Here is a 113,386-nt window from a genome sequence, read left to right as displayed (position 1 = left end):
CCTCCTTCCACATTATGAGAACCTGCTGTTAGACTCTGTGTACATGGAGGTATAAAGGGTGGTGGATTCTGGTGTCCCTGTGGAGCGAGAAAGAGTTCTGATAGTAGCATCACAGGCATTGGTTAGCAGTTGGAGAAAGTTTGGGGGGCCCTGATAAGAGCCCCTTAAAGGACAAACTTCTTAAGTATAAGACTAGCCCCAAAGGAGTGTCAGGGTGGGGAAGAAGAAAGGAAGGAGAAAGAACCCAGGACTGAAAATGCACAGCTTTGGGGTGTCCCCTCATACTCAGAAGATCCCATTCTCTTCATTTCTGGTGAGGAAGCTGAAGATTTCTATCACCGAGTTGGAAGAATTGACACCCCAGATTCTTATACACAGCTACTTCTTCCCATGGGGGAGGGGAGGGGTTCCTCTTGTTTCCTCAGAACAACAGGCAAACCTGGGTAGAGGAAAGGCTGTTCTCCTCAGGAGGTGAAGTAGAGAGGGTGGGGTGCGCTGGGCTGCCTAGAGGCAGAGGGATCCACGTGGGTGATGTGTGAAGGGGGTGCTGCTTGTCAGGTCTCCAAAAGTCAGCTCACCAGCATCCCAAACTTATCTTATTTTTTTTTTAAAGATTTATTTACTTATGCATACAGAATTGGGTATAGGCCAGAGGTGCAGGGGTGGTGAGAGGCTTCACCAGAGACTGAGTGGGGAGCAGAACAGGTGGATGGACGAAGCACACTGCTGAAGGGAGCAGCAGGCGGGTCAGGAGAGGTCTGCCGCGCCATGTGGTCACCTCAGGGACAGGCGGGGATCGAACTCATGCAGAAGTGGCTTTAGCTTTTTAATGCTGTGTTTTAACCTGCCGTGCCACCAGGAAAGGCGCCCAAACTTATCTTTTAACTTTCTGTCAGCATATGGTTGAAAATGGGTAAAGGGGGACAAGAGGGGAAGTTGAGGCAGAGAGCCTGGATCATTCCCCTGTAGCTCCTGCCCTGGCAAGAAACTGAAGCTGCAGTCCCATCTCTACTGCCCTGAGGAGGTCCCCAAAATAGCAGTTTCATGTTTCCCCCAAAAATAGCTTGGAGACAAATTCCTCCTCAAAGGGGGACCAAAACCACAGAAATAGGGAAGCTGGAAGCTAAAGGCCAGAAGAGAAGTTTGCAGCCAGCATGGGTAGGCTGCAGAGTAAGCAGGTCGGGCAGGGTGGGGGGGAACCCTGCACAATGAGCCCCGGAATTGAGAGGGACACTGGCCCCACTCACCTGAGAGTGAGAGGGGAGAGTGGGTGGGTCTTGGTCCCATGTGACAGGGTGAGCTGTGCAGAGTAGACTGCAGGGAACTTCAAGCCCCAGTGTCTCTGGAGTTAAGCCCAGAGAGGCTTAGTTACTTCCCCAGAGATGTTCAGCAAGGCTAACAGTGATAAAGGCAGACCTAGAACCCGGTTTCCTGGTTTCCAGTTTTCTGTAAACAGTTGCCTTCTGCCAAATGAATCAGAACCTGAGCTCTGAAGGTGAAGGATTTCTGCTTCTGGGGCTCAGTGCATAGTAGGCATTGACTAAGGACTTGGTAAACGAATGGAGGAGTCAACGGGCATTTCCTCTGCAGCGCTGTCCCGAGCCCACAACACCACGGTGTTCCAGGGCACGGCCGGCCAGTCCCTGCAGGTCTCCTGCCCCTATGACTCTTTGAAGCACTGGGGGCGACGCAAGGCCTGGTGCCGCCAGTTGAGCGAGGAGGGCCTGTGCCAGCGGGTGGTCAGCACCCACCACTCGTGGCTGCTATCCTTCCTCAAGAGGCGGAACGGAAGCACGGCCATCACGGATGATGCCCTGGGCGGCACCCTCACCGTTACGCTGCGGAACCTTCAGGCGCGGGACGCTGGCCTCTACCAGTGCCAGAGCCTGCGTGGGGGTGAGGCCGACACCCTCGGGAGAGTCCTGGTGGAGGTGCTGGCTGGTGAGTGGGCTGCCCGCCATGCCTCTGGCCTGACCCTGGGTGGGGACACAGCTTGATGTCATGCACAAACCACCCTCTGGGCTTTCCCACAATGTGGGCCTCATCCTCCCACGCAGGGTCGCCATGGATAGTTGTGCAGGCTGTCTACAGCACAAGGGGCCACTCTGCCCCCTGATTCCTCTCCAGACTGCATCCCTTGGGGGCCTTTCCTCTAATTTGCTTGAGACATGTGCAGGCCTGCTGTGGTCCTGCTGCCCCACACAGCTTTCTACACTGGCCAGTGGGTTACCCTGGGGTCCTCAAAGAGTAGGAAGAGGCCATCCAGTGGGCTTACCGACAAAAATTAAGCGATGACCTGTGCCGAAAAACAAGGCTAGGGAGGAATACTGCTGTCATCTGGGTGATGGGCCTCACCTCTCTGGGCCTCTACTTCCTCCTCTTTAATCGGGAGGTGTCTATTCTGCTGACCCTGCAAGGTTCCATTGAGGCACAGAGGAGAGAGTTAAAAGTGCTTTGGCGTAAGTGACAGCCTGAGTCCCAGCCTCCTACTGTTGAACTGACCTGGGGTCCTCATTCCAGGTTGACAGGGTGATACAGTGGCTCCTTCCCTCTCCGAGGCTTGCACTGGGCCTGCGCTTTGGGAGAGCCTCTGTTTGTGTTTTCAGAAACAGTGCCTGTGTCCCATAGGAGATGATGAGGGGTTAGAGAGCCCTGGTCTGAGCCTCCCCTTTCCTAATCCCTCCCTACTATGTGGTCCCTTAGAAATGGGAGTTCAGAGTTGAATGTCTAAGATGGTAGGGGGAGGGGGCGAGGTGACCCCCTGCCCTAGGCCCAACCCTCTGGTGGGAGGGCAGAGTGGGGCTGAGATAAGCATTTACCCTCATATGGGGGCTCGGGCTCAGCCGACCCCCAAGCGGGCGGCAGGTAATGCAGTCATAATAACAACCCACAGCTGTGTAAGCTGCTGCACAGCACACAGGACCTGCAAATACCTCCCCTGGCCTTCCCAGATCCTGCATCACCAGAGGGTGGGGATGGGCATTCGCCAGGCGCACTGGCTGAGAGGAGCACACCAGCATTCAGGGGATGCTTGTCCCTCCCCCTCCCTCTTGACAGGTGGGGAAGTCGGGGCTCAGAGAGGCTAAGGAAGGGCACACGCCGGACCAGAGCCCAGAGGACCTCACCCACCCAGAGGGGATGCCACCCTGGGAAGATGCCTGCAGGAGGAGGGAACTAGGCGCTCACAGCCCTGTCTTCCACAGACCCCCTCGATCACCAGGACCTCTGGGATCCCGAGGAGCCCGAGAGCTTCGAGGAGGTTCAGGTGGAGCACAGTGTCTCCAGGTGCGGAGCCAGGAGCCTGGACTTGGGGTGAAGGCGGGGGGCCCAGAACTGCAGATTTCCAGGCTGTCAGAGCATGAAAGGGCCTGGCTGTGCCTGGTTTACATTCCCCTTCCACCAGCCATGTGTGTTGGCCAGAGCGGCCAGTTGTTAAAAAGTTAAAATTCTCCATAGCAGTTTGTAAATAGCAGCTGCCCAAGGCTGTCAAATGGTCAGTCTCCCTCCCCTGCTCCCACACGGCCTCCCCCAGCCACCCTCCGACATCCCACCATCAGCAGCAATGGGGGTCTGGAGAAGGACAAAACGGGGAGCCCCAGATCCCTGGTCAATTGCTGTAGTATAAGCGTCGTTCATATAACATGGAGCTGACAGGTGCATGCACGCACGTGCACACCCCCACCCCCACACTATAGCGTCACATACGCCAGAAACATGCCTGCTGAGGGAAGGCCATGTGCTCAAATGCACTCAAGCCAAGAGTGTGGGTCTCCTGACCACAGACTCCCCACACCTCCCAAAGCCCACTCCACTGGGTGTGGAGCTCCCTAGAAGCTCCTGGTTTCCCCCTCTCCCTCCTTTAAGGGGAGGTTCCAATCTGGGGGCCACCTTCAGGCCTTTCCTTATTTCCCTAAGGAGCCTTTCAGAGAAGGAGACTCCTTTCCCTCCCACTTCCATCCTCCTCCTGGCCTGCATCTTCCTCAGCAAGCTTCTAGCTGCCGGCACGCTCTGGGCTGCAGCCTGGCACAGGAAGAAACAGGGGACACCCCAGGCCAGGGAGCTGGACTGTGGCCACGCCGCGGGGTACCAGCTCCAAACCCTGACTGGTGAGCTTGAAATGCACAGCGTGGTGGGGCGCTCTGGGCAGGGGGGCAAGGTGAGGCTGTGCCAACACTCTGTCTGTTGTAGGGCAGAGAGACACTTGAGAGAAGAGGATCCCCCACAGAAGGGAAGAGCCCAGAGAGGCCTGGGGGACCTGCCCAGCCTGCACGCTTCCCCTGACCACCGAGACTCCTGGTCTGCTTTGGCAAAGTCCTCAACTATAACCTGCCTCCAGGCCCCCGAAGTGGGACCTGGGAAAGGCATCGGTCAACTTGCACGCATTACATAGTAAACACTCTCAAGTAAATCCAAGACTTCGTGTTTCGCTGGACGGTTTTTTTTCCAGGTTGAGAGGGGTCCTTGGTTCTTGACTGTGGCCTAGAAACGATTCAAAGCCACACCCAGGCAAAGCTGATTTAGCAATAACACACGTGGGAGGGGCCTGGACAGGTAGTGTCCACAGGAGAACAACTATGCCGAGTGGTGAGGGGTGTTTGGCTTCTGTGGGGTGTGGAGTTGCTCACTGACTCCCTTCTTTGATGGGGATCACACTCTGCCCACCATCAGGAGCGGGGGTGGGGGCGGGCTGTGATCCTCCTACTATCAGGCAGGTGCTCCACAGGCTGCATTATCAGCACTGACAGGTGGTGGGGGGTGTCTGCCTTCCCCCACTAGGCACTTTGGCCTCTTTGGGCTTCATTGGCCCAGGCAAGAGTTTCCTGGCTCCCTGGGTATGTTGTAAAGTGATTCCTGCTGTCAGTTGTCTTAGGCACTGCTCTCCCTTCCCTAACTCCTAGCAGTCGGAGGCTTTGTGAAGGGCTTTTGCTGCTGGGGCCAGAGAGGGAATTTAGGTGCGGAAAACATCAAAAGTCTGGCTCCTCTGGGTCTGGGGCCCAGGCTGCCACATCCCGTATTTTCACAAGATCCAAACGTGCCAATCTTTTATTCTTCTCCCTTTCCTGGGCCTAATGACCAAGCCCCCTCCAGCTCTGGAATTCTCAATCACATCCTCCATTTCCTCTCGCCTCCTGCCCCTCAGCTCCCTACGATTACTCATACTTTCCAGCCCCAGCCCGTCCACCCCTCCACACCCCAGCTGACTCACCCATAGTCTCCTGGAGTTTGCTTTTGGCATATTATGCACCCTCCACCCCTGACCAAATAGCAAGGAGGTGTGTTAGAGAAGGTGGCAAACCAGAGCTGGGCATTGCTGCTTCTAGTTCCTCGTAGAAGAGAACTGAAGCTCAAGAGGGAAAGAATTTACTTGACATCCCAGGAGAGCATGGGTATCACACTCCTCTCAGTGTTCAATGTATCTTATCTTTAACTCATTTATCCAATCCAATCCAATTATTTATTTTTTTTTTTTTTAAGATTTATTTGGGCCCTCCCTGATGGCGCAGCGGGTTAAGACACAGCACTGAGAAGCTAAAGCCACTTACGCATGAGTTCGATTCCCGCCTCCCCCGGAGCTGACCACATGGCGAGGCAGACCTCTCCTGGCCCGCCCGCTGCTCCCCTCAGCAGTGGACTTCGTCAGTCTGCCTGTTCTGCTCCCCGCTCTGTCTCTGGTGAATCCTCTCACCATCCACGTCTCTGGCCTGTACCCCAGTTCCATATGAATAAATAAATCTTTAAAAAAAAGATTTATTTATACAGAACTCGGTTACAACCCAGAGGTGTAGGGATGGTGAGAAGATTCACCAGAGACAAAGTGGGAAGCAGAACAGGCAGACTGACGAAGTACGCTGCTGAGGGGAGCAGCGGGCGGGTCAGGACAGGTCTGCTGTGCCATGTGGGTCACCTCCGGGGCAGGCGGGATCGAACTTGCACTAAAGCGGCTGCTGCCAGCTTGCAGTGCTGCATCCTAACCCATTGTGCCACCAGGGAGGGCCCTAGCCAATTACTTTTTCAGCAGATATTTTCTGTTGCCATTGATTCCAGGCATTGGACACAGACCAGTGAACAAAAATTGTGTGCTCGGGCAGTCAGGTTCCAGCAGAAGGAGAGGGCCTGTTTGCTAGAAGGCAAAGGTGCTGAGGACCGGTTAATGGAGCAGGGTTGGTATTGGGAGCAGAGAAGCGACAGGTGGAGTTCTCCATGGGCTGGTCAGAAGGTAACACTAGGGAAACACCGGGAGGAGGCTGGGAAGTGAAGCCGAGGGCCTGGAGGGTTTGGGACAGAGGAGCAGCCAAGGCAGCTCAGGGCACTTTCTCCCGTCAGGCTACACACATCAGGCCAAGAGTGTCAGGAAGTGGCAGACTCGTCTCTGGGAGGGCTTCTGGGAAGAGGAATCTTGTAGCCATACCCTGAAGCTCTCTGTCCTGGGACCTGGAGAGGCAGGACCCCACAAAACTTGCTGGACGTGACCACTCGGGCTGCTTTGCCCCCTCAGCTGGGTATGGACACCTCAGGTTTTGTATCATTGGCGAGGGGCCCTGGATGTGGTCTGCGTTCCAGCCCCATGTCAGCACATCGCTCTTCCTGGGGCTGCGTCCTTCCCTGGCCGCCCTGACTCAGGAGCATGTGGAACTTCCCCTTGGTGACCCGGGCCTGTTGCCACCCGCCTGCTGACTGGAGTGCTCCTAGTGGCAACCAAACCATGCAGGAAGGAGGGCAGTCATGCCGACAGAGTGACGAAAACCAGCACTGATCTTTAGAGCTGGGCAATTTGACAAAGTGAAATACAAAACAGTGAGCGCTCTGAGGTTAAGAGTGAGGGGGGCTGAGAAAGGGACAAGGGGATAGAAGGGCTGGTGGAGGGTGGTGGAGGGATACAGTAGAGCATGTGTGCTGGGATGAAAGGAGGGCGAGTGACTGGCACTCAAGCTACACAGGTATCAGGTACGCTTGGCACGTTTCGTACAAGGATGAGGTTTGATTTTCTCCTCTCTCTTGACGTTGACTCAGGGGTAGATCATATTGATTTTTTTAAAAAGATTTATTTATTTGTGCATACAGAACTGGGGTACAGGCCAGAGGCTCAGGGGTGGTGAGAGGCCTCCCCAAAGACAGAGTGGGGAGCAGAACAGGCAGATGGATGAAGTCCACTGCTGAGGGGAGCAGCGGGCGGGTCAGGAGAGGTCTGCTGCTCCATGTGGTCACCTCCCTGGCCGGGGATGGAACTCGTGAAGTGGCTACGGCTAGCTTTCTAGTGCTGTGCTTTAACCCATTGTGCCATCAGGGAAGGCCCGATAGTATTGATTTTGAGTGGGTTGGTTTAGGAGAACAAACATTATGACATCATTACTTTCCGTTTTGAAACAAAATGCTCATCTCTCAAGCAGTAAAGCTTACACTCTGTAGACAGGCCCTCACACCAGGCCATACTGGGATCCTGGCTTCATTCAAATCTTTGTTATGTGGCAGTTGGTTAGAAGCTACTTTTTGCACCTCCAAGGCTCATGTCTACTCTGCCACAGAAGCAAGGAGACAGAAGCAGGGGGTGGGTGAAAAGCTGTGGCTGGCTCTGGTAACACAATTCAAAATCTTCTTGAAAGTTCTCCTCAGTATGGATGGTGGAACTAAACAGAAGTAGATGAATTTAAGAAATTTCCCAAAGAGGGAAAGTCAATAGGACTTGGAAATGGATTAGGCGTGAAGGGTGAGAGTGGGGTAGCCTACAGGAATGACGCTGAGGTTTCTGGTTTGGGTACCCAGGTAAACGGTGGTGTCGTGAGAGAATGGTGGAAGAACAAGGCGTGGGTGGGGCGGGGGAGACAAGGCTCAGCTGAGTCTAATTTCCACTTAGCTTTCGCCTCCTTGGGTGCCGATGTTGAGGGGCAGGTGGCAGGGGAGGGCCCCTGTGCCTGGCCCTGGGGCACTACTGGGACTCCTATGGGGTTTGGCCTTTTCTCTCGCCTGCTTTCCCATCTCAGAGTCATCTACTTCTGGGTGCAGGTCACCACTGGGAACCCCTGTTTGGGATACATTGGGCTGAAGACGGTCAGATAATTTGGTTTCAAATTTCAACTGTGCATCTTATTGAGGAATGTTTAGCACATTTCTTAACCCCTAGCTTTAGGAGGATTCATCTGTAAAAATGACAGTAACCCGGCCCTCCCTGGTGGAGCAGCGGGTTAAAGCACTGCACTGAGAAACTAAAGCCACTTCCACATGAGTTCGATCCCCGCCTGCCCCGGAGGTGACCACATGGCGTGGCAGACCTCTCCTGACCTGCCCGCTGCTCCCCTCAGCAGTGTACTTCGTCGATCTGCCTGTTCTGCTCCCCTCTCTGTCTCTGGTGAAGCCTCTCACCACCCCTGAGCCTCTGGCCTGTACCCCAGCTCTGTATGAACAAATAAATAAATCTTAAAAAAAAAAAAATGACAGTAACCCTACTTTGCTGGGGTTTTACAAGGTTGAGAGAAACACCATTAGTGAAAATCCCTGGCCAGGTGCCCGGCCCATAGCAGGTCCTCAAGAAATACTGGTGTCTCCCTCCTCTCTCACGGCCAGGAATCAGACACCTGCCTGGAGGCCAGGATCCTGCCTGGGCACCTCTGTGCTAGGTGCCCAACAAGAGACAGCCTCTCTTTTAGGCACCTGGTTGAATACTAATACTGAAGACAGGTCTCTCTTCAGGTAACGTTCCCAGGTAGTTTATCAAAGTGAAAAAAACACTCTTCCCTGTATCCAAGGAAACTTCCACTTCCGCCACCAGGGTGACTTGCCCACAGGTGTGCCTGAGACCTTCCTGTCCCTGTGCCACATCCCGGGAAAGCCCTCAGCTCCAGGCCAGCAGATACAGCTGTCAGGCTGTTCCCCTGCCCCTCCCAATGGGCCAGGCTCACATTTCCTCAGGCTCCTGCTCCTGGTTTCCATTTCCCACCTCCCTGCTCCCAGAAGGAAAGGTAGACAGAAAGAGACAGGGAAGGGGAGGAGAGAGGGGAGGTGAAGAAGGCTCCGTTTTCTGGATCTCCAGGGCTGGCATCCAGGTCAGAGCCCGTGCCCCGCCAGGCTGTGCTGGTCTCTGTGCCCTGGGGCGCCCCTTGTGTCCCAGGCCCGCAGGTTTGTGGCTCACAGTCTGTGTGGTCCCCAGTTCTGCTCGGAGCAGCACCAAACAGGGCCAGGTGTTTCCTGGGCAAGGAGCCGGGGTGTATCATGGGCAAGGGACCCCAAATTATGAAGTCTGGAGCTTATGGAGAGTCTGGAATACTGGACCTTCTTCCAATCTAGAGAAAGAGAACTTTGCTCTGAAATGGGGGGTGGTGGCAGGGTATGAGAAAATCCTGGAGCTGTTATAGGGCACCCCAAATCTGTTCCAGAACAGGGGGAGAGGGATACCCCTGAAACCTCAAAATCCTGCCTGCTCTAAGTGGGTTCTGCCATCCGCCACAAGAAGACAAAACATATAAAACTTTAATGAAAAGGGACTTTAATACAGTGAATATACAATATGGAACACAAAGAATATAATTTCTAAATCAAACACCTGAAGTGACCCATCCCCTTGTGGACAAGAGTCAACCCAAAAGGGATTGGCCCAAAGCAAGGCCTGAAAGCTGCCACAAGACTAAAGCACCTTCTGGCCGGGACCCATGGAAAAGGGTCAGAAATGGCCAGACAAATCTGGGAGGAAAAGAGCAAAGTCAAAATCAATATAAACACTGCCATAGTCACTTCCCTACAGGTATCTCACCCATGTCTGCCTTAACCAGTCCAGGGTCAGGAAACAAGCACGGTTTCTTCCTCACATGCTTGCTGCTCCATGTGGCTTCCTCAGGTCTCCTTCTGGCTCTCCATCCAGCTTCCTTCTCTTCTCTCTACTCCTTTTTCTCTGCTCAGCTCCACCCTCCTTCTGGGTGGGGCAGGGAACCTGGAACTTCCCTTTTTCCTAGGGACCACCCTGTTACAGAGCTGATACACCATTTCTAGTTTCCCAGGTAGGTTTGCTGTTCTGTTCCCGGGCACACGTTTGGTTAGTGCCTTTTGCTCAAAAGGTTCAGACCATGTGGAAACAGGCACATCCGCATGGAGAATTGTTCCGGAAAGATTTTTGATGAAGCAAAAATCGTACACTGTAAGTAAGAAATGCCTAGAGAATACGAGATTTGCAAGGAGAAATGTAAAAGACAATACTAGAAGAGATGGGAGAGCAAGATGGGTTATCTGCCTGAAATCAAAGAACATGGACAAAAAGAAAATGAGAGAGCAACGTAATGAAAATGACATGAATACTTAAAGCTCACTACCAGCTGATTAAGGAGTTCCAGGAAAACAGGGGAGCAGAGTGGGTAGAAAATGGAGTAGTGACAAGCAACGAAATAATACCATTCCCAGAAGTGAAGAGTGTGGGTTCCTGGCTCAGAGAACACCCAGCACAGTAAATAAAGACACAGAATTTAGTCAGAATGGCCTGGGGTCATAGGTGGGACATCTTCCCTCCCTCCCCCACAGCTCTGCACCCCCAGATGCAATAGCGGAAGACCCTGAAAGCATCTCCCCTCGGTCTCTGTTGCCTTCTACTTGCCACGATCTTCCTCTCCCTCCTCTGTAGCTGGACAGAGGCTGGACAGAGGCTCCGCTCCTCCTGCCCTTGGGCTTCTCAGCCTCCCTCCCACCCCCACCCCCATCTCAGAGCCAACCAGGATTTGGGAAAGCCCTAATCTCTAGCCTGGGGGGTGCCCAAATGTGCTGACCTCCCACCCCTGGGCAGTGACTGTGTGAAGCAGATGTTTCCTGCCCCAGGGGAGTGCTGTGGTGGTGCCCAGACAAGCCCCAGAACTGACTTCTCCTTGCCCAGCCATGGGTCCCCATCTGCTGCTGTCCTTGCTGCTCCAGGGCCTAGCAGGTAAGTCGGCAGCAGCTGCTCCCTGCACGCCACACGCTCCCCTCTGTCCTCCCTCGGGGGTGCAGGGCGGCACACTCACTCGTGGGAAGGCTGGAAGATGGAGCTCCCGTCCCAGTGGGGTGCCAGCAGCAGGTGGGCTGTGAGGTGTCCCCGCAGCAGCCCAACTAGTCCACCCTCAACTCCCCTAGGTCAGAGCTTGGCGGGCAGCCCCCCTGAGATGCTGCGGGCCCCCGTGGGGAGCTCCATTCTGGTGCAGTGCCACTACCGGCCCCAGGACGTCAAGGCTCACAAGGTGTGGTGCCGGTTCTCGCCCGAGGGGTGCCAGCCCTTGGTGTCCTCAGTGGTGGACCGTGGCGCCCCGGGGGGCAGGCGTGTGTTTCTCACCGACCTCGGGGACGGCCTGCTCCAGGTGGAGATGGTTTCCCTGCGGAAGGAGGATGCTGGGGAGTACTGGTGCATGGTGGAGGGAGCCGCCGGGCCCCAGACAGTGCACAGAGTTGCTCTAGAAGTAATTCCTGCAGGTGAGTTGTCCTGGGTGGCCAAGCCACACTCACCCTCCCTGCCCCTACCGGCTGCTCTTGGGTTCTTGGGGGTGCAGGGTCCCTGGAGGGGGGTGGGAGGAATAGGGCGAAGATATCCTCTTGACAGCTTTGCAGGGAACAGAAACCAAAGTGGTGGCGAGATCGGAGATAAATCAGTCCAGCAGTGACCCCCACCTCCACCCCTGCCCTCCTGTGCACAGGGGTTCCCCAACAGAAGGGCTCCTCCCACCCACCCTTGACCTCAGCCTTCTCCTTCTCCAGCGTTCTCACCATTCTTAAGGCTGTTTTCCTCACCCTTAGAGATGTTTGAAACAAAGTTTTAATTCAGACAGAACAACTAACATTAATTTTTTACATCGTGCAGTTTTTATTACTGTAAAGGGGTTCAATGGCTTAAACATCACTGACTTCATAACCTACTTAAGTTGTAAGTCTTCACTGGGCATCGACCATGGGCCTCACCTACGGGCAGGGGACACCCTTACGTGAGCTAGTCCAACCTCATGTAGTTCAACAACGTCCTGATTATGGAAGCCGGTAGCCCCAGCCCTGTCCTCAGCAGAGAAAGGGTTTTATTCTAAAGTTTCACTCTCACAGCTACCAGAAAATTATGTCTAAAAAAAATAATAGTAATGGCAGAGGCCACTGTTGCTTCTCCATAGCAATGTGGACATTGATTTCATTTTCAAGTCTTCCTTTCTCCCCAAATAATAAAATTCCAAAAGGCATTTTCCCTTGTCTTGTCTGTGAGTGATGAGAATAGACTAAGAGGTCATGAAAACCCCTCTCATCTGTGGGCCCAGTTAGTAGCTTCTATCAAGCTGCTGCCTGCCCACACCACACCCTGTCCTCTTCCTTCCTTGACATTCTAAGGTCCAGTAACTCAAGGTTTTAACATCCTAAATTTAGTCTGAGCAGCCTGATAAGCCCAAAGGGGCCTGGGGTGGGGGTGGGGGTGGGGCGGGAGATAAAGGGGAGGAAGTGAGGGTGGACCTGGGGGGTTGGTAGCTACTCACACCTGGTTAACACAGGGCTCATCAATCCCAGACCCCAGAATAAGCCCCCTGAGGAATAACCCAAGCTCTTTTTTGTGTTTCTCCCTCCCCTCTCCCATCCCTCACATCTCAACAGCCCCTTAGCTAGCCCGCCACGGGTGTGTGTTCATTCAGTATCTCCTTCTAACTCAGTTTCTGACCTGAGAGAGGAAGAGAGAGAGGAGGCGGAGGAGGAGACCTGGAGGGTTGGCAGTGCGGCTGAGGGCTCTTCTGCAGACCCCGTGGGCAGTGCCAGCCCCTCGGGGCCCGGCCAGCATGAGAAGAGGTACTGGCCACGTCTGTATTTGGGTGGCTGGGAGAGGGTGGTGGTGAAGGTACAGCGGTGTAGAACCTCAGACTAAACCAGAGGGAGACTTTATGATTCCTTGCGCCCTGGGGGACTCCTGATCAGGCAGGGACACATTCCTGTCTATTCCAGTTCAGCAATGGCCCCTTCCCACGGATCCCATGAATCTTCAGCCAGCATCCCCTGATAGTACAACCCCTTCGACCTCGTCCGAGCCTGCCCTCCGCTTTCCAAGCCACATCAACATCCACAGCTCACCCTGAACTGCACCCTTTCGCCACCACCTGGGTTCCTGCCCAGAAGCTCCCCTCTGGGTTATGGGCTAAGCTTGCTTCTCCCTTTGTGTCCCCCAGCATCCTCTTGATCTGGGGTGCTGTGGTCCTGCTGGGGCTGCTGCTGGCGGTGCTGGTGCTGTTTGCTGTGATGGCCAAAAGGAGAGGTTGGTAGCTGCTGGTCATCTGTTCTAGTACAGTCCCTCGTGTCCATGGCCCTCACCCATGTCAGCCGGTCTAGCAGAGGGAGATTTTACAGAGAGAGGGATTTTAATGCTCTCCCTTTGTTTGGACATTAGTAAGCCCAGCAGACTCTAGAGCTCCCATGTTTGAGAGGCAGGTGAGAGAGATTCAGTGGGAACCAGCCTGCGGAAAGACGGGAATTGGCAAGGGTGGGACTGTGAACTTTGTGGGCAGGTAATTGGCGGAGGTGAGGCCAGGCTTCAGGATCTAGGCTGAGTGCTGGAGCAGGTTGAAGGTAGCTGTGAAGGCACTAAGTGGGTGGAGGTTAGCGCAGACTGGATGGGTTCTGAGGGGACAGTTAAAGTTGAAAGGTTTGGTGGGGAGAGCAGGAAGCTGAGTTTGGACTTGGGAGGCTTCTGAGCAGAGAGCGGGTGGACTTCCAGCCGGCCCCGGGGGCAACTTCACTGCTGCCTTCTGTCCCACCAGGGAGCAGCCTTGGAGTCTGTGGCCGATTCCAGAGCAGCAGAGTCCCCGGCATGGTAAGAGACCTCAGCAGGCCCAGCCAAATCCCCCAGCTCCTCCACCTGCCACGCTCATCAGAATGTTCCAGAACCTGGAGTAGGGAAAGAGCTGGGGGGCCAAACCTCCTTCTAAATGCCGTGAACTTGGCACCAAAGCTCTCCCCCCTTCTCACTTGGCATCTCACTGTGTCAGGTTTGGGGAGAAAGTTGGGGCTTCCAAGTTTTCAGAGTGGTGCCCTCTTGTTCACCGGTCTCCTCTCAGGAGTTGAGACACAGATCTAAGGGAGCGGGAGCAGAGAGAGGTGCTCATGTTCTGATTTGCCTGACCTTGTTACAGGTGCCCTCCGCAGAGGCCCACTACATCCGTGACTCTGGCCTGGCTGTAGATTTGCCATCAGATGTGCCGTATGTGAGGCTTGACTCGCCACCTTCCTTCGACAACACCACCTACAGCAGCCTACCTCTTGGTCCCCCGTCAGGGACACCAGCCCCGACCTCATCCTCGTTGCCCCCTCTGCCTCCAAAGGTCCCAGTCTGCTCCAAGTCTGTGATATATGACACGGTCATCTTCCCTGGAGGGGCCAGTGGTGGAGGAGCCACCTGTGAGCCAGTCCAGGATCTGCCAAGTAGCCAGACTCCGCCCAGCTAAGTCGCTCACCAAACCGCACGGCCCAGGGACCATCTCCAGGGCCCTGGGCCTCAGCCAGTCAGCTCGGGCTCTGGAGCCTGAGGTTATCAGGGCAACTAGACTTTAGGATCTAGCTAATGCATTGACTTTTCTGACCTGGAAATGTGACACTTGGGTGTGATTGAAGTGAACCCCCCAGGCTGGCTCCAGTCATTGCACCAGTGGGATGAATAAACTTCTCCAACTTTCAATGATGATATATCACTCTTGATGGTGGAAGGGGAAGGTCAGGGCTCCACTTTTCACCCCATGGCCTGTGAACTGAGACTCTTGTCTGGAGTTTGTGCTGAACGGGCTCCTGCCCATCCCACCAGGGGGATATGTATCATACCCTGGCCAGACGGCTGCAAAGCAGTCTGATTCAAAGGGTACCGAAAGAGCTTCTTCAAAAGTATTTCTTAGATTTCTCAGGATATCTGATAGGCTCATTTGCTGAAGTCTAGAAGTCTCTTTTGTTTTCTGCTCTACACCTGTGAACAAGTGACATCTTACAGTGTGACAGCATAAGATGGGATGAGGGGGATAATATTAGTTAAAGGAGACTCAGGATGGTGTTTGAGAGACAGAGCAGAAAAGAAAGAGGTGTGAGGACAGAAATGTAAATAACATTAGGCCTATTCCTAGGCAGGAAAGAAAAACAAAAAGATTTTCAAGCACCAGGAGATACAACGACCTTTGCAGACATCAGTTTTACCGGTACTGGTTCTTTTTCAGTTGGGTAGCCACCCGGTAGGCAGCATGGCCCCTTCAGCCAGAGTCTAGAGACTGAAGGAGCACGGTGGAGAAGAGGCAAAGAGGGTGAGGTGGCAGGTGAATGTCAATGTCATGGCCAAGTACATGTGAAAGCCCAAGCGGGGGAGTGAGGGCTGAAGGTCTCTGCCAGGATTTCTTCTGAAACCGTTCAATGTAAAAATGAGTGCCCGTTAAGATGAGAGGCTTAAGTGGAGACATTGGGGAGTTCAGGAATCCCGTTTTCCTGTAACCGTGGAGAGCAAGGCATGAAGAGGTCTTCACCGTCTTGAGGGACTCCAAGCTTGGTTTGGGCTTCTCAGGAGGAGGGACGGGTCAGGGCTGTCCCTGGCCCCCAGCTGTGTAAGCTTAGTGGTGTTATTTTCAAGGAGCTCTAGCAGGATGTTCTGAGCTTCCCCTGATAAAATTCTCAGTTAAGCCTCTGACAAAACCTAAATTTACTTCTGTCACTTGGGAAGCAGTGGCTACCCACAAATCAACTAAGCCCTCCTTTTCCCTGGCCAAATGACCGGGGACTTGCCTAGGGAGGTGAGGTGGTGGCGGCGGGAGGGGCAGGAGCTGAGGGGCAGGGGAAGGCAGAATACAATCTAAAAAGAACCCCTCTGCAAAAACCTTACCCTGATCTGTATGTATTTTAGACTTTATAGAACTTGACAGAAGTCAAAGTATATTTAACAGGACAAAGGAAAATACTAAGGAAAGTAATTAGTCGATTGGTATAAAAGCAGGAAAGAGGAAGGGAAGTAAATGCCATCATTGTTGAAGGTAGTAAGTATTCGTAGTTACAAGGGTGAATTCTAAGATAAAAATATTGACTTAAGTTTTATCATAAGAAACTCATGAAAAAGAGAAAAAAAATCAATGTTTTTATAATTCTAAAAAGTAGTCAATGGCTTGCATCAAACCAAGGAGTGTATATTCAAAAAAATGACTGTCCCCACTTCTCATTTGAAAGAAAATTTCATAAAGCAATATTAAAAATCTTGTGGCATCACATTTATTAAGATAAAACTTTCATGACAATAACAGTATGAAGGAGAGGGAGGGAATAGGGCTTTATAGAAACAATGTCTTTTTTTTAAATGCATACAGAGGTGCAGGGGTGGTGAGAGGATTCACCAGAGACAGAGTGGGGAGCAGAACAGGCAGATTGATGAAGCACAGTGCTGAGGGGAGCAGCAGGCGAGACAGGAGAGGCCTGCTGCGCCATGTGGGTCACCCCCAGGGCCAGGATCAAACTTTCACTGAAGTAGCCGTGGCCAGTTTGCAGTGCTGCTTCCTAAGCTGTTGCACCACCAGGGAGGGCCTGCAGTGTCTTTTATATGTTGCTGAAATTAAGTTGATATTTGATCTGGACGATCTTAAATTAAAATGCTAATTATAATCCCTGAAGCAGCCACTTAGAAAATAAGCAAACAATTTACTGTAAAAGAAATGACAAGGGAATTGAAGTTAAATTTAAAAAGACCTATTAAATTTAACAAAAGACAGGGGAGGAAGAGGAGGTGGGGAGTCATGACAAATAGAAAACAAAATGGAAGACATAAATCCTATTTATCAGTAATTAAATTAAATGTAAATGGATTAAGTATGCCAATGGCAGAATGATTAAACACTATCTGGTCCAAGTATATGCTACCAACAGGAAATAAACTTCAGGTTAAAAAAAAACAAGTAGGTTGAAAGTAAAAGAATGGGAAAAAATCGTGCAAACAAGCGAATGATAGCTGGAGTAGCCACTCCCTGCAGTCATGTGGAGTCACACAACAGGGGTGCAAGGCAGGGGAACACCCAATGGGCCCTTTACACAATGCAGTTAGGTGTTAGCTTCGTTGTGTGAACACTGCTTTCAAGCAAGGTGATTATCTTGCCCTCAAAAGCCTGAAACCTAGCAGTGACTCAGCCTCTGTATGGATGAAATTCCTGTCAGACATCCGTGTCCAGAATAGGGAAGTGATATTCATATTGCTGTTTACTCTGCAAGCCATTCCCCTCTGAAATGAGCTTTTCTAGAAGTTTCAAAACTTTTCATCTGCCTTCTATCAGCACTCCTAAACCCACTACTTTCACATTACATAATGGATGATGATTCCGGAATTGTTTAAACTACCCCAAGTTAGGAGTAAATTCAGCATTCTCATCAGGCCCAGCCTGGATGCCTTTCAACAGTGCAAGCATCTCAGCATCCAGGTGCTGAGAGGGAACTTGGTCTTCAGCCCAGGTCGCTAGACGTTTCTCCAACATGAGTAGCTTTGGCTTCATTATACTGAGTAAAAGAAACCAAACAAAAAAGCCTTAACATGACTCTATTTATATGAAATGTCCAGAATAAGCATAGCTATAAACACAAAGTTGATTAGCAATTTCTAGGATTATGGGAAGAGGGGTCAGGGCTGACTGCAAGTGGGCACAGAGTTCCTTTTTGGGGGTGATAAAAATGTCCTAGAAGTGGATAGTATTAATGGGTATGATACAGGAAAAGCCACCGAATTGTACGCTTTTCTAAAGAGGTAAATTTTATATGAATTTAAAAAGTTACCAAAAGAAAGATAAAAAAAACTTAGCAGTGTGCCTTGTTATTGCCACTTGTGGGAAAGTAAATATATAACAATTGCTTGCATGTGCACAGAATCATTTCGCAAAGATACATCAGGAAGTGGTAATACAGATTAGCTCTGATTAGGAGGATAGGAGTGGAAAAGACTCAGAACATTTTTATTTCCTCTGAGTTTGGTGCCACATGAATATATTATTTCTCTTTCAATATAAAAATCAAATCAATCAAATTAATATGTCCTAGGTACTTTATATTCATCTTCACAATGACTTTCTTGTTTCACCAGTATTCTCATTTACAGAAAAGGAAACTGAAGCATAATGATAATTTATGTGCTGAAAGTAACACAGAAAGAAGCAGTTAGAATCTGAACCCAGACTCTCTGGCTCTAGAGTCCTAGCTTTGACCACTACTCTACATTGCCTGTCATAAATTTAAAGGAGGAGAGGATGACGACAGGGGAGGAGAGGAGGAGGAGAAAGGGAGGGGTGAGAGATGGGGAGTTGGAAGGGAGAGGGGGGTACAGGGAGGGGAAGAAGGGTAACAAGAGGTGGGGAAAAGGAGAAGAGAGGAAGGAAGAATATACAGAATGTCAAGATGATTTAAAGGGCAAATAAGGCTTCGCTTTCCCAAACATCTTGTCATTTGTACAAAATACTGAAGGCTGAGTACAGATGCTATCATTTCCCCCTGAAAGCTGTGTTGTGTAGTGGTTAAGAATGAACTGGAATCAAAGTTGAATAAGTATCCCAGTTCCACCGTTTTCTGGCTGTTTCTTGGGCTAAAATCTTTCTAAACTTCAGTTTCTTCACCGCTAACACAGGGATTTAAAAAAAGTACTTGCTTCACAGAATTGATGTGATTTAAAGAATGCATTTCAAACACTCTGTATAGTGCCTGGCACAGAGTAGGGAATAATAAATGCTAGCCTCGCAACTACAGACATATGCTAGATGGCTGAGCCATACAATTTAATGAGGAGATCATGCTCTGTGGAAGAGAAACCTTCAGGCAGATGAAGGTCACAAATGGCAACTCCATCCAGGAGAATAAAGAAGAGAGCTAGAGTCACACACACTGGTGATTTCATGCGCGAATACCCAAAGTGCAAAGGAGGAGTGGGTGTCTGCAGCTATGTACCTCTCAAAGGTTTCTTAGCATTACAGCATCTGTGCCAATGAGGGCAGACCAAAGCACACCACTGCCAGTCTTCATGAAACAAGTCAGCGTGTCACCAGGGCTGTCTTTTCCAACAGAACAGAATCCACCTTATAGAAGACAGACTCAGTTAATCTCAGAGGCTCCCTGGCCTCAAGTGTACCCCTGTTTCTGCTGGTATGCTGTGACCTTTAAAAATTAAAGAAGGTCTAAATTTCATGCTCCAGAAACATAAGTTTTTATTTTGGCAAAGATATAGGTAGTGGTGACTGTAAAAGGCGATATATTTAATATGTACACTATGTAGGATCTTTAAAAGGAGAACTTGTAGAGCATATTGAGAGAAGCATGGTCTGTTCAGATGATTTTGTTTTAACATACACATTCTTGAATTTCTTCATCATTATTTTCCTTGACATCAGCCACTCTGTCAAATCCTGAAAGCAAGAAAATAGAGAATTATAACAAACATAGAGACTGTCCTCAGCAGTTACAAATATAACTCATGGACCCGTAGGGGAAAGAGAGCTGTTGCATCTCTTAGGCATTTTCCCCTTTTCTTGCCCACCCCTTACCATTTCCCTTCAGAGACATTACACTGTGATTTCTAAGGCCCTCTTTCCCCCCTCAGTGCCCATCAAGGGAACAATCTCTCAATAGTTGTGTAAGTTGATACCATGGGGGAACTTTTCAACATGTAAGGGTTACTAAAGATACTAAAACAAGGTTACTACAGACACTAAAACAAAGGACTGAGAGAGGCTCTCACATTGTTCAAAAATAGCAGGGATTACTCTCTACCCATACCCAGTGGAGCACTTGTGAGAGAACATATCACCTCTGGAGTAAGGACTATCAAGTTCGTACAAACTTGACTGCTTGCATGTATGAGTCTGAGGCTGTCCTTTATGCCTCTCAGACAGGGTTCCTGGAAGGAAAGCTTACTCTGTATTCCTTTATTTTCTTCAAAGGAATTGCTTTCCTCCAGGAATTCTGCCTCTGTCCAGAACCTGGTCAAGTGGGCATCCAAAGATCTGATGATATTGGTCAAGAACGTGGAGTCTCTCTTTCCATATCTCATTACGGTGACTTTAAGCTCAGAGACCCACTGGTGATAAACAGGGCAGGTTACACATCGAGAGAAGAACTCCTTGAAGTACTGAAAAGAAAGGTCCATTATCTCAAGTGTTAGTACATTCTTTCCTCCACTAAAACTTATTCACAGACACCACTCAGCATGTACTTGACTGGGGGCACAGGGAGGCAAAGTATCACTGATGGTAAAATAGGCCCGGAAGGCAGACTTGAGATACAGAAGAAACGGAATGTTCAGAAGGCAGAGTGGTAGGAAGATATGTCAAATCATAGTCTGAGCCACAGTGGGTCTACTGGGAAGGGCTAAATGTTAACATTTTAATGGTATTGGGTAGTAGCTGTGCCAATACAGAAAAGCTAGAGTCTAGTCCTGAACTATATGCAAGGATATATGGAAGGGTACGTGATTTCCTAGGTATAGCCTAGGAAGTTAGGTGATAGTGAAAGGCCAGTGGGGTGACAGGCACCTTGAGAATCTGACTGCAAGTATCCAGGGGAACATGCCTGCAGACACCCTCTGGCATTTTCTGTAATATTAGCACATAGCATTCTAGGAATCGGACAAAGCCATGCGAACCAAACAGTGAGGCATTGGTTCTTTTCACCAGCTGGTGAGCCTTGGAGAAGTGGTGTTCAAACAGGTTCCACTGTGAGTCCTGGGCGAACCTGAAGGGAAAGAATCACAGCTCTTGGCATGTTCCCTCGCTTGCCAAGCATGGCTCTTTCAGAAAACTGGCACTTCTTTAAGGCTCCAAGACCTTCTGATGCTGAAAAGTAGCCATGGCTACTAACTCACATACAAGGAGACTTAAAAGAATCCAATGCTATTCAGCCTTGCATGGGTTATCTAGTTCTTATATGCATCCCTAAACTCAAGCCTCAATCTAAAGGTCCGTGCCTGGTAATCGACAAGAAGAACACTTCTGATAAGCATGGGAGGTGGATAGCCTCTATACATGGGTTAGAAGTGCAGCACAGTCCTGGCTGAGGGGTAAACAGTGATAGCTTAAGTGACCTCCTGGTGCCCTTAAGCTTCCACCCACTACTATATACCCTAGGTAAGACTCTGGTACCCCACATTACCACATGGCCAGAGAGGAGTGGATTCCCAGCATGACATTGCTCTGACAGGTTAGAACACAGCTATGCTCATAGTGTTGAATGAAACGCAGACACTCCCCAAAGGGCCGACACAGCAATCCTGTAGACAGAGAAGATAACTAGGCCAGTGTACATTGTCCACATAGGAGCTGGTATAGGTGTATGGTACAGGGGGGAAGAAAACACATGAATGGTAGACACCCCTGAGTCACAACATGGCTCCTAGTCTTTAAGGAGCCAGGAGCAGAGTCATATCAGAGGGACAGACTCATGAGTGTCTGGGTTCCAGATCGAGGACCCCATCTGAGGTCTGCACCCCTCAGGAGCACAGCAGCTCCCTGCATGAGATGTACCTTTTCCGTAGAGCAGCAGATCTAAGCAAGCGGAATAGAAGCAGGCCAGGCCAAGGACATCATGACCCTGGGAAATGAGCGCCCACTGACTCTCCAACACATGGACACACAGAGCAAATCTGCCAAGAGACAGAGCCACTGGGACCAACCAGGGAGTGGGGGGATGGTGCAGGAAGAGGAGAGGAGGGGACCTTACACTTTTAAAGCTGCCTAACACCCCCTAGATCTCTTCATCAATCTATTTATATAGAGAGCATCTGTGCTGGGATCAGACCTGTCTCTCAGCAAAGGCAGTAAGCAAATGCTTCTGAGACAGTTTCCAGGGTCTTGAGCTATTGTCATTCTCTATTTCCTGAGGAAAATGATAGCAAACAAACAGACCAAAAAATACCACCACCTCCATAATATGTAGCAGCCCTGACTCTGCATTAGCACTCTGACCCCTCAAACTTAGGACAACCTTTCCTGGAGTGGCTGGAGAAGAGACAGCCCAGAATGGAAGAAAATGGCAGCGCATCTCCCTTCGCATTCCAGGGGACTGGGGACACCAGACCCTCCCCTCTTAGGCAACAGAGACAAATCACAGAAAATGATCTTAATACTTCTTTCTCAGAAATGCAGATCTGAAGAGAACTGAGAGAACCAAATTCTCCAGAGCTGGTTTCTTGAGGTGTCTGCATATCTCATGAGCTTGAAAACCTGAGGAGGGTAAAAAGCATTAGTATGAGGTCTAGTGTGAACTGGCCTCTCTAAAAGCCTGGCCCAACAACTCCCAGCCCCATTACCTAGCTTGATGGAGAAGTCAAGGTGGCCAAGGCAGAGCTTGGTATAGGCCAAGGCCTGCATGAGCCGGGCTACGGCCAACAGTCCCTCCCTGGAGAACCAACACAGGCTGCTTTTCTGAATGGCCATCTTCTCACAGTGTAGCCACTCCTCCCTGTCACCCATGTTCTGGGAGCACTGGGAAAGCGCCACATAGGTAGAGACAAACTGCAGGGAAAGAAACACAGGGCAAGGATTGCGGCTGCACATTCATGCTGCATTCCATCTTGGCATCTCCTGTGAGAGCCCATTATGGTGCCTGTTGCCCACCCGTCAGGACTGCTTCCTGGTGTCCCTCCCACTACCTGCCATGCCAGCTGAGAAGATTCACTCCTTCCTATCCCTGCATTTCTAGTTTGATCACTCTCCCCACCTATTCATTAAATGAGCCCTCTCCTCTTTTTTTTCTGAATCCAGTTCCTTCCCCTTGAAATACTGGCTGAAATGTCTCTCTTTCGTGTAATCACTGATGAAGGCCTTTTGTCCCTTCAGAAGTGCTGTCTGGACCTCTGTTCTAACTATGTGCACTTGTCGGCTCTTCCTGAAACAGTCTTCACTACAGTTTCCAGGACACCAGGCTTTCTTGGTTTCTCACGTGGATGCCTCCCTGGTAGTGTCTCTATTTCTTCGCTAATTTTCCCTTGTGGTCCTTACTTGTTAACACTGGCGCTGCTAGGTCAATCACTGGACTTTTTCTCACTCCTGTGGTGGCCTCGAGCAGGTTCCTAACGTTGACTACCATACACACATTGAGAACTCCCACATTTCCATCCCAGACATCTCCTGAGTACAAGTCCCAGTCCCCACATTAAATACTGCCACCTGGATATCTAATGGTATCTTAAACTAGGTATCTGCAAAACTTGATTCCCAATCTTCCCCCAAATTTGTTCCTTCTGCAGACTTCCCCATGTCAGTTAAGAGCACCTCTATTTCTATAGAAGTCTGATTGCAAATTTTGGGTTCATCCTAGATTCTTCTCTTCCTCTCACTTGGATCCCCAAATGGATCCGTGAGTGCCTCTTGTGTGCACTCTGGGGACAGAAGACACTTTCCACTTCCTCTGCCACAACAATCCAAGCTAACTAGCTCTTGCCTATATTCATACTGTAGCCTCCTGGTTGGTCTCTCTGCTTCCTCTCTGTCCTCTTTAGCTTACTCTTTCAATATAGTAGTCAAAATGATCTTTTAAAAATTTAAGTAGGCCTTGTGACTCACCTTCTCAGGATTTACTGTGCTTTCCCCATCTTTTTGAAAGTCAAAACCCCAACTCTGGCCTGCATCTGCCATCCACCTCTTCCCAGTCTCTGACTCATCCCTGGAGCTTCCCCTCCCCTCCTTCACCACCAGTGACACAGGCTCTTCTGTTCCTCACAGAGGCTATGGTCTGTGTAGTGACTGTGCTCTCCATTCCTACACTCTTCTCCCTGGTAGCCATGAGGCTTTCTTTCTCACTGCTTCAGATGTTTCCCCAAATGTCACCTGCTCAGTGAGGCTTTCCCTGACTACCATTTAACTGTATTCCCCAGTTCTGAGAAGCCCTGTTCCTCAGCCTCACTTACTTCTCCACTGCACTTATCATCACCTAATATACTACACATGTCACTTATCTGTCATCCTTTGACCCGAGATCAGTACCTGGCATGGCATAGGTATTCATCAAGTATTTGTTGAACAAATGGAGAACAAAGATAGACAGACAGATAGGACCCTAAAATTAGGAAGATACATTCCCCTTCTTTTTTTCCCCCTAAGTCAGCTATTCTTATCCATTTAAAGATCACGGGCTTCTTTGAGAATCTGATGAAAGCTATGACCCTTTTCTACTTCCATCACTCCCCCAAAGCTCTTTTTAACAATATAGAAAATTCTTTATTCAGTACAGGGAGTTCACAGATAGCCAAGGAAATCTATCTATAAACTTCAAATTGAGAAATCCTGCTCAGACACATGATCCATGGTATCACGTGTTAACACGTTAAGTCTGTGGTATTGCAGAACCCAGCTACAAGCAGGAACTTGGCAGGGTCTCTCTCTCCCTGGCATTTCAGGTTTCTGAGTGGGGTCCAAAGGTAAAGCAAGGACTCATTTACCTGGACTTCATTTGCAAACTCCTGTGCTGAATTCTTCTGCATGAGAATAGCCAGGCCAGCAAACCTGCGACTGCTGGCTGTGGCCTCCAGGTTGTAGAGCTGACAGAGCAGGGAGAGGCAGTGCACGCGCTGCTGCAGGAATGCCAGCTTCTTCTTGCTGTGGTGAAGGGTGGGGTGTTAGCATTCCCTTATTGTCACAAGGCCCAGCACCTCCTCCCCATAAGAAACAGAAGTTTTCTCATTGGGGGCCAGGAAGGTTCCTAGGATCCCACTACTTCTAACATGAAAGACCTTTTTAATGCATCCCTCTTAACAGGAAAAGTTCAGAGAAGTTTTTTCTTCTTCTAAATGATCATTCTTTGAATTGCTAACGTTAATTGAATATATTTTGTATAAGTTATTAAAGCTTAACAACTAGATAGCCATTTAATATTACATATAGGAAACATTAAATTGCTACATCTATGTGTATCTATGTATATTCACATGTGTACATATACTCACAAACATACATATATGTATCTTTATTTGAAAGACAATACCATAGTCTAAATATGAAAGATGGCCTCATTCTGCCACCTTTAATTTACTGAGGGAGGTAGGAGAAATGGAGCTGTCTATCATATGCTTGAAAAGAGGAGTCTTAAGTCAATATAGGCAAAACTCTAGGTTGGCCCTCATTTAGGTCTTTGTGACCCTAGAGAAAGCAGGGTAACTTGGCAAGATTCTCACTTCTCACTAGGGCTGTTTGAAGGTTGGCTCGGGGAACAGAAATGCCAATATTTTTCCAGAAATGTTTGAAAAATGACACCAAACCAGGTCCGAGGGAAATTCCTTTTCAGTAGTCGGAGGGCCTGCCTGGCAAGTTTCTTGGCCAATGTGATCTGCCCCATGTTAAAACAGACCTGGAGATGAGAAAATGAGAACAGCAATCTAAATATGGAAAGAACATACAGACAAGGTTCTGGATATTTGGAAGGTATGCTAGGGGCACTGACATGCTAGAGCTGAACTGGAAGAGGATCTGGTCACATTAAGAAGTGCCCCCATTGTGAGCAAGAGAGGAGCTTACTCTACTTACTCTACAGGATTATGGAGAAAGCACTTGTCTGTCATATCCCACACACCTGTCAGTAAGTAGTACAGAAGCTGTGGTTTAGAAAGTGATGCTACTACACTCAGTTGGGATTGTCACTCAATGCTTTGATGCCACAGAAAGCATCAGAAGTATCACCAAATCCATTCTGTCCCCATAGAGTGTGTGGGGGAGGAGCTAGGGAACTACCTTGATTATCTTTACATTCTAAGACTAAATCTTCAAGGAAATGATAAAGTCTCTGGTGACCCCAGAACAGTCTTAGGAAGACTGCACAATAACTTGTTCTTATAAAGGGAAAGAAATAACTATTTAACTTTGCTTTAAAGACCTATAGGTTGAAATACAAATAATGCAATACTAAGAATTACTCTACTATTCCTTTTACCATTCAAAGGCATTGGGTCTGCTCGCCTAACCAAGTTAAGGTTTAGATTGAAGTTAGTTTTAATTGTTTTTTATTTTCAAGCTTAGCTATCTAACAGAGTATACCTCACAGTTTCATAGAGCCATTACTTATAAATTGATAAATAGTTATCCCAACATATTTTGCGGCTCTGCTGGATTAATGGTAATGAAACTGGGAGAAGTTATTGAGTGTCCTGAGTTATTCATAAACAATAAACTTACCTGTACATGTCTTTTGAAATAGTGTATCTCATGGCAAGCTTTTGCAAGTTTCTACTTTTTAGAAATATCTCATTCCCTGAAGAAGTTTGTTATGATATATATCTCAAGATATATATATATATATATAATTTAAATATGCAATATATAATGTACATTTATATACAACGCATATTTAAAAGCAAGGTGTAAATACAGAGCTCCTATTTATATATAAAAAAGAAAGGGGGAAACTATATATTTTCATGAATGTGGATTTCCTCTGGTATAGACTACCCAAAGATTCATAAGTAGGGAGGAGAGAGTGGCTGAGTGATGGGGTTGGATGGGATGGGCGGGGGGCAGGAGGGGCTCTTTCAACTATATGTTTTCTTCCAGCAATACTGATGTAGATCTGACACAAAACACTGTGTAAATTTAAGGTGTACAGGGCCTTCCCTGGTGGTGCAACGGGTTAGAGCACAGACTGTGAAGCTAGCTGTAGCCACTTCAGCATGAATTCGAACCCTGGCCAGGGAGGTGACCCACATGACGTGGCAGACTTCTTCTGTCTGTTCCCCTCAGCAGTGTACTTTGTCAATCTGGATGTTCTGCTCCCCACTCTGTCTCTGGTGAATCCTCTCACCGCCCCTGCATCTCTGGTCTGTATGCACAAATAAATAAATCTTTAAATAAAAAGGTTAAGGTGCCATGATTATTTATTGTGATACAACTGATATATATCATTGTGTATTAGGTGTACAGTGGTGATTTGATAAATGCACATATTATGAAATGACCAATGACCACCATATAAGTTATCGCCTGCACTCACCTCTGATCGAAGACAGCAGAAAGTGGCCTCCTCAAACTGACAGATCTTCACTTTGTGCTTTTTCAAAAATGAAAATCCTGAGCGTTGGCCTAGAAGACTGCTTGCCTTCCTCAAATAAAAGAAGGCCTCCAAACAGACAAGGGATGGAGAAACTGGGTTAGGCTCGAGTAAGGTTATGATGAGAGTCAAGACTGGAGTGAACCAGAGCTGACAGAGTAGGACCCGGGAGCTGAGCTAGAGGGCAGGTGTCCAGGCGGGGCCAGTAAGTTGCTCTTTCAGGACCATATTTCTCCTACTTTGTTTTCTCTGACAACCCTTGCCACCTATCTCTTACTTTCCTCCACTTTTCACTCAGGTTTACTTGCTAGAAAGCAATCTCCCACGTGAAAGAACGTGGCCAGGGGCTGAGTGCCAAGCTTGCTCACCATGTAATTATCTGAGAGGCCCAAGGAAGCAGCGGCTGCCTCCAGCAGGTAGTAAAATGCACAAGTGGTTTCTCCAATGAGCAGGCAGTGCTGGGCAAGAGGGGAGAGCACAAACTTCAGGACTTCCTCACAGTGACAGGGCTTCATTGTGCACATGTTTTCTTCAGGGCTGGTCTGATTCAGCTTCCTGTTCACTTGATCCAGAAACTCTTCCTCTGTTCTTTGTGGAGAGAAGACCAGAACTGAGAGAGGCACGAAGTGCTCACACTTGCCAGGGTGTCACTGGATCTCAGGAAGCTTTTCATTCATTGGTTTTCTATTGACCCTTCTCCCCCATTGCTCCAAAAGTTTTTGAAAGCCACGGACCTACCGAAACCCCTTAGGAGTTTTAAAATAAGGAAAGCTAATATCAGTGTCTTTCAAAATAAATGGGGAAAAGACCATAGTGTAAACTAACACTGTTAAGCATAAAGGTAGTACGAAGCAGTAGCAGTACATGTTCTCAGTTAGCGAATTTGAACTTGTCACAGCATATTTGATTGTTACTTTATACACTGCCATTATCTTTTCCTATACTTGGTCATTCAGGCAGACAAAAATTACCTCCTTTTACAGATGAGGAAATCGAGGCTCAGGAAGTTAAGTGACTTATATATGGCCTCACAGATGCTGCACGCCAAGACAGAGTTCAGCCCTCAGCTAGAGCAGGCACCATTAGTTCCAGAAAGGCCAGATCTCTCTGAGACAGAACGATGGAAAATGTGGGAACTAAGGATGACTTTGACTGATAGTGAACTTTCTGATAAGCAGAAATTACCAAAAGCCTCTTAGTGTTTTCCAAAGGGAGCACTGTAAGAGCAAATACCCATGGGTGAGTGTAAGTCATGTCTGATAAGAGGTTTTTGTGTGAAAGTTGTAGAAAGTCAGTTGGTTAAGTGGAATAGGAAACTTCAGAACGACTGGTGAACTCAAGGTAGGGACATTTAAATTTGATGGGACAGGCATTAGAAAGCCAGGCAGTACATGGCTAGGAAATGTAAACTCACTTTTATATAATCTGGGGTCAAAGATACTTGAGATGGCAAATTTACCGCTGAAAAAAACTGTTCTATATACAATGCATCTGAAGGCTGTTAAATAAAGCTTCCCTTTAACCACAAAGAATTTTCCTATTCAGAATTAAAAAAAAAAGTCATTCTAAATCTACGTTAACTTGAACTTTAAGCTGAGTGCAAGAGTCACTACTGCCTCCTTGGTCTGCAGTGGGGTGAGCGCCCAGCTTAACGGGCATCTGTGCCTCACTTTCTGGTCTCCTTCATGCCCACTGTCAGCATCTCTGTCTACCTGCAGTGTTCACTTGTGAGAGTATCCCGACTTCTGGGTGGTTGTGTCTGGAGCTGAAAACTATCTGTAGAGAGAAAAAGATGATTATCTGCATTATCCATGTGCATATTAACTGAGAATATTTTCACTTCTGGCTACTTTTCTTCCACAGCTTGCTTCTTAACCTAATTGCTTTCCCTGATCATAAAAATGTTTAGTTTAATTATTAACACACAAAATCAGTACCATAGAATGCAAATTCCTTAACAGCAACTCTTTATGACTCAAATACAGTCGACCCTTGAGCAACATGGTTTGAATTGTGTGGGCCTACCCATGAGGATTTTTTCCTATCTATCTGATTCAACCAGTTGCACATGTCAGTTACACGTGGCTTTTGAATGCACTGTGATAGGTGTCGGTGCGAGGGCATGGAAGTATGGGGTCTGCTGTTCTATGGACCAACAGTCAGAATTTCCCAAGATAGTTCCTAATTCACAGTTAAAAGAAAGAATAAAGAATGGGTTCATGTGGTTTGACAGCAATGTCCCCGAATATATCTGGTTGCGGTTTATGACTAGAAGAGAGTAAACCATGGAGTCCAAGACCTAGTGAAGAAAATCATGACTAGAAGATGCCACAGTCCACTCGAGTTGCAGTGGTCAGCAGGTGCTTTATTAGGCTGGTCTTAAGTAGACTACCCTTCAGATTTGACTCATTCTTTGCAAACACCTTTTCAGAGACCAGAAAGCAAGACAGAAATGTTGATGAAATGTTACCTCTTGGGGTTCAGAGGCATGAAAAGGATTGCAAGAGAACTGTTCTATGGAGGGCTTGTGTTAAGTAAAAAGGACTGGCTATCTGATCATTTAATGTCAGGTAAGGTACAGTTAGGTTAAGGTAACTAAGGAAACAGGAGTCTGGCAGCATGACTGCAATGTATGCCTCCCAGGGCACCCTCACATCAGAGTTTGTGTAAACAGCAACCTCTGAATTTGTGCCACACATGTTCTGCCTGGCCACACCCACAAGCCCTGGCTCTGAGAAGCCCCGTCAGGGCTTTGCTGTACTGGGAAGGTTCCTGGGTTCCTCTCCTATAGATAGATTAGTTGATATTGATGTCTCAAAAGCAAAAGGCCACAGGAAAAATATAAGTGCTAGCATAATTCCTTCCCACTACCAGATGAAGACACTTTTCTCTTTCCCCTCAGAAAGTACAAAACTGCAAATGCTTAAAGAGTTCATCAATTAATGTATTTCTCCAAGTTCGTGTCCCCCTTCATACAGTTATCAGTGTCACATCCAGAAGAGGAGTGATCATAGATTAGTTTCTTCCTTTATACCTTGTTCACCACCAACTCATCATCCTCATATTCCTCTCCCCTATCAACTGACTTCTCTCCTATTGAAGTGGAAAAAGCGAAGCTTTGTTTGGGTTTTGACAGACGTCTTTAAATACTGTAGAAGGCACAACTGTGAAAACTGGGTGAAGTTGCAAGATACACTTTACTTGATGAAAGAAGCGGCTTTCTAATAGCTGATGGAACATGAAATGAGACGTACTATACGTTAACCTAACTGAAAAAAATGAAAAGGTTAACTCTTATCTGGAATGTGGTAGCAGCATTACAGGGCTTGGGAAATATTTACCCACTAATCTAAGCTTCAAAAAGAAAACTCTGATTTACCCCTCAAGTCTCACTTCTGTAATCTCTAGTAAGGAAGAGTCACCTCCTGCTCACTCATGACTGGGAGAATAGCCCCTACCTTCCAGGTAGGCCTGCCCTATGCTGCCACTTTTATTACCTTTACCATGCCACAGTGGATTATGTTTTTAAAATAATGTCTGTGTCATCCCCAAAATGACTAATTTCAGGGATCAAGACTTACTTTGTATTTTTTTTGTTTTTTAAAGATTTATTTATTTATACATACAGAACTGGGGTACAGGCCAGAGGTGCAGGGTGGTGAGAGGATTCACCAGAGACAGAGTGGGGAGCAGAGCAGGCAGATCGACAAAGTACACTGCTGAGGGGAGCAGCGGTGGGGGAGGGGGTGCGGGGGGAGTCAGGAGAGGTCTGCCGTGCCATGTGGATTACCTCTGGGGCAGGCGGGAATTGAACTCATGCTGCAGTGCTTTAGCTTCTTAGTGCTGTGCTTTAACCGGCCCAGGGAGGGCCCTATTTTGTATTCTTAACACCTCTTTGCAGCATATGATATGTATATAAAGGGCCAATATACCTGTATTGAGCTAAATAATAAAAGCAGTAACTAAAACATATTGAGCACAAGTGGCCAGTACTATTCCATGCATATTATATATTCAAAACACATTTTACAACTCTGTGAAATTGGTACTGTTTTTTTTCTCGATCAGTTGAGGTTAAGTAATTTGCTCAAGACTGCCAAGGAAAACAAGTACACTCTCTAAAGTTCCTTTAACTTTGAATTACATTTTTCTTATTTCTGGCATTTCAGGGATAAATGGTTCTTTCCATCTATTTTCCTTCTCTAATATTACTTTATTTTTGTATGACATGCCCCAAATGGATGAATAAAGGGAAGTGCTACTCACTGTCCTCTTACTGTTGGGGGGGGGGGTGGAGTGCTACTCATTGTCCCCCGGGCTTACCTTGGGGAGATGGCAGTTGCAATTTGTCTGTGATCACTTGTGTTAGAATGGAACCATTGTCTTTGTAACTACAGAAATGGGAAGCCTTCCTTGAGCTGCGAGTAGGGCAGATGGCAAAACGGTGGAAGGGGACAAAGTCTCCCCCGTTACAGCTCCCACAGCGGCAGGCCAAATCTCGGAGAAAGCAGGCACACTCAAGGTGCAGGGCTATCTGTTGTGCTTTGGGCCACAGCTCCCAGGCAGCTTCCCGCAATAGAGGGACTCCAAATTCTAGCACATCAGCTTGAGGTAGGAATAGCTCTTCCTGTAGCCTGCGAGGGAAGTCAGCATCTGAAATAAAGAAAAATCTGAGTATCTCCTAAAGTCATCTTATGTAATCATACTGCACACTCCCAAGTGAATGCTTCCAGTTTGTAAGAAAACTTTTACAATTTTACTTAGTAATACTGTCCCCCCCTTTGTATAATTTTGCACCAATCTGAGTGATACTGATTATCTCTAGTAATGCTATGGGGAAGAAGTGATTAGTGGTACTGAAGTACACCTGATAGATTTCTTGGTCATTCCTCCCACACTGAACATTTTTATTAGAAATTATTATTATCATTAAATCATCGTAAATGTTCTGTTCAAATGTAAGGCCCAAACATATTTTAAAGAAAAAGGAAAATTATTTTTGGATTACATGTGCATTGGGTAATCCACTGTAGTTTTTATTCTTTAGCACATAAAATTGCAAGCTACTTAACTTGTTTTGTTCATGTATGTTCCAGTATCACATTTAACTTTTCTTGTGAATTTCCAAAATTAGAAATAGTTTATCTTATTTTCTTATTATTCTTAGAAGCCATTAAAGGATGATAGCAATATTTTGAACCAAAAATCAAAACACAAAAACTTAACATGTGAGCTTAACAAAGAATTAGAATTCTTGAAATTAAGACAATTCTGAAAAATACAAATGATTCATTCACTATATCCAAGGTTCCTTCATGATTAAAATAATCATTTCTTAGCAATATGCTTTAAGCAGGCCCTTTTATAGGGTACTGTTGCCCTTTCTGAACACAGATACCCTCAGGCAAGGTTATCTGTTCAGAGAACAGGAGCAGCTCTTCCTCACCTGGCATTCTCTTCTTCTCTTTGGTTTGTTCAATAATCTCAACAGAAGAAGGTACTAACACTGGCTCAGCAGGAAGCTCTTGGCTCTCGTTGAACCAGCAGAGTACTTGTATATCCACAAGAGCTCTTAGTACCTGAAGTAGTTTATTTTTCTCCCACCCAGGCAGGAGGTGCTGCAGCAGATCTATGTGAAAGAAGTGACCAATGATGGCAGCACATTTAACCAGCAACTGTTCCTCTGGGCTCAACTGATCTAGTTGGTTTACTGCTATTTCTGGAAAAAGAAATCATCAATGAACAAGCATTAGCATACAATCTCTTCCTTTAAAACAATTAAAAGGCTTACTTTTTGTCCACTTCTCCACTCAGCCAAACTCTTGAAAAAGCCTGGTTTATATGCATGTCTCATTTATCCTCACTCAGCACTCACTGTTCAGTCAAAAATAATCAGGTTTTCACCATATCATGGTACACATTCTTTCCAGGTCGCCAAACCTTTTGTTGGTAGACCTGAAGCCCAGCTCCAAATCACTCAACTATATTAACAGTTCTCATTTACATGATTAATAGGTACCCACGCCTTTCTCTTACTTTCAAGTAAACACGGAGACCAGGAACATGGCCCAAGATCTCTAATTGTCAAGATTTAATTAACTCCAGGCATTTTGTAAATTGTTCCATATTCTGACCCAGAAAGTTAAGTGGTTGGTATTGAACCAACATGTCACTAAATTCAAAATCATGGAGTAAGTCTAAACCTTTTTCTCCCCCCCCCCACAAACAACTAGTTACCCACTCCTCCTTCTAGATGTTCTTAAACATATTTCCTTCCTAACAATTTTAGAATAAATGGTAATTTTCATGTGAACTGCTGCTTTGCATATCCAATTTCCTCTCATTCTCTTCCCAGTAACATATTAAACTAGTGGTAAATTATATATGTAAAATACAAACAAAATCATGTCAATTTCTTTCTTAAATAATTTATCTTTCATAATTAATTTTGGCCTTTCATTTAGCCCAAAGTTTTGCTAACTGAGCTATTCATTGTAGCTTGTAAGTTAATAAATCTTTTTTCCCCTTTTCTGTGGATAAAATTTCGACTATTTTCCAGAATTCGGAAAAAATTAGAATGTTAATTGAGTTACCAGGTAACACTGTTTACATGAAGAATAAACACTGAAAATTAGATTAGGAAAACTGCGACTGAGCTACAAATAGCTACAAAAGCACTTTAGGCTTCCTGGGTATAGCAATTCTTGTAACTGGGTATGCCCCCTGTGGTGCCTGGAAGCTATACCTACAGAGGGCTGCAATAAGACAGAGCAGTTCCTCACTGGGATGTGGCGCTTCTAAGCGCCGACCCATCAGTGATCTCATTCCAACACGAGTAAACTATCCTTCAAGACTTTAGAAAACAGCAGTGAAGAATGTTGTGAGGATTCCCACCAGAGAAAACCACCTCTTGCCGTTCCGCTTGCATACTGCCTATATGCTTTGAAATTAGTAACGCTAAAGCCCAGTGTGTAATGCAGGTGTAGGGATGTGTGAACTGTCCAGATGGACCGAAACCCTCCAAAGTGAGTAGTTTATAATAGCTAACATTCACTGGCTATCAGGTGCCATGATTTATACTCCTGTCCCATGATTTAATACTCAACCCCACAGGAGCTATCATTATCTTTATTTGACTGATGAGAAGACTAAGCTTAAATGAGTTAACTTGTTTAAGGTTCTACAGCTAGCAGCAAGAGAAAGCCAATGCTACCTAGGATTTGCTGACTCCAGAGCCCTGGTTCTTAACTACTATGCTCTTCTGTTCTGCTTCTTCATATGCATGTCATACATCTTCTGCAGGATTATATTTGACTTGATCATCATAATATCCCTCAAGGGGCTTCATACAATAATACCCTGCTCGTCAAACACCTTGAATAGAACATTAAAACAACTTCATCTCTGAAAAGAACACCCTCTGTCCAGTGATGCCTACCCAATTCTGATAGCTTCATTCTTTATTTCAGCAGTCATTATAAACTTACTCTGTACTCTTTTAATAAACCTCCTGCTGTGTGCGTAATACTATCTGTTCACTGTACCATGGATTTTAAATCTCAGCAACATTAGCTCCCTTGACTATTGTTTCCTCCAGCAAGGGAGTATTCACAAAAAGAATCTCAGGACATAATTTTTATTAATGACTAGAAAATATTTCCAAATCACCAGTCAGGTCCAAAGAGAACGATGGGCTCACTTAAGTGAAACATTACTCAAGTAGCTCTTTAGGTAGTGCCAGAACTTATTTCTGGAAGGCAGATTTCTTCTTCAGAAGAAAGTGAAGCTATCATGATAATGAGACCTACACTCAGTCACCCATCAATTACTAATAGCAATGACATCTGTCATCCATTCACTTGAGGTCTTCAAGGGACTTACCTTTTAACAAGGGTGGGAGAAGCACTGTATCCAAATTCACATCATCCTTGACTGTGCAGACGTAAAGCTCCTGGTCTTCTTCAAAGCTGGCAGGAGAAATGCTATACATTGTAGATTTCATAGCACTGGCTGTAGGGAAAGAAGATTATGACTGAGGAATACACTATGCTTAATGACCGTACTTTTAAAGGCACAAAAATACAAGAATTTAGTTAAAAATCTAAAACAATGAAGATGAGTGAAGTGCATCATGTTTGAAGTATTTTACTCCAGCCATCCTGCCTGCTCTCTAATTTTCTCTTAGAAACTAGTATTTTCTGTACCATATAGTCTCAACCATTCTTACTTCTCCTGCTTACCCTGCAACAGCTTTCACTTTTATTATATTACAAGTTTGGGATACCTTCTTGAGTTTATATATATTTCCTTTCTCCCCTCCTCCTTTCTCCCATCCAGATTCACAGATCATCCCACTCTTCAGTGTAATTCCTGCTAGGTTGATCAGAAAGGAACGACAGCTTGACTGGCTTAATTAAGTTATCTGAGGCAGGTTTTTGCTGTTTTCACCATAGCTGCATATTATCTGTAGAGTGTGCTTAGCAGTGGACAGGCTCTTGTCTCCTAGAGGCCAGATGAAGAATGAACTCCAGTAGGCTGGGCCAAGGTAGAACCAGGGGAGGCTAAGCTTACCTGAGAGGGTCTCCCACTTGCTGTTCTCCTTCTCCTCCTTTTGGAAGTCATGAAAGAGCAGTATGTCCTTCGAGAGAAGGTCCTGGCATAGGACCTCACAGTAGAGGGGGTTCCCAAAGCACCTGCGGAGAAGGTATCTGTAGAGAAGTGAGTAGGGGAATGGCTGACCGATGGCACCCACTTGAAGAAAGCCAAGCATAAGGGTATTTCACACTGGGGGCTATTTCGTCTTTTGTTAACATCTGCTCTTGATATACAGAGAGAGGCAGCAGCATAGAATGTAAAATAAAAATTTCTGATTGGTTTTGAAAAGTATTTTCTTAACCAGATGCTTTTATTGTTGCTAAAAGGAACTAACATCCCCTTGTTGAGGCCTGGCAAAAACTGACCTGACACATATAATAGACACATTAAGCTGACTATCCAAGTCCTACTGTCTTGTGAAACCTGGGTAGAAACCTTTACTGGTTGACGAGGACACTGTCTACCCTTCAATATAGGCATGGGTCTGACCGTGGTTACTATGCCATCTTTCCCCCAACTCCAGTAAGGCCAGAGTCTTCTCACTTATGGCACTGGATCCTCCCTTAATGAAGTGCCCAGCTAGCCCTAGCCACTCACATCTGCAGTTCTTGGGGGATGCTCACCACCCCCAGTTCCCAACATGCCATTCTCAATAGCGAGGTAGCTGCCAACTTCGAAATGGGCACATGGGTAGTCTGAGGGCTCTTCAGGAAGTGTTGGGCCCAGCCATGCAAGGCAAAGGTAGGGGTCAATGTCATCACCATGATGATGGGTACAGTGGAGAGCAATGTTTCCAAAAATTTCCAGGAAGCTGCATCCATATACTGGGCTTCGTCAATGAGGAAAATCAGTGGTGTTTCCCTCACTGCCTAGAAATAACAGCAGAGAAACATGGACAACCTCTGATTAGAAATGGAGTTACCTGATTTTCAAATCTAGCAACAATTTAAATAAAATGTCAACACAAGCTAGTTTACCTCGCCTAAAGAAATGTACTGAGAGTTTCCTTGGATAAGAAAATACTCTGAAAAATGAGCAGCAAAACAACTTCCAAATCAAACTTGAAACTTCCTAAATATTTCATTTTGGCAAAGACTTCAAACTGTGTGGGAATTCATAATACTTTAAACCTGAATTCCCAAACCCGACTGTATATCAGAATCACCTGGGAGTGACTGCTTAAACTACCAGTTACCAAGTGGAGACGGCTCACAGGAGAATTGGTGGTGGGAAGCCCTTGGGGATTACAATTGAGGTGGAAAATGCACAAAATGAAGAATGATGTTAAAAAACAAAAAACAAAAAACTACCAGTTACCAGGCCCAACTTCCACAGATTTTTAAAAAATGTATGTACTTTCATCCACACTCCTAACATCTATTCTTCTCCCCACGGCTCCAGGCTACCACCCTAATGTGGTCTCTGTGTGACTCACTTTGTGCTGTACTTTTGTTTTGTCAAGTGAATTGTTTTTATGTAAATGCTACTATATTACAGATCTCATGATTTTTCTTATTCAGGACTGGTTTTAAGTTTACCCCATGCTGCTGTGTTTTCACCTATTTCCTTACTACTAATTCCTGTATTACTAATATAAACTCACCTATGAGTGTATGTCAACACCTCCTAGCAGCTACAAGCACACACTGCAATTAACAGCCTCTCAGGGAGACCCAGGAGTGGAAATGCTGGGTCTAGGAGACACATGCTATTACCATTTGAGTAATTACTTTCAGACTACTTGCCAGGATGGCTACATCAGTTTTTGTTAAAAACTTCTGATTCCATAATACTGGGTGGGGCCCTGAGTATCCATATTTTTGATAGATAGAAGGTAAAATAGTTATGCACCTGCATTTAGAAATCACAGTTTTAAATGAAATTTCTACCTTTTCTCTTTCATTGTGCTGTAGTATGGATTCAAGATTATAAATACAAAAAAATAGCAACAAATAGGTCAAGAAATGTCTAACTCAAGGAGTGATGTGTCTAGATTAAAATAAGCATAGTGCCCTCCCTGGGTTTAAGCACAGCACTAAGAAGCTAAAGCCACTTCAGCATGAGTTCGATCCCTACCCTAGAGCTGACCCACATGGCGCAGCAGACCTCTCCTGACCCGCCTGCTGCTCCCCTCAGCAGTGTACTTTGTCAGTCGGCCTGTTCTACTCCCCACTATGTCTCTGGTGAAGCCTCTCACCACCCCTGCACCTCTGACCTGTACCCCAGTTCTGTATGAATAAATAAATCTTTAAAAAAAAACACACACACACAAACCATTTCCACATATTAAGAGTTAATGGCATGCAGCAAAAGTACCCACCTCCTGAAGCATTTGGAAAAAACATGCTTTAACTTTCTTTTGTCTCATCAGGTCATCCATATGCGAAACTTTGAAGGATAAGGGAAACTGACCAGGAAAATAATTCATATATTAGCATTGAAAATGACAACCTATAGTTTTCAAAATGGAACAGAATATAATTCCATTTTGAATGACAAAATTTCTGTAGGTTGAGCAAAGGGTTACAATATGTAGCTGAGAGGATGAGAACCAAAGTCCCATTGATGGTTAGAGGGAGCTAGCTCCTTTCCACCCAATTCTGGTGAACACGTAAAAAGCCACGAGTTAGGAGTAAAGTGAAGGTCAGACTTAATAGAGTTCCAGTACCCCATTTGTGTCAAGTATACCAAAATGAATGTGTGCATGAGACTTGTTAGTACTGTGATATCTCCTAACATTGTTTCCTACGCCTGGCTGAGGCACATCAGCTACCATGGACCTGAGAGCCAAAAAGTGAATATATGTCTTGATTACTTTGGCAAGTGGCCAGAACCCCAGACAAAACCTGTCTGAGGAAAGGTTATGTTGAAAAATTGGAGAGATGTTAGTTTTCTCTATCTTCCATTAAATACAATGAATTGCAGGCTAAGTAGATTAGAAGTGATGAAGGAAGAATAAATGCAATTTCAGACCAGGAAATTCTTAGTCTACTATGCTATTGGGAAACACATATGCCCTATACCACTAGAAACTTTTGAGATTCAGATGTTGGTTCAAGTACATACTCCATGGCTAGGAAACACAAAGTTAGGCTTAAAGAACAAAATAGTTCAACCAGCTTGAGAACACAGAGATACAGCTGCTGAGGATGTTGGGCTAGGAGAGATCACCTTGATAGATTTTGTATTTTCACATTTACAGTGCAGTCTCTTACATTTATCTTCTTTAAAATTCCCTATATAAAGAACTATATATGTCAGTTAAATAACTATAAAGAACTACAATTATAATTTCACAGATGAAAAATTTCAGGCTCAGAAAAGCTAAGCGATTTTACCAGGACATAAAATTAGCAAGTGTGAGAGTCAATCCTAGAATCTACTCTCCTCATAAATGAGAAAGCCTGAGTTTTAGGATCAAAGGGATTTCAAATATCAGTATTTCCACTACTATTTAAAAGTCCTTAGGCCATAGTGAGATACATAGATACAGACAGACAGACAGATAGCCAGCCAGCCTGCCTAAGTGTATTAGAAGACAACTCTGGACTTAAGTGCCCATAAAAAAATATCATAATCCAATTCAGAGAACCACTGCCTTCATTACCTTCACAAAGAAGAGCTCATTAAACAGGCAGTGAAGCGGTTCTTCCACCATCCCTCGGAGCTGCTTGTGTAGGCACTCTTGGCGGGAATAGGCTGGGCATATATCAATTTCAAAGAAGATGGCCATGAGGGTCTGGATGGCATAGAAGCACTGCTTGGAATTATCCTCTTTCAACTTCAGTGGTATCACCCTGGTGAATGTTACCATAATCACTGGGAATCCTTGGCCTACAGAGAGATTACTCACTCCACCAACCCGAGGACACAGAATAATAATAATATAAATCTCACGAAGAAGAGAAAGGAGCCCCAAGAAAAGTAGCTGTTAACTCAAGAAGCAGGAGTTTTTACCTATACCCTTCTCTCTGGGCCAGGAAATTTATTTCAGCCAACAACTGACTTTTTCCACATCCTTTTCCACCTTCGTAGAGAACTGCTTGTCCTTTCTTCTGGTGCAAACATCCCTGCTGTGCCATTCGGAAAGCTTCTAGTTCTTTTTCTCGATCTGAAGTGACAAGGAGTACCTAGAACTGCTATACTTTTTTAGTAGATGCTATTTATTTGAATTAATTTGCAAAGACAAGTCTCCCCGCTCGCACCTCTGCTTTCCCCTCAAAAAAACTCCTTGGCAGAATCACATCCTTTGATGAAGCTTCTGGGCTACCCATAAACGTTTACTGGGCTTATGGGTTTGCTCCAAAGCACAAGTAATAATATTCAGAACAATTAGGTATCACATGAATGTGGAAGCTACTCAATGCTCTTTTTTTAAATAAAAATGTCCACAGTAACAACCCAGTCTTCAGGGTCAACCACAGCTACTAAATATGCCTGAATAATATATACAGAGAAAACAAACAGTGGGGGCTTTCAACAGTCTTGCTGCTATCATCACTACTTAAAAAAAAAGGAATTCCTTCTAAACATGATTTGACCACAAACATGGTCAGATCTCAACAGCTCAACTCTGACTTACAAAGATCCTTACTAAATGTTGGTACTTCTAGGTAAAGAGGTAGAATTCCACTTGGAATTTTAATACCTAACATGGAAAAAATGGCAAGTCCTCTTCAAAATTCATATAAATTCACTAAAAAGGCTATTTGTTATTTTAAAATATAAGCTTAGAAGAGTTAGTCTTGCATTTGTTTAAAAAGTTCACTTTAACCATCTATAGATGAAAACGAAAGTACAAAGTAAAACTCACCTAACAAAGGATGATTTTTGTTTCTTTCTCTGGCCAAGTGTCTCTTTCCAAACATTCTGGGGAACAAGAACAAAGAGAAACATGTCCATTAAATATGGTTGGAGAAAAAAAACAAGTTTAGGGGAGGGGTTATAGTAGTGAACAATGGCCAAGTTACAGAATAATACTGCCGTAAGTAATGTTGGAAAATTAGAAATAAGTTTCAGTGTAGTTAAGTTTAGTTAGTTTTGTTCACTACAAGAAATGATATAAAAACTGGGCATCAGACTACTTTGGGAGATGGTCTGGCCCTGCCAATAACTCAACTAGACCTGGACAAGTCTTTTGATTTAGATAAATCAATACAGATGTGTGTGTGTGCGTATATATGTATGTGTGTGTGTATGTATGTGTATATATAAGTATATATATATATCAGTATGCATGTATATATATGCAGAAATATATAAAAGTATATATATGAGTATATATATATCAGTATGCATATGTATATATGCAGATAGGTATGTTGGGATAGATACATAACATATAAATTTTGGAATTTGGATAAACAGATAACATATTGCTAAACAGAGGACAAATTGTCTTCATAAGCAAATATCTTCAGGTATCTAAAGAGGTAGAGTTCTGTATTAAAAGTTTTTAAAAACCTAAAAATTTTTGAGAGAAAGAAGGGTATAGGAATTTATTGTTCTGGGCTCAGGGGACTAAACTTTGAGCTACACAAAGAATACAGAACCTAGATTAGGAACCTATCATCACCACACACTTCCTGTTGACCAGCAGGAGGCCCACTAAACGAATATAGAAGAGCTAAAAATAAGAGCTAAAGGTCTCATCAAACCTTCCTCTGAAGTCACTTCCACAGTCTAGTACTAGAAGAACTTTTTATACAATCAAAACCGGATTATTCTGATGCCCTAATTCTGTAAAAGAGATGGGAATGAAGTCCACGGTGACACTCACATACATCGTCTATGGCCAAGGTACTCATACATCCTCCCTGGGTTAGAGATGTTCTTCATCATTTTCTCTGGGAGTTTCTTGAAGTTGTAAGCAGGCAACATGGATCTGAGATATGTTACTTCATCACAGGACACCAAGCCTGGATAAGCAGTTATCATTCTGGCCACAAGGCTCACTTTTGGGCCAATAACTGTGACAGGGAAACAGTAAAGAAAAGGATGCAGAATGTTTAGACCACTCCCCCTACACCCACACCCCCTAACTTACAGAACTAACAGTCCAATGTCCTTTTATACCTGTATATTCATGTCTTGCTACTGCCCCAACCACACCACAGAATACTGGTCCATTGGTGATACTGATGGAAACAAGCCTGGGGAAGAGAAAACAGTGGGCAAATAGTTAGAAGCCTCCAAATCAGGAACCATATTTCCTACTTGCTAGATCCAGAAGTCTAGGTTTAGGACTCAGAATAGAAAAGGCTATATAGGCTATTGTCAGTCAATATCATATACCATATGACATGTACAAGTTACTAAATATTAGAAAAAAAATGCTTCTCTTCTATCAGGATTCTCAGTTGAGAAGTTATTTTTAGTAAAAAGATTAAAAATATCTTATATTTGACAGAAACTTACATATGCTTTTTGAAATATTCTCAAGATAATTACCTACCCTGATCCTTTGAGGAATAATTGATAACAAACATATAAAGTGTGTAGGGCAAGAATTTTAACCCCATATGACAAAAGAAAAATAACCAAAGAAGTTAATTAACATTCCCAGAGCTACACAGCAAAATTTAGTAGTAGAGACAGGCTTTGACTCCTAGGTGCCATTTCCACTATAACATGCTGCATCAGCTAAAATCCCCAGGTGAAAAGTAGATATATAGATGTCAGCACAGGATTAATGGATCAAACAGAATAAAGGAATAACCAAAATGTCAGGCAGCTGATGGAAGCCTTCCTGAAGCAACTGTCTTAGGAATACATTTTTTCAGTGAATAATACTATTGTCTTCATTCATACAAGCATACATTCATTCACTCATTTGACAAACACTGAGAATTATGGAAAGTACTAAGTACTGGACTAGATGTTTAACATATTCTGACCTGGAGAAGCTCAATCTGGGGAGGTGGGTTGTAGGGATGAGGGAGGTGAAGAGACATATTCATAAGTTAGTGAGATAATATTACACATTAGAAATCAGAAGAGCAAATTAACAAAGAAAAGGGCACATGGACTGAATGGAAGAGCAAGGGAGAATAATAAAGTCTAATAAAGAAATAAGAAATAGGACCTCCCTGGTGGCATAGCGGGTTAAAGCACAGCACTAAGAAGCTAAAGCCATTTTTGCACGAGGTCAATCCCCGCCTGCCCCAGAGGTGATCCACATGGTGTGGTAGACCTCTCCTGACCGGCCTGCTGCTCCCCTCAGTCGGCCTGTTCTGCTCCTCTGTCACTGGTGAATCCTCTCACTGCCCCTGTACCTCTGGCCTGTACCCCAGTTCTATGTGCACAAATAAATCTTAAAAAAAAAAAAGTAAGAAATAACCACATGAGAAAAGTATTACTTTTCTTTATCACAGTCTTGTTAACTGATTTTTTCACATGTGTAAGTATAGTCACTAAACAAGCATACATTGAACCACAAGCCAGACACTATGCTAGCTGTGACAGGCATAAAGAAAAATACGATGCTACCCCCACCCCACAGTCAAATAAACAACTAACTGTAACACAATGAAATATAAGTGTAGGAATAAAAGGCTGTAATAGCTTTCATGAGAAATAGTTAATTTTCTTATACTTGAGTCTAAGGGATAACTTTTAACCAAATTAAGGAAGGAGTTTAGCAGGTAGAGAAAGTGGGAAAGGCATTTTAGAAAACATTATCAGTTATCAGATCTTCAGTCTTAATCTCAGACAGTGTTAACAACTGCCTGGTTCTTGTCTTGGGTGTTTTTTCTTTATTTCGTGGGCCAGTAGGTTAGCCAGAACATGGTAAGAGCCTCATCTACCCTTAGGGGAAAGCAAGAGAATTTTGATGGCTTAGCAGACAATAACACTAGGATTGTTGCTACTTTTATATTAAGAACAAATGGAAATTTTTAGATTTAACTTGAAACTATTTATGCCTCATTGTATCCTCTTTGTCCACCATGTATTCTACTATCTGTCACATGACATTTTCTGCTTGTTCTGTTATGTTTGCACTATTTACAGCCTTTTATTCTTGCACTTAAATTTCACTGTGTTACAGCTAATTGTTTATTTAACATCTTATTTTTCTTTATGCTGGTCACACCTAGCATGGCTTCTGGCTTGTGGTTCAATGAATGCTTGTTGAGTGACTATACTTATGCATGTGAGAAAATCAGTTATTAATAACAATGATAAAGAACAAATAATAATTTTATCACTTGGCTATTTCTTGTTTCTTTCTTTTTTTTTTTTTTTTTAAAGATTTATTTATTCATACAGAACTGGGATAAAGGCCAGAGATGCGGAGGGTGAGAGAATTCACCAGGGACAGAGTGGGGAGCAGAATAGGAAGATCGATGAAGTACACTGCTGAGTGGAGCAGCGGGTGGGACAGGAGAGGTCTGCCATGCCATGTGGATCTCCTCCGGGGCAGGCGGGGATCGAACTCAGGTGGAAGTGGCTTAAGCTTCTTAGTGCAGTGCTTTAACCCGCTGTGCCACCAGGGAGGGCCATATTTCTTGTTTCTTTATTGGACTTTATTATTCCCCCTTATTCTTCCTTACAGTCCATGTTCCTTCCTTTAAAAACATTTTTAATATATAATACAGTATTTCTAGTGATCTTAAGTGTAGTGATGAGATTCTGAGACTGTACTCCTTAGGTCTCAAAAATATCCTAAAGAAATAGTAACAGGTCAAAAAAAGCCTGATCAATCAATGGACTCAGGGAATCTTCTTCTGTGACTTGAAAACTGAAAGCACTGCTTAGTTTAAAAGAGAAACTTGCAAGAGGGCCCAAGGAAAACAGAGTATTGAAAAAAGAGAGACATGGCATGGTTTGGGGCTTAGGTGAGGCTGACTCGATGCAGAGAGACATGACCAAGAGTATCTGTTACTTTAGCCACAGAGGCACCTCTGGGTTTAGGTCTCTATGCTTTAATTATGGGTGAAGATAAGCTTCAGCAACTGGCTAGTACAGAATTTCCAAAAATATCTCCCCTAGAACATTCATTCTTCTGGATGTTTAGGGATCTTTCTGGAGAAAAATGTTATGTGGGCAAAAAAATTTGGAAAATGTTAAGTAAAAGAAAATATAAAAAATTACTGTAAAGCTATGCAGAATCTTTCATGTTAATATATGAGCCTCCAAGAAGGAAACATAGTTTGCATTACTTCTCAAACATATTTAGTCATGAAGATCTTTTTTCATGAACTATTAAAAAACTAATATTCTACAAAACACACTGTGATAAATTACTGAATTGTAATTACCTTTAAGGACAGAAAAATACCAATTTGAAACTAGCTATTTGTTTTACCAACATAACCTCTGGCTCTTGATTTTCTTAAGTTAAGGTCAGATTAGATGAACCCTAATAGCCCATCAGCTCTTAATACCTGCTCTGTTCTAAATTAAATAAGATTGAAAGGGCCAAATGATGGCCAAAGGGTCATGAGGGCATCCTTAATGATACTTGTAAGTTAGCCTCTGGGCCAAAGAAATGACTCTCTCATTCAGTAGTAAGGCCCACTGGCAGGATCTTTGATGACCACAGGTAAATGCAAAACCTCAAGAGCAGAACAGACCAGCACTGGAAGGATGGCTCAGCACACACACACTACAGATATAAGGCTGGGAAGGAGCTGTAGAGGATCTGCAAGACCCTGCCACGCCTGAGAGAAGTTCCAAAACACATCTGCCTTCAGCTAAGGGGCTAAGTAATTTCTTACCTGCAAAATAAGGAGTTGGATCAGATAATCTCAAAATTCCTTTTTAGTGCTAATATTTGATTAGTACGCCTCTACTATATCATATTAACAATGTATGTCATCCCAGTTGGGAAATATTTGTATTTAACAAGAGGCAGCTGTGTGTCATAAACAACATAGGTTTGAGGACAGAAAATGTGGATCTTATTGCCACTTCTGTCATATGCTAGTAACTTCTCTTCTGTGGTTCTAGTTTCCTCATATGTAGAAGAAGAATAAAAATGTTCACACTTGCAGCATTAAAGTAGTCTACAAATGCTAAAACACTAGGTAAATGTGTAGTATGATTTTATTCGCCTTTAGTAAGTATAGAAAGCAAACAAATCCATGACTCAGTATTAGCCTTAGAAATAACAGCTTTCCAAGTCCATTTACATACAGACTTTCCCCGTAGCTTTCTAGTGAAAGAAAAAAGTCCTTTGAAAAATTACAATCAACCTTGTCATCTCGCAACTAGTAAGAAAATAAATTTTTCTGTATTTTTATTAGGGTTAGATTTTTATAGAACGTGGGAAGGTGGGAACAGGGAAATGGAGGATATTTCATTATGAATTCCAGAAAAATCAATAGGCTTGATAAAGTAGAAAAAGAATGTTCCACTTCCTCTCTAGCTAACTTTTCGTCCCAAGCCTCCCCTCCCCATATACAAGCAACTTTTGTTCTGCGTCCCCTCCATACACAGAGACACTAATTGTAGAATATTAATTTAAACATTTGCTTATTCCTTTGCCATGTTTTTGAGTCCTGCTATCTTTATTGCTCCTTTCACTGTTTTACCCTACTGTATGGAAATTTAATTTTCCCACAGGAACTTGCTCTGTACCTCATGGTTTCTTTTAGATCTTATTTTCTGATTTCTCTTAGCATGCTCTAGAAGCCATCAATCCCTGCTACCTGTGACCACCTCCTACCCTGCCTGAGGAGAACCCTGGGACCTGAAAAACTCCTCTCTGCCCCACCTTCCTCCTCACTTGGTCTCAGCAAAATTCTCCCAGCAGAAACTGAAGATGCTGAAGGAACTCTCCAGGGCATGTGCACACTCATCAGGCTTCTTATCCCCAGGAAGACCGAAGACACAGAGGAACATGCAGCCCTGGGAAAGATAAAAAATAAAAGTTTTACCTGGGGTCAGAATATGGAATGCTTGCACTGAACCAATACCTCTGGATGAAGCCAGACACTTTCCTGATTTGTTTCCTGTTTGCAGGATTTTACACAATTCATGAGACAGACAGACTGGGTGATTTCAACATGGAGATTTTAAAAAAGAAAAAATAAAATCTTGATTTAACAAATGATTTATTCAAAGAACTATGATTTTAAACATAAGAAAAACTGGTGTCAAAAGTTTAACTTTTAGTGTATTCTGTGAACTCAGTCTCATCCCACATGTTCTTCACCTATGTCAAATATTACACACACTACTACTCTGTTTATGTGACCTTTTTATGTGAGAAAGACCAGATTACATTTACTTCACCAATAGAACAAACAATTATTCTTTAAGCTTTCAAAAAAAAAAAATGCTTAACAAGAATTGAATCAAGAAAGATACAATGAGTAGCCCGCACCTATTCAGCAAATTAACTAGAACATCCCATTCCTTAGCTATTATTAGTTGAACTTTCATGTTATATTGCTTGCTATAAAATATGTAGCAGGATAGCACTTAACCTTGTGTTATTTGGAAGATAAACAGGTCATGCCAGATTGTTATTTAGTTACATGTAATATTGATAGGTCAAGTTCCTTTGCACTTACTTTCTCAAACATAAAGATTCGGCTTAGTTGGCCACCCCCTTTCTCTATGGCTGTGGAGATGTACAAAGCGGCCTCCTGAATAAGATGACACAAATGCAGCACCCACGCTGTCTTGTGAAACTCTAGGTTGACCAGAACCATAGTCACGGTACGAAATTCAGATATATACTCCATAGGTTGGCCTTCATCAATCTACAAAGACACAGAGAGTTAACTTGCCCTCTGCTCTCAGTATCATATTTAAGTATATTAATTACATATTCTGTGGCGAACTTGAGAAAGTAACATGTCAGACAAAAACTTAAAATTCAGGGTGAGAGGTATAGACTATATACGATCCAGGGTACATGGAATTAAAACTGTTTTACTTTAAACTTGAATTACTACCTGATGAACTTTTCTTGGCTTTTATATGTACTTTCTAACAGTTAAGTATGATTTGTCCATTTCTACTAGTCACTATATCACTTAACTAAGAGATTCACATGGGTTCATATATACACAATCATTTAACACATGTTTACCAAACATGTACATTATCCCTTATTTACAGTTTAGTAGCTTCTTTAGGGGAAAAAAAGTAAATATGGCTTCTATTTCCAGGATTATGAAGTTATAAGACTTATAAGATTAAAAGATATGATGTCATCATAGGAATTGGTACAGAGATGGAAATCTGCTGGTTTTACAATGGAACAGAAAATGAGCTGAATCAATACAAAAATTGTTACATATAAATGTACACCTGTTTACACACACACACACACACACACACACACAGAGTATACATGATGACTCAAAAACGAGTAAACAACCTTCTTCAAAAGGCTTTTCATTATGTGTTTCCGCAGGGTTTGCTCAAGTGCAGAGTCTGGATCCAACTCCAGAGCAGTTCTTAGGGTATCTGAGAAAAGAAAAACAAAATGTCTCCAACCAGGTGAAAAATTAATCTTAAAAATTTTGTGCTTAGCTAGAAAGAACAAAGTAACTTACCAGCACTTGTCCGGTAGTGTGGCAGATAATCAAGACACTTGTCAAAATGCTCATCAAAATCAAATGGGCCAATGATCCGCATATCTCTCAACTATAGAAAGGAAAACGCTCAATTTCTGTGCCCACCCACATACTGGGGTACCTTTGGCTCCTTAACAGAGGGGCTGAGGATGCCATCTCCTTTGTTTAGCTTTTCTTTCCAGTCTTACTGTGATGCTTTGGCTATCTTCCTAGGAGAATATTCCCCACCTCCCTCCAAAATGGAGTTGGCAATATGTCAGGCAATATGTGAACAGCACCAGAGGATTCTCTGTGTAGTAGGAAGGCCTTTTCAGGACATGCAATGATGGGAACAGTTTCCTACCTTCACAGCTTCATCTTCCCTCATGATTTCCACTTCAAACATGTACTGCTCACAGAGCTTCCAGCAATTCCAGGACAAGACAATCTCATTTGCCTGAGCCAAACGTTGAGCTAACTGGACGTCATCTACATCCCGCCCAATCACTAAGAGGTACTGACGCTGCTTGTCTCCAACAATGACTTGGGAAATCCGACCTGCAGACAGACCTAACCAGAAAAATGGAGGCAAATGATCAATAACCACTCAACTGGAATGCTATGCAGAGGCTAGGATTTGAAATCTTCACACCATTCTCTGCATCATGTCAATGTTGTTATAGTCCACAGTTGCAGAAGAATGAGGTGAGCTTCTCTTCAAAAATAGTGACTTTTCCTAGATTTTCTTCTCTTTTAAACACAAACATTCTAACAAACCTGGGCTTTATGGGGAAGAAAAAAGAGATCTAGGCCTCAAACAGTGTTGTCTTTAAATTGCTTTTTTTTTTTAAAGATTCATTTATTTATTCATATAGAGCTGGGGTACAGACCAGAGATGTGGAGGGTGAGAGGATTCACCAGAGACAGGGAGGGGAGCAGAACAGGCAGATCGACGAAGTACACTGCTGAGGGGAGCAGCAGGCGGGTCAGGAGAGGTCTGCCTCGCCATGTGGATCTCCTCCGGGGCAGGCGGGAATCGAACTCATGTGGAAGTGGCTTAAACTTCTTAGTGCTGTGCTTTAACCTGCTGCACCACCAGGGAGGGCCCTAAATTGCTCTTTTAATAGACAGCTAGGTCCATGGCAAAGAACTCAGCAGGATAGCTGATGATTATGCTCAACAACTGCTGCCAGAGACCACACATCCTTTCTCACATGCAACCAGAGCCCAGTGAGAAGGCTATCAGCATGTAACCAATCATGAACTTGGCCACACATTTTTCATTCTACCTCATTTTTTGGTATTTTTTTTTAAATGCAGGCAGCATTGATTTAAACATTGTAGTTTTGTATGTTTTAAGAATACAGGCTCATGTGGCTTCAAAATTATACTATACCACACCCACCCTCAAAATACTAATAACCCTCCATTGACTACCCTCTACCCTTTGTTCCCACCCCTCAGTCTTTCCTTCCCTTTTGGAAACCTCAGCTCTGACAATTTTTTTTTGAACTTGCTTTTTTCAAAGAAAAAATGACACATTTTTGGAAAGCAAGACAGGCCAACTCTGTGTAACACCATGCTTAATGATCCTAAGAGTTTCTCCAGATAGGAGACTCTTGACTCTTCCCTATCTTACTTAGCTTCTGCTATTGAAGACCAAGTGTCTCATTAGTTTTCATGAAAATGTTCCATTTTTTCTTTGCTTTCCAAAGATGGGTCAAACACTACATGACATACACTTCAGCAACATCTTTAAAGACAGAGCACCCAACGCCACAATAGTGAAGGCAAGAATAAATAGATGGGACTACATCAAGTTAAAGAACTTCTGTACAGCAAAAGAGACATTACAAAAACCAGACAGACAGCCCACTAATTGGGAAAACATTTTCTCACACAAAAGTAGTGATAAAGGACTGATCACAAATATATATGGAGAACTGATAAAACTCAACAAAAATAAACAACCCCATCAAAAAATGGGCAGAAGAGCTAAAAAGATACTTCTCCAAAGAAGAAATGCAGTTGGCCAACAAGCATATGAAAAAATGTTCAACATCACTTGTAATAAGGGAGATGCAAATCAAAACCACAATGAGATACCACCTCACCCCAGTGAGAATGGCATATCTTCAAACAACTAGCAACAACAAAAGTTGGCGAGGATGTGGAGAAAAAGGAACACTCCTGCACTGCTGGTGGGAATGCAAACTAGTACAACCACTATGGAAAACTGTCTGGAGGTTCCTCAAACTGCTAAACATGGAGCTTCCCTACGACCCAGCAATCCCACTCCTAGGTATCTACCCAAAAGACACAAAAACACTGATTGAAAAAGATACCTGCACCCTCATATTTATTGCTGCTTTCTTTACAATTGGAAAAACATGGAAGCAGCCCAAAAGGAGATGACTGAAAAAGATGTGGTACATATATACAATGGAGTATTACTCAGCAACCAAAAAAGAGAAACACATGTCTTTTGCAGCAACTTGGATGGAGCTGGAAAAGATCATGCTTAATGAGATAAGCCAGAAAGAGAAAGGAAAATACTGGATGGTTTCACTCATAGCAGGAGTATAATGGATCAGGTGAGAAAATAACAAGAATAATGAACAGCCATATACCAGAGACATTTTGTGGGGGTGGAGTGGGGAATGGGATCAAAAACATGGGGGGGTAGGGAAGTACACAGGATTATGGTGATGGCACACGGGTGACTTGGTGATGGGAAACCCGTGGGGATTACAATTGAGATGGAAAAAAATGTACAAAATGATGTAAAACTAAACTGTTATAAAATAAAAAAAAATTGTCCAATTACAGAGAAAGTAAAATTAAAAAAAAAAATCTTGCTTCCACCTAAATTCCCATATATACTATTTTCTTCTAACAGGTAATTTTTGTTTCTTAAATTTCTTTATACAAACATAAACAAACAAAAAATTATTTCCCTTGCATCTTACACTCTCACATTTTGGAGATACTGCAATAATAACATCTTTTTATTTTTTTCAAATGGTAGATAAGTTCACTGAGTAGATGCTTTATTATTTAACTAGTCACTACAGGTGAACTGTTTTTAACCTTTCATTACAATCCAGACTGAAATCAATTATATTTATGGTATTTTACATATACACACGTATACCTGTAGGGTAAAAGTGGAATTGCTGGGCTGAAGAATACATGCATTTGTAATCTTGCTAAATTACTAAATCCTCCATAAAAGTTATATCACTGTTGATTTTCACCAGCACGCTTCCAGAAAGTTTTTTTTTCTCATAGCCCCACTAACTGTGTGGTTGGCATCTGAATTTCTGCATATCCACCGGTGAGAAGTGATCTTAATGCACCTTCAATGGGCAATTTTCTTAATATGAAGTTAACCAACTTTTTACATTAAAAAAGAAGTGCTATTCATTTATTTCCTTACTCACTTTTTTCTTTTAGAAATTAATCTTGTTAATGCATTAACTAAATTTAAAAAAGTTCACCTTTGGAACATGGTATTTCCCAGGTTCTCATTGATTTTTTTTGAATTTTAAAATAGGGGATCCGCCTTCTTCCCAATTTGATCTCTCTTTTAGTAGATACTACCTATCTTTAGCTGCAGATCCTGGCCTTCTCTGGTATGATAGATCCCAAATTTCTCCTGTATCTCCAGACTGCATTTTGCCACGAGGGTAATGATGTCACTCAGTTGATTCTGTTCCACTGTCCAGAGTGCCAGAAGCACGTTTCCTGCAGTGATACAAGACAGGTTGCTAAAGGTCAAACACCTGAACTCACTTGGCCTAGGGTAAAGTCCCAAATAATGCAGATGTCAGGCAATTGTTGGCACTATACATTTTGCTAGGTTAAGATGCTCACAGCTTTGGAAACAGCATATAAAAACTCGACTAGGTAGAAGTTGAAATGTTCCCTACTGTCTGAAGATATTTTTTGGTAATCTTCCCTCCATTGTTATACTAACAGAAAGGGAGTAGTACTAGTAAAGAGGTTCACAAAATGTAGTTTCAAGTCCAACTCTAATTTATGATTGGTTTAGTTAAGTTTAAAAGAAAAGACAGGCCAACTCTGTGTAACACCATGCTTAACGATCCTAAGAGTTCTCCAGATCGGAGACTCTTGACTCTTCCCTATCTTACTTAGCTTCTGCTATTGAAGACCAAGTGTCTCATTAGTTTTCATGAAAGTGCTTTAGAGGCACTTATTTTCTTGTCTTTCAGTCTTTACAAAATGTAAAGCACACATGAGCAAGCACATGGGCAAGCCTTCCCTCAGACTAGAGATCCTGAGGCAGAGACTATATTGTTCTCTTTGTTTCCTCTTACCCAGTACATATTAAATAATGCTGAATAAATATGCCAAATTTCCCCTAAATATAGTCTTCCTTAGTTCCAGTGAATCTAAATATGAAGAAAAAGCTGAAAGATACCTGTGATATTTAGGATATCTCCTCCAAAACACAGCACATCTGAAATTGAATAAGAAACAAAAGAGTGAGTAAAAATCCGAGATGTACCTTGTATGTGACCAAAAGAACAGCCAACTGAGTTTTTTCTTTCATTTTTTTCTGATCTATTTGTTCATTTTAAGACATAGGTTCCTCCTTCTTTTCCTCAGGTTTACTTCTCAAGCCCTCCATACCTTTATTTATCTACTGTAAATGGAAGTAGTACTGCTATTCTCTAGAAGTAGACCCCTACTTGTACTCTGGAGCCCAGCCCCATTCAACCTCTCAAGAACTTTACTCTCTCTTCATCTTCTCTCATTTCCATCAATATCTTAAAAAACAAAACACAACAAATTTAATCTACCTATTTTTTTTAAAGATTTATTTATTTATGCTTACAGAACTGGGGTACAGGCCAGAGGTGTGGTGGGTGAGAGGATTCACCAGAGACAGACAGGAGAGCAGAACAGGCAGATTGACAAAGTACACTGCTGAGAGGAGCAGAAGGCAGGTCAGAGTGGGTCTGCTCCCTGCTTGGGGATAGAACTCAAGCTTCAAGAGAGCTTCAGAACTTAACAATGCAGTGCATTAACACGTTGCGCCACCAGGGAGAGCTCTAATCTACCTAATCTTAATCTACCATGTTTTCTAGTTATAGTTCCATTTTTAAACTATATGCATAGCAGAAAAATATTCTCAAAAGAAACAGCTAGATACAAATTTCTCCTCATATTCTATTCACTCATGTATTTTCTCCACCATTCTCTTCTTAGCTTACTCCAATTGAACAACCATCCCTCTATGTCACTGAAATGATCAAGCTCATCAACAGCATTCACCTAGCAAAATACACTGTTTCGGGCTGTACTATTTGATATCTTTCAATTTCAACCCAGCTGGTTGCAGCCGTCATCTTCTCAGGCCACTACTTCTCTTTTGACAAGAACACCACCATATCCTACCTTACTAGCCACTTCAGTTTCTTTTTTGTAGGCTTTCTTCCTAATTGTTAATTTTTCCTAAGAATTCCTCAAGACCCAGTATTATATTCTTTCTTTTTATTTATACTCTCCCCATGCTGATTCAGTTTTTTATGTAGTATTTTTATCCCACCAACTCACATTTTAATCTCTAACAGATATCTATTCTCTGAGCTCCAGGCCCAATCACTTCTCTATATGTATGACTGTCACCTCAAACTCAATAAATTATAAAATATCAAGCCCAGTCTTGAGCTTCCCTAGTGGTGCAGGGAGTAAAGTCTCAGTGTTATTAAACCATCTGCAGCCATTGTGCATGGCACAGACCTCTCCTGTCTCACCTGCTGCTCCCCTCAGGTATGTTTCAGTAGATCTACCTGTTCTGTTCCCCCACTCTTGTCTCTGGTAAATCCTTTCACCCTCTGCACCACTGGCCTACTCCAGTTCTTGTATGCATAATAAAAATAAATCTTTTAAAAAAGTCTGGTCTTACACACTTCGATTGACATCACCATCAATTCAGTTATAAAACCCAAAAGCACCACTCTTTCACATTGAAATTCAATACACCAACAAATTGTGTTGAACCTGCCAAAAGATACAACGAATCAATTCATCTACACAGAGTATCACTACCATATCTATATATCACCAAACATTGGTACAAATTTTATAAAATAGGCTTATCCCCAAGAAATTCTGATTTAATTGGCCTGGGGTAAACCTTAGATATCAGGATTTTTAAAAGCTCTGCAGTGGTGATCTAACGTACAACCAGTACCCTAGACCAAACTCCATCTCATATCTCTATAAGTGCTCTTAATGCCTCTTCCAGCTTCCATTATAACTGCCTATTATCTGTCAGTATCTACATCCAACTCCAGAAGGCAGTTAACAAAAAAAGTCACACTATTTCCCTGTGAGAACCTTTCAAATTTCTTACCGCGGCCTACAGAGCCTCATACTTCCCAACCTCACTTTAAGCCATTCTTCCAACTACTAGCTACACTGTAGTCACACTGGCCTTCTTGGACCCTAGATCACCAAGATTTCTTCCATCTCAGGACTTTTGTATTTGGCATTCTTCTGTCTGAAATACTCTACCCTAGCTTTTCACAAGGTATTCTTCTCATCTTTTAACACCTTCTTCTCTGCTTAAATACCTTATAGGAGGAATCTATGACCTTCCTATTTATATAGGTCTATATAGAAACCCCCATTGTTACCCCACAAATTACCCGGACATCTCATTTATTTAAAGATTTATTTATTTTAAAGATTTATTTATTTTAAAGATTTATTTATGCTTACAGAACTGGGGTACAGGCCAGAGGTCCAGGGGCAGTGAGAGGATTCATCAGAGACAAAGTGGGGAGTAGAACAGGCTGACTAAGTACACTGTTGAGGGGAGCAGCGGGTCAGGAGAGGTCTGCCACACCATGTGGGTCACCTCAGGGGTGGGGACTGAACTCATGCTGAAGTGGCTTTAGCTTCTTAGTGCTGTGCTTTAATCCACTGTGCCACCAGGGAGGGCCCCCTTGTTTACTTATGTCTTTCCCACTAAAATGGAAACCCCATGAGGACAGGTACCCTGTCTTATTTTCCTCTGTATTTCAAGTATCCAGAAATTCCTGTTGTTACAATATGCATAATTTTGGTCTTCCTTTTTCACTAAACTTTATGAGAAAAATTGAGGACTTTGATACTTGTTCTTCAGGGACGAAGGGTGAGTCAAATATGTTCCTAAAGGTGATGTCACTAGGTATCTGGTGAATCTCAGAAATGTAGAGAATACTGGGCACTGTCAGAATGTTATTTAACTGTTCAAGGGTGCAGGTTGGGTAGTAGTATTGTCTGTGTGTCACAAGAGTATTTATTATTTGAAACATGTTTGCACGAATAAATTTCCCTCCCACCAGATAAGGCAAATATATCCACAAACTCAACATTTGGCAAAAAATAAAGAAAACATTCATACCTGCCTCACAAGATTCAAAACACAATAATGGAATGAGAAGGTGTTTTGTGTTATAAAGTATATGTGATATGCACACATAAGACGCATTACTGTTAAAAGAGACAACGGGAGGAATACTTCATTTTGAAGAAAATGCAAACGTGCAAAGTAAAAAATGAAAAGAGCTCTCTATTCTCCCTTGTGAACACTGAAACCACAGCCAAACCGGGTAAAATGGCAGATGAGGCAAAGATCCAGCTTGTCAGTGGCAGTCTGAAGAAATAAAGATGGGTGACACTAAAGGAACGAACTCTTAATGTTTCCAGGCTCCCTGGTGTTACAACAAACCTCCCTTCCCCCCTCTAATGGTCACTCACGCTCCACGATGTCACTAATGTAGTAACTGAAGATGTGGGCCAGTTTGTCCATGTGATCTTCTGACTTGCATGTCAGATTGAACCTGTCCATTAATGCTGTAAACCCTGACCAACAAAGCAAAATCATGTTAGCTGCAATCCTAAACTTTTGGGCCTTATTATTTTTTTGTAATGAGTTAATTCCATTATCCTTGAAATGGTGTGACCTAGAAAAGTATTCAAAAGAGGGCTGGTTACAGCTGCCTCGTATTACAGAGATGAATCCAGGAGTTGCAGATGGTGAGTACTCACAAGCCAAACTACGGGGCTCCTCTGTGTGAGCCATAGACGCCGAGTGACAGAGAGGAACAGATAAAAGCTTTAGGCAGAATTTGGGGTGAGCTCATATGGGCTCATCGTCATCATCACGCCACAAATTCCATAAATAGTGGTTAAATGAAGGATCAGTAAAGTAGCTGCTGGACTCTTAACTCCGAGAACACCAGAGGGCACAAATGCATGGACCCAAAGGACGAATTAACCAAGCGGTGCAGCAACTGCACCAGGCAGAAAGCCTCCTGGGAAATGCTCGGGACAAGGCGGAATCTTGGGACTCAACGCCTGCCAGGCGGCCTCGGAAAAGCCTTTCTCTTTCTGAGCCTCGATTCATCATTTTGAGGTGACCTCAAGGGCTCACGCAGATCCCGCCCAAGGTCCTTCTACTCGGTAAAGGGCGCTCATCGATGGCTGCGCCGAGGCGTAGCGCAGGTGTACGGCGCGGCAGGGGCCGGGTAGCCGGGGCGTAACCGCCGCGGTCCTGGGCGCTGACGCCCAACCGCCGCCCACCTGCCGGGCCCGGGAGCGAAGCACCGCCCCTCACCCGTCACGTGGACGCCAAGGAGGACGCCCTGGGCTGTGGCGAGCTCGGGTTCCGATCCCCCTGGTTTCTTGAAGACTAACAGATCCGGGAGCAGCGCCGCCAACCGGGCCTCCACAGGCCACAGCGGCGGCGCCACTACCCACTCACCGCTCGCCATGGCGGCGGGGGGGTTGCGGGCCGAGCTACCGGAAGGAGGGGCCCACTGCCTAGCAACCAATCCGCATCAACGGCCCCTGTTGGGCCCTCCCACTAACCAATCAGTGTGGGCCCCTTGGTGGGCCGAGCCAATCAAAGGCTGCCGGGTGCTGCCCACCGCCTGTCAGTCCCGTCGACCTGGCGCTGGTTTCCGGCGGGGAGGGGCGGCAACGAGGCAGGGAGGCTGGTTCAAATGTAATTTCCCCGAATTTGGTGAACACTCTTCTCTGATAAAACCGGTGATCTTGGCATTTACCTTCTATGATAAAACCAGTGATAAAACCGGTGGCAATGAGGTGACTGCCTCATACACCGGAGTAGAAACCTGGGCCACTCAACTTACAAGTTCATTAGCATCTAACTAAAAAAAGCAAAAATAAAGATGGTCTCAAAACTCATAGTCAGGCTTAAGGCGGCTACTTTGTCTTTGTTAGAGAAGGTTTTCTTCTATTTTTGTTGTGTGCCGTGGACAATGGCACGTTTGAAGTTGAAGTCTTTGCTGCCCAGATTCATAGACTATAAAATGAGCATGTTGATTTTAATAATCTGAGTGTTTTTGTTTCTTGCAGGAAAAAAAAAATCTAAAAATTAGGTCTCCACTGTATTTCCAAAGGCCTAATAAAATCAAGGGCGTCTTTTTTATTTTTTAAGATTTATTTATGCATACAGAACTGGAGTACAAGACAAAGGAGCAAGGGCGGTGAGAGGATTCACCAGAGTGGGGTGCAGCAGGACAGGCAGGACTGCTGAGGGGAGCAGTGGACTGGGGAAATATAAGTCTGTTGCGCTATGTGGGTCAATTCCCTGGCTTGGAATGGAACCTTGAGTAGCTGGGGCTGGTTGGCTTCACAGCTCTGGGCTTTAACCCTCCTGCGCCACTTGGGAGGGCCCCAATCAAGAGTGTTTTGGTGATCATTAAGGAAAGGGCCAATTTTACTCATGTAATCACATTTTGATTAACATTTAATAGCAGAACGATCAAATCAACCCAGGTGACAGAAAACAATTTTAAGTAGGAAGACAAAGGTGATAGAAGGCCTGGATACTAGATTTGAAGTGTTGTTATAATACAACCCACAACACAGAGGATGCAGACATGTTTTTAGTATTTTATATTTATTTTAAAAAATAACAATTGCAATGACATCAATGATCCATCACCTGTACTCCCCCTACGAGTGGAGGGAAAACCTATATATATATAGATATATATAGTTGAGTCCCAAAGGAAAATCAAGACATTATTATCAGGCACCCAATAGCCAGAAATAATTCTGTTGGTCCAATGGTATAGAAATGAAAATGTTCAATGCACCAATGCAATTAAAATATATACATTTACAATTATCCATTAAAAAAAGCATTCAAGAAGTGAAATAACTATGCATTAAACAATTATTCTCTAATCCATTCACTCTTTCTCTATGAAGGCATCACTACAGTCACAAGGACAAATGAATAAAAGAACTCAAAACAAAAGAAAAATCCAAATCCTAAATCTCTACTTTGTGGGTTATAATGGTGTGCTAAAAAATGACCACAATAAAAGGGCCATAGGCTATCTGAAATGCAACAGAAGCATTTCATTGCAAAAACGAAAATCAAACTCATGAAAAAAAATATATATTCTTCTACATTATGAGGTTGGTATTACTATGTACAAACTTACACAAATAAATAGCATTTAAGAACTGTTGTTGACTTAAGAACTAGAAATTAGGTATGAAGAATTTCTTTCTGAACTCTCAAATACTAAAACAAACCAAGGGGTTTAAAAATTTCTCAATCCTCATTGTTTTTAGTAATCTATCATCTGAAAAACATAGGACTTACTGGATAAAGTTATCTCAAACTCACATAGAATCAGAAATTTCCAGTGAGCCTACAAAAGGTCACTGGCCCCTCCTGACATCTAGAAGCCAGGACAGATGACCAGTTTCCAGGAAGAAACCTTCACTTCCAGCTTCCTCCGCATACTCCATTCTTCTATTTTTACCATTACAATGATTTCCCTCTGTGACATTTTCTTTAGCAGATTTCTTTCCTTTTAATACAAACTAGAGTAAAATCAAAAGAGTGAGCGAATTTTTACTCTTGGTATTTAAATTAAACCCAAATGTTCATCAAAGAGGTTAGGTTTCCTTCTGTTTCCAGAGAAGGCAGCAACTCATTTAAAATATCATCTTAGTTCTTCCAAGGTTCAACATCTGGAACAGATGTTTGAGGCACAACCGATTCTGGGAACTGTGGCCCAGTTCTGACCCTGCAGGCATCTCTATTTCTGGTCTGCAGTTTATCCCCAGAATGTGGATGGCAAGTGGAAACCTTTCTGCACAAAGCCAGTAGAGGAAAGTGGAAACACATGGAAACTGGTTCGCTGAGGCCAGCCAGCACAAAGCACTGCAGGAGTGAAGCCATCTACCTTCAACTCGTAGCAGGTGACCTGGAATATGTTCAGGACAGCTTTTGGAATATGTTCAGTTCCAGAAATTGTCAAGAACCAAATCTTAGACTTCTCCCTTTCCATACTTGTACAAAGGTTATCATATAAATTATCCTCTTCATCTTAACAATCCATTCTAGACATTCATCCACTGGAAAATCATGCTTTATGACAACATAGCTTTAACAAATACAATTCTCTCTTCTAGACTGAATCACACAGGAACCCGTCTATTCCCCAAATGCTGTCATAATGCCTATGATTGAAAATTTCTACTTTGGCTCTCTGTTTAGGAGTTACTACTACAAAACGTCCTCAGTACTTCGACACAGAAGTTAAATTTTGTTCTCTAGTTAGGAAAGGCAGTTTCAAGATCTCTAATTATCTTGAAAGTTGCCATGGTAAGAACTATGGTCCATATGACCTGTCAACAGACGGACCACCACTTGTCAAAGTTAAAAAAAGATTCTCAGCAATTTATATTTTTAGTGCTTCAGTCTTTTATCATTCTATCCCCAAAGTTAGCATTTTCTTGGCTGGTGTCCAAAAATACCAACCTCTCATCTGGGCAGATTCTGATACCACAGATTAGATGACTGTATCTCAGATAATTTATTGTTTTCATATCATAAGATGGAACTTCCTTGTCTGGAAGCCATCTCTGAATACAAAGTGTCCATTTAGTTAGTCAGCCTGAGAGCCCCATCAGAGGGATGGATGCCGTTTAGATTCCATGGGAAGGGATAGGCTGTGGCTTCCCTGATTGCAGTTTAGGTTGAGGTTGTTCTCCCCTGCTGAGACGGTTGGCTGGTTTTACCAGTCAACGTGTAAGTGCTGTATGTGGCACTGCTGGGCTGGCATGGATCCTAATCCATGAAATGTCAGTATCATCGACAGTCTGAAATAGGTCCTGACTCAAAGGGTGAGACAAGGGCTTGCAACTTCAATTTGCCAGACATCGCTGCGATTATAATACTGAGCCACTTATTAAAAACTAAGTGGTTTCTGTCCTGTAGAAAAGGGCAGAATGAGACCATCAGTGTCCCATCGGAAGAGTTGATCAGTTTCCTGGAACAGTGGGAAGCAGTGGTAAGGAACATGACCGTGATCAGCTCCATCACACATCCTGGGGTTAGGACACTCGGATGATCTGTGTCATTGCTTCTTCATCTGCTTGGTTTGGATCCTCGACACAAACAAATCACAGAGATGATTAATATTATTTGCAAAAGCCAACAGGGAACTCATACCTCATGAAGGGAATTCACAAGACTTTGCAAAGTATACGAAAGGCCTAAAATAGTAACTCTAGGCTGCAGGTATGTTTTTTCCTTAAAATGATTGAAAGTCTGGCTTGTCCTCCATACCAAATAACAGAGATGACAGTCTTATCTGTTTCTTAAGCAGCTATGTTCTTTCCAGAAGACCTTATGCTCTACCTTTTAGGTTTAAGAGTACTTACATGGCTAAGAAAAACTCAATTGTTAAGTTGTATTTTTCGTTGTTTTCATTTTCAGATCATTTCTTTTTAAGCACTAAACATTTATGGGTCTAGAAAGGACACTAGAATCGATTTACTTTAATGCAGAGAAAACCAAAGACGTAAAGCCTGGACTAGAGACAAATAGTTATTAATGAGGAGTCCAGGAAAGACTAACTTTAATCGTGTGGTTCTATTTACTCTTCTTTCCACTAAGCCCCATATGCTGGCTCTCAGAACTTGCAGAGGTAAGGCCTTGGAAGCTTTTGTAACACTCCAAAATAAACACCTGCAGTAACTTTGAATCTTTGAAGCCTAAAAAAGCTGAAAGATTTCTGAAAAGGCAGGGAGATAGGTCTTGATCAATGAGCAGAACAGTTACTAGTATTTATCAAGCTCTCATAATGTACTAGGTCTGGCTCACTGTGTGAATTTTCACAACATTCCTGGTGCAGTATCACCAGTTTACATATGAAGAAATGGAGGGTAAAAGAGGCTAAAAGTAACCTGACAGAGGTCATATTGTTAGCATACAGAATGAGTGGCGTTCTGGCTCAGTGCTCATAGCTGGCACTCTGGATCTATATAGTGCATGAATGAATGATGAGAAAGGAGGGCACTCGTTGGCTGCAGGCAGGAATAAGTTTAAGTGGGAAAAATTCATTTTAATTCAACAAATATTTATACCAAGTGTCTGTTCTGCACTGGCCATTATACTAAGCCCAACAAATACAATGGAGAGTAAAATGACCTACTCCCTATACAGCGTATAGTGTAGGGAAGGAGACCGGCACTATATAAACATGTGATACCTACTTTGGATAGAGTGGACTAGGGACAGCCCCACTGTCTGAAACTAAGGCCTAAAAGAAGGAAATGGCTATGCAAAAAATGGAAGTGAAAAGCTTTGCACATTATTTTAAACACAAAGGTCCTAGTGGCAACAGAAAGCCCTAACAGTTTAACAAGAAAGACCTATGAATAGCAGAGTAAAGACCAAGTAACAAAGTAAGAAGCCAGAAGATAGGTGAAGCTAGATCACATAGGGACTTAAAATGGCATGGATTTTATTCCAAGTGCAATGTGGAAGGGCAAGGGTGGGAGGGGCTCAAGCTGGATTGCACGCGGCTCCCGTCACATGCAAGGCAGAGAACGGACCAGAGGGGAACAGAGAGGAGTCCAGGAGGAAGCCGGTACATTAATTCAAACAGAAGGAAAGGATTAGGTAAGGCAGACAACAGTAGTTGGTGGGAAAGAAGTAAATTGACTCAAGTTATATTTTAGAGGTAATATCAAGAGGAGCACTTCAAGATTTGTACAATTTCAGCCTTAGCACCTGGGTACATGGACATGCTCTTTTTTGAGATGAGTGACTAATTCAGGCATTAAAAAAACAGAGTTCTACTTTGGACATACTGACTCAGAAATGTTGGTAAGATATAATCAGTGGAATTAAATGTAAGAGTAAGTATTGTATAGTAGCTGAAAGAGTACATTTAATGAGGAAAGAAAAAAGCAGCTAAAAGTACTTCTACAATGGCCGACACACAACAGTGTCAGCTGCTGTTATTACATTAAAGGACAATAAAACTAGTTCTTCGAAATCAAGAAGAAACAGTAGTAACTGGCACAAACTGTGGGGGAAGAAACACCACTGGATTAAAGATCAGTAGTGCTTTTAAGATGCAAGGGAATCTAAAAAATACAAGTTGCATCTAATTTAGAGAATGCAATTAGTCCCTAGCAAATAGCAAGGGACTACTACTATTTTGTAAAATAGCAAAAGGACACTTCTCCCCAATAAAAACAAAAAGTGTAAATCTTTTTACCTGCATATGGGGACTATCCTTTTCTTTTGGAGAGAAAAATCGTCCCCCTTCACCACGCTTCCGTGCCATGGCATGACGGTGTCGAGACTCGTGAAGGTATTTCTAAAGTAAGACAAAAACCATTCACCTATTAGTTGAAACTAACATTTTACCCAATGCTTTAAAAGTTTAGGACAGCAGTGATCACAGCTACCAGAGGAAATTATGATTGATTTACAGAGAAAGCTTTGGAACAAACACCAGACAGTATCTAATCACATATGGCTGGCTGCTCGCTAGGAAGACTGCATTTCTTAGCCTTCCTTGCTAATTCAGTGTGGCCATGCAGTTTAATTCTGACTGATGAGATCTATAATACTTCTTGAAAGTTCCTTAATGAAAAAGAAAAAAAAAATTAGAGTATTGAGGCAGAACTCTGCTCTAATACCAATGTTACACATACCCTCCTTTCCTTTGGAATTTTCCCTTCTGCCTCTAGTTTAGCTCTGGCTTGTCTTCTCTTAAGTATTCGGTGGTACTGCTTGGCGTTGACATAGAGAGGCTCTTCTTCGAGCATCTCTGCTCCAGGTAGAGGGATTCTCTGGATAGCAGGTACTGAGCCAGCACCAGGCACCATCTGTGTGCAGACAAAATCCAAGCTTTAAAGAGTGGCACATGCTATTCAAGTTATTGCTAGTCACTGCAACATGAGTTCAATCCCTGGCCAGGGAGCTAACCCATATGGCACACCAGACTTGTCCTGTCTCGCCTGCTGCTCTCCTCAGCACTGTATTTCTGTCAATCTGCCTGTTCTGCCCCCCCACTCTGTCACTGGTGAATCCTCTCACTTCCCGCACCTCTGGCCTAAACCCCAGTTCTCATATGCATAAGGAAAAAAACAAAAGAGTGGCATGACTGACTGGAGACACAATAAGCAATTTCTTGCTCCCTATTAATCTATTTTTTTATGAATGCTACAAATGGTAGCTTTTAAATGACACTAAATAAAATGCAGATTCCTGCATTTACGACTGGTCTGTATTTTAAACACATATTCCACATGATTCTATCATGAGAGTCACATGAGAAAATACAAGGTTTTATCATTGTGAAGGTTCAAATTTGTGTCCATCCATGGGATATCTTTTCTAGGGATATCTACTTTCTAGGGTATCTGTTCAAAATGCCACTAAATGCCCACAGTTACATAATTTAGCCAATTTACTATAACACAATCCTGCTTTTCTTTAAAAAAACAAAAAAAAAAACCAAACAAAAAACAAATCACAAAAGCAAAACACTGCACTAGATTTCTGAGGAATAGGTGGTGAACTATTGTACTCCACCTTCTTTCCTAACTAACAACTGTGAAAGGCTGGTTTGTTCTGGTAGCTTCTCCCAACTATGGTCAGATTTCTATTGCTCATTCTTACTTCATCTAGTTTCACAATATACAGACAGCCTACTTTGACATGATTTACCTTTCACTCATATCACCCAACACTCTGTATCTTGCCAATATATTCATACCACAAATTTCTAGGTTTCTCTACTACAATCTTTAAAACTAGTTTGTTTCTCCCACTATCAGCAATATATATTCCACTTCCCCATGATTAGTATTTTATCTGTACTTTCTCTATTTGAATTCTGAATAAGGTCACATAAAAGCAGGTATTTACATGTTTAAATACCACTGTAAGTCCACCTACTAGAATAGTCCCTGGAACACAGTAGGTGCTTAGAATGTCTCATTGAGTAAAAGGTGTTTTGTAAAAGCAGGTCCCTGTAACTGCCTTAAGGGCCAATGTCAATTTATAAGCAAACCTTATTAAGTCACATCAAATTGAAAACTTGAAAAATTTTCAAAGACAGATAATGGAAAAATAAATTATAGACAAGAACAGTGAACTGAAAAGTCAATTTTCTTACCATGACCATTCCTCCCGAATTGACGACATTGCCTGCCACTGGCAGCGTCACAGTGACCGTCCCTTGTCCACTGCTGGTTGTGTTAGTGTTGGCTCCTGTTTGAACAATCTGTGCTCCTGCCAAACTGGCTGCTGGGATGGTGATCATGCCTGAAACAGGGACTGTAACTTTAAGAAAATAAACATAAAACAAACAAACAAAAAAAACAGGTACACAGAAAGAAGGGAACACCGTTAGTCCCTCTTCTATCTGGCACACATACATTCACCCTGCTGAAACATGCCAGCAGACAGCATGAGAAGTGAGGAGAAGGGCACTCGCCCACATGTATAGCCCGGCTTGCTAAACACAACCAGAAAATTACAATTTGTGAAAGTTTATTAACCGTCTGGGTTCTAGTTCTTAATCCACTCTTGAATCGTGACATGGATAATTCCTGGGCACCCCAGTAAATTTTTCAATGGGTGTTGAAAAAAGTTGGAGAACTTATTTTCTGAGTGAGTCTGACTACATCTATATACTTTGTCCTACCACTGTAAAGAAGTTCCATTTTTCCTATCTTTGATCTAGAAACATTTCTTTCCAGAAAGCTTACATAATCCTGAGGATCAGACTTTGAATAACTACCACAGGAACTCCTACATACGGAAACAGAATCAATGTTGGTTCTATACTGGTGAGAAAAGAAATTAATTCATGGAAATTTATAGAGGAAATCTTTATCTGTACAAAATAGGTCATGTAGAGGTCAAAATTTACCAAGTAGTTATTTGCTCAACAGATGAAAAAAAAAGATGCACCAAGAAGTTCCCCAGAAACAAATGTACACACTTACCTTGCTGGAGAATAGTGCCATCTGCATTAACTGGCTGATAGACGATGGTCTGCCCTTCAGCAGTTTGTGCCACCTGCTGCCCCTGCACAGCTATCTGCTGCTGAGTCTGTAAGAAAGAAACGACAGAATTTAACAGAACCCCAAAGCCACCACAAAGAAATGCACCATTGGGGGAAACATTTAAAATGTTTTCTTTCCCATTTCTACTACATGTGAAGTATTTGTCTCAACTGGCTGACTCTTCCTAATCAGTTGTGTCGCTGGGATGACAGAGCAAGTGGAATTACCTGAGTCTGGCCAGCGGTCACGGCTGTCTGGGGCTGCTGGATGATGATCTGCTGTGTCTGGCCCTGCTGGCCCTGCACCTGCACAGCCTGCCCACCCTGGATCTGGATCTGTCCAGGTGGGACCAATTGTATCTGTGAAGAAAACACAAAGTAAGGTGTCTTGCTGATACTGGTTTAATTTGGTCCTTAGAACTTGGATTAGGAAGCAGGAAATGCTCTGAAGAAGAAAAAAGACAAAGCCTGGTTCTGTACTCTATTATAAATTCGAGATAATTAAGATAGTGCTGGCAGAGTTATGTACTGTTTAATTTCACTTAAAAGAAGCAACCTACAGTAATTTTGCAGTTTAAAAGATACTAAGTATTCTAACATAAGCCTTGAGAGAGTAGGGGAAGAGATGAAACTAGGGAGAAGACATTATATGTTGATAACTACTATAGTGGGATGATGGGGATTCATCATACCATTCTCCTTGTTTTTGTTTCAAGTTTTTTATTACCAAAATGTTGAAAAACAGAACTTCCAATTTTTCTAACTCCAAGTTGGAACTTTATAAAAATGTACATGCAAAATCCTTACAGAAAACTTGAGACAATCATATTATATATCCCTTGCATCACCATTCAGATTTAACGCCTGAACATTTTAAAGACTAACCATATTTGCTTCAGTTCTTTTAATTATTCTAGCACAGTTCTAGTTAGTCTTAATAAGAGAGAAGGAATAAAATAAACCTGCAAAGTCTCTTTAAAGGTCAAACAAACAAATCCCTTCACTCGCCCAAACAAACAAAAACACAGGAAAAAAACCCATAAAATTATAGACTCTAAAACTGAAATAAACCCTAGAAATCTTCTAATATAAACTGAATTTTCAGAAGTGAAAACCAACAATTAAATTACTTGGCCAAGATCAAGAAGCAGACCTGGTAATATAGCCAGATCACTACACTCACTATGTTTGAGTATGTTACAATGAATGATGGCTCACTATGTGAATGACTACACTGTAGAGAAGACATAGCAAGAAAGACTAGAGAAAATGAGGACAGAGTTGAAGGACCAGTGTGAAATGAATTTAAAGTCTCATACATTTATGGATGGAGAAATCCCAAATTATCTTTAATCCTAATTATAACTCTATCTTGGAAAAATATGTTAATAGGTTTAAAACTGCTTATACTTTTTGCTCAAGCACTTCCCTTACTTCACAAAAGAAAAAAATTCCGTAAGAATTCAAATGAAAACTAGAACTATCACAGTCAAACACAATTTACAATAACGTTATCTATAAAAGCAGAACAACAAAAGCAACAAAAAACCCTAACCACAAATACACTTTGTAAATTTTGATTCATCACATGTGATGGAATGATGAAGAAATTAAAAATAAGAAAATGTGGGATTAAGTTAAATTAGGGAAAGTAAATAAAACAAAGCAAAACCAAAACAACCAATCCCAAACCAAAAGTACATATTTGGTATAAGTGTGCCCCAAAAGCATATACAAAAGAATATAAGTGGCTAAACAAAAATGAGATTTATCAAGCATTATAATTATGATTGATTTATTTCAAATTATATTACATTGTTCCAGAGAAACTAGGATATTAATGTGATCAATGTCACTGCACAAACAAAAGCGAAATATAGCTCTACATATACGTGGGGGGTTGGGTGTGGGTTTTGGCTATTAATTACAAAGACAGAATTCCTCTATTTTTTCACAAAAAATAGTTCAATACTGACCACCTACCATGTCGACATCCTTTTTTAACAGTGACATCGTTTTACGTTATGAATATAGTATGAGTCAACAATTTCCTCATTCTTGTTAATAACGTCTTTGTACATTTCTCCCCTTACATCCATCCTTCTCTTCATACAGGATTCTTGGAAGTGATGTGAATAAAAGGTTTATATATTTAGTAGTGAGATGCCTTTCTACTAAAATGACTTCTGAATTTGAGATTACCAAAACTAATAGATGTTTCCTTACTCCACAACCCTAGTGGCAGTGGATATAATCATTCTTTCAGTTATACCAACTTGATAAGTCCTCTAACTTAAAAATTTGATACAAGCCTCATGGAACATTCCTACATGCTTCTTTTACTTCTACTGCTATCTTGTTTACCTTGTTTTCTATTTCTCAGTCTTTCTAGTAGATTTAACTACTTTGTTTATTCAGTTAAAGAATGAACTTCAGTTACCCTTCTACGCTTGTTAGCTGTTTAAGGTAATAAATTTTGTTCTAAGTACAGCTGCAGGTATGTGAGAGATGGGTTTGGACTGAAATATTTTTTTTATTATTTGCTAGTTAACACAACTTTTAAAATTTGTATGAGCTTAGTCCTCACTAGAGATGTCCAAGTTCTGTAAAGTGAAAAATCAGCTATAAATGTAAAAAGAGGGTAGACAATAATTAAACACACCAATTTTCAAGCAGTTGTTAGTAAATCTTTCTTTAAAATCTCTATTCTGACACGCTGCTTAGAATTTTTTCTATCACTCACCTGCTGTAAACCCTGTGTCCCAGATACAGGTACTTGCATAATGGTTTGGCCTTGTCCACCAGGGACAGCCTGGACCATGATGGGCTGACCAGTTGATGTGATTAATTGGCCTCCACTGACCTGTACCATTAATGGCTGCCCCTGGACCTAGAATAAAACAACAAAAGAACAATGAAACAACACAGGACACACAATGGTTTTTAACAATAGACAATTGACAGAACTATTTTGTTGTCCTGCTGAGGTGGGGAAGGGGAAAAGCAGGAGAGATCTTAAGAAAATACGATCTCAAGACCTCATCCTCGTGTTACTGTCTTCAAATATCTGTATTTGAATATATCTATTCTATGAACAGAATATTCCAGAAGCCAGGGAGTTACATGTGCGCTGTGGTATCTTGGGTTCCACTGTAACAACACCTAACTGATAGAATGCTCTCAAGAAACCAAAGCAAGACACTTTAGAAATGGAATGGAATGTTCAACAGAATAGTTAACAGTCCAAAACATTTATTTTTAAAATTGTTGAAGATTTTTAATAGAATAAAAGAATCTTCATATAAACAAATCATTCTAAATGTCAATAAAAACATGTAAAATAACTGTAACAAAAGATCAACCTGTCTTACACAGATAAGATACTCTCCTCCTCCACCACCTGCACCAGAATCTTCATGAATATAAGAATTCTAGGTTTTGCTAACAGGTCATTGAGATCTCACCTTTTAAAAAACTACCAAGCCAATGCTTTCTCCTTTCCTCATTTCCCCATCCCATATCAAATTTTCTTTTCTACACTAATGTTTACATATATTCTCCATCAGGGAAAAATTTTCAGAATACATAATGCATAAATAAAAAAAAAAGAATTATTTAAAATTCTCTAAAATGATTCCTCTAAAGGAAAGTTTCTAATACTTCATAAAGGTTTCCCTTTTCTTTCAAATAAAATTTCCAGGTAGGAAACACGCGTTTTAAGGCACAATTAACAACAAATAATTTTCTGACTCTCCACCATCAACTTCTTCCTTCATCGACATGTCATAAATATATACGATAAGCCATTTTAGACTCCAAGGAGTCCTGTATGTTCACAATATATGAATGATTACAAAGACACATGCATCAGACAAGAAGCCATACAGTTAAGAGCATATTGCATTCCCATTAACAAGTGGTTAATGACAATACTGTTTTAATAGATCAGTAAGATGAAGCAAGCATAAAAAACAAGCTGTTGAATGCTGAGATTCAAATACAGTTTGAGAAGCTCTGTTTCTTTAAGCCTAATTTATACTTGGACTGGCTATGTCTCATCATCAAATACTATGGATAGCAGGTATAGAAATGAGGCCGAAAGGACAAAGTAAATGACCACAACAGAGGCAGCTACTTCAGGATGCTTAGGAACACTAGTAATAAGGTGAGATGCCAGCTCCACATTCTAGGTCCTGTCTGAATCATTTCTATTTCATGAAGGAAAAAATGATAGGGCGTTCAAATCTTGTAATTACTCAAAAATCTGGTCATGCTTGTCAAAATAAACACAGAAAAAACAAATAAACTAAAGGATAGCTACATTTCCACAACTATTTATTAAATAAAGGAACTGCTCCAATGTAACCCCAATTTGGGACTACTTAACTTGACCATACACAGTACTAGGGAATAGCACTGGTTAAATAAGAATTCTTACAGTAGTTATACCTAAGCATACCCGCCAGTGCATAACCAAGTGAGAAGGGTTAATCTATGTAGATGTAGTAATAAGATGAGTCCCCAGGACCAGTAGAAAAAAGGCAGCACTAAGAGATTAACAAGATTCAATGACTAAATAAGCCCTGTCAAATACGATTGTTTTACAGGTGAGCTGCCCTTTACATAAAAATAAATCACAATCTCGTCTATGTCATGTGTTATTTTTTCTACTATAGAAATCCATGAAATTTTGCCATGCAATCTGATTATAGAATTTGAGCTTTGAATAGACACTAATAAGAGCTTTTTCTGTACTTATACTAGGCATTCCCAAAGAAATACACTAGCAAAATGTAGTCTTCAGAAAACTGATACTGGGATCACTATATGACTTAGCACAAACCATTAAGAAACTGGTAGCTAGTAAGGCTCAAAGATAAGTTAAGCAGCATCAGAGACATGCAACTGACTTGCCATTCCTCTTTCAGATCCTACCACAAATAGCACCAGACATGAGAGGAGACGTTCATGCAGTGCTTACAAAGAGTCAGAGAGAGCACCACTACCTGGAGGGTCTGGACTTGCTGGCCTGAGGCGGATGCCACCTGGGCCTCAGTCTGCAGCTGCACAGCAGTGACACCACCCTGCTGCTGAGAACAGGAATAGGAAGAGCTTGAAATGTGTCAGGAGGAAACGTATAGTTCAAGACATGAGATTACCTTACCTCTTGTGGGAGTCTTCTTTCAACAATCCCACCCTACACAGGACTTTCAAACTGTACAGACTCCCTATACCTTGAAGGTAATAGGATTAAAATAGAGTGGGACTCAAAGCATACACTTCAGTGAGTCAGAAACATCAAAAATAGTTGTCATCGTTAACACATCAAGTCCTTTCCTCCAGAAATTGACATTTGATCCTTCTGTTCAGGTATTTTAATGGTCTTTTATATTTCTTTAAGTGAGTTCATACAACAAAGTTATCAGTTTCTAAAAGCCTTTAAGCTACAACGACGAATTCTGGGTCCTAAATATAATCACCATAAATAATCACTGTAAACCACATCTCCAGGAGGTCACTGCTCATATATGTCAAAACTAAGATTACTTCTCAACCAAGCTAATCAGAACCAGTGTTTTCACTGAACCAACTTAACTATTATACCCTCTAATGGAGTGTTCTGACAGAACAAAAATTCATCCACCGAGCAATGGTGTAAATGGAGGGCCCTTTGTGGAACTATCTCTTCTAAGGTGGATGAAGGAAATTAGCAGTCATAGCAAGTATGTGAAAGAAAAAGCCAGGAAAGGAGTTTAAACAATCTCTTTTCAATCAAGAGTAGCTCCTTCCTTTGATTTCTAGATAGGAACAACTCAACAATGAAACTTCCTTTGGCTACTTACTAACTACTATTTTATACTAACTAATATTTTATATCAACTTCATTCCATTTTGAAAACAAAAACACTTCCAATCTTGGCCTAAAGTTAAATTAATACATAATTTTTTTTCTCAGGAGAAAACAAACTTTATTGTATTAAAGCCAGTATAAAGCATCAGAAAATATAAGCTGTGTATAAATTCAATAAAGCAACCAATCATAGGGGTAAACCAGCAACAGAGAACTCTTTTCTAACTAGCATCTGTAAGAATGGTAACCTAAATAGCCTCATGTTAAGCTAGAACTCTCAAGAATAAGCACTACAATGGATCAAATCACAGAATAGTGGATTTATTGGACATTACCTTGATTTGTCTACTGTGATCAAAGCCTTACTAGATCACGAACTACCTTAATCAAGAAGAGAAACAACAAAATTGAACCGAGAAAGACCAAAATTACTCTGGAGAACAGACTAGGTGTTTTGATTTTTAGAAAGATAACAGGTAATTTACTATTAAGTCAGGCTCCCATGAAAAGCAAATTCTAAGTGGTCACGAGCTGGATTTAGAGTTCTGAATAGAGAAAACACATACACACACTCACAACAAATCCAATCTTCAGAAACCAGTTCAGCAAAAGTCATCAAATTCATTAATTACAAGATGTGGTATCTTCAAAAAACAACTACCCCCCAACCCCCAACTGAGTGGCTGTTAGCAGCTCCATTGCTGTTTGAAGCAGTTTGACTTCCTTACCTGCTGCTGAATCTGTCCAGCCTGTACAACAATCTGTTCTGTTGAGCTATTGCTGTTTGCTGTATACTGCTCCATGGCCCCTCCAAATTAGATTCTGATCCTCAATGAGTTTCAACCTGGAGATCCTAGAAGCCTGTGAGGTGTGTGCCTATTAGGAAGGATGGGAAAGAAACAAAATGAGACTGTCACTAAAGGCCTGTCAGATAAATTTTAACTCAGCATTACAGTACTTTATAAGAATACAAAATAGGAAATGTTTGTTAGTATCATTTTAAACTAAGATTACATAACAATCATGACACTATTCCACATGTTTAAAAGATGCTTTTTATCAATTTTACTGGCAAACTTACCATTCAACACTGATAGGACATCACTTTTACCTTAGAAATACTACAATATCACTTGTTACAGGGCAATTAATGAGCTTTCTGGTTTGCACATGTACTTTAGGGAATAAAATATCTTTCATTTGTAATACACATTTGCTCTACATATAGTAAGCAATTTAAAACCTTAGGATTTTTATTAAATAAACAAGTTACCAGATCTGAAGTCAAACATTTTTCTTATCAAAATCTCATCAAGTTGTGCTAAGAAAGCTTCAGTGATAGCTGAGAAGTCTGAACAAGGAATATGAAGGGAATGATACTAATGGCAAAAATGATATTGATAGGTTAAAGGAAAAATATTAAATGATATATATATAAATCATGAGGCTATGATCCATTAAAAAAAAAACTAAGTTTTCGGCCCTCCCTGGTGGCGCAGCGGGTTAAAGCACAGCACTGAGAAACTAAAGCCACTTCCGCATGAGTTCGATTCCCGCCTGCCCCGGGGGTGACCACATGGCATGGCAGACCTCTCCTGACCTGCCCGCTGCTCCCCTCAGCAGTGTACTTCGTTGATCTGCCTGTTCTGCTCCCCACTCTGTCTCTGGTGAAGCCTCTCACCGCCCCTGAACCTCTGGCCTGTACCCCAGTTCTGTATGCACAAATAAATAAATCTTAAAAAAAAAAAAAAAAAAACACTAAATTTTCTCTTGATTTGAATCTGAGTGCCCATCCTGGTATAATCTTTTTATTATGGCAATTTCCTAATATATAGAAAGGTGGTAAGAACAAAGTAATGAATACCTATTATCAACTAACTTCAACAGTTTTCAAATTAGGTCAGTCCTGTTTCACATATACTTTTCATCTAGTTTTTACTCACTCCTGGATTATTTTGATGCAAATCCCAGGCAACATGTTTTTTTAAAAAATCTGGAAATATTTCATCATCAATCTCTAAAGAGTGAAGACATCGTTGTCTTTACCATTCAATCACAATTCCATGTCTCCACAAAATAACTTCAAACATCAAAAAAAAAAAAAAACACACAAAAAAACAAAAAACAAAACACTAATTCTGTCCTTAATATTATGAAATATCTAACCAAAGACCAAATTTACGCTCCTCATACACTTTAACAGGTGGAAACCGTTGTATGGAATAAGAACATAATTAGATACCTGTGCCTTGAAACTATAGGGCAGGTGCAGGTATGTACATATAAACAAAATAAGAGATAAATGTGCATGTCCAGCTATTTAAGAACAAAAATACAGATGTCTAGAACTTACTTTGAAATGCATAAAAAAAGGATAGACGGATGGATGAATGGATGGGTGGAGAGATGGACCGATGTCTTATAAGGCAAGTATGGTACAATACTAGTGGTAAATCTTAGGGAATAGGTATATAGGTATTTATCATAAAATTCTTCCAACTTTGCTGTATGTGGGAAATACATAGTGTATTGTGCAAGTATCTAAGAACCAGACATGTCACAGGATGACAGATCTATCCATTATACTACCATGGGGTCTATAACCGCATGGTTCTTCCACTTATTAGATCATGCTCTAATAGAATGCAAATAACTGGCTGCAATTTGGATTTACATATGGGTTAGCCAACAGGCAGCAAATATATGATCAGCAACACAAGTAAACAGCTATTTTTTGTTGTTTACCAGCCAACTGGCTTTCCTATTTGTACACCAGTCTTTTCTGAATTGGCTGATTAAGTCAGCTCCTAAAGCATTCTAGCACAGTATAGAAAATTTAGTTTTTAATTAGACTACATGGCTCTGCTGGGGGGGGGGGGGATCTATTCTATCTCAATACATTTATGTTTCCAAACTAGTAACAATTAAAGAATTAGAAGTCACAACATGAAGAGTATACGATTTCATTTACACAAAATGAAAAAGTGGGGTGAAGAGAAAATGGAAGCTGACTAGCATAGAACATATGGAACTTCTGGGGTGATAAAAGTGTTTTTTATCTTCAGATAGTGATGGTACATAGTTGGATTGAGATGTTAAACACACCAAAATGCCAGTATTAAAGCCTTCCTCAGTAAAGCTGATTTAAAAAGATCTTCGATCTTAAATCTCCCGCTGTAATCTTTCTGTATGAGGCTTATTCTTTGACCCCTAATTTCGAGAAACTATATTTTAGTCAAAAGTGCATAGGAATAATGGCAACATTATACAGATATACTTAATTTATGCTAATTACAAAAATGTACATTTTGAACACTTAAATGCACTATACTGTGAAAGGTAAAAAAGGAAGTAGCCTCACTTCTAAGAGCAATGAGGGACGGTTTGATTGTAGCATGATACTGAGACTGCTAATGGTGAATGCTATAGCAACTGGCTTCAGAGGAAACTGTACTGTTACTACTACTGTGAGCTTTCAGTTAGCAAAACTGCAATACAATCTGATAGTGTCTTTCCTCAAGCGCTTCTCTGCCTAACAGTCTTAACAGAATTAAGCCAGCCAGATTTAGTCTGTTTAGCTCTAGCTTCTAATTAGAAGTTTTGAGTTTCTTTTTCTGATAGTGTTTAGTCTGGCAAACACACAAATTCTCTTCCTCCCACTCCCAAGTGTAGAACCTGAAGTGAAGTCAACTACTAGGAACCCATTCTATGTGGAACTACCATTTTTTAAAGCTGAAACGCAAAAGTATGTCATACTTTGCCATATTAGATAGATAATAAGCACTGGGCAAAGACTAGAATAATAGTTTTCAAGCCTTTTGGACCATAGCTCATACATAACATAACCTCAACAGCATACATAACATGTTAAAAAAACGTTTCAAATACTTATCTTTATAGAAGATGCACTTTGATAATTTCTACTATAAAAAAATCACCAGCTAAAATGGCCCACTAAGATCAAAACTCAACAAAAAGGCCCTTATCTGTGTTTGAGATAATACCAGAGAACAGCTGTCCCCATCATCTGAGGTTTCTGAATTAGACCTCCTAATATGCTTTCTCTTCACTAATGATGTACCAGGATGCACTGTCCTGAAGGGTTTAGAAATAAAACAAAACTCTAACAAAGATCCTCACTTCAAAGAGTCTTTAAGTTTAGTTAGTAAAGACATAAAAACTGTATTGGAACCCTAAGAAAGTAATATGGGAGTTTGGAGAAAAGACATTTCTTCTTGAGTAGACATCTCTTCTAATTCAAGGAAGGTTTTAGGAAAATGTTTCCTCTGAAACTGGTCTTAAGTGTGAGAAGGATATGAAATTGTGTGTGTGTGTTACTGGGGGAGGGGGAAGTACTCCAAATGAAGAGCATAATAACATAAGACAATTTCAGTCTATGAAGAGCAGACTGAAAATCCCCATGTGAAGAGAAGGCCAAGTGCTGACTCTCAAAATTCCAGGCAAAATTCTTTTGCAGAAAGGTGTAAGCTGTTTAACAAAGTGACTAGATTAGAAGGTGTTTAATAAAGTGACTAGATTAGAACTGCTTTTTGGAAAGAAGTTTAAGAAACATGTTTGTTGGTTTTGAAGTTACCAGATATGCTTATTTTTAAAAACCACGGTTAAGATACTGTGCCTTTTTTGGGGGACACCTTGATCATGTTATCTCATAATCTACGAGTTAAAGGAACTTAAGAAAAATGATTTCAACAATGAAAACTAGTTCCAAACTCAGCCTTAGTAAACGTGATTAAAAACAAGCATCATATAGGCCCTCCCTAGTGGTGCAGTGGTTTTAAAGCACAGCACTAAGAAGCTAGAGCCACTTCAGCATGAGTTCAATCCCCTGCCTGGGAGGTGACCACATGGTGTGGCAGACCTCTCCTGACCTGCCGACTGCTCCCCCTCAGCAGTGTACTTCCTCCATCTCCTGTTCTGCTCCCCACTCTTTCTCTGATGAAGCCTCTCACCACCCCTGCACTTCTGGCCTGTATCCCAGTTCTGTATGCATAAATAAATAAATCTAAAAAAAAAAAAACAAAAAACAAGCATCATTATATACTGAAGACCTGAATGCCAGGGACTGAATAAAAATTATTTTTAAGTCCTAGGGGAAAAAAGTGCCCTTTCTTTCCCCAAAGTCAAACAGTTACAGGTCAGAACCCCAAAGTGAGAAAGTTGCTTTTCAACCTTAGAACAAAAATTACATCCTTATTTATTCTCTCTGAACCATCACAGATAAACGCTTCAGAAAAATCTTAATCAAGACACACCAATGCTTTTTTACCAATTGTGTTTTCCAGCCTACACTCCCCACTGGCCTTAACAAAAATCAAATAAAAGCAATCTGAGAGCAAAGCAATCTTTGAAAGCCCAAAGTGTGGCACTGTTGAACCTTCCTCTAAGGCTGGTAGTAATGCACATCAGAACTTGACAGCACTGAAGCACTAACCGTTAGGTATTAATTAGTAATTCAACTACCAAAGAGAAACTGACCTTCACCCACTTCATCCCCAGGACGGTGTCCGGGCCTGGTAGTCTAAGTGGCCATACTTAGTTGTCAACATCAATGGAGATTTCCTCCCACCCTAATGAAAATTCCATAACACTGTTAAGCTTCTATAAACATCTCAAAATACGTTAAAATGGGATTAGAAGACGTATTTTGGGGAGAAAAATATCCTAGAAATTAGAGATGGCCGTGGATCGAGCTAACATACTCAAAATGAACTGCACATTCCCACGGAAGGGAGTTTTTAAGATGAGCAGTAGATTAGACTAATAATAAGAAAAGCAAGTTGTGCTGCCTCCGGGCAAAAAAATGCGCGGGACTAGTCATCTTGCAAGAGTTTAGGTTCCAGGCACCGAATGATTGACTTTACAGCCAGGACAAGGAAGAGAAACCGCTTGGTTGAGCTCCAAGACCGAGGTGTGCGGTTCTGCCCGGACAAGCTGGGCGGGGAGAAGAGGAAATGACGAGCCAAAAGGGGGTGGTAACGGCGCGGAGCCGGAGACCCGGGCCGGGCGCGCCGGGAGGAGGGGCGCGGCCGGGCTGCGGAGTGGGCGCACCAACTGACCCCCTCCCGGCTCCGGGCGACGGATGGGCGAGTCCGCCCCATTCCCAGCGGCACTTGTCCGCTGCGTTCGTGTTCCCCTGGCTTTCGCTCCCTCATCCAGGACGACTGCAGAGACCCGCCGGCCCACTGGGTCTGCGGCCCGCTGCACCGCGGGGGGAATTTCCCTTCCCCAGGGCCGCAGCGTGGAGCGCTAGGGCGGGTGCAAGCGTGCGGCCGGAACCACCAGCAACCAGGAGGCGCCCGCCGAGGCCCGGGCAGGACGCGTCGGTGTACCTGAGTGTAAGGGCATTTGTGGCGTGCAAGCTCAACACCGCCGAGCTTGGGGCTTGAGAACCTGCGCCTAAAGGTCGGGGGAGCGGAGATACATCCCCAACTGGCACCGGCATCCTGCAAGGGTCTGGACCCCGAAATGCCTGTTCCCCGGGGCGTCATTCCCGCGCGGCGCGGCCCCCTGCAGGCCTCGGCCGGGAGTGCCCTGCGGTCCTCGCAGGCTTTGGGCCGGGGCCGCAGGCCACCCTACTCGGCTAGGCTCAGCTCGACTCCCCGGGCTCGACGGGCGCCTGGGCCTCTCCTGAGTGGTCAGCGAGACCCGCCAATCGGGGCGCTGGGGCCGGCTCTGGGCCGCTGGATATTGGCTCCTCACACTCACCGTGCCTCGCTCCCCCGGTTCGCTGCCCGCGCTGATTGGCTCCAGTACCGGACCCCGAAACCCAATCAGAGGCTCCAGCCACCGCTGCCGCCGCCACTGCCGCTGCCTCGCAAAATGGCGAACTCGAACAAAGGGGAATCGGGCCGCCCTCCAACCGCCTCCGCGCAGGCGCTCCTGAGACCACGCCCCTAACTCCGGCTCGGGTCTAGCCCCACCCCCCTTGAGGAGGCATTGCGCAGGCGTCTTATAAACCACGCCCACTCTCCTGATTTGACACCACCTCCAGCGGAAGGAATACGCAGGCGCCTTCTAGATGCGCCAGATAATTCAACTCAAAACCGCCTTAAACATAGTACTACGCAGGCGCCAAGTAGCTCTTTCGTCCAACTGCCCAACCCCTCCTCTGCAGCCACTGGAGACACACCCCTGGGGTAACGCGCAAGCGCCGTTCTTTCCCTCTAGCGGTCGGCAGTTACGCATGCCCGGCCGGCGGCGGGAGACCACGGATTTTACCGCCGGAAGTTCGGCGGCCGTACCAAAGAGTGCAGGCTCGGGTGCCTAGCTAGAGGGGCTCGTTTCCGCCCCGCTTCTGCGTGATGGGCCGCCATCTTAGGTGCATGCAATTAAGGACTGTGGCGGGATTGGCTCTGCGTTTGGGCTCGTCCGCTGCTCCCCACCTACCAGGGCCGGATCCGGAGCCCATCCCCCGTGGGCGGGACCTTCTAACGGCAGGCTTCTTTTCTGGTGAAGGGTAACCGGGGTACGGTGGGACTTTGAACGAGCCTTCCGCTTCCTCCCCGGGGATCCCCAGACAACTCTACGCCCTACTGCCCCGCCCCAGGGTAGGGGGCGAAACGGGAGGCTTCTCTGAGAGTTCCCTTTACTGCCTTTCCCCCACCCTTCCAGAATGGGGGGAAAAAGACCTTAGTATTTTTCCCGTTCTGGCCTTTGAGAGGCCGCTTTTCCATTTTGTCTTTGCAGCCGGGCACTACACTCCCTAGTTGTGGCTTAACGGGATTTGTCAATTCCCGCCTATTTTCTTGTAGGCCAAAGTAGGGAAAAAGACTCCGCTTGGTCGCGGAGAACGGAGGAGGCGTGTCTTAGGGCCGCCTTTTCTTCTTTTGGCGGAGCGGGGCGCTGCTGGAGAGCGCGAAAAATGAGCCCTATGAGACCTCCCCCGTACCTAGGCATCCTTCTCTCCCTCGAGGACTTTTGTATTGTTTCCTAGAGGCCAAACGAACTCACATTCAGCGATCAAAGGGGGGAAATTAAGTGGGCGGTGAGGGCAATATGGATATGGGATATATTCAGGCTGCCTAAGCATTTGTGCTTCTCTTTCCCTTCTCATAGCTGAAGAAACTACTTAAATTTTGAAGATAGCGACTCAGTATCATGGCCGGCAGCCCCAATGAAGATACAGAAGGAAGCAGAGTGCGTAACAACCATTAACTTATCGATGAACAGAAATTCAGAATAATTGAGGTCAAAGGCATAAACATTTTCTAATTAAACCAATAATTGAATTGTCTTGTTTCTCACTTTAGCTGATTTACTTCCAAGAGGCTAATGCACCCCTAGGCAGATCATCACTTTCCTTTTATACAAGCTTTAATCTGTAGTAGTTAATCCTTAAATTCTGGTTTTAAATAAAGGAGGGAGAAGAATAGTGGTGGGGAACACAGTAAAAGAACATGAAAGACCTTAGTATTTTTCTGGTTCTAATAAAATCTTTTCTTTCCCTTTGCACATTTTAGATCACTTATGTGAAAGGAGACCTTTTTGCATGCCCCAAAACAGACTCTTTAGCCCACTGTATCAGTGAGGATTGTCGAATGGGTGCTGGGATAGCTGTCCTCTTCAAGAAGAAATTTGGAGGGGTGCAGGAACTGTTGAATCAACGTGAGTTTTGAAAGCAATTTACCTCCTCTACCCTGGCTAAAACATCCCTTTGATCTCTTAAACAAGATAAACATGCAAAGAGGGTTCTCCTAGCCAGAGAGCGCTTTTAACTCTCCAGATTACATTTCCCGCTCCACAGACAGAATAACTTCTAGTGTGGGTATACACCAATGTTTTTAAAAGTTTCTAATTCCTCTCTACTATAAAATTTTCTTGATTATTTTACTTCACTTTTCTGAAACCTTTGTTAACGGGTGTGCTTAGCAAAGTACACAGGTGTGGCATTCATGATCCTCTTGTTTACTGATACTGTATTTGTTCTTCATCAGAGAATTTAGGAACCTCTTCCTTATTGATACCTTCCATGACTTTCTACCAATGATTTTAAATCAGATAAGTCTTAGAGTCACCATCTGTAGAATTTCTAAAACAGTTGCTCAGCCCACAATCCAGTAATCAGTTCCCATAGGTGACTCCTTGAAGAAAGCAGTTTCTTACTGCTTTGCATTGTAGTTATTTTAACAATCACACCCTGACTGGGAGTTCTTTAATAAGTGGGAAACTTACACAATTTTGTTCCCATGATGGTTATTTCTTTGTTTGTAACACAGTTGGGAAGTTAAAAAAATGCAAATTTTTAAAGTGAACAAGTAATGTGTATCATAGGAACAGGACAAAAGATAGGGTATATGGGAAACATGATCAAGAGAACAAGATTAAAAATCCTGGAAATGAAGGAAAACAGTTTTTAGGAAGGCTGTTAACGAACAAGGTAGACATAGTAGATTTTCAGAGTCGGGAATTTCTGGTTCTGAAGTATTGTCAGATCTAGAAAGATTTTTAAAAATTGACGAGTAGAGATTAGTGTTTTGGTTTTCATTTTTTCTTTATACTATTAACTGTTTTTCTTAGAAAAGAAATCTGGAGAAGTGGCTGTTCTGAAGAGAGATGGGCGATATATATATTACTTGGTAAGACGGGACCAATTCTCAATCCATTCTAAGGATTGGTGAACACATGGGCTACATTGCATTTGTGTTGATCATGATGTTTCGTTCTGATAACCAGAAATGATATAGGAAGTTTATGACCTCACACCAACTTAGATTCAATGGTGGTGGCTACATGGAGTATTGAATTGGAAAGGAACATGAAGTTGCGTCCCAGTTCTATGGGACAGAATATAAAGACATCTACCAAAGACCTGTGTCTAAGACTCAAAAATTTCAGATACTTCCTTATATCCCATCCTAATGAGATAGCACCAAATAATACCTCAAGAGACAGGTCAAAGAGACTTTTCTCTCATCCTTTACCACAGTAGTGATATGTACTATACAGTTCCTTTTTTCTGTTCAGAAACTCCAGGAAGAATGTTGCTTTTTGGTGAATTATAACCAATCCACATTATGCCTGATAAGGACAGCACACCAAGTAGGGAGCATGCCCTAGCCTCTTTGAAGGCCAAGTTATTCCAGTTACTACTTTTTCTAATTTTGTGTAGAAGAAATGTGGTGTAGGCTAGAGGTGTGAGGGTGAGAGGATTCACCAGAGACAGTGGGGAGAAGAACAGGCAGATTTTTACTGAAATACACTGCTGAGGGGAGCAGTGGGTGAAATAGGGGAGGTCTGCTGCACTACTTGGCTCACCCTGTTTGGGGATTGAACTCAGGCCATAGCAGTGGCGCTTAGTGCTCCCTCCTAGGCCACCAGGGAGGCCCCATCTTCCAACTTTGTTTGGAGTATTTCTTTCGGTTCTAATACAGGGGAAAAAACAATTAAGCACAGTTTTGAAATAAATTTTTAGATGGTATGAGTTTCTCCTCCTCCTTGATGAGCAGCTTATCTTTTGGAAGTGGCACAGAGACTTTCACCAAAATTGCTTAAAAGCAACTGACAATAGGACTTCTTGAGAAAAGGAAAGATTATTTCATGGCAGTGTCTGGATTTCTCAGATCCTAATAGAGGAATTTTCCTGAAGGTGCCTCTTGAAACTGGAAGGGACATTTGTCAGCCTACTCTAGATTATTATTTTTTTTAATATAATGGTTTGTTTGTTTTTTTAACATCATTTTGTGCCTTTTCCCATCTCAGTTGTAATCCCTGTGGGCTTCCCATCACCACATCACCCATGTGCATTCACCATAGTCCTGTGCATTTCCTTCCCCCCATTGTTTTTGATCCCATTCCCTACTCCACTCCCATAAAATGTCTCTGGAATATGGTTGTTCATTATTATTATTTTCTCCCCCGGTCCTTTATATTCCTGCTATGAGTGAAACCATTGGTATTTTTCTTTCTGGCTTATTTCACTAAGCATGATCCCTTCCAGCTCCATACATGTTGCTGCAGAAGGCATGTGTTTATCTTTTTTGATTGCTGGTACTCTAGATTATTTTATAAAAATAAACTTAATTTTAGTTATCAGGATGTTGGGAGAATGGAATAGCGTTTTGTTGGCTATCATTTTAGATTAATGGAAGTTTGAATTCTTCCTTTGTACTCAGATTACCAAAAAAAGGGCTTCACACAAGCCCACTTACGAAAACCTACAGAAGAGTTTGGAGGCCATGAAGTCCCATTGCCTGAAGAATGGAGTCACTGACCTCTCTATGCCCAGGCAAGGAAATCCAAGGTCCTAATTGAAGACTTAATTGATGGTGGGGTTTATTGTCTTACCCAGAGACAAGTGACTTAGAAGCTTAACATAACCCAAAATACAAAGTTACATATAGACAACTGTAAAAACTTTGTAAAACCACCAGTGAAATAGTGATCAGGCCTTTGGCCAAGGCATACCCATTTTTTAGCTTAAGTTGATTAATTCTGTATAATTAAAATACCTGCCTCAGCCTGCTTAGTAGGGAGGAACCATTGTTGTTCAGTCACATTTGTTGAATGGGCATCTCTGTCTGAAACTTATCCTCTATTCCTGAAGCAATATATGCTAAAGAACCAAGACTGAGCAGTTGGTGTCCCTCAGGGCCACTTGGGTGTCCCAAACCAGTTAATCCTGTAAGAAGAAAGTTGTAAGTTTTTACTACTTTTTAAACTGCATGCTTGTTTGTGGTCAGCATGAGTAGTAGCTAAAGAGTAAGTCCCAGATACACCATCTTACACACTAGCTACTGGGAACTTAAGGGACTGACCCTGGGGGGGTGAGGGGTATTGATATCCCTTTTGCTTGGGGTCACTTCTCGTCACTTAGTTTTGTCAGTGCTGACCAAGCATGCAAGTTACTTATGATTGTATCTTCAGGGTCCCTCATCTTACTCAGGTCTTTATTATGCTCATGGCTTATGTCTTAGAAATTGTTTTGATTTTTATATCATGATTTTTTTTCTGTTTTGATTATCATGTTACATGAAATTAACACATTTTAGCCTCTTTTTCCCTTAGGGATATTGGGAAAAAATAAAGTAACATGTTGGAAGAAAGGTGCCAGGCAGTTTTGTGGCTTATTGAGGTTTCTTGTGAGGGTTTTGTAAACACTGGAATTTCCCAGCATTCTGGTTTGACTTCCTTTTCGTAGAGAATCTATCCTTGTTCCTCTTGTACTTTTTATCTCTAAATGTTCCATTATCGCTCATATATTTTTAAAATACCAACTACCCACAGCTAGTTTTCAGCAGTAGACATGAATAACAAGTCTCCTATGTCACAGCAGAGTTACACGTTTCTAATGTAGCCTTAAATAATTGGGAAGTGGTACCTAATTAGGCTAAAGAGAAGTGACAGCTTATTGGATATAGGAACTATCTGGGAACAGTCTTAAGCGACTCACAATGACTCAACAGAAATTAATTTCTGAACTCTCACCATAGTTACCTACCGTTATAAGACAAGGCAATTTGCCTTTATGTTTTGGATCTAAAGGCAGAGAAAGGAAGAGGGAAGGAGTGATTTACTTTCCTTCACAACCAATGGAGACTTTTTCTTTTTCAGGATTGGATGTGGTCTTGATCGTCTGCAATGGGAAAATGTATCCGCAATGATCGAGGAGGTGTTTGAGGCAACAGACATCAGAATTACCGTGTATACACTTTGAACACATGAGCGTTTTGGATGTACCCACTTTCCTGTGTTGTTCCTTCCGGGCCATGAGACTGGCCTTAAACCAGCCAAAGGAAAGTTTCTTGTGAAGCAGCATGTCCAGGCCAGACTTGGAGTGCTGTATTCCTGATTGGACTGGAATATGAAGGAGAGGGATTGCTTGGAATATGTTGCCTTTTATTTTTTGACTATTGTGGGGTTTTTTGGGGGGGGGTGTGGCATGATGGTGATGAGTAGGTAACCTGATATTAGGCAGAAAAACCAAATATTGGGCCGGTGACCCTTGTTTTGCTCCAGGAGGGGATCACATTTGTTTGGGGTTGCCACTAGGTGGCAGCGTTGATTTTATTTCTCCACTATTTAAGAGAAATTTCGGGAAGGATGAACATTTTAATTAGCATCTTTTGCTGTTTGTGCATTTACTAAGATTCTTATGTCATTAAATTCATACTGGCTGTTTTGCTTTTGTTTAAATTATGAAATAGAGTTTTATGTTGTTAACAAGAAATTTGTGGTGACCATCTTGGATAAATAAATACCTTTTTCTGGTGGTCAGGTGAGGTTCTGTACTCATGGACTTGGGTTCTGGTGGGTTCACCTGTAACTGCATTTCAGAGAGGGCCCAGTGGGAAGAGCAGTAGGATGAGAAAATAAGGGTGGACTAGAGCTCTCAGTCAAAGAACTGGAAAGGGTTTTTAGAGGCTCCTTGTAGTGAACGCTTTCCTCTGTCCACCACATAGTGTCTGTAACTGAGCCAATCTGAATTCGTTTATGAAAAAAGTAAAATACATATATGCCTAGCAGAGTGTTTAGTGTGGAGTAATGATTTAATACGTCAATGTTAAAGTGGCTCTTAACAAAATCTATATGAGATTCAAAACTATATTAACAAAATAGAGTCCCTTTTGCACACATCATCCCGTCCTCCCCCCCAGCCCCCCAACACACACACACACACAGTCAAGTTTGGTCGTGAGGTTGGAGAGTGTGGCCAAATTTCTTTGTTTTTAAGCTCTGTAGAGGATTATGATCTGTAGCCAACTGGGATTGAGAACAGTAAACAGTAAACCTCTGGCTGAGTGAAGAGAGCAGCAGCGTTTTGTCCACTCTTGTTTTCATGGTGGGAGAATAAGGTTCTTGGATTTAGGCAGTGATTCAATATCAGAGGTATTGGGAAAACTAGCTTTATTTTGCCCCTTTACTGTGGTGTTGAGTTAAACCTGCCAACTATTGATTTTTTTTTCTCTAGAGTGAATCCTGGGTCTGTCACAGGGTTTGCTACTTGCCCAAGTGTTAAAGAATCAGATCTAAGAAGGGGCTTGTTGCACACCAGGAAAGCCCTGGTTAAATATAATCTTTGTACTTTAGACTTCTGTTCTTACCACACTTCACCCTGATAGGGAGCAGCAGTTTTAAAAATTATTTCATTTCTTCTGTCTCTCTATGTAGAACAGATGGGCTCTCTGTGTTAGGGTAGAGGATGCAGTGTAAGGACAAGTTCATTACCATACTGTTAAGAGTAAGACTTTTCTGGAAGTTTTCCTTCTTTCCATGTTAGGTTGAAGGGGAAATAAAGCATGAAGAAAATACCTAAATATACAAAGACACATATATGTAACATAAATGTATATAAAATATGTATAAAGCAAAAGGGATGATAGGAACTAAATTTGGAATTAAACTTGACAAAATTATTTTTACTGTGCAAATCTTATAGTATGTGGGTCAACACATTGGTTTTCTTGACTCCTCTACAATTAAATGTTGGTTTTTTTTTTTTCCCATAGAGTAAGACTTCTGATGATTCTTTTAATAAAAACTATAGTGGAAGTATGCCTGTAAGTAGAATTCTGGGACTCAGCAAGGGTGTGATAAAGTGCTTTGTTGTTTGCCAATAGTCTTGGGGTCAAATTCCAATGACTTATTACACTTGAAGTCTAGGGGAAGGTGGCCTGATAATCAGAATGAACACATAATTCCTGGAAACCTAGGAATTTGGCAACACTCAGAAATTAACATGTGAAATTTTGTTTCTCCTGGGACTCAAACCAGTCTTTTAAGAAATGCAGCTTTGGAGGCATCGAGTCACCATCAAGAACCACACACAGATAACTCTCACTGCACGCCTCTCAACATTGCCTCTTCTTCCTTTCTGCTCTTTTTTTTTCAAAAACCCATTGCAGTTGGGACTGGGATTTTATAAACAAGCTTCCCACAACTTGTGCTCTACTCATGTCATTTCCCTCGTTTTCGGAGAAGGGAAAAGACACAAGTTAATCACAGCAGAAAATATTAATGTCGAGTGGATTGGGAAGTCTGCTTGGGAGAGTTAGTATCCTGTATTGTCTCGACAAGTCCTTCTGTTTTCTAATGTTATAGGGAGGTTCATTGCCTGAGACAGACCTGTTCTCAAAACTTGCTTACTGTCCATAGTAACTTCTAAATGTCCAAGTTCCTTAAAAAACATAGTCTCAGAAAACCCACACACTGCTTTTTTAAATTCATGTTGCCAGTTTTATTTCTTAAAAAATAAACCACCTTCACATAAAACTCATTTCTAAATGTATTTCAAAGATGTGTGCACGCCTTGGCTCAGAGGCTCTCTGTCTTAAGCAGCCCATTTGGGGGGAATAATTAGGACAATTAGGACCTTTATCCCCAAGTATGTCTAGTGCCCCTATATGGTTGCCCTTCCCCTCAGCTCACTTTCCTCTTTCCCAAGAGCAGCCTTAAAGAGAAAAACACAGCTTAAGTGATTTATGGCATGAAAAGTATATTTTGAGTCCTCTGAGGGTCCTGTGCAGTAGGATTGCTTGGTGTTGAGTGTTGTTCGGCTCCAAGTGGTATTAGGAAGTCAGACATGTCCCAGTTGGCCATACATGTCACTGGTGTCTCTTGGTGGCATCAGGCAGACCCTGTGGGAAAACAGAATGTTATTAAGATCCCAAAGAATGAAGTTTCCTTTCTGAGCTAGAGTTTTCATGTGCCTTCCCCAACAAGTCCCTGAATTTCTGCCCATAGTCTCTTGTGATTTCTGGCTTATCCAGGATTAGGTTTCATTCATGTTTTGGCTTGCTCATGCAGAGAAAGCCCCAGTAGAGATCTGCTTTATTCTTTTGAGTTATATCCTATTCTGTCTTTTTTTTTTTTTTTTAAAGATGGAATAAAAACATGATGCAAATTTTCCTTAACAAATGCCCATTTCTTGGGAGTATTTTAATTAAGCAGAGTTGTTCTTTTGGGCTTTTAGATTACAACTCTATTTCATGCCAATTTTTGTTTTTTGAACTGAGTACATTTTAACCTTTCCCTTCAGGAACATGAGCAATGGAAACAGAGGACAGGGAGGCATGTTAATGCGTCCAGATAAAACAGTTACGTGCGCTAATGGAAAGATGCTTATAAATGTGGAACCTGTCCAATAATATTTTATTTCAAAATAATTTGACTTAGAAATGAACTTTTCCTTCCAACTGATTGATCTATATTACTTCTATTTAGATTAGTATAAGAGCCAACCCTCAATTATCCAAAATTAAAAGCTCTTTTTAATCTTCCTTGAAATGCTTACTTTTCCTAGCAGATTTAGCTGCCTAATTATGACTTAACAGAAACAAAACAGCACACAGACACATGCACAGCAAACATCCTTGAGGACTTGCTAGTTGGTCAGCTGGAAGAAATGGTCCATGACACTGAAAAGATGTTTAAAAAGAAAGTAGAATTAAGCTACCAGTCACCTTTCTATAGTGTATAGGCGATACAATTGCAGTGGTAACACCTACTCTAATAAAACCTGCAAGGAATTTAAATGTTAATTTTGTATTTTCACCTTTAGAAGTCTGTTTTTATTACTAGTTCCCACCATTCAGATTAGTCTTTATTATATGTGTGCAGAGTACCGGTGGTGTTACCTTATCACAGTTTCACTGCAGTTAAAGAATGGGTCTTGCTTTTTTGTGAGAAATGGCTGGAAACTGTGTCGTCATGGATTGGCAAATGCTCAGCTGAAAAATGATCAGGCACCCTGTGTGCCTGTCTAATAGCAAACACCTGCCAACGGCAAGCTCTGGAACACTAATATTTCTAAAACATGTCTATGAAGCGACATCTTCTCTTAAAATTATTAGGAGAGACACCAAAATAAATTGACTGTCTTTATGGATGTATGCTGCTTTCATTTATTTACGTATATGAATTGTTCCAGAATAAAAGTTGAGTAGAGATGGGGAAAACCCTTTCTCGTTACAGGAGGATTTTGATCAGTGAATCAGGCTTTCTAAAGAGGCTCAATCATAGTATTTCTGTGGCAGCAAAGTAGATCAGACCAAATTTTAAAAAAGCAAGGGATCCTTTACCCTCTTTCCTGAGGGTAATCGGCCTCTTTCTGTAAGAGTCTAATTTACCCTCAGCAAGAGGCCAAATTGGCCTTAATTGTGTCCTAATTATTTGCTTAAATAGCTAATCTTTACTTCCAGTTCTCTTATCGTATCTTGATATCTGTAGGAGGCTCCTTCTGAGTTCTCCCTAATTTACACACTTCTTTTTAACCCTGTAAACATTGCCACATTGAAGGACTTATTGCTCTGTAATCCCAAGTTCTGTATTGAGCATATTACTGTGCATTCTCCTTGAGGTTTTCTCAGCATAAGAAAAATGCTCTTGCATTATACATTCATAGAACAATTACTATCTTAAAGTGGAACTATTTTCAAACATGAAAACTGCTTGGCTAAGGAAAAAAAAATGTTAAAGTCCATTTGGGGACTTTTAAAAGTTCCCCAAATGAAAAAGATAGCCTCTGAAGGGGTGAAAAACCTCCAAAAGAGAAAATGGAACAATGCAAATACAAACTGGGATGGGAGCTGGGCATCTAGAAAGGGTCCTTGGTTAAGTCTAGCTTCAGGTCCATGGAGGCATGCTTAAGGGATTTCAATGTCTCTCCTGCCAGTGCTCAGTATCAGGCCCGTGCACCATTTAAATCTTACTACAGAAGGTCATCCTGTCTCATGAAAGCTTTCAGGTTGCTATCAACCTAAGTATCCCAAGTTATGGAGAAAGCTTGATATAAAAGGGTCAGAGCAAAAAGCACTTAGGGAGAGAGATGCAGAGGAAAGCGCAAAGGAGATGGATCTTCTAAAATATTTTTACAACCAACCACAGAGAAATGAAATTCTTTCAAAGGAAAATCAAATACACATTACACCAGTCCGTCAGTCCCCCATGCAAGTGGACAGTGTATCGAGAGCTCCTGCTGAATACTCACATGAAGCTGCACCTACTTCAGGATGTCTGCCAGCTTCTCCTCATAGTACAGGAAATTCTCCTGAATGTCCTCCCAGGGCTGAAAGGTCTTGGATTCACCCTCTTCTTGCTCCACAAAATTCTGCCAGATGTACTCGAAGTCCTGGGGCTTCATGATGCGCAGTCTGCAGCCAGCCTCCTTCAACTTCTTCAGCGCGGTCTGGATCTCCGGCTCCTCCCACATGAAGAGCCGCCCCACCAGAATGAGCAGGCGCAGGTTCTTGGTCTTGCTCAGGGTTTTGATAATGCGGTCAGCGCAGGCTGCACACGGGCTGGAGGACACGTACCAGGTGACATTGTACTGCAGGGCCGCGTCGAAGGTGGGCAGGATGGTGTTGAAGAAGGCTTCCTCGGCGTGGGCGGTGGCATGCTCGTCCTCCAGGTACCCGCGGGAGGCCTGCACTTGCCCTCCCTTGCTCTGCACTTCCACCAAGTAGCAGAGGAAGGTCTTGTTCCGCCCGGAACTGTATTCCACATTCCGGAACTGAAACTTAAAGTAGTTGACAGGCAGTCGCTCCCTGTGGGTTAAGGAGACAAAGCAGCAGGGTAGAAGAGAGAATGGTTGTGTTCTTGATTGTGAGACCCGCCTGGAGCAGGTAGGTCCTGCAAGGATGGGCAGGAGATGCCTTCATTACTACTAAGAGAGGCCTTGCCTACGCTAGCGTCAGTGACAAGACGGCGTGAGGAGCCCAAAAGGGTTTATCTAGAGGTGAGGACAGAATTGGGTTGAGGTTTGTGGACCCATCACCCCAGTAGGAATCACCCGCAAATACTGACTCCACTATCGTTTTTCACACGCAACAAACTCCTGCACTTCTAAATCAATGTCTCTTTAGCCTGGCCGTGTATTAGAATCATCTAGACGATGCTACAAATATCAGTGTCTGGACTCTACACCAAACCAATGAAATCAAAACATGGGGGAGGTGGCAGAATATATTTTAAAAAGCTCTGCAGATGATTATAATGTGTGGCCAGCTTTGAAAAGCAGTGTTTGAAGCATTATTTTCCATAGTAGCCAGTAAAAAATTTCTCAGGGTAAAGCAAGGCAAAGATGTTGCAGAACATTTTATGCATTTATTTCTCCTTATAACTTATGTGTACAGGGGCCTTCCCTAGTGGCGCAGTGGTTTGGAGTGCTGCAATGTGAAGTTAAGCCAAGCTGTGGCCACTTCTGAGAGTTCAGTCCCCGGCCCTGGAGTGATCCACATGGCGTGGCAGACCTCTCCTGTCTAGCCAGCCGCTTCCCGCAGCAGTGTACTTTGTCGATCTGCCTGTTCTGCCCCCTTCTTTGTCTCTGGTGAATCCTCTCATCACCCCTGCACCTCTGACTGTACCCCATTTTTGTATGCATCAGTAAGTAAATCTTTAAAAAAAAAAAAACACCTCATGTATATGCATATTCCACCTCAGGCATGGAAAGGCCTACAGCTTGCAGTATCATCCCTGTTCACCTACTGACTGCTTGTCAGGACTTTGCTAAGGTGAAAGAAGAAATGATAAGGATTCAAGAACTTTTATCTGTGAGGATATAATTTAGCTTGGTTGAATTTACCTTGTATAGAGCATTGAGTAATTTCCAAGACATGCAAAATGTCACTTCTACCCTCCCTGGGCTTCTAATCTCTAACTGGAGAGAGAAGATGTAAATAAAAGAAGCCTGCTAAAAGAATAAGCAAAGTTTAACCTTCATTCAGAAGACAATAGAGAATCAATACAGGTTCTTGAGTAAAGAAAGACATAATGAAAATGATGTCCACTGAAGAGTGCTGTGATGACTTTAGGCAGTGAAATGGGGAGTGGCCTACCATTTAGAAAGCCCCCCATGGTGTCTTAGGACACCAGACTTGATGAGTACATCCAGTGGTTTCAGAGAGAGATGGATAATTAGGAAATAAAAGCAGCAGGAAAAGGTCAAGCTTTTGGAAAAAATTGGTAGTAATCAAATGGTAGTAATCAAAAATTGGTAGTAGCCCACTCCCTGGTGGTGCAGTGGGTTAGGACACAGCACTGCAAGCAGGCCACAGGCTGCTTTAGTGTGAGTTCAATCCCCGGTCCCGGAGGTGACCCACATGGCTCAGCAGACCTCTCCTGTCTCACCTTCTGCTCCCCTCAGCAGTGTACTTGGTGATCTTCCTGTTCTGCTCCCCACTCTGTCTCTGGTGAATCCTCTCACTGCCCCTGCACCTCTGGCCTGTGCCCCAATCTGTATGCATAAATAAATAAATCTTTAAAGAAAATAAAAAGGAGAGGGAAAGAGTGGGGCAGCTAGAGAGGGCACTGGCATGGAAGATTGATTGTTTTTATGTGTATGTATGTGTTTTTATAAAATAGGAGAGGTGTGTGTTGGTTTTAAGGCCAAGGAGAACGAGGAGGCTTTGATGGGAGGGACTGAAAATGTCAGAAGGAAAGATGGGGATGAGTACCAGCTGGAGAGGCTAAATGCTTTCAATTTTGTAAAAATGTGATCTCTGTGGCTGCCCCAGAAGATATCTTTCGGCAACCATTAACTCCAGTGTTGCTTCTCTCCATCCGGCTCTTTCCAAAGAGGGGGCACCCAACCCCCTGGTCTTCAGGGAAGTCCCTGATATCCCAGGGCCTTGGCTTCTTAGGGACAAACATCAGGTAGGTGCCAAATAGCTGTGTAAACTTGAGTTATTTCCCTTCAGCACTCCATCACCAAATTTTCTCCACGCACATTTCCCTGCCCCTTGCTGTCAAGTTTCCACTGTGGCCATGGAAGTGTTTGAGGACCAGCCCCAGGGATCCTTCAAGTATTACATTTAGGTCTCTAAGTATAGCATTGGGCATTATTTACTTAACATTCTAGGAGAATGGAATGGCTTGTTGATTCCCTCTCTTTCATCTCCTACTGGGATCAGGTCTCCCTAATTAAACTTACCCCACCAGATCAGTCCTGAACTTTATGGCCTTTTCACTTCCTGGAGCAGCTTTTTCTCTTCCAAGAGGCATAGAACTTACCTTTCCTGTCCAACCGTTTTTTTGTTCTTCAAGGCTTTTTGCCAGACCACTCCTTTACCCACTCCCTTCACCTCCTCTGCCACCCCTCATCCAAAACTAATCCAGAGACACCTCTATGATGGCTGTGAACACTCTTGGAAGTATTCATAGCTGCTTGTGGACTTGGGGGTATCAGTTGCTGTGTGGTCCCTCAGCTTTCCTTCTGGAGTCCCCAAAAGTATTTCTCTGACTTTACTAAATGCACCTGAGTGAGGGTCTGGCCCAGCATGGCATTGCAAGTTGGCCTGAGGATGCTTCTTTCTGCCTCACTTAAGCTCTGTCAGTTATGCTTCCTCTTCTCCAGGCACAAGATGACCTAGAGAAAAACTTTTATTTCTATATATATTGGTTTCTAACTCCTCTGGTTAGCCACTACTGCAAACCAGCAGGTCTTCAGAACTCAGTGCTTCGGGAGGGAAGTCAGGAAAAGTCTTGGCTTCCACTCTTTCCTTTGGGCTTGCTCAAAGGATTGAACTTGCTTTACTTCTTAATGGGCTTCCTGGTCTTCTAGAAGGAGCACTAAGGTCAAAGGCAGTTCTTTGGGTTTGGGACTCTCACAGACTGAAATAGCCAGGCCTGGAAGGGAAACCAGGTGGGCAGAGGTAGTAGAGGTTTGTTCTTTGAGGAAGAAACAGACAGCGTGGCCTTCTTGGGTGATTAGAGTCATGAAATAAGTGGATGCCGTTATGTGACTGAAAGAAACTGAAGCATGAGTGGGAGGATGGATGAGACCCTAATTTCTTAGATAACCACAGACATCTTTTTTGAGGACTGTATTTACCTATATGGTAGGCCTTTAGTCCCAAGCCCAGCAGATGTTTTGCTGCTAAAGTGGGGAGTATGTGTGCGTGTGTTGGGGAAGTGGGGTGGTAATCGGGAGAGTCGCTGATGGCAGCTCTCTTCACCTGGGCTTTCTGTGAGCACAGAAACCAACAGCATTCTTTTTGGCCCTTCCCCCAGTCTTAATAGCACCTGCTTAAGCTCCATTTCCTCATAGTTTATGACCATTTTATAGGCCATTCACACTCCACCTATTTAGACCCAGGCTTCTGAGCATTGCAATCCTCTAAGACAGGAAATGAGGAATCCTAATATCTGGGAAAAATGAGGAAGATGATCTGCTTGAATGAGGGGGAGGGATGTGAGTAAATGTAATATATTTATGTTTTTTTCCCCTCCCTTCACATTCATGTTAGAAAACATTTGCTTTGTCTAAGCATAAATCTGCTAGGGATAAAGCAGTTAAAAGGCAAAGTCAATGTCCATACAGAAATTAGATGCTAGTGGGGGAATGGATAGTAAAGAGGGGATGGCAGTAGGAGCTGGTCTGAGATTAAACGTTCACTCCGGAATAATCCAGCGAGTGGAAAATCTACTCACAGGTAATTGAGTGCTGACGAGTGTCAGCTTTCCTCACCAAACCCTTCAGTGACCTGCTTGAAAGACATAGAATTGTGGGTTTCAGTTTCTTTTACCATTTTTTAAAAAGATTTATTTATTGGCCCTCCCTGGTGGCGCAGCGGGTTAAAGCACAGCACTGAAAATCTAAAGCCACTTCCGCATGAGTTCGATTCCCGCCTGCCCCGGAGGTGACCACATGGCATGGCAGACCTCTCCTGACCTGCCCGCTGCTCCCCTCAGCAGTGTACTTCGTGATCTGCCTGTTCTGTTCCCCACTCTGTCTCTGGTGAAGCCTCTCGCCACCCCTGAGCCTCTGGCCTGTACCCCAGTTCTGTATGCACAAATAAATAAATCTTTAAAAAAAAAAGATTTATTTATTTATTCATACAGAACTGGGGTACAGGCCAGAGATGCGGAGGGTGAGAGGATTCACCAGAGACAGAGTGGGGAGCAGAACAGGCAGATCAACTGAAGTACACTGCTGAGGGGAGCAGCGGGCGGGTCAGGAGAGGTCTGCCACACCATGTGGTCACCTCGGGGCAGGCGGGGATCAAACTCATGCAAAAGTGGCTTTAGCTTCTTAGTGCTGTGCTTTAACCCGCTGCGCCACCAGGGAGGGCCTCTTTTACCATTTTTAAGCCTCTTTTAAATAGGATGCTGAGGAGTGGTTATATTGAGAGGGGGGAGGATGGAGGAGCAGAGAGTTCCGGCAGCCTGCTTTCCCAGAGCAGGGAAGGGATTTGCTGCCTTGCTTGCTTCAGACTGGCAGTTCCTGTGGGATTCTGCCTAAGGCCAGCTCTGAGCCCTCCCCTCAGAGTGGGCACCATCACATGGTCTTTGACCTTCCGCCAACTCTCAGTGGAGCCAGGCTGGCTGGCTCTGGTTTCTACTCTTTATAGAATAATCTTCCCAATATGCTCCAGATAAGGGAGCCCCTCACCCATCTCCTCTGAACCCTGCCTCTTCTCTCTGTGTTCCTGACATGGCTAGGGCAAATTTGCCGGTAGCTAAGGCAGTGATTCAAAGGTGGACCCCTGCAGGTTGCTAGTGCCATTTATCTCTTTCCATACTAACAACTTTGATTGCAGGTTTAGCTCATCCAAATATATACACAACGTAACACACTCGAGACAAACACAAACGTAACACACTCGAGACAAACACACAGCAAGGGGTCCAGTCTGGAGAGATGGGGTGACCAGCATTTCCAGAGCCCCACAGCTTCCCTACAGCTTGCTGAGTTCAGAGGTGGCCCTGGATCAGGGTTGCCCTCTTCCACAGCTTACACTTCCACATCTTGAACCATCTTGAGCCTCTTGATAGCTCCCCCCGCTCAATTAATTCAGTCCTGGTGCCTGGCAGAGAGCCTCGCACAGCAGATGCTCATTTGTTAGTTTATTCATTTGTGATTCAGCACATATTTATTGAGTATCTATTAGGGATCAGGGCTGTTCTTTTTGCTAGGGATAAAACAGTTAAAAGGTAAAGTCAATGTCCATCCAGAAGTTAGAAACTAGTTGGGGAAGTGGGCAGAAAGAAATGACCTCTACTTAGTAAATATCTGTGAAAATAAAACACTTGTCTTGATTTTTTTTTCAGATGCAGTGTGGTGAGTCAGTCAGATAGGCTGGGGGTCACGTCCTACATTGTCTACTAGCTTCGATTAGCTACTTCTCCTGAGGGTTCCTTCTGGTCTCCTCATCAGAAAGAGGTACGGTGACAACGATTAACACTCACGAAATTAAACCCTGGTGGAGCAAGGGGTTGAATCTCAGCACTATGAAGCTATCAGCAGCCACTGTAGAATTAGTTTGATCCCCAGCCAGGGAGCTGACCCACATGGCACAGCAGACCTTTCCTGTCTCACCCACTGCTTTTCTCAGCAGTGTATTTCAGTCATCTGCCTGTTCTGCTCTGTCTCTGGTAAATCCTCTCACCCCCGACACCTCTGGCCTGTACCCCAGTTCTTGTATGCATAAGTATGCATAAATAGACAAATCTTTTTTTTTTTTTAACTTTTTTTTTTTTAAAGATTTATTTATTTGTGCATACAGAACTGGGGTACAGGCCAGAGGCTCAGGGGCGGCGAGAGGCTTCACCAGAGACAGAGTGGGAGCAGAAAAGGCAGATCGATGAAGTACACTGCTGAGAGGAGCAGCAGGCGGGTCAGGAGAGATCTGCCGTGCCATGTGGTCACCTCCGGGGCAGGCGGGAATCGAACTCATGCTGAAGTGGCTTTAGCTTCTTAGTGCAGTGCTTTAACCCACTGCGCCACCAGGTAGGGCCTACACAAATCTTTTAAAAAAGAAATTAAACCTAGTGTTGATGGGTGGTGCTTCTCCTGGCTCAGCCATAAGTACAAAGCCTGATCTCTCTCTACTCTTTCTCTTATTTCAGAGGCTTCTTGTTTAGTGGTGTGTTGGTTTAACACCCAATTTTCTGGAAGGAAGAAAAGAAGAGCCTTGATTTCTAGAAACACTCTTGAAATAGAGACTTTAAGAAACCAGCTGGAAGTCTAAGAGGGAGGTGGGAAGAGAGGTGGCAGTCAGCTCTCTGCCAAGGTGATCTACGTTGGCACCCTGTCACAGTGTTAGATCCTTTCTAGCAGTTTCCACTGTTTACTTTGGAATGTTTTTAGGTCTACTTTTTACCTGAGTGCCCTATTCAAACCTGAATTCTGACAAGCAGGACATCTCTCTCACTCACTACCTAGTACACCCTTCTCACCCTGGAGTGTCCCCAAAAAACCACTTGCTCTTCAGCTGGTTTGCAGTCCAGATCTAAGGAGCAGGATGGATTAATCCATCTCTCATGTGCATACAGGCTATCAGAGGAACTGAGTCCCCAACCCCTTTGACTCCAGGGCATTTGGTGGGGGAGAGGAAAGTTGTTCCCTCATCCTGTCCCTGCACAGACATAGTCACACCTCTGAGCTATTTTAAGACTTCTATTTACTCTGAGGTGCCAGGAGACAGATCTCCACAACTGTTATTCGTGTCCAGGAAACACTGGGGCCCCTCGCTCTCAGAGGCCCAGAGGCTGCCCCCCGCTGTGCCTCTATTTCTGAAGCATACTACCTCACAGATGGAGAGTGGAGCTCTATTTGGGAAGCCTGGGACCTGGAATGTGTAGGAGACCAGTGCACCCTTGTCCTGATTCAGAAGACCTGCCACTTCTTGGTTCTGTGGCCCTAGGGGAGTCTCACACACAAGAGAGGGTCTTCTGGTCATAAAGTCCCAGAAAAATGCAAGTTCCATCAGAGAAATTTAGTGGGTCCCTTAGTGGGTCCCACTATCCTCAGACTCCGGAACAAGTTTGACTTGACTCAAACAGCTTAGTTGTGTTCCAGGTCTATCCTGCCAGTGCTGGGCAGATCACAACATGGCAGGCACAGAGTGTCTATACCTTTTTGTGTGTGAACTAGGAGAGCAGGGACCAGCTTGCCGAGATGTTAGAGAAAGGCTCTCCTATAGACAATGGAATGGAGGTCTTTCCAGGCTAGGTGGCCATGGGCCCTCCCTGCATCTCCATTAGTCTATATTAATCTCTGTCCTGCTGCTCCTTTAATTCCAGGATGAGGGTGACATTAGTTGGTTGGGCATGAATGAACACAAGTTTTTCTCTGAACTCTCACCTCAGCAACTCAGGTTCTCTTAGAAATCAGAAAATATCTGAGCTGGAAGGAACATTAGGAATTAACTAGTATAAGTTCCTCCTGTTACACATGACAGACCTGAGGCCAGGACTGGAAAATCACTTGCCAAGCTTAAAATAGCAAGTCCAAATTGCCATCCAGCCTCCTTCTGCTTCCAGGGGGCATCAGACCTCCATTCTGAAATTTCCCTTATTGGTGCCTCCTCCTTTGCCTGGGCATTGCTGGAGACTGCCATGAAGGAAACTTTGGGGTACAGGAAGGAAATGTACCCTCCCCAATTCCTTTCTTATTCTTTGCTTAGGAATTTAGCAAGTCCCTCCCTATAGGAACAGAGAGAGGCTTGAAGAGGTGGAAGACTACTTCTTTTCATTTCTGCACCAGACATAAACTCCACAAGACAGAGGGCCCCTGTATGCAGTCCCTCTTCAGAGCCTCTGGACATGTCACTGAGTCCTACAGGCAGTGGCTGTGGGAGCTTGTGTGTCCAGAGCCCTGGCTGGCCTGCATTACTTGCATGGTCCCGTCTCTGTTCCCCTAGGGGTAGATGTGGACTGTCCTTGGGTAGACTCAGGAAAGATTCAGCAAGAACAAATCTTTTCATTCAGCCTTAACTAAGGATGGCTCTATTTTCCCTGTCTTAGGATTTTCTACCTCAGAGAGAAACTCTAAAGTAAGAATGAGAGGCATCCAGATAAAGGAAAGGCCCACTCAGACGCAGAGACAGAAGACCCGAGAGAAAGACTTTGTCCAGCGCTCTATTTAAATGTGCTACCATCAGTCTGGGGTTCTTACCAAACACCCCAATACTGAGCAATCTCTACAGCGATTCAGGTGTCAACTCAGCACCAGGGGCCCTTAAGGGGGATTTCATTCCCTAGGCCCGTGTCTCCAACCAGCTTCTCCTACTGCTCCTTTATTAGGGGTCCACCAGAGAAACCAGGACAGGTCTGCTACTGTGTCCTCCATACAGTGTACACATGCACTCTCAAGGTTGCAGGGTTGTGGCCCACCCTGAACCCTGTTACTAGGGACCTACATTCCCCCAGCCCACCCCCAGCCCCTGTCCTCTTCTAGGGATGAGGCCTCCTGCCCACACTGGGTGCTCACCCAGTGACGATCTCAAAGGGCGGCAGCTCAATCAGTTCCTTCAGCTTCTCAGGATCCTCCAGGTTCTCCAAATCCTCCCCATTCTGGGAGGCGGGTGCAGCGGCTGCAGCAGCCTCTTCTTTCTGGGCCATGGAGGGACTGTGGCTCCGGAGTCACTGAGACAGCAGAGAGGTGACGGGCAGGCCAGGGCCTGGCGGCAGAGTCCCAAACAGCTGTCAGCAGCTAAATCTGACTGGGGATGACCAGGCAGGCCAGGCTTAGTGTTCTCACCCCTGAGCCACAGGCTTTATAAGCAGAGCTCTTCTGCCCCTCCCCCAAGCCCTCCCCCTCTGTCTTTTTTTAATTGAGTGACAGTCTGTGCCAGGATGGGGGTGGGGGAATGGAAAATCTGGCCATTAGTATCCCCTATTTATCAGTAGGCAAAGACAGGAAGCTGGCAGGTGGGGCGGGTTGGCCTGCTTCCTCTTCCCCCACCAGCTCACACATATATTCACACGTATATTCACACATACATTCGTATTCTCACCCTCTTCCTCCTCCCTCACCTAATATGTGTCCCACCGAACTTTCGCAGCTCCCCTGGGGGCCATTGTGGAAGGCACATCAAGGTGGGCATCCTGCGATTTAGCGGACACGCTCTCTCAGGTTTAAGCAGGAGTAGGCCTGTGTTGAAGAGAGGGCTGCTTGCAAAGAGATCTCATCCCATTCCAGTCGGTTGGGGATACTTGGATCTAGGAATGGAGGGCCCTGAGGAGGGGTGGCATGAATTGTGACTCAAAGGGAGTGAATGTGGCTTTGCCTGTTACGTACACACATCATGGCGTGTCAAATAGACTGGAGTCTCTACTGATAATGGTGCTGCTCTTTACTAAGCTCTGAGATTTGAAATTGGCCAGACAGTGAGTTTAGTGGTTTACGTGTAAAATCCAAGTTAATGCTCTCCATAGCCCTGGGAGCCAATGAGTATCATCCCGAAGTTAGGGGACAAGAGTGTGAGGAGATGGGTTTAGTTTTTTAAAGGGTGGCCCTGGAAGGAATTTGAAAAGGGGCCCATTGAGAAAAGATCTGAAGGCAGCGAGGAGAATGGGTAGCTAAGGAGAAAATATACCAAGGAGGTGCCAAGGTGCTAAGGTGGGAGCATTCCTGTGTGTTTGGTGAACAAGAAGGACACCCGTGTGGCTGGACATTCCTAGGAGATGAAGCCAGAGTAATAAACAAGGGCTCAGTAGGTTTGGGCTGATGGGCTGTTAAAGAAACCTTGACATTTTGTCTAAAGGAGACCGGACACCTTGGTCTCTGAACCGATGAGACACACTGTCTCACTTAAATTTTCACATGCTCAGCCAGGTTTCTTGGTTGAGAATAAGAGCCCCCAAATGGGAAAAAACAACAACAGAAGGCCAGTTATGAGTCTGTTGGCACTGGTGAGATAAATGGGGACCCCAGAAAATTCTCTGAGCTGGCACTGCCTTGAAAGATGACCGGATGATGGGGGCACTTCACATGCAGCGAGTGGGGCCAGTGTTTTAGTGTTTGGAACAAATACTCTGGGAGCTTTGCAGGGCAATGGAAGGTTGCAACTGAGGAACTTAAGAACATCGGGGAACTGGTCTGAACACAGTACCCAATGAGGTTGGGTGGCACAGATGAATGGGTAGGGAACTCCGTCCCAGTGGAGAATTGGTCAGGGAGCTCTGAATCCAATTTTTTGGAGAGTTTGGGGGTTCTCTCTTCCAGAGAGTTCTGAGCAGCATGGGGCCCTTGCATTAAGCAGGATGTCCAAGCATTTTGGTTTGCTGGGGGCAGTGACGGTTTATAATCGTTGCCTGTGCGTTACTTCTTGTGCCCTCCTCGTACCTCAGTGTTGACAGGACATGATATGGTCACCCTACTAGATGTATACTAAGGGCATTCTTATCCAGAGGTTTTTTTTTTAGGCATTAAATTATAGGGTAGTGGCAATGGTGTCTGTGTCCACAAAGAAAAGGCAGTGATAACTGAGAAGTAGCAAGTGCACATTATTGTCATCACCACACACACACACAACCTTAACATGCAGAGAGTTTACTTTATTGTTTTATGTGACCAGCACCTATCAAGGCCCCGACATGCCAAGCACTGTCGTAACTGGCAAGAACACAGCTGAATCCGAGGCTGCCTCACCTGCAGCTCCCAGTCTCTGTAACACTGGGGCATTTGTCCAACTCTCCAGTTTAGTTTCCTCCTGAGTCCTCACACCGGCCTCACCTAGCCTGTATTTGGTCTTTGTTTAGAGAACTGTGACTTGCAAGGTGAGGGGACGTGAAAGCCACAAGAGGCTTTCAATCCAGGTCTCTGGAGCCTACGTTTTTATTTCCAGGACTGCGCTCAGCGAGCTCTGGTGAGCACACTTCTATAGCATTTCCCACTGCCTGTGCAGCGACACTGCTGTGCTTGAGTTCGAGGAAGTGCAAAATGTGTCCAGGAGGAAAGTTAGGAGGGTCCTCCACTGGGATGGTTCTCATGTTCTGTGTGGTGCGTATGACCCTGGATTGCAAGGGGGAACAAAGTCATGTTCACCCTCCATCTCAGCCCTTGATTTGTAGCATGATCTTGGCCAAATCTCTGGGTCTCAGGCCTCACGCCCAAAACATAGACTGAGCAAATGCTCTTTGGTCTAGAATGGTCAAAGGAGTGAAAATGAAGAAACAGGACTGGCTCTTACAACCTCCAGGGCAGAGATGAACAGTGTGGAAAATCTGCTGACCACGAGTGGTCTTGGAGATGGTGCAGGGACCTCAGGCTGGTCCCTTCTGAAGGGATGACCCTTTGCTCCCACCACACCCACATAGAGTGTTTCCTTTGACTCTTGGGAGAGAGCCCTGGACCCTCCCCTGGGCCGATGACTGATAACTTCCTTCTGGTTTCCACTGCTCCTTTACAACCCCCACCCCCACCCCCACCTGTCATCCCTGGAGGCCCTCAGACTTGCTCTGGCTATTTATGGCACCTCCAAGGGGCCTGAATTCCTGACTGGTCGCTGTTTCTCCTTTCCAAGTCAGACCAGTTTCCTCTGCCACGAGTGCAGCAGTTAATCTGGGGCATCAGGGGCCAGCGCTCTGCCTCCTCCCCTGCCCCTATACTCTTTTTAGGGCAGGCTTTCCCAGCCCTCCTTCCTCTTCCTCCCCCCACCCCCACACTGCTGGGTTAAGTTGCTAGCAGTACAAGCCACAGAGGAGACTGTGAGGTAACTTGAGCATATAGCTCAAGGTCATGATCGTTCACAGTGGGCTGCTGGGATTTGAACCTAGGGCTCTCAGCCTCCAAGTTCCCTGCCTCTCTCATTGTGCCAGCTACCTGGAATTCAGTGAGAGATGAAACCTACACAGCCCCTACTGGGAGTCTGACACCTCTCTAATCAGGTCTTATAAACTAACTCATTCCTCATAGGGAAGTTGGGGTAGGTCCTATTATTATTCTCTTTTTCTTGGGGAGAAAATTGAGACCAGAGAGGTTAAGAGACATGTCCAAGATCATACAACTAGTGAGAACAGAGCTACATGCTTCCAGAGTCGTGCCCTTAAGTCTTATGCCATCTAGGCCGACTGTGGCCAGGAACCCGAGGCCAGGCTCTGAAGGAGAAGGGTGAGAAGGAGGCTAGGGGCTGATATCGGGCTGTGCAGGCGATCGGTACATTGAGGGTGTGTGCGTGTGTAGGGAGGGGTGTGGATAGGGATGAAGACACTAGACACTAGCTGCTGAGTTGGGGTGAGACCCAAAAGGCAACTCCCCAGTTTGTGTCTGAGGGAGGCCCAGCCGTTTTCTGTGTGGCTGGCCCTGGCTAGGCTAAGCCGAGGATAAACCGCAGGCTTTCTCCCCTTGTCCCATTTCCCATGGTCATTTCAGAAAACATTAGAGGTTCTTGGAGGCGACAGGTCAGGCCCAGCTATTCCTCGGGTCTCTGCCAGATGTTGAGCTGCCCTCACTGAGCAGCAAGTAGAGAGGCCAGGAGGAGGCTGGTGGAAAATAGAAACTCATCAGGGGAAGGTTTAAATTCTCACTCTGTGAAAGAAGACACCTCAGGAGAACGTTGATGGAGTAGGTGCTTTATGTGCAGTGACAGGTGGGACCCCAACAGCGCGTTGCCCCAGAGACCCAGCCTGGGTGTGCCCGCCCCCTTGGTCACTACTGAGACGAGGTACACAAACACTGGCCCCGGCAGCGGACACCCCCAGGCAGCAGGAGCCTGACAGCTCCAGCAACCGCTCTGTTGACATAAACACGGGGTGTCTATGTCAGCAGGGGCCAAGGGTCTCCCAGAGTCTGAGGCCGGGATTGGACTGGTGTCACAGGGCAGGTCAGGGTTTGCAGTCTCCCCCTGTGTAGGGCATGACACTTGGCTGGCCCTGCAGGACATGCTGCCCTAGGGGAAAAAGTGGTGACACCCTCCATTCCAGAGGCCACTCCCGGCACCTCCCAGCTCAGTGCCAGGGCTGGGGCTCTGTCTCTGAGGAAAGCGATCTGATAAGAAACACACACATTAAGGTGACTAACAGTGTTTCTCTTTAGAGGACACTTGCAGGGCCAAAGAACCTCCTGGAAGAAAGTAATAAACTTAATCAACTTAAGAGGGGAGGACTTCCGCGCTTAGAATGAGGACAGTGTTGGAGTCGGTGCAGGTTCTGAGCACATCATTTCTGTGTGGTGTGAAGATGTGCTGAGGGCTGAAGGAGGCGGAATAGGCAGCCTGAGTCTCCCACTGTGACAGAGGGCTTCTCCCAAGGGCACTCTGGAGAGCGGATCTCTGTGGGTGAAGGGTCCTGGAAAGCTGGGGATGGGAGGGGCTTCGGACTCCACTTGAGGATAAAAATGAAACCTTCCTGACCCGAGGGAGTCCGGACCAAAAGCCAGGCTTTGTTTGAACTGGGTAACTGGTACTTCACTACTGACGAGCTGCAATAAATCTTTAAGGCAAACAGGTATTGTGTTTTCAAAAACTACAAGAAAGGGGAACTTTGGGAAGACTCTGAAACTGGCTTGAGTTGCAGGGAAACCCCAGGAGATAAAACCAATGGTAGCCACTACGGAGGAAGAAATTCTTGGGAGCCCTGGTCTACAGTCAAGGGGTCTCAACCCCCACAGTGATGTCACCTCTATCTGCCTATCAGTAGGGGGTTCGAGAGACAGAGATGGTACCCCCCTCCCAGCTCAGCTGGCCAACCTTTGTCCACTGGACACGTACCTACCAGTTGGCCATCTCCACTGCCCAGTGTGCCTCTGTTCTTTGACATTGACAAAGGGAAGAAGGAAGGCTTCAGGGGGGTGGAGGGAAGGGGACAAGGAAGCATGAGGCACATGACCTCTGGGGGGGGGTCATTTTTCCTAGTGCCACTCTCTACCTCTGTGGCACTGAGTGGGAGACCCCCTTCTGGGAGACCCCAGAAGACTTCTCCTCCACCCACCAAGTGAATCATACCCCAACACCACGTGCCCACGCAGAGCAAATGGGAAAACACTGCTCAAGGCCAGGGGCGCACACACACGATTTGGGATCAACCTGGGATCCAGCTAGCAAAGACAGAAGCAGCCCCAGCTCTGTTTAGGCACAGCCTAGGGAACTAGAGAGGAGGGCCCCAGGCCATGTGCAGGGAAGGGGAAGGGCAAGAGCAGGCTGGGGTGTGGGGACTAGTTTCCTCCTGCTCGGGAAACAAGGAGCTGGTGTAGAGGGGACTTTAAGGACGATTTGGATGAGAGTTTGCGGGGGAGGCACTGCCCTTTTCAGCTGCTTTTTCCTGTCCAAAGTCAGGAAGCCCTTTCCTTTGACTGTCAGGCAGTCATGCCAGTGCAGGAGTTAGGACACTAACAAAACCAGGAGTCCTTCTAGGGCCAAGGGACTAAAACAACCATAGGCTGCCAGAGCCTGGATTCCAGGCATCTGTTGCCCAGGGGAGGTTGAGATCACACAATGGGCTTGGCGCATCTTCTCAGAGGATCAGTTTAACTTCTATCCTGAGCTAGTAGCAGTAACATTGGCAGCACATGTGTATTTTTAAAAGATTTATTTATTTATGCACACAGTACAGGACAGAGGTGCAGGGGGCTGAGAGAATTCACCAGACACAGAGTGGAGAGCAGAACAGGCAGATGTACTGAAATATACTGCAGAGGGGGACAGCGGGCCAGGAGAGGTCTGCTGCACCATGTGGGTCACCTCCGGGGCGAGGCTTGAACTCATGCTGAAGTGGCTTTAGCTTCTTAGTGCAGTGCTTTAACCCACTGCGCCAGCAGGGCGGGACGGTAGCATATATTTATAATGCCCACATGAGATAATGATAACAATAATGACCAATCTTTCTGGGTGCTGGCTTATCTAAGGTCCCATGGTGATTCAGGATGAAAGCCCGGGCAGAGTGGCTCCTGAATCCATTCTCACTCAACCAATATGCCTGCTTAAGTTCAGACATTGAAAATATTAAAACATGGAGCTATAAAAGCACTTTTTAAAAATTTAATGCAAATGAAGACAAAGTCCATATGCATGTGAAGGATGAAGTCAGTCATTCTGTGTGCGTGGGGCAGTGAGCCCCAGCCCAGATTTGAGAACATGACACTCACTGGCCTGGCTCTTCCGAAGTTTGGGGAATGCTTCCTGAGTCTTGGAGCAGAGGGGTCTTTGATTGTAGGATGCATCAGAACCAGGTGTTCTTATTAAACAGGTGGTCTCCTGGGGATCCCTCCTAGACTAGCTAATATCTGTTGAGCACTTCATCTGTAGGACAACTGTCAACATTATCTCACTGACTCTTCCCAAGAATTCTATGAGGTTCCCATTTCATGGGTGAGGAAAATAAAGCTCAGACTGCAAAGCACATTGCACTGGCTTATTAGTTAATGAAAGTCAGTGTCAAGGCCAGATTGGTTGGTCTCTGGTACCAGATTACAAATCACTGCATCCCAAATCACTGCATTCCCAAGGCTATCTGATTTTGTGGGTCTGGAGGGTGGTGGGGTACAGGACTTCAACATATGTCCCAGGAAGCCACTCTGAGAAGCACTGTCTGTGGTGGCTCTTCTTGATCTGGCTGCACATGAGAACCAGTTGAGTAGTTTCCAGAACTACTAATGCCTTTGGTACAGATTTGGAGACAGGTGCTGGTCAGTACTTTAAGGGGGAAATTGTTAATTTATTCACTGAGTCAACGAATGAATCAAATCAATGGAACACAGACAAAAGAACACTCTACCCTGCCCTGCACTGCCCTGGAGCTGGAGACACAGAGGTGGGTGGGGCTCAGTGTGTCTCCAGGCGCAGGTGACCTACCTGCCTGGCCTGGCGGTGGGACATGCTCACAGTGAGGGGGCAGGATGCAGATTCCCTATCTCTTGCTCTTAGTCAGATTGCACAAATGATGGCATCCTGGCTTCTCTCCCTCTGAAGTCCTTTGATCCCCACCTCAGAGGATAGAATTTTTCCAACCCTAGAACCCAGCTCACAGAACCACACATTTTCAAAACAAAAGGGGCCTCTGAGAAGTGAGGCCTGACTCATGCTTTCAAATTTTAGCAAGAAGCTGGTAAAGTGCTGGGATCCTTTTAAATCTAAATCTGCCCCAAAATTCTGATTCATAGGTCTTGGAATATATGTTTACAAACAAGCTGCCCAGTGGTTTTTGTGCACACTCAGCAGGGTCTTCGGTGGGCTCTATGGTGGGCTCTACGGTGGGACGACATGGGGGCCTTAGAGACTGCCGTCTAGATGACCCCCCCCGCCCCGTGACACCTCCTCTGGCAGGTGGAGACCCCCTTCTCAGGGTGCTGGGCTTCCCCTGACTTGTCAGGACTGGAGGCGGCAGCCCCAGAGGCAGCCACTCCTTGCAGCCTCAAGTCAAGGGGAAAAAAATCAAAGGAAGAAATGACAGTAAAACAGCTAGGAGAAGGTTTAGTAAAAGAGAAGTTTGGACAAGAGCCTTCTACTGAATTCAGCCATCAGCATTGCCCCAGCTCCCTCTTTTTTAAAAAAAATTTTATCTTGTAATAATAATTGTAATAATAATAATTAATTGATGTAAAAAAATCAATCGTATAAGAGCACATGATAGCAAAAATAAAAAATGATCTATAATTTTAGATCAGAGAGAATTTTACTTATCCCATGGGGTCTTGGTATGATCTATATCAGATAACCATATTATATTTTATGATAGAGTTATTACCATAGCTAACATAATATAGTATTTAAATAGATGCAATTATAGCCTTGTTATATCCCCATTTATGGAAAGTATGAGCTACCACATGTGATCTATCGCACATATCTAATATAAAACTAGGAATGGACAATGTGTAAACTTGGCAAGCTTAATCACTAACCCTTTTTTACGTTACCTACTTTTCTATTTTGCTTTTCTGTAACTTTTCAAAAAGAATGTGTTCATCAGGCCATGAAAAACTGAGTCCTCCCTTTTGGGGTCTTTCACACACGCCTTCACACTCACCTGCATGGTCACTTCTCCCACTCTGCAGCCTTAGACAGCCCTCAGAGATGGTAGGAGGATTTCATTAATTTATATTACTACATAATGTTTATTAATGTAACAGTCACTCATTTACATTAAGTATAAAATAAAATTCTTCCGCTTTCCCCAGTTCTCTGAATTCTAATGAACGCGGGACCCAGGGGACGAAGACAGACACCACAGAGGGATGAGCCACCTTCAGGGTGACTCCTCCATCCCTGGTCAGCCCCCTTACCCCTTCTCCCTTTCTCCCTACCCTTCCGCGAGAGCCCCAGAGCCCTGCCTGCTGTCTCTCACCCCTACTCTGGTCTCCCTCCCCCCGTACCATGCTCCTGGCCTCAGTTGCTCTTCTCCCCCATGGGCTGAGCTTGGTGCTCTGGACAAACGCTGTCCCTCCACAGGTGATAGGCGATTGAAGCGGTCACGGTGAGCCAGGCCAGGTAGGGCAGCAGGAGCAGGGCAGCCAGCTTGTTGACGGGGTGCCAGATCAGCGCCAAACTCACCACCAGCCCGTAGAGCAGCAGCAGGAGTAGCAGGGCCTGGGCGGGGGCAGGTGGGTCAGGCAGGCTGCCCTGGGAGTAGTCCTTGATCCTTCTGCAGCACCCTGGACCCAGAGAGCCACATTCCCATGCTCTGCACACACCACCAGGCTCAGAGCCATCAGCCCCCCGTTACCTGCCTGCACCTGACTGATGTGCTGTGCTATCTGCTTCTTGGCACCTGGTGGTCTCACCTTGCCCTCCATTACCTCCACTACCAAGTGCCACGTGCCTTACCAGACCAGGGGTGTGGGCTGCGAAAAAGAGAACCAGCACAGTCCAGCTGATGGTGAGCTGCAATGCATAGAGGCCGAGAGGCAGGGCCAGGGGCCGCCCAAAGCCCCCTCCCAGGTCCTTCCACACCAGGTAGGAGGCATAGCTGTGGAGAGATCATTCAGAACAGTGAGAGGGATGGCGTTTATGCCAAATGGAGGAGGCCTCTGGCATGAGGACTCTTGGTTGTGAAGTGGGAGCCCTGTGGGCAGAAAGGGGGCAAATCGGTCTAGGCCTGAAGGCCAGGGGTTGGGGTGGGAGCTGTCGGGCATGGTGAGGTAGGGTAGCAGCTGGGGGACTCTGGAAGAAGAGGGGTGTGCCTGGGCAGGTACTGAGGGCCTGCTGTGAAAGACAAGTTGGGGCGCCTTCCCTGTGGAGGTCAGCATTTGCAGAAGTTGCTGCTCCAGCAGGGACCAGGGTGATGTGAGAAAAGGGTGCTCACCCCATGACAGAGTAGATGGTGGTCCACACTAGCAAGAAGACTTTGTGGAGTGGGCACCAGGGCAGCTTCCTCGGTTCATCACACCAACCAGCCATCTGATGGCCTGCGAGCAGCCAGACCAGGATGGGGCCCAGGTGGGGAAAGGCCACGAAGATGGCCCCTTGAGGCCACATCCTCCTCGAGGAGGCAAACTCTGGGAAGGCAGAGACATGCTACAGGTGAACCTTTTTCTTGGTTCTGCCCCCATGTCTCCCCATCCACTCCACCACCTACATGAGCCTTTGACCTGGCCCGAGCCTGTCCTAGGAGAACTAGTCATAGAGGCCAGCCCCTCCCCGCCCCCCCCTCCCAGGCCAGCACTGGTCCACTCCTATATGCTTCACACTGCTTGCCCCTTTTCTGGCTTCCATGGACTTATCTATTGCTCCTTTGGCACTGGGAGGACCCTGGCCAGTGGTGATAATTGCAGTGGGTGGCATGTGGCCAGTTACACAGCAGGCCCTCGGAGAGGAAGTGTCACCAACTAAACTCAGCTACCTGGACACAACTAGCCTGGCAGAACCGCTTTCTACAGGCAGGAGCAGGCCATCCTGTGGATCATTTCTAGTGAAGAACAGGCCATCCCCTCACTCTGGGTTATCTCAGTAATCCAGACTGGCAAATTCTAGAGGCCCACCCACAGGGAGCTCCTGCCAAATTAAAGTCAGCTGGGCCCCTTTATCTGACCCTTTAGTTCCCTTCTACCCATCAGGGGAGAGTTCTTCCTGGAAGGTTGGGGTGGCTTACACAAGCACCCAGACTTCTCAAAGAAATGACTGGTCTTTGAGTAAAAAGGGGATATGCTCATTTGCATGTTGCTTTCCATGTCATTTGCATATGGGATGATGTACAGACCCTCTTCCAAGCAAGACCTCCACCCAGTGTCATTCCTTCCATTTGTGCCTATCTCAGCCTCCTCCCCAGGACTGACAGGACTGAAGAGGAAAGCGAGGCTATTCTCAGTGTCCTGGAGTGATCCCAGCTCCATCTTTCCTGTCAAAGTCCTGGAAGTTCCTGGGACAGTGCTGACCAACCTGCACATCCTTCCACTCAGCTTCCTTTATCCCTCTCTGTTCATTTGTTCATCTCTGCCTGCCCTTCCTACCTCAGTTTCTTTGTTCTCTATTTTTAAAAAATCTATCTTGGAGATCCCGTCTTCTCTCCCTGCCCCTGTCCTCCTTTCCCTGTTCCCAGCCATCCCAGCGCCTCCCATCCCAGGCCTGTGCTCCCCTTACCTCAGGCAGCAGGCCGCCCAGGCTGGGTGCTGGAGAGATACGATGGGTGGAAGGCAGGCGCGGGAGGGGGACGGGAGAAGGGCGGAGCAGGTTTGGCCTGTGTCTCTCCAATGACATGGCTGGTGGCATTGGCTGGGAAGTCCAGGTTGCTGCCTGCATGGTCCAAAGGGTTCCTCTCAGCGGGGCCTTCCTATTCTGCTAGACCTGGCCTCGGGGGTGGGCTGTTGATGGGGGTTGAGACTTCAGCACCGTGAGACCCAGACCTCCTGAAACAGCTCAGCCCCAGGCTGCTGTGCTACGGATGTCTGTGATCTACGCACCTGTGCATCAGCTTGGTGCTCCAGGGGGTGGTGGGCAGCGCTTTTCTGTAACTGGGTTTGTCCCTAGTGAAACTGGAACCAGCTTTGGGAATGAGTTCTTGATCCATGAGCACAGCCCCTGGTTATAGCCTGCTGGCTGGCAGGGCTTTTCCTTGTTTGGAACTTGAGCTAGACAGATCTTGCACAAACCCTAGAACTTGGTGAACCAGGGGACAAAACCGCCTTTGGCATGACTCATACAGAGCTTAGTCCAATAAGGACAGACACTGCCTCCCTTTGTTGGAGTTTCGAGCACCCTTCCCTTACTCGTCCTATAGATACAAGGTCTCCTTCCCAGGCTGGCTGCTTTCTAGCCAGTCCTTTGCCACATGCCCCTACTCTGGGGACCTGGGATCCCCCAAGGGTGTTTATCCTGTCTCCTTGCCTTCACCCAGGGAAGGCAGCCGAGGGAAGCGGGTTGCATTAGAGACAAGAGGCTATAGAGAATTGTTAACTGAGATGAAAGTATGGTGGCTTTTTTTTTTTTTTTGAAGATTTATTTATTTATTCATACAGAACTGGGGTACAAGCCAGAGGTGCAGGGATGGTGAAAGGCTTCACCAGAGACAGAGTGGGGAGCAGAACAGGCAGATCAATGAAGTACACTGCTGAGGGGAGCAGCAGGAGGGTCAGCAGAGATCTGTTGCGCCTTGTGAGTCACTTCTGGGGCTGGGGATAGAACTTGCACTGAAGCGGCTGCGGCCAGCTTGCAATGCTGTGCCTTCCTCCCCTGTGCCATTGGGGAGAGCCCAGGCTACTTCTTTTCTATGGGAGTTGATATCTGGGGGGCTGAGCTGCCAGAGGCCAGACCGTGGGGACAACAGCCCTCACCACCCAAATATTGCATTTAGAGAATGATGATGACAGTCCCTCACAAGGTAATAGTGACTGTATGTGACAGACAAGATGAGGGCTGTGCAGAGGGGTCAAGCAGCTTGCCTAAGATTACAGAGCTGACAGAGAGGTCACTTGGGTTCAGCAGTGGCTGTCTGGATCCTAAATCCATTTCTCTCAGCTGACATTCATTCATTCAATGAAGCTTTACTGGACACCTGCTCTGTTTCAGACTATACCAGGAGCTGAGGATATAGAAGCAAATAGCCTGAGAAATAGTCCCCTCTGGATAGGGAACTTCCATTCCAGGGTGCCAGAGCTCCTAACGGACCCAGACTGGCAAACAGCTCCAAGTTTAGCTCTTCCCCAAGGGGCAGTTCTCTCTGCCAACTCTGAGCGTGGGTGGTGGAAAGAGCACTTGTTAGGGAGCAGATTTGGATTCACCAGCAACCTGTGAGTCCTTAACCCTCTCAGAGTCTCCTGTCATCTCTGGGGAAGAAGTGAGGGGACAGGGTGAGGGGGTGGTGGGCAGGGAACAGGATGTTCCCTGGACCTGCTGCATTGGCAGTAGTCCCTGGGGTTTTCTGAGACATGCTCCATCCCAGGCTGAGAGAATAAGAACCCCAATTTTAACAGATCTCTCAGGTGATTCGTGTGCACATTATAGTTTAAGAAGCTCTGGTTATGGTTCCTTTTTACCTTTTGCCATTTCAACAGCCTGTGACTGGGGACGGCCGCTCACCAGCAGAGGGCACTGTGGGGAGAGGGTCCCCTGTACTCACTGGGCTGCACCTGTGCTCAGGTTGCCAGTCTGACCACTCCTTCCAGACCTAGACTGACAGGTCTATTGACTTGTGGGACCCTGGGCTACTCCCTGGTTGGACTTTGCCAACAGACAGGGACAGATTCTTCTTCCCTTGTGTGGGGTGGCTGGGAGGCAGGCCTCTGCCCGGAAGTACCCGCCACTCCTACCTGGATTCCCCACCTACCTGCACTCTTCTGTCTGATTTCTGTCTTCTCAGAGAAGGAACCACTACTCCTGGAGGAGTTAGCAGCCTCTGAGAGCACCTGGAGAGTAAGGTGAGCGCCCCTTGGGGCACTCCCCCAACATGAACAGCTCGGGGTGTCCCTAGCGGCAGCCCAGAGGGGTCTGTTGGCAAAGTCCAAGCAGGGAGTAGCTTAGGTTCCCAGAAGTCAATGGATCTGTCAGTCTAGGTCTGGAAGGGAGTGGTCAGACTGGCAACCTGAGCACAGGTACAGCCCCATGAGTACAGGGGCAGAGCAGAGAGGCTTCCATGGGGCTCAGGGCAGGAGCCAGGTCAGCTGCGTCTGTCCTGCTAGAGTGTGGAGACTGAGAGGGCCATGGCGCAGAGGACCAGTGGGATGGTTCTGTGTGCTGCAGAAATCTCGAGTATGCTGATGATAACTGCCCCGGCTTATGCTTGTATTCATCCATCCCGGGACTTTTTATGCCCTCAATAACTGGAGATTGATTAGCTGTTGGATAGCTATGATGATTACTGTGATGTGCCAGGGCAGGGGTGGTGGTGGTGGAAGGGAGGACTGAGAGTTTCCTTTAAGGTTATGAGCAGAACTTTGTAGCAAGAGCCTGGGTCTTTGTGCTGGAGGGGATTGCCTAGTGACAGGTGATGGTGGTGTTCATCTTGGGGAAGTGCTACTTGGGGTGATCTGAAATCTGGAGCAGGGCACACTGGAGGTGTGGGTGCTGAGGAGTCAGGCCTGGGTTGGGGAGCTGCATTGAGCTGCTGCAGTGCTGTAGATTGGGACCTTTGCCCCAGGAGGGAGGTCGGAGTGAGGCCCAGGCAGCTTGGAAGAACTGTCAGCTTGGGAGATGGTGTTGGGGGAGAGGGCTGAGCTGGGGGAGGAGTTAACCTGCTCCATGCAGGTAAATGAATGGTGTCCCTGCCTGGTGTGAGGCCAGTGGGCTTTGGGGAGCGTATAAGCCAACTGTTCCAGGTTGAGAGGCTGGGCAAAGGGATTTAGACTCTGGACTTTGGAGGCCCTAGGAAGGTTGTTGAGCTGTACCTTCCTTTCTTCCACATTAGCTGGACCTTCCCCTGCCACTCATGTACTGGATGCATCATTCTCCACGCAGCAAAAATGTGCCTCATATCCCTTTTCTTTATTTTCACTTTATTTTTGTTTCTTTTTCTTCTAACATCTTTTCTTCTAGAAGTAGAAGGAAAGAAACTCAGGGAAAAAGCAGGGGCAGGGGGAGACGGAGTATTTCTGGGAGTCCCCCTCATCGCTGCTCATCCTCCTCTTCTGTTTTCAGTTGTAGCTTAATAATCTTCTGTCCATCCTTACTGTGGGGAGAATCCTTGGCTTTCTTATCTGCTCAATGGAGATAAAAATAACACCTAGCTCCTATGGCTGCTGTGAGGAGCAAATGAGATTGGCCACGTAGAGTGCTTTAGCACAGTGATGGGGTGGAAAGCTCCATAAATGTTAGCTCTTATTATTACAGTTATAATTCCAATTATCTTTAATGGGGAAGAACCAAGAGGGAGGGGATGAGACATAAAGGGAAGCTTGCTACACCAGCTCTTGTACCTACTGGATGCAGGGTGTTCCCAACTCCCCTGCTTTGCTGGGGTGCACTGCAAGAGGCCTGTCTGCAGGCTGAGATTTAAGGCAAAGGGAAGAAGACTATAGCTCCCCCGCCCCCATTCCC

At 44.3% G+C, this 113,386-nt stretch overlaps 7 protein-coding genes across 9 annotated transcripts; 3 read left to right on the top strand and 4 right to left on the bottom strand.

Moving 5' to 3' along the window:
- Positions 1 to 1,559: 1,559 nt before the first annotated feature.
- On the top strand, positions 1,560 to 4,406 carry TREM2 (triggering receptor expressed on myeloid cells 2). Its single transcript, XM_004674001.2, has 4 exons — positions 1,560 to 1,941; positions 3,204 to 3,285; positions 3,916 to 4,106; positions 4,189 to 4,406. Exons 1-4 carry the CDS (start codon positions 1,560 to 1,562, stop codon positions 4,203 to 4,205), a joined length of 672 nt encoding a protein of 223 aa, XP_004674058.1. The 3' UTR covers positions 4,206 to 4,406.
- Positions 4,407 to 10,834: 6,428 nt separating this feature from the next.
- On the top strand, positions 10,835 to 14,565 carry TREML1 (triggering receptor expressed on myeloid cells-like 1). 2 transcript variants are annotated; one of them, XM_004673458.2, is made up of 7 exons: positions 10,835 to 10,894; positions 11,083 to 11,415; positions 11,978 to 11,987; positions 12,649 to 12,756; positions 13,131 to 13,216; positions 13,719 to 13,771; positions 14,091 to 14,565. In XM_004673458.2, the coding sequence occupies exons 1-7, from the start codon at positions 10,849 to 10,851 to the stop codon at positions 14,400 to 14,402; spliced, it is 948 nt and encodes a 315-aa protein (XP_004673515.1). In that variant the 5' UTR covers positions 10,835 to 10,848; the 3' UTR covers positions 14,403 to 14,565. The 2 variants fall into 2 exon arrangements, with proteins under 2 accessions (XP_004673515.1, XP_012576636.1); XM_012721182.1 differs by lacking the exon at positions 11,978 to 11,987 and having other exon boundaries at positions 12,651 to 12,756.
- A 6,031-nt stretch (positions 14,566 to 20,596) lies between these two features.
- On the bottom strand, positions 20,597 to 56,863 carry LOC101621617 (adenylate cyclase type 10-like). Its single transcript, XM_012727827.1, has 16 exons — positions 56,707 to 56,863; positions 55,848 to 55,952; positions 48,436 to 48,629; positions 47,079 to 47,270; positions 46,289 to 46,410; positions 35,536 to 35,657; positions 34,846 to 34,974; positions 28,677 to 28,740; positions 27,333 to 27,552; positions 26,908 to 27,033; positions 25,103 to 25,275; positions 24,371 to 24,527; positions 22,241 to 22,445; positions 21,456 to 21,574; positions 21,085 to 21,202; positions 20,597 to 20,667 (listed from the first exon to the last, which is right to left on the bottom strand). Exons 1-14 carry the CDS (start codon positions 56,861 to 56,863, stop codon positions 21,477 to 21,479), a joined length of 2,064 nt encoding a protein of 687 aa, XP_012583281.1. The 3' UTR covers positions 20,597 to 20,667; positions 21,085 to 21,202; positions 21,456 to 21,476.
- Positions 56,864 to 57,673: 810 nt separating this feature from the next.
- On the bottom strand, positions 57,674 to 78,134 carry NFYA (nuclear transcription factor Y, alpha). 2 transcript variants are annotated; one of them, XM_012723010.1, is made up of 10 exons: positions 78,036 to 78,134; positions 72,038 to 72,185; positions 70,465 to 70,548; positions 68,202 to 68,348; positions 65,687 to 65,818; positions 65,400 to 65,505; positions 64,565 to 64,731; positions 63,096 to 63,269; positions 62,654 to 62,755; positions 57,674 to 60,530 (listed from the first exon to the last, which is right to left on the bottom strand). In XM_012723010.1, exons 2-10 carry the CDS (start codon positions 72,110 to 72,112, stop codon positions 60,477 to 60,479), a joined length of 1,041 nt encoding a protein of 346 aa, XP_012578464.1. In that variant the 5' UTR covers positions 72,113 to 72,185; positions 78,036 to 78,134; the 3' UTR covers positions 57,674 to 60,476. The 2 variants fall into 2 exon arrangements, with proteins under 2 accessions (XP_012578464.1, XP_004673513.1); XM_004673456.2 differs by lacking the exon at positions 78,036 to 78,134 and adding an exon at positions 77,660 to 77,737 and having other exon boundaries at positions 70,462 to 70,548.
- Positions 78,135 to 78,526: 392 nt separating this feature from the next.
- On the top strand, positions 78,527 to 85,773 carry OARD1 (O-acyl-ADP-ribose deacylase 1). Its single transcript, XM_004673454.2, has 6 exons — positions 78,527 to 78,795; positions 79,386 to 79,466; positions 79,790 to 79,934; positions 80,847 to 80,905; positions 82,442 to 82,554; positions 83,880 to 85,773. Exons 2-6 carry the CDS (start codon positions 79,428 to 79,430, stop codon positions 83,980 to 83,982), a joined length of 459 nt encoding a protein of 152 aa, XP_004673511.1. The 5' UTR covers positions 78,527 to 78,795; positions 79,386 to 79,427; the 3' UTR covers positions 83,983 to 85,773.
- Positions 85,774 to 86,500: 727 nt separating this feature from the next.
- Positions 86,501 to 98,737, bottom strand: APOBEC2 (apolipoprotein B mRNA editing enzyme, catalytic polypeptide-like 2). The gene is made up of 3 exons (XM_004673453.2): positions 98,476 to 98,737; positions 89,254 to 89,809; positions 86,501 to 86,902 (listed from the first exon to the last, which is right to left on the bottom strand). The coding sequence occupies exons 1-2, from the start codon at positions 98,604 to 98,606 to the stop codon at positions 89,266 to 89,268; spliced, it is 675 nt and encodes a 224-aa protein (XP_004673510.1). The 5' UTR covers positions 98,607 to 98,737; the 3' UTR covers positions 86,501 to 86,902; positions 89,254 to 89,265.
- Positions 98,738 to 107,308: 8,571 nt separating this feature from the next.
- Positions 107,309 to 108,397, bottom strand: TSPO2 (translocator protein 2). The gene is made up of 3 exons (XM_004673452.1): positions 108,225 to 108,397; positions 107,747 to 107,888; positions 107,309 to 107,509 (listed from the first exon to the last, which is right to left on the bottom strand). Exons 1-3 carry the CDS (start codon positions 108,395 to 108,397, stop codon positions 107,309 to 107,311), a joined length of 516 nt encoding a protein of 171 aa, XP_004673509.1.
- Between the last annotated feature and the right edge of the window lie 4,989 nt (positions 108,398 to 113,386).

Source organism: Condylura cristata, unplaced genomic scaffold (genome assembly GCF_000260355.1).
Source record: "Condylura cristata isolate star-nosed mole 26May11 unplaced genomic scaffold, ConCri1.0 scaffold00001, whole genome shotgun sequence".
NCBI classification, from domain to species: Eukaryota; Metazoa; Chordata; class Mammalia; order Eulipotyphla; family Talpidae; genus Condylura; species Condylura cristata.
This window is presented reverse-complemented; position numbering and strand designations above follow the sequence as displayed.

Excerpts from the sequence above, each read along its gene's own strand:
- OARD1 (XM_004673454.2), top strand. The coding sequence starts at position 79,428 with ATGGCCGGCAGCCCCAATGAAGATACAGAAGGAAGCAGA. Across the intron at positions 79,467-79,789 it reads AAGATACAGAAGGAAGCAGA|ATCACTTATGTGAAAGGAGA; the intron begins GTGCGTAACAAC and ends TGCACATTTTAG. Across the intron at positions 80,906-82,441 it reads GGCGATATATATATTACTTG|ATTACCAAAAAAAGGGCTTC; the intron begins GTAAGACGGGAC and ends CTTTGTACTCAG.
- NFYA (XM_004673456.2), bottom strand. The coding sequence starts at position 72,112 with ATGGAGCAGTATACAGCAAACAGCAATAGCTCAACAGAACAGATTGTT. Across the intron at positions 70,549-72,037 it reads CTGGACAGATTCAGCAGCAG|CAGCAGGGTGGTGTCACTGC; the intron begins GTAAGGAAGTCA and ends TCCTGTTCTCAG. Across the intron at positions 65,819-68,201 it reads GGACACAGGGTTTACAGCAG|ATACAATTGGTCCCACCTGG; the intron begins GTGAGTGATAGA and ends TTTTCTTCACAG.
- TREM2 (XM_004674001.2), top strand. The coding sequence starts at position 1,560 with ATGGAGGAGTCAACGGGCATTTCCTCTGCAGCGCTGTCCCGAGCCCAC. Across the intron at positions 1,942-3,203 it reads CCTGGTGGAGGTGCTGGCTG|ACCCCCTCGATCACCAGGAC; the intron begins GTGAGTGGGCTG and ends TGTCTTCCACAG. Across the intron at positions 3,286-3,915 it reads GTGGAGCACAGTGTCTCCAG|GAGCCTTTCAGAGAAGGAGA; the intron begins GTGCGGAGCCAG and ends TATTTCCCTAAG.
- TREML1 (XM_004673458.2), top strand. The coding sequence starts at position 10,849 with ATGGGTCCCCATCTGCTGCTGTCCTTGCTGCTCCAGGGCCTAGCAG. Across the intron at positions 10,895-11,082 it reads GCTGCTCCAGGGCCTAGCAG|GTCAGAGCTTGGCGGGCAGC; the intron begins GTAAGTCGGCAG and ends CAACTCCCCTAG. Across the intron at positions 13,772-14,090 it reads GCAGCAGAGTCCCCGGCATG|GTGCCCTCCGCAGAGGCCCA; the intron begins GTAAGAGACCTC and ends ACCTTGTTACAG.
- TSPO2 (XM_004673452.1), bottom strand. The coding sequence starts at position 108,397 with ATGTGGCCTCAAGGGGCCATCTTCGTGGCCTTTCCCCACCTGGGCCCC. Across the intron at positions 107,889-108,224 it reads ACCATCTACTCTGTCATGGG|CTATGCCTCCTACCTGGTGT; the intron begins GTGAGCACCCTT and ends ATCTCTCCACAG. Across the intron at positions 107,510-107,746 it reads CAGCCCACACCCCTGGTCTG|GCCCTGCTACTCCTGCTGCT; the intron begins GTAAGGCACGTG and ends GCCCCCGCCCAG.
- APOBEC2 (XM_004673453.2), bottom strand. The coding sequence starts at position 98,606 with ATGGCCCAGAAAGAAGAGGCTGCTGCAGCCGCTGCACCCGCCTCCCAG. Across the intron at positions 89,810-98,475 it reads CCCTTTGAGATCGTCACTGG|GGAGCGACTGCCTGTCAACT; the intron begins GTGAGCACCCAG and ends CTTAACCCACAG.
- LOC101621617 (XM_012727827.1), bottom strand. The coding sequence starts at position 56,863 with ATGGCGAGCGGTGAGTGGGTAGTGGCGCCGCCGCTGTGGCCTGTGGAG. Across the intron at positions 55,953-56,706 it reads CCTTGGCGTCCACGTGACGG|GGTTTACAGCATTAATGGAC; the intron begins GTGAGGGGCGGT and ends TTTGTTGGTCAG. Across the intron at positions 46,411-47,078 it reads GAATCTTTATGTTTGAGAAA|GGCTGCATGTTCCTCTGTGT; the intron begins GTAAGTGCAAAG and ends TATCTTTCCCAG.